The sequence below is a fragment of the Amaranthus tricolor genome, chromosome 15 (assembly GCF_026212465.1).
Source record: "Amaranthus tricolor cultivar Red isolate AtriRed21 chromosome 15, ASM2621246v1, whole genome shotgun sequence".
Classification (NCBI taxonomy): Eukaryota; Viridiplantae; Streptophyta; class Magnoliopsida; order Caryophyllales; family Amaranthaceae; genus Amaranthus; species Amaranthus tricolor.
The window spans coordinates 4,526,160-4,670,338 of NC_080061.1; the positions used below are offsets into that span (position 1 = coordinate 4,526,160).

Sequence of the window (144,179 nt, forward strand, 5' to 3'; positions counted from 1 at the left end):
AAAAATGACCAATCCAATCAAACAAATAGTAATAATCTCAAAATCAAGCACAAAAAAGAAAAAATACAGAAAGAAAAGCATACATGATATTTTTACGTGGAAACTAAATGTAGGAAAAAATCACAGGACTGTAAGTGGTACCAAACTCTTCTACTAATCACCAATAAAATTAATGGGTACAACCACAATCCTCTCTAGACAATACTAGAGCTTATACAAACACTAAACAACCCTAAAATATCATTCAAATGTGATAAAATAACAATTAGGATAAATTAAGGCAAAACACAAATTATCCACTTATAATGTACAAAACAATAATCTAATCGTTAAATATGTAGGTTGAATAAACAAAAACACACCCTCAAAACAAAATTTGACGCAGTACGGATTACAAATTGCCTTTGATCCAAACCTCGCAATAAACCCTCTGCCAGTCACTTTTCTTTCTTTTGTGCGTATCATATGTAAACACAAAGTTACTGCCCTTTTTTTTTTTTGTTTATATAGTTTTCCCCCTTTTTTTATTATTTATTATAATTATTATATTAGCCCATTACGAATATAAAATTAAGCCCATCTTAAAATACTAATTGGGCTCTTCCTCTAAGTGGGAGGGAACAAATACCCCAACATATTCCGCTTATAGAGAACTATGATCAGGGTATGGGGAGGGAAGAATGACAGCAACTCAAACCCATAGAAGAGAGCGCGGTCAAAGAGTCTCTCGACTCGAAAAAGGTCTTTAAACAAAGAGAAACCTACAACTTATAAATAAATCGAGAAACCTACTACTCTATTGTTTTTCCATACTTTTTATAGTATATTTTATACTTAATCATCATTTTATCCTGTATATCGTAATTATAAAAGTTATGATCAGGATCTGAAAAATAATAAAAGCAACATATTATACCCTTATTAAAGGAATAAAAAGGTTGCAATAGAGAAATCATCGACTCAAATAAAACCTGCAAATAAATTTAAACAACATAAAATACGGCGTAGACAAAACAAAAAGCAAGAAAACATAAACTGAAGAAAAGAATAAGCGGAAGATTAGAGTAGTTTTTGAATGAATACTCAGTTTTTTAATATTTTCTAATTACAATTACAACTCCATTATATACAAAGACTACGAGCAACCTAAGAAAATAATTTAAACTAGGAAATACAAAGTTGCCTTAATACAATGGCTAAGAAAAGTAACAAATATTTGTAAATATATTCAAAATAATGTAAATATATTCATACATAAATCAAAATGCATATAAAATCTAATAAAAACCACATAAATACAATTAACAATTATAAAGTGACAATTATTAGAATTTCCTAATTACTAGTAGTAGTACATGATAACATAGTGATATTACACGCTGTAATGAGGATAGTCCAAAAATTGTGACATACCTAAGCGGTCACAGAAAGTAGTACCATGCTTTGATATTGAGCTGTTCAAGCCTTTACAAATCAATATTGTTTAAAAGCAGTTAATTTGGGAATGGTTTTTTAGTGTTTTATTCTAAAAAGCTTCAAATAATTTCGACTTTTTCCCCCTTAAAGGTGCAATGTGCATCATCCATTCACAAAAGCTCCATGATTGATTGGATCTCATAAAAATTAAAATATATGGTAGTGAAATTATTTGCAAAATTGTATTTATAGAAATATGAAATATTACTATATAAATATATTAGAAGTCAATATAATAACTATGCAATTTTAATAATAATTATTTAGTTCAGATTATATAAAATCTGAGATGTTGGTTTGTTATTAATTAAAAAATAAATATTACATAATAAAATAATTTTTAAAAAATAATAATGACATTAAAAAAAAATTTAACTGAAATTAATAATTATTTGAGAAAAAGTGAATATAATAAAGTTTAATAAGTATATATTTTACTAAATTAATTATAATAATGGCAATTGATCACTTCAAATCAAAATACCCAACAATTTCATTACAAAAAGGCAAAATTATAAGAAACTACCTAATCTATACCCTTTTTTAAAAAACTACCTTATGTAAAAGTTTTTGCAAAAAACTACCTTATATAATACAAATCTTTGCAAAAGACTACATTTTAACGGATTTCGTTTGTTGACCGTTACTTTTGCCGTTGACCATCACGTGACACTCACGTGACTCTTAAAATCTTCCTTCTTCTTCATCTCATTTTGTGCTTTCTTTGGTTTCAGGAGCTTTCTTTCACACGATTTCCTCAACCATCTAACTCCTAAATTCGCTCCCATCCTCCTCTTAATTTCATCTCGTTGAAAGTTCTAACCTATACTGGTATGTACTACTACTCAGTTATGGTTTTCTACTTCATTGTTGTATTTTAGGCTTAATTTAAAATTTATTTCGTTTTAGAAATTTGATTCCTTTTGCTGTGTTTTTTCTTTTGAATTTGTTGTTTTTTATTTTGGAATTTGTAAATTGATTGTTGTTGTGTCTAAATAATATATTAGGGTTCTTAAAATTAGCTAAATCAATAAGATGAAGAAATTGAAAATCAGGAAAAAAGCAAGTAAGACAAAAAAGAAGGAGACCGAGTTGGCAACTGAGGTGGGTAATGTTGGGGTAGATGAGGTGGAGATTGAAAGATTTGATGTGGCACATAATGTTGTGGATGAGTTGGAAAGAGCAAATGTAGATGTTGATGTTGGGCAAAAGGGACCACCAATCACAGATACAGGTTATAAAGAATCTTTAAGTGCTAACCCTAGATCTAAAACAGATAACTTAGCTGCTATTTCCACCCTAAACCTTACAGCAAATGAGAGAGCCCACATAGAGTAGCAAGTTCCTGATTTTGATGATAGTAGTGATGATGATTATAGTTGTGGTGATGACGATGAAAATGAGGATGATGCTGATTTGTTTGTAGAAAATGTAGTTTATGGTCTTGATGATGTGTTTATAGGTGATGATGAAATTAGATTGGTAGTAGATAAGGAGATTGATGAAGAAAACAATAGAGACATATACTATAATGGAGAAGGGGATGAATTGGAGTCTGATGATGATGATTTGGGTGCATTGAATGATGACGAGGAAGGTATAAGCAGCTATCCTACATTCAATCTTGAGGTTGATTTTAAGAGTAAGATCAATTAATCTTTAGCCCTTAAGTTTCCTTCGGCATATGTGTTTAGAAAAGCACTAAGGTACCATGCTATTGAATGTGGTTACAATTATTATTACCTGCATAATGGTAGAAGTAGGATCAGTGTGTATTGCTACAATAGATGCGATTGTAGTAAATCGAAAGCAAGAATTTTGAACTGTGTTTGTGGGAAGGAGAAGAAGTATTATTTTAAGGTTCATGCTGTGAAGTTGAAAGATGAGGAAACACTTCAAATAAGGAGTTATTTTCCCAAGCACACTTGTGGTCACCAACACCAAAATAATAAAGTCACTGCTTTGTATTTAGCTGATAAATACATAGAGGATTGGAGGGAAAATCCAACTTGGAAATTAAAGGCATTTGAGAAACTGGTTAATAGAGAGTTAGGTTGTGAAGTGAAGTATTCTAAGTGTTATATGGCTAAAAGAATTGCAATGAAAATGATATTTGGTGATGCTAGTGAAGAGTGTAGCAGGGTGTGGGATTATGTGGAAGCAATAAAGAGGTTTAATCTAGGAAGCATTGCAATCGTTAAGTGCATTGGAATAGACACACCCCCACCTTTGTTCCAAAGGATGTATATATGCTTGCCAGCATGTAAGGAAGGTTTTGTTGCTGGCTGTAGGCCTATTATAGGTGTTGATGGGGCACATTTGAAGGGACAATTCCCTGGGGTTTTGTTGACTGCTGTAGGTAAAGATGGGAACAATAACATCTTTCTCGTTACATGGGCTGTGGTCGAAATAGAAAATGTAGAAACTTGGACTTGGTTTCTAAATCTCCTCGTAGAAGACCTTAGGTCGGTTACTGCATGCGAGTAGTTGGGTACATGCAGGAGGTGAAGCTTTCACCTTCATGAGCGATAGGCAAAAGGTATGAATGTAATTACTTGTTAACACATATCTTGTTTTAATTGTAACTAATGCTATAACCCTAATACTAATTTGTGGATAATTTAGGGTTTGGTTGAAGCTATCAACTCAGTGATCCTGAAGATGAAATTAGGTTCTGCCGCAGGCATATATGGGCGAACTTCAAGATCAAGTTCCCTGGAGAGTTGTACAAACAACACTTTTGGAGAGTAGCAAGAGCTTACAACAAGGTATGGAATCAAGTATACATATAAATATTTGAGATCATGTCAAACTAATTAGTAACACTTTACCTTCACAGTTTCATTTTGATAGAGAAATGAATGAAATAAAGAATATTTCTGTTGAAGCATATGAATATCTAGCTGCTATTCCTACAAAACACTGGTCTAGGCATGCTTTTTCTAGTAGGAGTAAGTCTGGGATGTTGTTAAATAATTGTTGTGAGGCATTCAATAATGTGTTAGTAGAAGCAAAGGGGAAACCTATAATTTCTCTAATGGAGTGGATTAGAAGATATGTGATGCAAAGAAGTGCAGCTAAAAGGGAAGGGCTGAGTAACTTTGAAGGTGTGTTGATGCCATCTATCAGCAAAATGATTGAAAAAAATGCAAAGGATATATATGGTTTAAGGCTAATCCCAGTGGATGTGTTTGAGTTTGAGGTGGATGATGATGACGACTCTTACGTTTACTTGGCCAATAAGACTTGCCATTGTGGAAGCTGGAAACTTATTGGGATCCCTTGTAAACATGCAATGGCTTGTGTTGTTCTTAGAAAATTAGATGCCAATGAATTTGTCCACGAGGCGTATCTTGTAGAAACGTATGTAAAGACGTATGGTCCAAAGTTTCATGGTATGCCAGGACACAAAATGTGGCCCACAACCACTTTAGCCAGACCACTTCCTCCACCATTTCGAACGATGCCTAAAAGGCCTAACAAGAGGAAAAGAAAGAAGGAAGTTGATGAAGGAAAAGGAGGTAAGAAGCCTGTATGTGTTGTTAGAGAATTCAAGCAACGAAAATGTGGTAATTGTGGTAACCTAGGTCACTACAAAAAAGGCTGCAAGAATCCACCCAAACCACCACCAACAAAGATCAAGTTAAAGGGTGGAAGGCCTAAAAAAGGATCTTCTTCTACTCAACAGTCTACAACAAATGATGTGCCTAGCTCCAGTAGTCAACAACAAACGCAAACTGCAACAACTGCATCTACTTCATGTGTAATGGATCAAATTAGTCAAATATAGAGCTCACTTTAAATATTAAAAGTAAGAAATTTGGTGTTGAATGTACTGTGTTGAATTAATGTAAGACATATATTAGTATAAGTTTTATGAACTGAGAATGTACTGTGTTGAACTGTATGTAAGCAAATTAGTATATGAACTGAGAATGTACTGTGTTGAATTAATTTACTGTGTAATTGTGTTGAATCAGTATATGAACTAAGTGTATGGAATCAATGTTGTGTATGTAAAATGCCTGTGTTGATCCATGAATTAATGTACTGTGTTAAGAGCAGCAAGCAAGCAATCAGTGCAATATATGTAGTATGTATGTAAGCAAATGCACAACAACAAATTAGTGATGTGTGTGTAATTTGCTGTATGTAAGCAAATAGATTTGTGTTGATCCTTGAATTAGTGCTGAGAACTGAGTAACTAAGTGCAGCATTACATACAAAAGAACTAAGAATGAGTGCAGTATATGAACTGAGTGTATGGAATCAGTGCTGTGTATGTAAAATGCCTGTGTTGATCCTGTGTTAAGTGCAACAAATTGTTGTGTATGTACATCATTGTTTATCAGTGTAAAATCAGTGTGTAAGCAAATTGTTGTGTGTATGTTGTGTTAAGTGCAGCAATTAAGCATGCAATCAACAAATGATACGCACTGATTCAAGGATCAACACATAGCAAACAGTGTATGTACAACGTCCACCATTCTGATTTCCATACACACACAGCAAACAACAAATGGATATTACATAAATAGAGCAAAGTACATTACATAAACAGAGAATTTAATGTACTGTGTTAAGTGTAGGAAATTGCTGTGTATGTACATTAGTGTGTAAGATCAGTGATGTGAATGTACATTGAAAATCAGTGTGTGAGCAAATTGCTGCATGTACATCTGTAACATTCGGAAAAATTAATATTTTAAGACGAGTAAGTTTAAGATAATTATCAGTGCGAGAATGATCCTAAATACACATGACATAAAATATTCTTAATTTAACTTCTTCTTTTCTTTTCCTTTTCATAAAAAAAATAATAAAAAAATAAACAAAAATTAATAAGAAACCAGTTACACGCGTTGCACTATCCATCATCATCTTCAACACAAAAGAAAAATCAAACCCTGCTTTGCCTTCTCAAAACCTTCGAAATCCATGCCTCTCATCCCGTCATTCCTTGCCTTCGATTTTCAAAGAAAAACGCAGCTCTACCCACCTTCTTCCTCTCCTTCCATCTATTATTCATCTTCTTCGTTTGCCTCTTTTTCCCAAAACCCTTACATTTTCGAAAACCTTCAATCATCTTCCTTCTCAAATGTTCGAACAACAGCAGAAATCAAGTGAATCGATTCTTTCCTCTTCTTTCGACATTTTCTCTGATTTATGTTTAAACAAATTATCCTCCCATTCCTTGGTTGCAGTATTCCTCAAGGAAGGTAATTTTTTTTGTATGATTTTATATATAGATTTCCTTCGCTTGTGTCATTGATTTTTTTTTTTTTTTATGTTTTCCATCAAATAATCCTTTTAACCTTGAGATTAATTAATTAGTGGGATTATTAGAATGCACTGTTGTAGTTAAATAGATGAATTTTGCGATGTTGGTATCAATTTGGTAAATATTGAGATTATTGGTTTTAGTTGGTAAATAATTGTAGTGATAGATATTTGATAATAAGATATTTTGGATGAATTATTACTCTTTTTGGATTATTATTGATTTTGGATTTGAATGTCTACCTTTGGGTTTTATTATAGATATAAAGAGGATTATAGATATTAATTAAGATTGATGGATCTTGAGGATTAGTATGATATTTGTGAACAACAAATTTAAGAAATTGATGGAAAATGATTGTTGATGGTAAGGTTATGGATGATTTAATGTTCTTGAATAGGTTATTATATTCTTTTGAGGACTTTTGGACTTTGAGTTTGTATGTTCACAATTATGTTTGATAGAAATATAAGGAGAGTCCTAAAAGTGAGTAATATTGAGAAGAATGTTAAGAAGTCTAGATCGTGTCTATAAATCTTGATGACATATTACGGCTTAGGTTAGAACACGCATAATTCTTTAAAGATTAGAAATGCTAAAACAAGAGTTTTGGTTAAGCTTGAGTTAGGAGGAGATGTAATAAGTTATGTGTTAGTAAAGTTGTACCGAACGCTCTTGAGTGATGTTATGATCTTGTTGTTCTTCAGGAAACGATTTCTCTGCATGCTCTTTCTAGTTGATAGCTGCGAATCGATCACGACTCTTTGAAGCGTCTTGTTAGTGAGTAGTAGCAGTTCCTTAAAGGGTCTGATCAGACTACATTCTTGAAAATAAACTTTTTACTAAAGTTCTTTTGAATTGGAAATTGTTGAGACAAATGTTGTTGTGAATGTTTATGCTGATATTATGACATGGTCAATGGATCGGGCTTGCGAGCTGGTCATTGACGGAGTTGAGGAACATTGTTCCCTGCTCCCTGTTTTGAAGCGAATTGTCATTGAGATATTGACTAGCTTCACCCGAGAGCGACATAGCCTTAGAGCTATGGGGCACCTCTCAAACTAGACTCCCTGTGCGCACATAGATCTAGGGAACTGATGTTGCTTTTAAACCTATGATTTGAATTACTGTGTTTTGTTGTTTTGGATTGTTACTTCTCATTCAGTTTAATCTGATTTCCTGTTGTTTCCATCTTTTAGCTTGTCTACAGATCGGAACCAGTCGGGAATAATGGATTAGCGGAGGTGAATAGAGTTTCCAAGGATGTTAATTGAGCTGAGTACTTAGGAATTATAAATTTGTATTAGAAATTTTGGATAAATGTAAATTTGTTTTGGTTGTGCTGGTTATATCGGACTTGTAGAGAATTGTATGATTATCTTGTGTAATAGTAAGATGTTGGCTTTGGGATTTAGCTGAGTTAGTCACGTTGAAGAGCTTGTGACCCCTTGCTTGAGTTTTGGAAGTGTGATTTCAGTTTCTTGAGAAACGAACCCAGTGATGACCCTGTTTACCCAGTCAACGGTAACTCGGGTTGTTACAACATCATTCGATTTTGCTGTGTGTATGTTGTGTTAAGTGCAGCAAGCAAGCAATCAACAAATGATACACACTCATTCAAGGATCAACACACAGCGTACAGTGTATGTACGCACCATTCTGAGAATTTAAATGGACAAAAAATAGGTCATAAACAGAAAGCAAACACAGCCATCTGTTTTCCTACAAAACATTGGTCATAGACTTCATTTACAAAACGCAGCCATCTGTTTTCCATACATAAATACTTAATTCATTCATCATGATCATGTTACAATACCCAAATCACTAATACAAATTCTTAAAAAGGTCATAAACTTCATTTACTAGCCTTGATTAATACAACCAACACCAACAAAAAAATAAAAGAAAAACCCTAATATAAAGCTTGTAATCTTATTTCCATGCTTCCTCTCATTCATCCATTTCTTCTTAATCCTTTTAATTTCTAAAATTGCTTGTTCCTTTTCATGTTACAAGCAACAAACCCTTGAAGCCAAAATCTTGGTTTCGGTTGCTAATTGTCGCTTGTCCTCCACAAGTTTGTTAGTCACTTCTCTTTGCCTAACAGTCATTTCAGGTTCATCAATCCATTTAAACTTTTTGCATTCCCTCCAATTTGTATTAGGATCATAGAAAACGCAAGTCTTAAACCTTCTTCCAGGATTTTCCTTGGTCCATGAAACCCTCCTTGCAAAGGGAACTCCACACCCACATTTTTCAAGCATCAAATTTCTGGTTGAAGAAGAAGAAGACATTACTAGTTAATTGTGTAATGATTGTTGGAAAAAATAGGGTTCTTTGAATGATTTAGGAATTGAAAATCAAGGAGAAAGAGGAATAAGGAAGGGCAACTGCGAAATGGGTTTTTGAAAACAAAGCTTCAGAGACAAATGAAGCGCAGATGAAGAAGAAGGAAGATTTTAAGAGTCACGTGAGTGTCACGTGATGGTCAACGGCCAAAAGTAACGGTCAACAAACGAAATCCGTTAAAAGGTAGTCTTTTGCAGAGATTTGTATTATATAAAATTGTTTTTTGCAAAAACTTTTACATAAGGTAGATTTTTAAAAAATGGGTATATATTAGATGATTTCTTATAATTTTGCCAAAAAAATTAAATAATGTTGTAATTACGTGATGTTTATTATCATATCATGTTTTTATTTGATAGTTTAACATTTAACAATATGGACCTTTATACACACATAAAATCAAAGAAAAGGACCCACTAAAAAATTAAATGGGTGATTTTATGTTTTAATAATAAAATATAAAGTCTCCAATTTCATCAAGTTACTTGCCTTTGCCATGATGTCAGATGGGTTAGTTTCTGTCTTTTTCTTTGTTAATATCCTAAAATAAAATGGGAAGAATACTTTGTATATGTGAATATGTGTATAAGTGTATTGTGATATGTCCCTAAAGAAAAAGAAGCTTTAATTCATGCCTACACCATGCTGAATATTTGCTGATGTTTCATATTTATTTTCCCTTTTAAAATGCAAGTCGGCTAGATAGAAGATTCTGATTTGTATGGGTTGTGTTGTGACTAGAGGTGTTTAATAGGCCGGGCCAAATAATATAATTAATATGTTTTCAATTTAATTATTATAAATAATAATTTAATTGTTATAAATTGATAAATGAGAATTAAAATAATTTTTAGCAGTAAAAATGGGTCAGGTTTCCATTTAAAGCCCATATTAATTTTAAAGGGCCCTTATCCAATCCGGCCCATATTTACTTAAGCCTGATCCGGCCCTATTCGGCCCATTGAACACCCTAGTTGTGACTTAGGTGTTAAAAGAAAGGGACAATTTTATGTTATTGTACTCATTAGTGATGTCAAGTGAATTTTAATTACTATTGTTATCATCATCCCATACATTATTTTATACTCTCCATTCTTTAATATTCTTTTTATTTGGAATATTTCTCTTTAAGGAGAGAATAATTTGATTAATGTTTTTGACACATATTTAAAAGATAAAATATATTTATGTTAGAGTTTGTTAGATTCGTCTTAATGTATACTTTTTTATTACGTGTATTTAGAGATATTGAGATTTAAAATTTGCATTGAAATTGTGCAAAAAGTAATCAGGAAGAACAAAAAAACGAACGGAATACTATGTGGGAAGTCATGATCAATAAATAAATTATTTACAATATGCATGGAAAACAACATTGTGGAAGTGACTTGATATATATAATTATTACGAGCGCCTCTCCTGAGAGACCGTTTTTATAAGAGATTGCTCTTCAGGTCCAGGTCCAATAATTAAAAAAATCTAAAAACTGACACGCGCGTTTGACCATCTTTGGAGTTGGTGTTATAAGCTATTGAAGTTGGTATTATAACCTATTAAAATTGGTACTTGGAGTTGGTGTTATAACTTATTAAAGTTGGTATTATAACCATTTTGAAGATATCAACTTTAATAGGTTATAATACCAACTCTAATATGTTATAATACCAATTTCAATTATAACACCAACTTCAAATAGGATTACACAACACGTTTTTCTAGTATTTGTTTTTTATTAATAATAGACCGACCCATTTAAAACGTGTTTTTTATAAAAACGGTCTCTAAGTAAGAATTTATGAATTATTATTAGTAGTAGTTTACTAAGTGGGAAGTTAATTTTTGTTCCGACCCATATTTCTATGACAAAAATCATTATGACATGGCCAAAAATCGAAAACATACGTTGGATTAAATGTAATCAGAATACGCATCATCTTGGCCTATTTTCCTAATTAGTCATTTTTTAATTCTATGGCACCTGCTGTACGTCCATGATTTCCAGTCAATTTTATACTTTGTGTTAAAATTGTTCGTTGAAAAAATTGTCTATGAAGATGGAGAAAATATAAACCTCCAACTTAGTTTATTATCTATTTAAACAATAGCAATGCAACATGCGATATGAATAAAAATAGAACAAAATTGATGAAATTTTTTGTTCATCATCCGTTTAAACAATAACAATAGATTGAAACATATAACATAACACATGTAGTTTTTTCTTTTATCTCAAAAATATTAAAAAAAATTGTGTTGGAGTAATAAATTGTTTGGATAGCCTACAATAATGTCTCTAAATATTTGACATAATTAAAAATTCTATTAATTTAAGAATCGATAAATACTGAAAATTATTCTCTTATCTTTGATTATTCAACATTATCCTATAAATAATTTAAAAGTCAGATTAGGAAAATAATTGATGATAGAAAACCAATTTAGGCTATGATGGAAACAGTTCAGAGTTGAGGGTATACTATAGAGGAAGATGACGAATTGATGATGATAGATAAATTAACGAGTTGTCACCTCAATAAAATTGATTAATTTGGACTTTAGCATATACTTCATCCGTTATGAAATACTCGCTACATTTCGATTATGTGCATTATTCATCGTTCAAACTTATTTTATATATTGTGACCAATGTGTAACTAAAAATATAGTCAAGTGGAATCTTGTTTGAATCGTCTAATCGCATACTTTCATAATATTAACTTTTTATAATTTTTAGATTTGTATAATTCAACATATAAATAAGCAGAATAATGTATTGGAATGCGTAAAAAGTAAAATATAGCAAGTATAATAAAACGGAGAAAGTATAAGATTGAGTACCTTCTTAGGAAAATATCTGACGGCTAAAGAGAGGAACAAGTGTGTTGTCTACTTATGTTATTTGTTAGGTTAGATTAACTTGACACACTTCGTATGATGGATGTAAATCTTGGGTTTGGATGTAGGTGCCTTCAACAGGTCAGATCTTTATTTTTAATTTTTATTCGGCTTGTTTTTAATAGGATTTTATAAAGATCAGATTGAAAATGGGTCGGCTAAAAAAGGCTCTACTAAAATCATAATAGAGCAAACAATAAAAGAACTTTGGGTCAAAAATAGGTCTTTGTAAATACCATAATTGATAGATGATTTAATCATTATAAATGACAATGTCCATGAAAATTATTAACGTTTCTACAATTTAATTATTATTATCCAATCTGGCCCACTAAACCTTTTTGGATGTCATAAGGTTTGTTTGGTGGCAAATAGTTGTTCCCTTGTTTACTTTTTTAATTGATTTGTTTGATTAGTTGAAAGTGTTGACTACTGTTATTGGTTTTTAATCTAGTTAGAAAAACGTACTATTTAGTGAGATACTGAGATGTATGGTTAAGTTAGGTGTCGATTAATTATTAGAGGAAAATTGGACCAATAGGTAAGGTTTCAAGATCGAATCTCACTTAGTCCTTTCTTTCCTCAGTCTACCCTATAATCCTAAATAAATAAAACATTTAAGGAAAAAAGAGAATTGAGTTTTTTTAGAGAGAAGATAGAGAGACAAAATTATGAAATTTCATTAAGGTTGATATTGGAAATTTAATATAGAAAAAATTATAAGAAATTACCTTATCTATAGGGTATTTGTAAAAAACTACCTTATGTATTTTTCTTTTGCAAAAAACTACCTAATGTAATATATTTACCTGCAAATGACTACCACTTAACAGAAAACGTTAATTGACTGTTAAGTTTGAGAATTTGATCAATTTGAAAAGTTAAGTTGTCTATGTGGCAGTATCTCTTTGGTCCTCGTTTGTGTTAAATAATTAAAAATTAAAACACATAAATTAACAAAAAAATAAAAGATATTTGATGTCATTTTTACTCATCGTAACGATATTTTTTCAAAACATAGACGTCGTGATTATCCTTTCTGAGTAACCTTTTCGAAAATACGGTCGGAACAAGTACTTATTTTCGAAATAGTTACCCCATAAGGATAATCGCGACGTCCGTTTTTTGAAAAGATATCATTATGATGGGTAAAAATCTTTTTCGGTTTACGTGTTGGAAAATTGGCGAATAATTACTTGTTTGGAACGGATTTTTAAAAGAGTTACCCCATAACGTTAATTGCGACGTCTATTTTTTGAAAAATCATCGTTATCATGTATAAAAATAACGTTAAATATCTTCTTCGGTTATTTGTTGGGAAATAGGCGAATAAGTACTTGTTTCGACCGGAATTTCGAAAGAGATAATCCATAAGAATAATCGCGGCGTCCGTTTTTTGATAACATATCGTTATGATGAGTAAAAATGACGTCAAATATCTTTTATATTTTTTGTTAATTAATGTTTTTTAATTTTTAATTATTTAAAAATAGGAGGACCAATGAGATAATGCCACATTGAAAACTTAACCTCTCAAATTGGTCAAACCCTCAAACTTAATAGTCAATTCACGTTTTTTGTTAAGTGGTAATCGTTTGCAGAGAAATATTACATTAGGTAGTTTTTTGCAAAAAAAAAAAAAAAAAAAACATAAACTAGTTTTTTGCAAATAGACTTATAAATTAGATAGTTTTTTACTTTAATATATAAAGGATGATATGAAAATAATGATGTCTTTTAATAATACCCAATTACCCAAGGTTAACTTTATCAATTAACTGAATTAAATTTTATTATTATAAATACAACTTCTAAGATTTAGAAAAGCACTTAAAATACATTTATTACTTGAAAGAAAAAATAAAATAGAAGTAAAGATAAGTCGTCCTAGTGTAATTATTTAAGGAGGGAAATAAAATCAAACTAATAAAATGAAAGCAAATAGAGATGTATTTGAAGTAGTTGAAATGGTTGTTAAGAAGGTAAAATGAGCATGAAATAAAAATAATGATGCAAAAAGAAGATGATTTTCCCTATTATAGAGATAATACTTTCCCACATTCTTCCTTAGAATAAATATTTACCCCACAAAATTAAGACCTCCCATGTTTTTTTATTAGTTTGCAACCATTTTTCCACCTCTAACACAATAAAATTTCACTAGTTTCTTATTTATCAACTTTGTTTTTTTATTTTGACTTTTTTTATCCTCTTAAACATTTACATCCAATTTAAACATGGCCTAGAAAATAATAAATGAAAACTAACGTTGCTGTCAATGGTGACCATTTAGCTATTACAATTGTGAATTTAGAATCAGGGTGAGGGAAGATTCATTCATCTATAAATGATAATAATGTGGCTTTACAAAGAAAATGATAGTAGTGCAATGAATCTATTAAGATATCTATACATGTGCAGTGCTATAGACAGCTCCTATATTACCTTAGATAGGTTGGTCTATAATGTGGCATTTTATGGTTGTTGCAACTGACGACTAGTGATCCTTAATTTTTTGAAGTATCATAAAGTATATTCCTGGCTTTGAAGTTATTATTGATAATGATATTTTTTTTTTAATTTAATTAGTCTTTTATTTAAAATTTATAGAGTAGGCAAAAATAAATCCTATTCCATATTCCAATTTGTCATTATTTTAAAATTATTCCAAAGTGATACTTTGCATTAGAAGAGTTGTCACTATTTATCTAAAGTAATCCATAAGTAAAACACAAATTCTTACTAGAGATCGTCTTTTGTAAAGACGATTCTCAAAAGCCCAGTCCAAATTTAATTTATATTAATTTAAAAAAAAAAAACTGTTGAAATCAAAGCGTGCGTCTTAATTGAAATGCGAAAAGTCTCATAATATATTTAGGGTTATAAAATTTATTTGGGGTTATAACATATTAGGTTTGGTGTTATACAAGCATATATTTGGGGGTTATAACTTCAAATACATTATGTTATAACCACAAATAAATTATGTTATAACCCCTAAATATATGCTGGTATAACACCAAATGTAATATGTTATAACCCCAAATAAATATCATTATAAACTCAAATATATTATGTGACTTTTCACATTCCACTTGACACACGCGCTTTGATTTCAACAACAGTTTTTTTTTTAAATTAATATAAGTTAGATTTGGGCTGGGCTTTCGAAAGCCGTCTTTACAAAAGACAATCTCTCAATAGAGCACCTGCAAGTAAAAAAGCATTTGAATAATTTATTTTTTGGGAAAATAGGGTAAATGGAGATAAGAAGATTAGGTGAGAATCGAACCTAAAATCTTATTTAGTGAATTTTGTACTTATTCCAACAGAAATAAAATTAGATTTTGATATTGATAGTTTTTTGAAAGATTTATTTATTAGTAGTATTGTACTTCACCAAAATTTTGAATATTTCTACAAAATATTCAATGCCATTGACTTTTTTGGCTATAAAAATGGGCATTATTACTTGTCGCCACTCTTTTCATTTTATCGCCACCCCCTCCTAATCTAATGAAATTACGAATTTGCCCCTGATCTTTAAAAATTTACAAATTTGCCATTGAGTTAATAACTTTTCATTTTCATTTTTTTTTAATTTTTTTTAATTATTTTTATTTATATTATTATTGTTATTATTATTATCATAGTTATTATTATTATTATTATTATTATTATTATTATTATTATTATTATTATTATTATTACGGTTATTATTATTATTATAACAATTATTATTATTACGGTTATTAATAATAATAATAACAATAATAATAATACTAATAATAATAATAATAATAATAATAATAATAATAATAATAAAATTAATAATAAAAATAATAATAATAAAAAAAATTTAAAAAAAAAATACCAGTCGCACAAAACGTGCGACTGACAGTCGCACAAAGCAGTCGCACGTTTTGTGCGACTGGTATTTTTTTTTTTAATTTTTTTTTTATTATTATTAATTTTATTATTATTATTATTACGGTTATTATTATTAATTTTAATATTATTATTATTATTATTATTATTATTATTATTAATATTGTTGTTGTTATTATTATTATTTTTGTTTTAATTATTATTGTTATAACTGATGTAAGAAAGAAAGCGTAAAAATTGACAAACACAAAACACACAAAATTTACGTGGTTCATCGACAATGTGTCGACTAAGTCCACAAGCAGAGGAGAGAAAAATTTTATTACTAGAGGAAACCCAAAATACAAATATTGGCTAGATTATAGAAAATAAGAGTTTATAAATTACTCCAATACATAAAACCTTAGCCAAAACAGATTTTTTTGGGATGATGCAAAACTAATGCCCAAGACTCCTTTTATAAGGAGAAGAATAACAAGCCTTTGTTATTATTCCGATGTGGGATAATGATAAACATTAATCTTCCAATGTGGGATAATGAATATACATTAAAAAGCGATAATGAATATACATTAAAAGGTTATAATGAATATACTTTGATTTTTTGGGTGTAGAAAAAATTAGAATGTCAGCAGGAAAACTATTAAGCCATTAGGGTGATAGTACTTCTTCAACTCGGGTGTGTCATTGGTTAGCGTTGACTTGGCCAATTTAAGCTGCAATATTTATTTATATCCATTTATTTTATCTTTTTCAGGTAGCTACGTTTCTTATTTTTCTCGAGCCGAAGACTTTTTTTTGGCCGCACTCTTCTTTATGGGTATAAGTTGCCGCCGTCCTTCCCTCCTCAGACCTTATCTATAATTCTTCTATGGGTGAGATGCACTGAGTAGAATGATAATGATAATGACGACGAAAAAACTATTTTATTAAACGTGGCAGAACTTAGATTGAGACCAAGTTAAGAGTCAAATAGTCAAGTCAACTCTTTTGACTTTTTATGTAGTCATTTTTAGGCGCACCATCTATTATTACAAGAAGTTGAGACCATCTCATCATAAGACGAACTATTATAATTAGTCTATTTTTCTAATTGATCATTTCAAGTGATTATTCTAAACTATAAAAAGCGATCACATTAAAACCGTACGTGATTTTTAAGGTTATAATTAATAAATAAAGACAATAAATATACATTAGGCCAACCCAAGAAAAATAGTCTTAGACTCTCAATGTCTTTAACACATAATCATCCATAAACAATAAACATAACTACTAAACATGCTAACTGTTTATTTAAAATAAAGATGTTTTCATGATACGATGTATTCATGTACTTTGACCAAAGAACTACACTTGTACTCTAATTAAAGGTTTTAGGAAAATTTTGTTTTATGATCTGAAAATGTAAAAAGTGACATTCATACTCCCAAAATTTTATTTATATAATTATAGGAATTTAAAATAAGGCTAAAATAAGAGATTTTTGAGAAAGAAGAATATCAATTGGTGATTGGTATCATTATGTTTTCAACTGACATTATTTTAAGTTTGGGCTTAAAACCATATCTGTAATACCCCAGATTTAGCTTGAAAAAGGATTGATAGACTACTCATATCAACAAGGTGCATCTTCTTTTCTAGGGAGCCCATTTGCTAAGAACTCCGCAGTTAAGCGTGTTTGGTGGGGAGCAATCTTAGGATGGGTGAGCTCCTGAGAAGTGTTCCCGGGTGCGCACGAGTGAGGCCAAAGTGCGCTGGAAAGACTTGTGTTGGTTTGTGGGGCCAGTCTACAGTCTCCATGAGTAGTCACCAGCGGTCCGAGGGGCCGGGGTGTTACAATATCACTTGGTGATGAAGCTCAGTTTGATCACTTTATTGTTCACACCACGACTGCACTATGGAGGATGATGAGGGGTGTGGAATGTGGCATGAGCATTTGATATTTGAAATCTTGGTTGAAGCAAAAAGAAAGCTTCTTGAAGGGTACCTTGTTCAAGGTAGCCTTGAAAGAGGCAATAAGTGTCTTGAAGAAGAAAAGGAGGTGCACAAGGTGTGTTTTGAACAAGAAAAAGACTTAGGCAAGCGGTATCTTAAACGAGACAAGGCAACAACATCTCAAAGAGAGCCACTACAGTAAGTGCTCGTTCGAACACATAGAGTGCTCGTCTGAGCACTCTGGGCCAAGCCCATATTCAAATTTTTAGTTTTGGCTACGGCCTTTTAAGGGATATGTGTTATATATATAATTAACATTGGAATATGTGGTGAAGGCCCATAAGCAAACCAATGTCATTTTGACCTTACCATTGCCAAGTGATAATGTTTTATAAAGGTTAAGTTTCGAATTCTCTACATCTTAATCAAAAATTATACTCTTAATTAAACTACATATTTTTTATTATTTAAGTTCGATTATATTTCAGACCAAAATTTTTCAAGGGTCCGAGCTCGTTGGGTGTTAGAAAAAGTCGCTATTATGAATTTTAATAATTAGACGTGAATTAAAGTGTAGTTTCAAATGGTAATTTGCAATCTAAAAGATACTCCTAGCTTTTGTTAACGTTATTTTGGATTTGGAAAGTGTGGGCCTGAATGAGGCCGGATTAGGTGAAGTGTTTCAGCCAAGTCCTTTAACCGAGGCTCAATTCCCTACCAAGTATGATAGGAAAATTTAAAACAAATAATTAAAAAAATATAAAAAAATTCACACAATAGTCAACTTTGTAAAATAATTTTCATGATAAGTAGTTTTTTTTCCGAAGTTGTGGTTTGGGGCTGACAGCGAACAGATGCGCTAAAAACAACAGATTCCCTTTTCTTCCTTATTTTTGACCCTGTTTGATCAGGTATTAGCTTTGTTCGCTGTAAGTAACAGCGAACAGATTTTTTGTCTTTTTTGAACCCTCTGCATGTGTTTGCTATTACTAAGTGCGAACAAGCCAAACCTCAGGTCTGGGAAAAAACTACTTATCTTGGGAAATTGTTTCAAAAGTTTGCTATAATGTGAATTTTTTATATTTTTTTGCTTATTTATTTTAAATTTTCGTATAATGGTTGGCCCATTACTATCTCATTTTTGGTGAAAGATTGAATAAAATAATATTTTTTTAAAAAAAATTAAAATATGTTTCAGAAATTTTAATTTTCCAAAATAATTGTTTTTGTGTCTGAGCCTATGGTTAGGTTTGTTCACTGTTACTAGAGTTGAGCTTCGGAAATTACCAATCGTTCATTTTTGGTTGAGCGATTCTTGTATGAAACTGTAGTTATTCTTGTGAGATGGGCTATTTAAGTAATATATAAGATGTTTTTCGATCTTTCATAAAATAAATTAGCGTAAAAAATAATGCCAAAAGTATGATGGTTGAAGAATAATTTGGTTCCATCAAGGTACTTATCTTGATGACTATCTCATATTCTCATACAATAATAAGTTTTCAGTATTTTTTACATTATTTGGGAAAACATCTATCAAATGGTTGATCTAATTATACAAATTAGTTATAATGAATTATAATTCAAAAATGGTCCTCTTATACTTTATTCAGGAGAAAAACTAATAGCTGGTGAAGTGTGGGAAATTCCACGTGGTAGTTATGAGTTTTTGGCTTTTTCAAAAATATTTTTTTAAATTTACGTGGTGACCTTGAGCTTTCAACTTTTTCATGTGCTAAACAAAATGTTAAGTTTTTCGTTAAATATCATTACGTTTATTTTTTAAAAACATATCATTATGTTAGGTAAAAATAACGTAAATTTAACAAAAAGAAATTCTCTTTTATTTACCACGTGAAGAAATTGAAAGGTCAAGGTTACCGTATGAATTAAAAAAAAATTACCTACAACATAAAAAAATAAAAAATCAAATTTACCACGTGGAATTTCCAGAAAGTATTATGCCTCTTCAAATTAATCTACATCTACCAAAACATAGAAATAAAGCAAATCTAAACATGGCATTGGCCATATTTATTTTTGTTTGCCGCAATGCTTTTGCCTTTTTTTTTTTAGCAATTGTCCTACTCTGTTTTTAATTTTATCTACAAACTTATTTTTATTTTAATTCTCTCGTCCTTTAATTTTAAAAAAACAATTATTCTCACATAAATAAAGGAAGTACTTGTTTTTTCTAATCAGCTAGTCTCTTTGAAAGATATATCTCATGACCAGCTCATTAAAGATTAATGCCTACTTATTGTATTCTTAATACCTACTTACATTATCCTTAATGCTTACTACAGTATCCTTATTAATGCCTACTTTCAATATCGTAAATGTCTACTTACATCATTCTTAATGCCTACTTATACTATTTTAAAAATAGTCTATTAAAGAGAACGTCTCTAATTTGTGTTGTTTAATAGAGTTGATAATATAATCAAAGCTTTCAACTTTCGGCGCCTGGCGGAATCCCATTCTAGAGATATTCACCCTTAATTAACATAAGATCAATTTAATCATTCAATCAAGTAATAAGTCTTCAATTAGACCCTACCAACGAAACAAAGATCCCTCATTCCCAACAAAATCAATGAAAATAAGGGTCAACTAAACGAGCTTGGCAGGGCTGGGCCGGTCCAGTCCGATCCATGTTTATCTCATAAATCGGGCACCTCTTAGGGCTAAAAAGTTCACCACCAATGTTCACTCAAAAGTAGTCAATCATGTTCTAGGTTTGATGTTAGGATTTTGTTCTTATTTTGTCACATTCAAGTTAATCAAAAATAAAATTATAACCGTGTCAATTTTACTATTCATATTAGCATAAGACATAATTTCAAACATTAAAATCGACATAAAATCCATCTTAGAAAATGCATATTAGATCAATTTCGATTAGCAAGCATTTTATAATAAAAGTAGCAAAGAAAAGCTAGTTAAACTCAACATATGTCCAGAAATTGAACAAACTTTCTACAACAAAAAATAACGTAAAAAAAGAAAAATAAATGAAGCAAGCTAAGATTATACTAGTACTACTATTGTCCTAATAATGATCAGTATTACAAATTCCTGTATGAAACGGTCTCACCGTAGAATGTGCCTCATATACGTGTTAAATAGCCCAATAATACAAATTATTAGCATATGAATTTCTTATTTTGAGGTCATGTTATCGAGAGACAGTCTCTCACAAGAGTAGCAGCTCATCAAGTGTAACCTTGCTTATATTTTCTAAAAATCTCATCAGTCTTAGCATTCCTAAAAGCACAACAACCAATAAGATAAACACAAATAAGGGCGATTAGGGTAATAATTAAGATAATATTAGCCTTCCTCCATTGCTTAGAAAGACTAGCAAGTAAACCAGCTTTACAAGAATCACAAGAGTAACAAAGCTGGGATTGATCATTGTTCCAAACTAAGCAATCCATATCAGAAGCAGTATCAATTGGGCTTATCCAAAAAGTTGGGTTTATAAAAGTGTAACCACATGCTGTTGGTGGCTTGCAACATCCTGACTGTTTAAAGTTCAACACAAAAACAAGGAAAGAATCATTTCATGTGTTTAAGATTGATTTAATTATAAGTACAAATGAAGGAAACATAATGTGCTTATATTCTTCGATGGAATTTAAGTCTAAACTTATCTGGACCATGAGCCGAGTTATTTAATTTAAGTTCAATCAATATTGAACTAGTTTACATATATCACATAAAATCGACAACTTATCAGTTATTTAAGCACATATGCATAAATGAGCGTTCGATACTTTTTATGCTAGTAGCTTGAAATTTATCGAATATTTAACTTTTTATTGTTGGATTTTTTTTTCTAATCTAAATCAAAGATTTATAAGTATGTATAAAGGTTAACAATACTATATTTTATGTCAATTTTGTTTAGTTTTAATTAGTTGTTACAATTTTAAAGGTCTATGACATACAAAAAACTTGAAAATAAATTGCATGTGCATTAGTTTCATGATGTTATATTACGGTTTATGTATTGAAAAATTATAATACTTCCTCTGTCTCATTAAATTTGTACCATAAAACTTAAAAAATTTTTACATTTTCAAATTATATAGTTTTTTTCATAGGGACAGAGTGAATATGTTGATACTTGTGTGCTTGCTACATTTTTCTTTCTACATTATGTTAATATTTTGAGTTTAATTTTCTATATTTTTTGGGTTGAACTTTTTTCTTTAAGTTATTCTTATTCACACATTTTATCCCCCATTTCATACTAGCATCATCATATTTTTATTTTGTCTTATTATCTTCAAAACTAAACCAAATAGAAATACTAAAAAGGACTTGGGGAATAATAATTAGCAAACTCCGACCAACATAAAAGTATAGTTTTAGGCGTTAGAATTGGTATTTTACTATATAGTACTCATAGTTCAAGATCCTTGTCCTGAGTGGGTTCATATCTGTCTTAGGTTTTAGGGGATTCTACCTTAAATCTAGGAAATTAGGAGTTGATTAAGCACTAAAGAGACAAGGGAAATCTAAATTAAACCAGCTCATTAATCTAGTTTTTCCTAATTCTAATTTATTAATAATAATTCTTAGTTGGTTGAAGACTTTTCCTTTCATCTACATGATAAAAATTCGATTCTCTACGCCTACACTGTACTAAAAATTAACTATCTCTTGACTTTAAGGGAAATCTTAGTTTAGAGTATCATATTTAAAAGTATCAAATATTTTTTATATAAAACACATAAATAATAATTATAAGTTAGTTCAGTATATACGTGAGTCAACCTGACTTATACTAGAATTACGGATTTGAAATATGCAACATTATTTCTTCATAATCAAGCATCAAATATTCTTATACATTCTGAACTTAAAACCATAAAAAAAAAATGCATTGAATTACCTGTATAGGAGAAAGAGGAGCAATGAAGAAATCTTGAGCTGTAGAATAAGTCTGGTTCAACTCAGGACAAATACTTGAAGAGCTCAAACAACTCTTTATAACGGCCCATTTAAACGGCCCATTTACCCTCCGTCGAAGAAAGCCCGAAAAACTATCAAGCCTATACTCCAAAAAACCCCGGCTAGGGGCCGGGTGACCCGACCCTCTATTTGTTACCATAAGCACAAAAACAACCAAACAAACTAACAAAATAATCATAATAAGCATACCAATAAGGTAAAATATAAGCAAAGGCGCATTACGCCAAAACCCGCCCACAAACCCGGCTAGGGCAACTATTAGCGTTAATGCACCAATTATTATAACCGGCCATTGTAAGATCTTAATGCATGAATTCTCTGGATCACTAGCTAGCCATATTCCGGTACCGATAATTGGTATTGCTAATAGTATGCCAAGGAAGTTTATGGCTCCTATGACATTGTTGCTTAGTGCCATTTTGTAAGGTGTAGAGAGGTAGATTTAGAAAAGGTTTGATTTTAAGGGTATGTTCTTGGGTTTTAAGGCAAGGTCGTTGTGAAGGAAAATGGGTTGTTTATAGCTTTAATTGCAGCTTTTTTTGGTTCATTTGGGGGAGTGCATGGTTATGGCCTTATGGGTATATGAAAATGTGTAATGGGTTTGGGTTTGGAACTAAAAAGTCTTGATTTAGTGCAGGAATCTTGATGTTATTGATGTTCTTTTTGAAATTGAAATGTGCTTTTGTTTTCTTTATAAGAATTAAAGGGAATGGAGAATCATTTGACTGTCATAGAGATTAGCGAATTGGAGCCCATTTGTGGGGGAGAGGGTGCTTATGTGTGTAGGGTTATTCTTCTGACTAATTGAAGAAGTTTTTGGCCTTTGGGCTTCTTTTACTCTTATTTTGCATTGAGTGGTTGGGTCACAATGTTATACCAATATTGTCCAATTAGATATGTTATTTTATTTATAATGACTAGAGATGGATAAGGGTTTATTTTTTTTGGACCCTAAGGGTTCGGGTCCAAAAAATATTATAAGGATTCGGGTCCGGATAGACCCGAACTGGCCCCTTGGACCTTTTCTTTTTAGTTTTTTTTTATTTGAGAGCATGTTTAGGGTTTTATAACTTTTTAATTTTACTGTACTATCATTTCCCATTTATGCGCCTCTTATTCCCATCTCTCTCCTTTTAACTTTTCCCCTCTTTCTAAGAATTCTAGGCTTCATCAATTTTCCCTCCCTTAAATCTCATCAATCTCAGATATTTGGATTCTTCTCTTAACTTTATTTTTTGTTCTTTGTAATCTATTGTGATTCTGCTAACCAAATCCTTCATTTGGTTATATGCAGATATGCAGCGACTATATCCTCCAATTGCATAAAGCACATACAGCTTGAGATTTCGCCCGGTTTCTGGTGAAAGTCCAAGGAGACTAAGTATAAAGCACGAGTATATCCTCCAATCTATGGAAGAATAGTTAGTCCATCTCGATCGTGGCTTCGAAGAGTGCTTTTTAGTATGGGAGAAAGAGTAGTTAGTCCACACAGATGTAGACTCCATTCTCACACTGTGGAAGCACTTATGTGTTTGCAAAATTGGATGACCAAAGATCTTAAAGGTAATATACTTTTTTCATTTTTTTCCTCATTCTTTTTCTCAATAATTGCTAGTGTAGTTGTATAACATTCACTTTATTTTATGTTATTGAATCATTTTAGATCCTTGACATTTGTTTTGGTGGTTTTCATTTAAAGGCACATCAGAAAACGTTCATGGTTGTTCAACTATAAATAAAGATTTTAATGTTAAAGGCAATGGTGAAGTAGTTGATATCATAAATTTGGTATTTTATTTTTAACATAAACTTTATTTTATACACACACACACGCGCGCGCACACACACACACACACACACACACACACACACACACACACACACACATATATATATATATATATATATATATATATATATATATATATATATGTATATATATATATATATATATATATATGTATATATATATATATATATATATGTATATATATATATATGTATATATATATATATATATATATATATATGTATATATATATATATATATATATGTATATATATATATATATATATATATATATATATATATATATATATATATATATATATATATATATATATATATATATATATATATATATATATATATATATATATATATATATATATACATATATATATGTATACATATATATATTTATATATATATGTATATATATATATATATATATGTATATATATATATATATGTATATATATATATATATATGTATATATATATATATATGTATATATATATATATATATATATATATATATATATATATATATATATATACATATATATATATATATATACATATATATATATATATATATACATATATATATATATATATACATATATATATATATATATATATACATATATATATATATATACATATATATATATATATACATATACATATATATATATATACATATATATATATATATATATATATATATATATATATATATACATATATATATATATATATACATATATATATATATATATACATATATATATATATATATATATATATATATATATATATATATATATATATATAATTTAAGTTTTTCACATTCGCTTTCTTATAAATGTTTGTAGGATCTTGACCCACATAATTAGAAAAAGGAGTGCAACATTTAGAAAATGGATGATATGAGAGTTAGATTTGTATTTGGACAAAGATTAATTGTGTATTTTGGATTTTAGTGTTTTCGTAACTTAAATTTAAGTGCTTTAATGTTGTTTCTAGTGTTAGAGTAATTTCTGTCATTGAAGGAAAAATATGTTACTTAAATTTGTTTTTAAGTTCGGTTTTGAAATTATTATTGATTTAGAAAGTTTCAAGTAATTCTCTATGAATTTTAGGAACCTATATTCTAAGAGTCTAATAAGGGTTCAGATTAGGGTTCATATTAGGGTCTATTTTTTAGACTCTGTAGTCTCACTCAAGAAAATAAACTTTTTAGGGTGTGGTTCTAGACCCTAAGTGTTCGGGTCCAGACCCTTAGGGTTTGGGTCAAGGTCTAATTTTTTAGACCCTTAATATCAGGGTTCTGGATCCTACCCTAAAATTACAATTCGGGTCCGGGTAGGGTTCAAACCCGACCTATACCCTTAAATGCCCATCCCTATAAATGACTTAGAAGTTAAATCAAAAACTAGTTACTCTACAATATTAATATTAACCTAATCAAAAAATAGGATAAATTTGTATGAGAACCAAACCAGCTTAATTCAATTTTGACCAGTTTTTGAAATTAGTTAGTCCATAATATCAATATTTACTTAGCTAGTCAAGATTCAAGACTGATTTTCGAGTTTCTTCTATTAACTGTGGTTCAATAACAAGTTTGTGTAGTTGAAGTTCACCCTTTCGTTTTCGGTATGGGTATTGGTCATGAGCAAGGGTGTGCAATGGGTCGGATTAGGGTTGGGTTGAATGGGCTAGGCCTTACAGAATAGAAAAAGGCTTTATACAGATTGGGCCCACAATCCTGATCCAAGCCGGCCCATTCATCTTATTTCTTCAAAATTTTAAATTTTGCAACGGGTTGTGCACAAAGTCATTTTATTAAATATCATTTTTTTTCTTAGTATTATTAAATATTGTTACTTAATCGTATATCCTTATAAAATGTGTTCCCTGCTTTTCTTGCACATATATATATATGTAATATGCTGTATATATTTTTACTGTAAGCCCAATTCATTTCTTTTTTAGATATTCTCGTAACAGCAATGAACTTGTTGGCTGAATAGCAATGGGAGCAAGCAATTTATTTTCTTTTTAGATACTTTCTGTTTATTCTACTGTCTAAATTATTGTTCCAAATAAGTCATACTAAATAGAAAGGCCATTTAAGGCCCGTTAAAAGTCCGCTCTACATATAGTAAAAGTTAACCCTTAAAAATTCCGGCCCATTTAAAGCCCGATCCGGTGTAAGCCTGTCTCATAAAGGGTCGGGCACGGAGACCCGACGAGCCGCCGGCTCTGTTGCACGCCACTAGCCATGAGTCAATCAAATTGAACTCAAATTGATTAGAAATTATTGCAAATCAAGTCAAATACAATTTTAAAATGAACACATCGAACCTATCTTTTCAAATGTCTAATCTAACCTAAGGTTATAGCATATGCTTCCTTGCAAATTGCTACTCTTTGATGTCTCCAATGTCCAACCATAAAAATACCCTCTTTAACATCTCTGATCCATTGTTTCATCCAATCAAACACTAAATAATGCCAGTAACAAACAATACAAACAAGATTGATTTTACGATGTTGTTTGATGCACTTGTGATTCTTACGGTCTTAACTATTCTTTTAATTTGCATTAGTAGCTGAATGTTATAGAATAAAAAGAATCAAGATTAGAGGGCCTTTCTTTCAAAAGGTTTTCCCAAGAGTGCACTTTCAAGAAAGAAGCAAGCATAGTTGGATATTTGTGCGCCCGTTTTGTTAGGTTTAGCTGGACTTATAATTATCGATGCCAACATATAATTGGAAAACACCAGGTGCACACACTCTATAAACTAATGAGATACATCCCAAAAATCATATGACTATGGGAGGTAATGCGGCTCCAAGAACTTAAAATGACATGATGAATACAACTACTGGAAAAGCAAACTTAAGTCCTAGGAAATCATGCTAAATTTATGTTACTGTTAAGGAAAGATGTTTGTGTGTGAGTTTGGTTAGTCCCGCCTATTTCTCTTAGGAATAAGGCTACATACATCGGGATGGTTGGACCTAACGGTCCGTTTGGTACATGGTATTAGAAAGCAATACTAGTAATAAAATTAAGTAATAAAAAATTTGGTTCTTTGGATGCCTTCAATGGTAATGGATGGTAATAAAATAAGGTAATGAAATTACCAAAAAGGGCCATTTTTATTACCATCAAACAACCTGGTATTAGGCTGTAATGGTAATGAAGTATTACTGTGGTAATAAAATAAGGTAATGTTGTTTCGAGCTGAAGAAAAAAAATAATGAAGAAAAAAAAGGTAATGTATGTAATTATCCAAGAAAATATTATTATTAAAAAAAGAATCATTAGATAGAATAATTTAGATACAATAATACTTTTAGATACAAATATACAATAATGAAACTAAGAGTCATTACCATTTTTTATTACTAACAACCAAATGCAATCAATGGAATATTATTTTCCATTACCATTCTTTAGTCATGCACACCAAACAAAAGAATCTGCATTACTAATTCTCATATCCATTCCTTCATTATTATTGTCATTACAACATTTCATTCCCATTACTTCATTACCATCAACCAAACGGGCCGTAAGTGTCATGTAACCAATTCAACCAAAAGCATAAACTGAAGGTTGAGTTGATTACTTGATATGGTAGCAGAAGCCAACGTAACAAAAAGTTATGGATTCAAATTTCAACCACCTCTCATATTCAACATCAGATATAAGACATGCGAGGTATAAGACTTGTTCTTGTCATCAACCAGAATGAGTAGTATGCATCATTTCAAGGGGCTTCTTGGCCTCATTTTTTGACTCGGACACTTCTCTCCTTACTGTTCTACCATCTGAAGTAGACGGTGAGGTAAGGATGGTGATATTTATCCTTGGCTTTCAACCACTTCTAAAGCTTTCATCACTATAATCAGTTGGCAATGCCTGTTATTAGGCTAATATATATCACTGGGTGTGTTCTCTGAAAATAGGTGTGTAAATTTTTGCACCATTCTATCAAATATCTATTCTAATTGTTCATGTAATTAATCACCTTAAGCTTAATTTTTTCATGTCAATATTCTACCAAATGTGTTAACTCCCTACTTTAGAATTTTGATACCATTTTAATTTTTGTGAATTATAATCTCAAAGTTTTGGGTTCTTACGAATTTTAATCTTAATGTTTGTTTTTTTGTGAATTACAACTACCAAAGTATCAAAATCTAAAGCATTCAGGCCAAATTACATGATTCCGACCACTTAACTTAAATTTCTGACCGCTAAAATGATCGCAATTTTGTAATTTGGCTTGAAAACTGTAGATTTTGATACTTTGATGGTTATAATTCGCAAAAATGTTAACTTTAAAGCAGTAATTTACAAATTATTCTTAATGGTACTACGGACAAAAGCAAAGCCGATAATGATGGCCCTTACAAGGACTAGTGTCCATGTTGATATAGCAACTCTTAGCATTGATCTTGTACAGTTTAGATAGAACAGGTTTCCAGAATAGCTTTAGTCCAAGAATTTATCGAATGGATGACGTGGATGGCTGATGGAGAGATTTAGCTAATAATAAATCCACTCAACCATATTCTTTGTATTATTTTCTGGGGATCTTTTTGCATTGAAATTTTCTGTTATCCTGCTTTATCAACTGTCTACTTACCAACCAATCTACATAAATGATTTCAATTTAAGGCTAATTGTACTCGTGAATGGCGACCTTTATCTTCTATAGTTTTACCCTTTTGTTAATAATGACGGATTTAGAATTTTAGCTAAAGAGGTTCCTCGAAATTGACAATTAATTAAACAAAAAAAATAAAATCAGAAGAGTTAAGGCATTTCTATTTTTAACTAAATATTCAATAATATTTTTATGGTTTTTCTTAAAAAAAAAATAAAAATTAGTGTGGGTGACATTTTATAGTGGGCCTAGAGAGTCTCAAATTCTTACATGAAATACGTCTGTCACTATTTGTTATGGTTCATATTTTATAAACAAAGATGAATTTTAGGTAACATCATCTCACAATATTTTTATGGGAAAATTACCTAAGATAATTTAACATATTTATGATTTTTCTACAATAATCTCATCTATTCATAAATGAATAATTTCAATTTTAAAGGGTATTTTTTTAAAGTAAACCTGGTAATAAAATGACTTGTTATAGCAAGTTTTATTTTTTATAAAAAAAAAAATTAAAATAAATATTGAAAAATGTTAAAAAAATTTCTGATTTTTTATTATTCCTAATTTTTTATGTAAATTTTCAAAAAAAAATTCTAATTTTACATTAATTTTTAGTTTATTTTTTTGGTAAATTATCTATACCATAGCAGGTTATCGGATTACCCAAGCTTACTCTAAACAAATACCCCAAAAGTTGGGATTATTCATGGTTAATCAATAAATGAGATTATTGTAGGAAAATCATAAAAATGTTGGATTATTTCGGATAACTTTTTCTATTTTTATTGTGATTAGTGTATTTAAAGATGTTTTTCCACTATTAAAATCGTAAATGAGAATAAAAAACAATTTAGTTAAATGTTGGAGATTTAAGTTTACTTAATGTAAGATACTATTTTCAAATTTAAAAGCTCTTAAATATTAATTAAATTAAATAAAATTTGACACTATTCAACCTATTTTTTGATATTTGAAAAAAAAAACTCTTACACTTATCATTTCAAACGCTTATAATAGCACATAAATAAAAAAAGTTATCATCCTACAATTGCAACATATCAAAATTATGATAAATTGAAAATATAAACTTATAATTAATTGTACCATCTAAATAAATTTAAATTAACATACTAATTCATATCTAGGTAGTTTAAAAAAGAACATGATTTAAGTATTTAACCCAAATCAAATACTATGTGAACCTTTCTAGACTATATGATTGTTTCTTTATTTTAGAGGCCAATACTATTAAATTAATCTATCATCAGCGATCTCAAAAGAATGGATTAATTATTTTTTACCCCTAACCTCAAAAGAAATAATTTGAGAATCGGTACCCTTTCAATCCTAATGAAGCAATTTAAACTCCCTTGTCCCAGCACTCATTGTTGATTAATCATCCTTTTTTTCAATTTAAGGTGGCATTTCTCTTTCCATTACAACTCTTTCATGTGAAGCTATAGCTATGTCTTTTCTAAATTTATATATGTCTTTCCTTGTCTATAGAGGATGATTTCAAAGTTTAAATACATATGATATGGAGAAAGGATCAATGCAATAATTTGTTGGGATTGGTTCCCACATCGATAATTGAATATGGTATGCACATTTTATAAGTTATTGAGTCTTCTTCCCATTGTCATATGGTTTTGGGATGTTATATATCTCCTTGGCTTATGAAGTGTGTGCACCTTGTATCTCCCCGTTAATATGCTGGCATTTATAATAAGTTCAGCTCAATTTAACATAATTAACCTAATGAGGTAAATACTAATTGTCCATAAACATGTTTGGGGTTGCAAGACTTAAGTTGATTATACAGTATCAATTGACAGAACTTATAAAAATCAATTAGTTTTTTTATTACGAGATAGGCTGAAATAGGAGTAGATAAATTAGGTGAAAATTGAACTTAAAAATTTTCCCAAAAGTGGTACTTGCTTTTCAAATAAGACAAAATTCAATTCTCTATTCAAATGGATGAATCAAGGTGAGCTCTTAAATTTATTAGAATTGAAACATTTTTATTAGAAATTATTATATAATGAAAATATAAAAGTAAAAGTGATGAACAAAATTTAATAAACTAAACAAGAGAATTGAATTTGTAAAGGTGACTTAAATCATTATTTGAATATAAAAGTAAGTAAAGGATATTATGCATTATCTCATTTGTATATATATTATTAGATCAGTATATTTATGGGCCATATTAATAAATTTACCCATAGACGTGTCGAAATTTCTTTTGGTGTGTTAACAACTATAATTAATAACAATTGATAGAAAACAACTGTAATTAAGTCACTACAATTATCGTTATCTTCTCAGAGAAAATATAATTGATCTGGTGGGTAAATTTGATATTAATGAGTTAAATTTTACTATTTTATTATAATGAGTGTTGTTGACTTGATGGACAACCTCTAATATCACTACTTAAAAGGTGTCCTTCATACACATCAATTCATCACACTATATATAAGCAAAATATTTCATATCATACTATTAACATCATAATAAATTTTTAGAATCTAACCACATGACAAATGACAATTAACTCCGAACATTAAATTTATAATATGATTAATAACCAATTTCACTAGGCTTAAGATTATTTGATTTTTAATTATTCTTAAAAGAGTTTTACACAATCTTTCAATTATTTTTTAATTTCAAAGTAAGAAAAATCCCTTATAAGAAAAAAAGGAAGGATAATAAATTTTCATGTATAGATATAAAGAATTGAATTTCTATCTCAAAAATGAAAAGTTTTTGAAATAATTTGCCAAGATTGATACGATGCTAAGAACATATATGAACGATGCAAACAACAAAGAATAAAACAATGTTTGATAATGTAAACTAAGCAAAGAGACACAAAGATTTAAGGAGGTTCACCCAATGATGGCTACGTCCTTCGTCGTGTGTAGTTTTTGTTTTATTATATCAATGGAGTACAAAATACTCTTACAAATAAAGTATTACAATTGTGTAAGAGATAAAACAAAAGACTATGTGTTTGGCTTAGGGGTTGTGTTTGATTATCTTGATATGTGAATGAGAGCTCTCTATTTATAGGAGAGATCACACTAAGTAACATTAAGTATATTAAAGCTATGAATAAATGATAATGAAACATTCCCAAGTACTTGAAGAGTCAAAAACAGCATCCTAGGAGTATCAGAGACTTCGCTCGACCACAACAGAGATTCGCTCGGTCGAGCGGGCTACAGGAAGTTTCTGGTTGCATTTTGTATGCTCGCTCGACCCATCCTGAGCTCGTTCGGTCGAGCGAGCCGGTCAAGCGGTACTACAGAAGGCTTCTGACAGTATTGCTCGACTTGCATAGTAGAGCATCTTGAATTAAACCTTTGCACTTCTTCATTAAGTCCCATAACTCCCATGAATAACTCATACTTCATTACCTCATTAATCCATACTTTTAATCACCATCATAAATCACAATTATCCAGACTCAACTTAATACACCCACATTAACACACTCATGGGATTCCATCTCAAGAGTTACACATAAATACATACATCAATTGTGCACTCAAGTCACACCATTCATGATACCATTCACAACAGTTTTAACTACTAAATCTAGCCATTATTATCACGATTTAACAGTTATATGAAGTAGGATTTTATATAAAAAAACATTTAGAAATGGGCGTATCGTCAAAAGAATCAACAAAGAGAGTAGGGACAATGTTGAATACGACTCTCAACTCCCTAAGGTCCTCAACTCTCCTCAATAGTCATTTATTAGCATAAGTATTATTGTGAAAATTTATTTTGGGTATTTTAAATCTATTTAGAATGTTCGACTATTTAGAACACTTCAGAAAATAAGAGTCTTATTTATTAATAAACTCTTTATAGTTTATTAGTTAAATAAAATTCAATTTGATAAGTCTTCTTGTGATATTATTGATTAGAAACCTACGTCATTCAATAATTTTATCGTTACGTGACATTATATATCTTACAACTTTTTTATTTATTTCATTAAAAAACTTGTAAAAATAAATGTTTCAAATGTTTAAAGTGTTAAAGTACCTCAATTCCCTGTTTAATAGAACTTTGTTGTTTAACTTAATTATTATCTTTTTCTTTAAGTTTTTAATATGCTTCATTTTTTTGTTCTAAACTTAGTATATTCTTAAAATTCCCTTTTACTTGATAATTACAAGCAAAGTTATTTTTTCTTTTCATGTGGCTTGAGGTGAATATATATTTGGATAATCTGAGTTGGATTTTTAATAAAGTTTGGTATTTTGAGTCAAGTCATTTTCAAATTTTTGTATGTATTAATTAAATATGTATATTATTTGATCAAAATGTAAAATTTTAGATGAACAAAGTAGACTACATATAATATACTGAAATAAATAACAATTTTTATATAAATATTGAGAAGGGTTTATAAGATTTTCATATGTGGGAATTGGGCAAAGTGTTTACAAATATAGAAAGGGGAAGTGGAGAATTTCATGTTGAAAATCAATAAAATTGGACATTCTAAGTTTATACTCCTCTCAATGAGATAGAAGGTTCTGAATTTTGATTGATACAATATGCTTTAATACCCACAATCCACAAAAATTATGGTTTCCAGCTCACTTAAATATTCCATTTTTATCTTGCTTCAATTAATCAAATATGGTCCATTTGTTCTCACCGCATACAACAAGAATTTATTTCTCCTTTTATAATTTGTAGCAATTTTTTAGCCTTTGTAAATCAAATAAAATTAAAAGTATTGTTTTATAATAACAAAATTCAAAGAGATAAAAAAAAAAAAAAAAACAAAAGTATATGAAACTTATCACCTCCCTTTTAAAATGTACTATTTTTATCTATAATGATCATAACCGTCATTATTTTTTAGAAAGTTTAGAGTAGAGACAGTTTTGAATAACAAATATTGAGGATCATGATCCATGAGATAAAGTTAACTTTCATGTAATAATGGAGAGAGAAATTTAATTAATGTTTTTGGCATACATTTAAGAAATTAAATTTCACAAAAATTTGGATGAAACAGTCTCATTATAAAATCGTCAATTTGGGCTAGTCCAATTTGCGTGTGTAATAACATTTCAAAATTGATACCTTTAAGGTCAAAATTGATACCTTTAAGATCAAAATTGAAAAATGCCCAAAAAATAACGTCGTCTCGTCCAGGACCAGCTGATCGAATTTTTGGTTTTTGATTAATTGGAATTTTTATTTTTATATTTTAAAATAGAAATCTTTAAGAATAAAAACCCTTTAAGTAAATTTTATAAGGTTGTTGCTTACTATTAATTAATTTAATCTATTGAGCGTCCAACCATATTGTAAGATTTGTTTTGCAGACCATAAAAAATATGATGATAAATGAAATTAAAGCCTTAAAGAGGTCTAACAATGAAAAACAAAATGAAAAATAAAGCAAAAGATGAACACAAGTGTTTATGAGGTATCTTGGATACCTCCCCCTCAAATGTAGTTTTTATTAGATTGAAATTCAACAATTACAATGTAATAAACCTCCCCTTATTTTGAGATCAATCTCTCAAGATCACAAATACTAATGCAACGTAAGAATATTCTCAAGTTTCTAATAATAGAATTGACCTCTCAACAAAATGTATGTTTGTGGTGATTGTTTCTGTGGGTGATGAATCCTATTTATAAACAAGACATTCATTACTCTTAGAATTCCCTCATAAATTATCATAATTTTACATGCAACACCCCAATAAATATGCTAATAAACATAGCAATAAACATTACATTTAACTTCTCTCTTAATGCATATTTAATATCACAATAAACCTAGCAATAAACATAGAAATATTGTCCACTATTATTCCTAGTTTAATTGTCCCTTTAATACATCATTAAGTGGCACATTCACTCCTCCATAAATTAGCAATTAATTATATACTTAATTACCTTTTATTATACCTTTAATATTGCTCTTACATGATGTGCCTTCTTATGAGTCATTGAATCACTACTATCACACATAGCTAATTTCGCACTTACACTAATAATAAAGAATTATTTAGAAAAAATAAATCAAATATCTAATATCTGACCAAAGATAAACTATAAATATCCAGTAGCTGACCATTACTAGTAACTATTAACTCAAAGGACCCTAATAATCTACTTGGGAACTTAGAGCTGTGCTACCCAGACATTTCAAAAATCTCGCAAACTTGTGTCAAATTGATATTATCCTAAGAATCGTAAGATCTTACACTTAGTTAATAATTTTATTTTAGTATTAGTAACTAGTTGTATCTAAAAAATGCAAACCTTACTAGTCTTTGTTTAAAATTCAAAAAAATTTATAAAAAGACATTTATCATCTTTACTATAATTTTTATCTATTTTAATTTATTTGTCGCACTTTAACTATAAAAACTCTCATTATTTGATTAAATTGTAACAAATAAATTAAAAGGAAAAGAGTATATTAATTAAAAAATTAAATTGAATATCAATTAATTATATTAATTGTATAATGCATGCTTTTAATATTTCTACATTGTGTGGCCCTATAGCTATATATCAGGGCATCCAATGCCTCGATTATATGACATATATCCCACTTTTGCTTCTTTAATCTCTAATTAAAATGATATAAGGCCTGCTAATTAGATTAATCAAAATTTAATTATAATTAACAAACTCTTTTCAGGTAGATATATATATATATATATATATATATATATATATATATATATATATATATTTCATTAGTTAACTGTGGGTACAGTTTTCCAAAAGAGTGGAATGTTGTACACACTGAGCTGATCAGCTGACACTCCCACTAACATGATTTGATTTTATTTGGGTTTAATTTGTAAGACTGCAATTTATTATTATTATTAGTCTTTGTCTATTATCATCCAATAGTAAGAAATGTGACTAATTGAACCATTTAGAGAGGTTCAAATTTAAGCATCGTGGAGTTTAAAGATTATAAGGAATCAATTGCTTTTACAATTACAATTTATTATTAACGAAGATATATTGTTTAATTTACAACTCTCCTCAATCTATCAGGTTGCATGCTTTATTGAGGATCATGAGTTAATATAATGGTTATAATTTATATATAAATTTAATTTGTAATAAAAATTTAATTTTTGGTACTTATAAAAAGGACTAATGTCTACAAAAATTTTTTTGCTTAATGTTGCAATGCTCTTTTAATTTCATATATAATTTTCACGCTATTTAATGAAAAACTTTGTAATAGTTAGTTTTGAAATTAGTCACCAGAACTATGTATGAAGCTATAATTGTCACTCTTTTAAATTGGAGAAATAGATTAATAAAAATGTAAAAATTCTTGAAAATAACGCAAATTCGACTCTAATCAAACATTTTTATATATACCATATTATATTGTACATTGTTTGAAATAGGAAGAGTTTGATTTTTTAATTCCTACTAAAAGTTTCTTAACAATTGAATCAAACTAAAAGAATGAGCCAAAAACTACAAAATAAAAATTATTTATTTTGTTTAAATATTTTAAATAGAATAAATAATATAATTGATGCATGATTAATTAGCTCTAAGAGCATGCTTGAATTGGGTGTAAATAATTAAGGGGAAAATAAAGTCAAACTAATGAAATAAAGGCAAATAGAGATGCATTTGAAGTAGTTGAGATAATTGTGAAGAAGGTAAAATGAGCATAAAATAAAAATAATGAAGAAAAAAGAAGATGATTTCCCCTATTATGAAGGTAATATATTTCCCCACTCTCCCCTAGGATAAATATTTACCCCATAAAATTGAGAGCTCCCTTCATTTTTCATCACTTTGCATCCATTCTTCCACCTCTACAACAATCAAATTTCACTAATTTCTCATTTATCAACTTTAATTTCTTACTTTGACTTTTTTCACCCTTTAAATATTTACACTCAATCTAAGCACACCCTAAAAAGTCAAATCTTGTCTCAGTTGAAGAGAAATTATCTATAATGTAATAAAAAAAAAACTCTGAATCCCAATGGATAAATTAAAGTTAATTACTCCTATTTGATTTTCTATAGTTGGTTTGAGAGAAGGAGGCGATAGGTTTTTGTACAAGAAAGTACAAGAAGCAATTTTAGTAACTGATTTTGCTAAGCATGATGATATAATTAAATAAAAATATATACTACCTTTAACTTTGTCAAACATGTAAAAAATGAAAAGAATTTTGTAGACCATAAATAGTGTTTAGTGTCAAAGAATAATTGATTAAGAGTGTATTAGGGAAAAAGTATGAAATCAAATCAAAGAGCTGACTTTTATCAAGTAGGTAATGTTTAATGCAAAGTATTATTCTTTTTAAGACATGCTAATGTTCTTATTGCTCCATGGTTATAACAAACAAGGTAGGAAATAAGAGGTTTTGAAAGAATATATGCTTCTTGTAAGTGGGATAATCACACCACACTTTCGGCATAAAATTAAATCCTTCTACCTTATGTACTTTCTTGCATATAATTATCATTTGATAAATTTGAAATTTGATCATTTGTGTAATTAATTAGTAGGCTTAAACAAGGGTAATAAATTATATTTTTTTAAGGAAAATGTAGTGTACTCCACGTTTACTCGATAGGGTTTTAGGATACCTCAAGTAGGCATTTAGGATAAGTCAATTAGGAGTTCACAGTATGTTAAGTAGGTGTTTTTAGCATGCTAAAGTTGTCAAATAGGTGTTTTTTTTATCTCCTTTGTAAACCTCAAACACCTACTTGGTATACCTCAAAACACCTATTTGACATGCCTCAAACAACTACTTAACATATCTCAAATACCTACTTTACATACCAAAACCCAAATTTAATATACCATAAACACCTACTTGACAACCCTAAAATACCAGCTTGGTGTATCCTAAATACTTACTTGGTATATCTCAAATCCCTACCTGACAAACCTAAAACACCTACTGGTATACCTGAAATACTCAAATACCTAATTGGTATATTCCAAATACCTACTTGGTATACCTCAAACATCTATGTGACAACACCAAATACCTACTTGGTATACTCCAAAGACCTGCTTGGTATATCTCAAACTCCTATTTGATATACCTTAAACTCTTACTTGACAACTCTAAATACCTACTGGTATACCTGAAATTCCTACTTTATATACCTTGAATACCTATTTCATGCATATCAAATTCCTACTCGGTATATTCTAAATCACCACCACATTAATGCATAAAAGATAATTAATTAGCATTTTTTTAAATAATTAATTTTTATAGATTCGGCCTCCTGAAAGCCTGAGTTACTGTTTGTTAATACTTCATGTAATTGAGGAAGTGGTGGTGTAAAATTTTAAAGAAAAAACATGGTAAAATTTCTTACTACAAAGGGCAAAAACGTAAGTTCAACTTCCACAATATCTATATGGCCCATTGCACCCAATTATCTTAATAAAGATTGCCTCTTATGGTCCATGCTACATTCTCCACTTCACTCACAAAAGAAATTTGGAGAAATGTACAAAATTTAGGAAACTAGAAAACAAATGCATTCATTACTTCAATGAATTCTCAACTATCACAAACCTTAGTCAACAAAACTACCACCCTTCTCTTTTTCTCAAAAGAAATGCTAAAGCAAAAAGCTAAAGAAGAGGGTAGTCCATCACTTCATTTTTTTTATTGTTTCCTTTAAAAAATAAATAAATAAATAAAATTGAAAGGAAAACAAAAAGTGATAACATTCATAATTCATAAAGTTCTTCAACATTCATAAAATACCCATCTTCTCCCGTTTTTTGCTCCTCCATTTTCTTCTCCTTCTCCAACTCTCCCATGTTATGTATTTAGGGCTTAAATTTAGCTTATTCATTTTAATTCTTCTTCAACTCGTTTAATAATCTTAAATCAAACTGAACTGAATTAAACTAAACTTATGCAATTTATAGCAAAACCTAAATCATCACTACCATCTTATGAAATGCTCAAAAAAGAATGTTATCTTAGATTATGCCCTCCATCTTGTCCGTGCGACGGACTTCTTCCTTCGCACGGTCCACCCCCACCCTTAACCTTCCCCATAGACAAATCCCAAAACAACCCAACTTATTCTCCTCTTGTGATAGCCATCATAGGGATTCTTGCAAGTGCTTTTCTCTTAGTAAGTTACTATGCCATAATCTCCAAGTATTGTGGAAACTCATCCAATTCTAGACAAAATAGAGAGATCAATAACCAAGAAATCACAATGGAGGAGGGTTTTCATGGTAGTTTTCGACACGACCCGAATCAACATGAACCATGGTTAATCACTACTCCTGGCCTAGATGAAGCTTTGATCAAAACTATAACCCTAGTTAAGTACAAAAAGGGTGATGGCTTGGTTGGAAGTAGTGATTGTTCGGTTTGTCTTGGTGAGTTTTTTGATGATGATACTTTGAGACTTTTGCCTAAATGTAGTCATGCTTTTCATATTACTTGTATTGATACATGGCTTAGGTCTCACTCTAATTGCCCTCTTTGTCGTGCTAATATAATCTCAACCTTTTTTAATACTAATACTAATAATACTAATCCATCATTAATGGTTGATAATCACAACGATCTTATTCATAGCATCATTAATGGTGGGCAAGATCATAATATTTTGTTAGAAAACCAAGGTGAAAGTGAAGAAATTAGCTCAAATAATGAAGGGAGACAATTGGGTTATGCAGAAGAAACTAGTGGGAACACACCAAAAAGTACAAATACACAAGTTAGAGCTTTAAGTGATCTTGGTGCTAGAATCTATGGTGGAAGAAGGGGTTCTATTCGAAGATCGATTTCGATGGATCATAGGGTTTTGAATCCTAATGTTTTAAGGTACAATCACGGAGAAGATTGTGTAATGAAGATTGGATCTTTGAACAAGGGAGATGGTGTTGGTAATAGTAGTAGAAGAAGAAGAAATGAAGTGTTACATTGTGTTATGAATAGTGTTTCAATGAAAAGATCGTTTTCTAGTGGAAGATTTTTGTTATGTAAGCATGGTAGAGGAAGAAATGAAGTGATTCCTCTATGATATTTCACCACTTAACAAGATTGTGAAAAATACACCATTTCATGTACAGGAAGGATTAGGATTTTGCATATTTTCATACATCTTTCTAGTCAAATGACTCTTTGTTTGCATCCTCTTTTATGTACATGGGTTGTTGCATTTTTTCCCTCTCTAAACCTTAATCATAGTTTTCTAAATACACCGAGTATATGAGGATATTTTGATATCAATTGCTTTGTTTGATGTAATTATAGGTTGTTAGATTGGGAAGGTTTTTATAAAACTTTTTTTTCCTTCAATACATATTTCTTCTTTGTTTTATTTATTGATTTGAGTTAAATTTTATTAGATATATATGTTTAGTAAATTGAGTTTAGTGCGAATGTATTATGACACATAATAACCTACTAAAAATATTGTTGATAATTTTATTTTTATACTTTTAACTATTTAGATTTCTATTTGTACACTATAGATGCAATCAACTTTGATTTTTTTGAAAATTTTTTATAATGATATATTGCATTGATTGTTGTAAATTGGGGGATAAACTTGTAATGAATGTACTCTTAACGTGTTGAGACCACAACAATAGTTAGTCAAGTTTAGTATGCAATGCGTCCATGTTAAAGTTATTATGGATCATTTGATTGGGTGCAATTTTATCAAAATAAACGAATACTTTTTTGGAAAATAAGAACATATTTCTCAAATGATTGCAAAAAGGGTAGATTTTCAGGAGAAAAGGATCACTCAAATAATAACAAATGGAATTACTATATAATAAGGAAAAAAAAAATAACGGGTGAAAATTTCTAATAAAAGTAATTATGTCTTTATCTTTAGGGCAAATTAAATTTCGTATCACCATGTCTTTTGGATCAAAAGGCCTTGTTAAAAATGACCTATAATTTACAAATTGTTATATAAGGCATTCACACTATAAGATACGCCTCACATAGGTATCAAATAGCCCAATCGATTCAAATTACGAGACTATACTTCTTATTTTGAATTTTTCTCATTAAAAAATGATTTTAAGAATAAGTGAATAACCACCTATAAGTTGGATTGGAGATAGTAAAACAAAAGGCTTTCCAGGCCAGGCCTCATGGATATTATGCTCTCTTAATGGGCTACTCTTGTTTCTCAAGAGTCAAGATCCAATGCAGGCGGATGCATGAATGACAACAATCCTCCATGCCTCTTTAAATTACTAAATCCTTTTATGAAAATGTCCCATTACTTTAATGAAAAGAGTCCAAAATATGTTAAATATTCTAACAATCTTTTTACACATTTAATTAAGTTGGTTTTTAAACATGCCCAATGTAATAAAAAGTCATGGATCTGCATCTTATTAAGCTCTCATTATTTCAAGTAGAATTTTCAGTACCATATATGAGGATCACTTGCATCCACATTTCTAGCCAAATAACTCATGTGAGGGAATGTGTTATTGAGTATTTATGATATATAAATATTTTAAGACCTCGATCATCAATTTAAGATTTTGGTAGAGTTGATTCCATCACAATAATGGCTAGAGTTGTTCAAATGTGATCCGACCCGAAATCCGAACCGAAACTGAAAGTTGACCGAACCGAAAATATGTTTCTTTTTTAAGTTTACCGACCCGACAGTATCCGAGCCGATTTACGACCAAAAATCGTAAAATCAAATCCGAATTGCGACCGATTTTTATAACCGACATATAACCGTTAACCGAGATTACCCGAACCTATTAGTGACCGACCCGAGTCATACCCAACCCAAAATCATGCTCAAAATCGAACTCGATCTGGCTAAAACCGATTTAAACCGAATAAATTTTTAATTGAAATGCTGTAAACCTAAATCAATTTTTAACATAGAGGTGTGATCGACTCATATTCAATCATCTTATTAGTTAATCTAATAAACTAATAGAAATTTTAATAAATCAAAATTTTATACATACATGGTTTCATATATTTAGAGTTAATAATTAATGGTCAATGTTTATTTATCCATTTTTAATCAAATTAGTTGAAAAATGATCAAACTTTAATTTTAATTTACAGTCAAACAAGTAAAAGTAACAAAGTAATAATCACTAATTGATTTGCATTTTAACTATTTTGCTTTAACTAAAGGGAATCTTATCATCGATTAAAAAATGTCTAATAACTTAATCTGATATTGGCTCGAACTATAGTAATTAGTAATTCGTAGCCGAATTTTACGAGAAAATAATAACCGAACCCGATCTGTACCGGGTAAAACTGAACCAATTATTAACCGATGACAGTCCGACACCGATTGACTATTCGACACGAACTTCAACCGACACCGAACCGATTCTAACCCGATAGCTCAAATAACTAATCTTCAACCTCTCCGTGACTAACCGACCTGACTCGAGTGTGACCCGCCGTAACACGCATCCAAAAAATAACTGATCAGAAATACAACTGAATCGAATGACACCCGTCTGAAACCGACCCGATCACCCGAATGAACACCTCTAACAATGGCTAATGGCTCCAATCACCATTGTCCATTGTTTAGTGCAAGAAACTAAATGCTGTAATTGAAATTCCACAAGACAATCATGGTTTCGATGTACAATTAAATGAACTTTCATGTATACAAGAAAGTTTGAGCTGATTCTTCTGGCATTGCTGGTTTTGTCATGAAATTTATGGACAATTGTTCTTTATAATACAAAACCCTGGAAGAGAAAGGGCCTTCTGTCAATGATACTATTGGTTTTTTTTTGTTCTTCAAAGTTTCTAAGGCGTTCAAGAGTCAAGACAGTATAAGAAGCCATATCTGTGCAAGCAGAAAAAATTCTAGAACTGAAGATCAGTATCATTTACCAAATCCAATTTGATTCTTGTAAGATGAGAAGGGCAAGGGCTCATCAGGAGTTTTCTTTTAGACCAATATCTTTCACTATTTCTGCATAAACTTTCCTCTCAGCCAACTTCCTTTAATTTCTTCAACCTTGCTTTCAGCTCATCATTCTATTATACATGATCAGACCCAGTTAGGATCCTCTCCATTTCCTTAAAAATAAAAGATAGTCCATTACTTGGTGTAATGTTTGAAATGATCACTTGATAGGCAGAAGTAAGGGACAATTGAATTTAATGATACTTAAATAGGTGTCAAAATCTTAAGACACGTTATGGAGGAGACGTAATTGAGAAAATCCTAACAGAAACAAGTGATATATTTTAGTTGCATAGAATATTTGTATCAGCTAATCTTGCTACCAACAAAATACAGCAATGCCCAGGGAAATGAGGCAGTTGGTGTCACAACCAGAAGAGTACGATCATTGAAGCAGAAAATTAAAGCTAATTGCCGTTATGATATACACTGAAACCAATCATCAAGTTATAGCCTATAATTGCTGCAAACTGCTTAAATAGGGATCAAGGGGATGTAGTAGGAGAAACATGGCAATCAGCAAACACAAAACCCCACAAAATATGGCAGAAAACATAACAAAAAGCACAAATTCACAAATTTGCCAAAGAAAACTACATAAAATCAAACCCAAACGACAATGAGACAACATGGCAATGGTAGAACAATCAGTCTACCTTCACAAGGAAAATTGAAATTTGTGTCAATACTACAATAACCTCATCAATAAAAAAATGAAAATAAGCTAAAAAGATATTCAACAAACAATTCTGTAACAGCATTAGAGTATTTGAATTGCCAACTAGCCATAATCTATCATCACAAACAACAATTTCATTCATAACAAAAACAAAAGTATCAAAATATCAAATTGCAAATTTCTACCATACAAGTGCCCACAAATTAATGAATTGTAATGAAGTCAAAATATGGCACCTTTTCTCTTATCCATAATCCAAAATGGGCACAATTGCAATTTCACACAAAACAAAGAAAAAACACCCAGAATTCAGTTGCAGAAAGGGCATTTCTAAGATTTGTTTTATGCTAGTACTACTAAAGGGGATTGGATATTTGGATGGGAAAGAGTAATCAAATTACCAACAAAATTTAAGCTTTTTATATACTAGATAGATAAAATTTTCTATAAATATGAAACAAAGCAAAAACAACCGAGCAGTAATAAAAAAAAACATCTAATACAAGATTTTCTGGCACTATGGACTACTGCACAGTAATTTCTGAAAGCCAAGGTGCTTGGACCCAACAATGGCAATAGGAGGTGTAGAAGGAAGGAAGTGGAAAAACAGAGTATGAACAATAGAAATAACAAACACACACAACAAGATCAATGAGGTATCATCCCTCTCAAACAAAGTTGTATATCATTAATCAATCAACATTACATCAGTGATTCAACCCCCACACACTTGAGAACAATCCCTCAAGTATAAAGTTTCTCCCTTTAGTAGACACTCAATCCAATACAATGGAGAAACTCCAATTGATATCTACCCTAGTTATCTCCCATTTATTAGCCCCTTCTCTATCTGATCTAAATCTAAATCTAAAATATATATATATATATATATATATATATATATATATATATATATATATATATATATATATAAAATAAACTTGCCCACCAAGCAAAACACAAAACACAAGTTGATTTTGGGCCCTGCACCAAGGTGCTTGGACGAGCACTGTATGTGTGCTCGGACGAGCACTATATATGCGCTCGGGCGAGCACTATGTCAGTTTCATTCACCGCTTGCCTCATTCTAGGTACCTTCCAAGTTCTTCATTTCTCATTCAAGATATATTCAATAAGCACCTTTTTGCCGGCACCTCTTGCACTCACATCTTCTTGTTCTTTGTTGCAACATTACCATGGCACGTCAAAGAGCCTCCTTCATTGCTTCCTTGAAGCCCCCACTTCAATGTACTCAATCACCCATCACCCCATCATTGCTCACAACAAAGTATGCTTTGGTTTGAGTCATTGAGCCAATCACGTTCCCACAAGGGTTGTTTGGCTCTTGCACGAATAATTTCAAATTATAATATGCCTAATACAAGATTTTGCAGTCATCGTCCTCAAATCAACCTAATTGCATGTTAATTTGCCTAATTTAGAACAAATTGAATTAAACTTGAGAAGTCTATAATCAGAATTCAGAAATCAGAATTATAATCGAACTCATCATTATCATCATAGTAAGTATCTCAACCTCGCCATTTACATCATAACTTGTCAATCAGAAGAAGATAACATATAAAAATTCAGATTTTGGGTTAAATCAACATACCTTTGAAATTTCATCTATCAAAATTGAAAAGCTTGAGCATGGTTGGTACGGTTTCAGATTTCGAACTTATCTTGCTCAATTGATTCTCCAAATGGCGGTGTTTAATGGCTCCATTAGTTTATTGAAATGTTTTCTGGACATTTCAATTCATGCTAAGAATATTCAGATTCATTTTGGAGTTTTTTGCCGGAATTTGAATAAGTTTTTATGATTTTAATGGCTACACTAGCTCACGCAAGTGAAGAGTCATTAATTAAACCCATGCCTCCCCTCCCACACCGCCACGCGTCGGTTATAATCTACTCCTTCAGTCATCCGTGAATATGCAGCGGAAAATAATAAGATTGATATGATTTAAAAACCAAATTATTGGGCCTTCTAGAAATGGGGCCTTGAGTTATTGCTCAAGTGAAAGATCGAAAAAAATAAGATAAATAAACAATTTAATTCCGAATATAAGATTCGAGAAAATTTATGTCCCAAAATAAGCTTCCGTACATCCAAGCCTAGCCTCGGGTAAGTTGCTGTTAGTAACAGCGAATGAGGAGAAAAAAAAAAAAATTAAAAGGCCCTAAGTCGCTGTTAGTAACAGCGATTTAAGGAGTTGACCAGTCAACCCCTTAAGTCGCTGTTACTAACAGCGACTTAAAAAAAAAAAAAAATTTTTTTTTTTAAAATTTTAATAGTACTGAACTTGAAGTCGCTGTATTATTTTGTTTTGGAGCAGCTTGTTTTTTAACCTTCAAACAATTATTTAATAGTTGATGAACTAACTATATAAACTTGTTATTATTTGATTAATCTTCCGATGTGGGATTGTTTTCTGGAACACATCAAAATAAATGAAACCAAAAATTAGCTCACGAATAGAGCACCGATGTGGGACTGATACTATTAAATAATTGTTTGAAGGTTAAAAAACAAGCTGCTCCAAAAACAAAATAATACAGCGACTTCAAGTTCAGTACTATTAAAATTTAAAAAAAAAAATTTATTATTATTTTTTTTTTAAGTCGCTGTTAGTAACAGCGACTTAAGGGGTTGACTGGTCAACTCCTTAAATCGCTGTCACTAACAGCGACTTAGGGCCTTTTAATTTTATTTTTTTTTTCTCTCCTCATTCGCTGTTACTAACAGCGACTTACCCGAGGCTAGGCTTGGATGTACGGAAGCTTATTTTGGGACATAAGTTTTCCCGAATCTTATATTCAGAATTAAATTGTTTATTTATCTTATTTTTTTCAATCTTTCTTGCTCAAGTTGCTTCTCCTATGGGTTGGATTTGCTTTAAAAGTTGTTTAACTAGATTTTGTGTTATATGAAACCGTCTAGGGTGAGACATGTTCATATAATTAGTCATTTTTGTAATTAATTACTTTAAAATTATAAATAATTACTTTAAGATTATAAGTGATCATTTTAAGATTATAATCACTTTTAGACTGTAAATGATTAGTCATTTTTGTAAATAATCACTTTTAGACTGTAAAAATAAACTGAGTCAACCCAATAAAAATGATCTTACTATGAAACTGCTTCATTTTATTATTGAAAATTAAAATTTTTTTTAAAAAAATTACCCTAACCTTATTATTCTTAAATTTTTCATAATTAAATTCATCAATATTTTATAATTTAAAATGAATAATTTGTTATCAAACACAATCTTATACTTCTACACAAACTCTTTTGTGAGACAATCTCGTCTTAAAATGTCTTTCATACGTGGCCAACTGATACAATTATTTCTAATGAGACATTATCTATTGGCCTATTAGTATATAGACAAATTACCAACACAACTCAATGAGTTGACTATTATGATCGAAATCATCATAGTTAATGTCTTATTCTTTTCTAGATATATTAGAGGTAAATATAAGTTTTAGTCTGTCTAGGCTATATGGCTAATTGCGTGATTGAAAAATAAAATCTTCTAATATTAAACTGAATAATATATATTCAACAAAATTAAAAATAATAATTATTATATATACATATAAAAATGATTGTACGACCCACTCATACTAATATCATGAATCGGCATGTAGCATTAGTTCATCATGGAGTTGATTGTCAAATAATCATGTGAAATGTGAAAACATATTAACAAGGTTTTAGTGTTGGCAATCTTTTGTAGAAAATCATTATCAACAAGTTTGGTGGTTGTGTCGTTTACTTTGATATAACCAATTTATTTATAAAACAATCGTTTATGTTTACGGAATAAATCTAGCTAATTAAGTAGGAGTAGCTATATATTCTTGTGCTCTCTATTTACATCAAATGTTTTATTTAATTTTATACATTTATTAATGTATTATTTTAATTCAATATTTAATATATATTTAATTGAGTGTAATTAAAAATTATAAAATTTTTTGTTCACTTTTTGATTGAATTTTGGCTTTTCACCAAATAACTTTATATCTAACGTCTCTATAAAACAATCAACTACTAATAAATAATTTTTTTTTCAAACATCTCTATAAAATTTGACTTGTACAACTAGCTTAAAACCTAATTTATTAGCCAACATTTTCAATTAATCAAAATAATCAACAATTTCAACCAACAGCTTTAGTTAACAACTATTTACCAAATAAGTCATTAGTCCACACTTAAATATTATGTACCTTTCCCATTTAAAAAGTAAAACCAAATAATTTATGTAGAAAATGAGAAAATACTACAAAAGGTTGGGCTAAGTCATACTCATCCCTCTTATGCAACACTCTTCTACCCATAATAATTGTTGCTCCGGTCCATTTCTTTTTTCAATCATCTCTTATCTCATGTAGGTTCAGAGCATTTGGAACATATCTGATCGCACAAAATTCTTAATAATTAGGGCCTCAAATGTCAATGATACATAATATGCTCAACTCTTTGACTTAAAACACATAATAAAATGATTTTCGAAAATTTCATACGGTAATCCTAAATTTTCAGTTTTCTACATAGTAGACAAATATTGTTTAATCTACATGGTGACCTTGATCTTTTAATTTTTCCACATGATAGACAAAAAAGAAGTTTTTTTTTGTTGACTTTACGCTATTTTTACCCAACTTTATAACAAACAAACGTCATGATTACTCTATTAACCACATAATTCGAAATTCAGTCGAAATAAATACTTATTAACCAAAATTTAAACATTTTGTCTATTACATAAAAAACTTAAAAGCTCGAAGTCACCACACAAATTTACATTCTCGGCCACTATGGTAAAATGATCCCAAACTGGTGAGGTACGCTTTCCAAGTCCTTCAATATCCTCCTGAAACTCAGTTCTAGTTCGCCTTCGACCTCCAGCTAAAGAAATTCCACCTCTTCCTCTACTAGTTTTTGCACGCTTTGGTGGACGAATAGGACGTTGGACAACTTGTCTAGGGTTCGGGTTCACATTCCTTGGAGTGGATACACTAGTTTGTAACTCTTCAAACGCTGTTAATTTCAACAAAAATAATACACATGACATGCTAGTAATTTATCTCAATATTGAACACAATGCAAAAGAATGATAAAGTACACAACATATAAGGTACTTGAACCATTAGATTAACAAATTACCCGTGTTCGAAATACTGTCAAATTGAAAACCATTAGCTTCATTTGCCTCATCAAAATTCATCTTCCTACAATTAAGAATTAGAGATTGAACAAATTTAATCCCATCTTCTAATTTCAAAAGAAGTATTGAACATTGTTTGAACAAATTAGACTATCCGCTCAAAAAAAGAAAAATAGACTATACACACTGATGATAAAATTGAAGTTATGAACAATGAGAACCATGAATATCAGCCTTTTTCTATACATCCACCTACAATTTCAATCCAAACAAGAAAACAGATGCAAAAGTACAGCGACATTTGGAGATTTAAGTACTGATGATAAAATCTATGATAAACTAGCACTCTAGCAAGAACTCAAAAGACACTGATGTGGTAAGAGCAAATAAATAATATATAGCTCAAAACGTGGAAACCTACATACTTACTTTGTTTGCCTTCTCTCTCAATGAAGACTGTGGCTGTGGAGACTCGGAACATTTGATCACTAGATCTATGCGATCAACCAAGTATGAAGCCATACAGGAAAAATGATCATCATCTTTTTTTCTCAAGATTGCTTCAAGGACACAAATTGCTTTAACTCGAACCTGGCAAAAATAGTCACAAATTGAAGAATAAGGTCTACACAAAAGACAGCCAAAAGTATTTCGCTCAAAGAACAATTACAACTTATTAGCATACTCAAGCAGTCCTTTATCAAGTAGAGAAGAAACTGACCATTGGAAGAACTAAACAAGAACTAAACAAGAACAATTACAACTTATTACCTTCCTTCACCAAATTTAATCAAGTTCACAGCCTCCTCATCAATTTACTCAAAGCAATTTACTCAAAGCAAAACTCAATCAGTGTGTGCGGCTATGACGGTGAAGGTGAAGAAACTAGGGTTTCTTCGACTGCCTTAAGATTGTTGGGTATTTGGGCCGTGAGAGTGTGAAGTGTAAACTGCCGGAGATGAACGTGTTCTACCGGCCGGATTGGAGGAGAACAGATGGGATTGAAAGAGGGCCGCCGATTTCAGTGAGAGGATGAAGAAGAGAGAGTTGGGTTAGGGTTTATTAGAGCGGGATTTGGGAAGTGAGGTATCCTGTTTCGTGCTGTATCAGGATTCAAGATGAGGAAAAGAACCAAATCCCTTTTTTATCACATGACGGCGACGTGGCACATTCATGACCGCTGATATGATATTATCATTACAAATCCAACGGCTAAAACACCTTATCCGTGTGCTATCTTAATAACCAATAACATTTTGTGCAAGTACAACTCATAGATTGCTAAGATGGTAAGATCTCACACGTCTGTATACAAAGATCAACGACTTAGAATAAGTAATGTATCAATTGAGTAATATATTCATCAAATTGGACAATTAGTTATCTAAAATAATTTATTTGAGTAATATAAATATTTTATATCAAATATTAAATATTTTTATTATTGAATTTGGTCAAATTGCATAATTTAGGCTATTTAATTCAAAGTAACAAAAAAGGTGGAGTACTAGTTTCATTTACTATAAATTACTTTAGAGTATTCAAGATCAGTAATAACTAATAGTAATAAGTAATAACATTGAGTTAACAGTCAAATGTCAATGTTAGTCTATAACTATAAATCTATAACTCTATAAGATAGTTTGTATTAGTTTTATTCACTCCAATAGGTCTAGTTCCGAACATTATTAAGCTTTAAATTAAATACGATCAATTATTAGTGTAATAGATTTATTATTTTAAAGTATTCATGGTCACTAATAAGTATAAATACATAATATCATATAAAATGGTTATGATTACTTGATTAATCTAATTCACCTTATTATATATAGTAAGTTTCAATTATCAAACTTAGAAATACAATCGATTATTAGTTTAATAGAGTAATGTATATTCTAATAGCTTATACTCCCTCTAATTAAAAAACAAATGTCTCATTTGGAATTTGCATAAATTCTCCCTCTAGTAATATATTCTAAATTTCTAATAGGTTAATTACAAGCCTAAAAAGAAATCGAGATAATTACTTTGAATTGGAGAGACTATTAGTTTAGACTTTAGAGTACTCAATAAGACAATAACGCTAATAAGTCTAAGTACGTAACTAATAGCCTACGAGATAGTTTAGATTATTCTTATTCATTCAAACAAATCGAGTTTCGATTATCGATTTTTAATATTCAATCAATTATCAAAAGTAGCAACATGATGCATTATTAAATAAAAGTCTCATATATATATATATATATATATATATATATATATATGTATATATATATATATATATATATATGTATATATATATATATATATATATATATATATATATATATATATATATATATATATATATATGTATGTATATATATATATATATATATATATATATATATATATATATATATATATATATATATATATATATATGTATATATATATATATATATGTATATATATATATATATATATATATATATATATATATATATATGTATATATATATATACATACATATATATATATATATATATATATATATATATATATATATATATATACATATATATATATATATACATATATATATATATATATATATATATATAAACTAATTGAAATAAATTGATCTACCATAAAATGAGCATACATCAATTAAAAACCCGACTATTAACTTATTTCGATATTGACCCGATCGATAGTTGTCCGTAACCGATAACAACTCGAAAAATAAAGCTCGAACCCGATCTGTACCCGAAAAAACCGAACCAATTAGTAATCGATGACAACCCGAGACCGATTGACACTCGACACGAACTTCAACCGACACCGAACTGATGCTAACCCGATAGCTTGAATAACCGATCTCCAACCGAACCGTGACTAACCGACTCGACCCGAGTGTGACCCGTTGTAACACACAGTCGAAAAATAACCGATCCGAAATACAACCGAACCGAATGACACCCATCCGAAACCGACCCGATCACCCGAATGAACACCTCTACTATTTATGTATACATCCCTCAACTAACTCTCCCTACCTACATAAGGCAACAGGATTTGGTTTGCTCTAGTCATAAGCACACGATTTTACCAAACTTGTCTCTTCTTTTAGCTTGATAGCTCACACCAATTTAATGTCACTTTGTTTAATTACTTAGCTTCCCCCTCCTAACTCCCATCCTCTTTCTTTCCTTATCCAACAATTGTAAAATGCTTTCGGGATCAATATTTTTACTCTAAATCTTGGGCTCAATTTTCAATTTTATCAACGTAATTTTTGGAATTCAAATGCTACAAACTATTCATGTTACTTCGATTAAAAAAAATGATAAATATCTATCTAGGTTACTTAATTTATACCAATAATTCAATTAATATTCATGTCAAATCCTTTGACTAGTTAGACTTTCCAACATTGTTATAACTTATGACACATCAACAATGTAATTTGGTCTTTGAGAATTTTTACAAGTTAATCAACTTTAATACAAGTAAATAATTTTAAGTTACACTGATAGCTATTTATTTGATTCTACTAATTTTGAGGTAGGATTTTATTTTAAAATCTTTTACTGCTCTAATTACATACATAGTAGATAAAATTATACAATCTTAGAGTGGAACTATATGACCCGCAATGTGGCAAAGCTTAGAGTGGAACAAAGAGCGACGGCAACTTGCCCTCAATGTTTTTTAAAACTATAGTATAATACTATATATCCCAAATTATTTTAACTTTATAATTAAATTATAATACTCTTTAAATACTCTAAAATCCTTACAATTTTTACCTCACCTAAATTCATTTTTATGATATTAACATGTTCGACGTAAGTTAATTTTCAGCAACTACCTTTATCACTGAACTCTACTTAAATTGCTATTTAAAAAATAATATCTAAAGCCTATACCATGAACACCGGCCTACTTAAACTGTTACGCCAAATACCCACAAAATATCCAAATCCTCATCTAAACTTGAATTTCCCAATAAAATTTAATACTCCCTCTGTTTCGATGAGATTGCACCATTTGATTTAAATATGTCAGAGTTTTTTGAGTTAAATGGTTTATTTTATAGGGACAGTATTAATTTGATTTCTAGGTTTAACTAGAGTGTAGAAGTCAATCTAAACTTCTCTTATCTTTCTTAATAAGAAGATTTGACTACCCCAACTCCTTTCCTATCATTTATTTCCCTTTCCCCTTTCTAACAACTACCTCCAACGCGACTTCTACTTAATTATTAACTTACTACTCTTCTTCATACACACACTCTTTGAATGCCAGCTCTTCCTTTCTTCCTCCACAATTTTCTCCCTTAAATTTCATATATATATATAAACTAATTCTTGTCTATCTTTCATGTTAAACCAACTTTCTCTTTCCTCATTTTTTTATTACAAATAATTTATTCATTATATAAGTTATAACTTATAACCCTAAGTTTATAAACACATCCTTCCTCAATTACTTAATTTCTCTACTTGAATTACATACAAAAAAGCGATTAATAATCCTTAATCCTTAATTATCTTTCTAATCATCTTATTAATTATTTGATTAATGGCGCCTGCATCTTTTATTCCCATTTCCAACACGGTGTGTGTTATGGATGCTTCTGGTTTGCTTGGTTCAACCCTGGTAAGACGTCTTCTTCACCGTGGTTACATTGTTCATGCAGCGGTTCAACCCCATGGTAAGTAATAACTATGTCCTTTTAATTAACATCGGATTAATTAAGTATGCTAATTAGTGATTAAGAATGCAAATTGAAATTATATTTTTTATGAAAATGGCAAGATGAATAATGATACTAAAGTTTAAATTTTTAAAGATTAAGATTAGTTGCATGAACTTTAATAAATCGTTACAAATTAAATTTCTCCTAGAATTTTTATTTTAAATCTTATGTCAAACCAAAAACATGTAAACAAATATCATGGCAAAAAATGTTTCTAGTCAAACCAAACAATTTTTAGGTAATTATTGGTGATTAATTTGGTTGATTAATTGCAATTATTTGATTAATAGGTGATGTAAAAGGATTAAAGGGATTAAGAGATGATCATGGAAAAGACAAGCTGAAGATATTTGATTGTGATCTTTTTGATTATCATAGTATTATTGAAGCTTTGAAAGGTTGCTCTGCTTTGTTCTACAATTTTGAACTTCCATATGATCAACCTGTCTACGACGTAAGTTAATCCTCAATTAACTATTTACAATTACCGACTATTAATTTAATTTATTTAATTAAATAATTAGCACAAAGTTCCACATATCCCCGATTCCAAAATTTAATTAGTCATAGTTATTAACTCAGTATCCCATAAAGGTCCGAGAAGTAAAAGGTAACAAATAATACTCGTAACCCCTCCAAGAAAAGAAAAAGGAGAAATATGCACATTTATTTTTACTCGAGAGGATTAGTACTATACTATTAAAGTTTAAATAAAAAATTTTAAAAATTTTTAATACTAAATATAGTAATTATACAATAAGTTTGGATTTACAAAGCTTTTTACTTTTTCTATTATTAGCAACTCATTTTGGTGAGCTTTCCATTTAGGCCAATAACAATATACATTCGCAATTAATATTAAGAACAGTATAAATTACTTCTTTTATTTGCTAGAATGATTTAACAAAATTTTCTCTATTTAATTTATATTTATCTGTCAATCAAATACAAAAATATAATATTAATGAATTAATATTGTTATATGAAATTTCAAAATAATCTTAAAAGAACAACTCATATATAACATATTAAGTTTCACGATTACTTAATTTATATATTGAAAGGGAAGTATGTAGAAAAAGGTTGCAAGTAACACGATTTGATGGTTAGAACAAATAAATGAGAGAAAAAGAAATTAAAGTTTAGGTTAATAATAATCACACACATGAAAAGTCTAATAAATGCTGCTGAATTTGAAATGTCCTTAAAACAACTAATTCCAGCTACATACAGCTGATTTGAAATAGTAGGTTAAAGACCAATAAATTTTGATCAACCATTGAAGGTTGCCCACATCTTTGCATCATGTTTACAAGATCTACCAATCACAATCTATACCATGTTTTTTGCAACTTCCTCAATTCATTGGTGAAATTAAAGCTACTTCTATTTTCTAACAATTTGTGGTACTCACCTTATATTTTGAGTTGTTTTCTCTCTGTTTCAGTTTATTTGTTATATTTTGATTATAACTGTGATGACCCGTTTGATTGTTGTACTAAAAGTGGTAAGTAAAATTAATTACTTGAAGTGTAAATTTTTGTTAAATGTATCATGTTATTTCTATAATAATGGAAACTTTGATCATAAAAAGATTTTATTTTCGCAATTTTTCATTATCATATAATACTATTTTTTTCTAATATTAGAATGAATTTTGTGAAAAAAAATAAAATGATTGAAAGAGGTGAGAAGCCATAACCATTAAAATTATGAAGATATATTCCTATCAAAATTACAATAACTTTTCATTATTATTCACATTATTTAATATTGACTATTAAAATGACCGAAGCTTATTCTATTATTGGAGTATCTCGTAGAAAGCTAAAAAAAACTTTATTTTGATGGAAGATGATTGATGAGATATCAAGTAGTATATTGGTTATCAATTTGCTATGTACTTCTATATATAAGTTTTTTATATATGTATTCTTTTTAATTTTTAAGACCAATTATGTTTAGTTTAGTTAAATTTATATCATTTTAGTTTTTATTTTTTCATGCATTTGAATATAGTCTACTTATGCTTATAATCTTTATAATAAAATGTTATTGACATAAATGATGATGCTCTCATATTGATATAGACCTCTTCCATCCAAGCACAAAGCTAGGAAGCACTTTAATAAAGTTTCCTGCAAATTCAACAATTAATTTATTTTTCTCTATCACTCTGACTCATCAGACCATCGATAAATACTCATAAAATTTGTAAATTAGCCCCGCAGATCAACACAAGTCTTTTCAGACTTCAACACACTTTACTTCACTCGTATGCACCCGAAAGAATATTTGTATTATTACCTATAATATTTTTAGCGGGAAAAAATATGATTGTGACACATAGCTTTAAAATTAACCCTTCTATTATATACTTAATATTTATAGAAACAAAATATATGCTAAATTTGTTGAATATTTGTATTTTTACCTATATAATTTTTGGCGGGAAAAAAAAATTGTGCAACGCAAGTCATTAAAAAAAGATAGATTATAATAATAATTATTAACTAGTATTGTTATTTTATTATTTATTAATTGTATATATTATGCACCAAATTGTGGAAATTTAGGAGAAGGATAAGTGGATAACAAAAATTTGTCGGCCAAAATTGTGGGTCAAGATTCGCACATTCTTAATTTTTAGGAATGGTGTCATGTACTCATGGGGATGATGATACCAATTTGACGTTGGGAAAAAAACAAGATGGTCTCGGTCATTAGATAGTTTGGCCATGTAAATTATTGGTCAATGCTACAAAGAAGTCTTAGTACGACGAACAAAATTCTACTAATACTTTTATATCTTTGATTAACACTTTGAATTTGATTTCAGACTCGTAAGCTTATTCACACATAATAATTTATAAAAGTTGTTTTTATTTTTTATTCATCTAATTAATTAAAAATTCTCTATATAATACAGGAATATTCCGTTGATATTGAAGTTAGAGCGGCACACAATGTATTAGAAGCATGTGCACAACTTGACACAATAGACAAAGTCATTTTCTCGTCATCAGCAACAACCATTCTTTGGAGGGAGGATCGTAAAACTATATTTTCGGAATTAGATGAGAGACATTGGAGTGATGTGAGCTTTTGTCGTAAATTTAAGGTAAGAATATATAGTAAACTGTAAAATGCTTGTATTAAAAAACATAACTAATTGAAATTTGTTTATGTGACATTAGTTGTGGCATGCATTATCAAAGACATCAGCCGAAAAGAGTGCATGGGCATTGGCAATGGATAGAGGGATTAACATGGTGACAGTCAACTCTGGATTATTAATAGGTCCAGATCTTACTATTAGACATCCATACTTAAAAGGAGCGGCTGAGATGTATGAAGATGGAGTGTTGGTGACCGTAGATTTGAACTTCCTAGTGGATGCTCATGTTTGTGTCTTTGAAGATATTTCCACTTATGGGCGTTACTTATGTTTTAATCATGTCATTAATCGTCCAGATAATGCACTTAAGCTTGCTAAAATTTTGATGCCCACCACAACACTACATCCTCATAGGTATGCTCTCGCTAACAAGCCAATTAATATTTAAAAACATCGCAATCATCTAAATATTTAAGGTCACATAAGTCTTTTCATGAGTTTAACATGTTCTTTTGTTTGTTTGTGTATAGTTTTACAAAAGATGGTGAAATGATTCAAACGAGAATTAGCAACAAAAAGTTGAAGAATGTGGTTTTGGAATTTGAATCTCATCGAGTTGATTAAGATCAAAATCAACTTATATTTCCTAGCGAAAAAATTCAACATATTATCTTTAATATTAGAAAATTCTTTTTCCTAGAGATAGATATATTAATATTAATTATATCATTGTAGACATAGAAAATTAGAGGCAAATGACTCTATTTTTTCATTAAATTTAAAAAATTAAATATACGCAAATTATTACACGAATGAATAGGCGAGCGATATACTATTTAGTAAAGTTGTTCATATAATTGTGGATTTAAGTTGTAGTTGACGCATGACATTATTGACATCAAATCAAGTGGATTAAAATAGATCCATGATAACCTCCCTAAATATATTAATCGCCACCCTTTCCTTTTCTCTCTTCTCTCCCTAAAAAAATCCTAATCTCCATAGTTAATTTAGAGTTATCATCAATCTTTTAGTTGACCGTAAGCCCCTAAATTTTTCCATTTTAAAGCTTTTTGAATATGATTAGAATAAATTTTTATCCTCTCTACAGGAGAGTTGTTCTATTCATTCATTATATTGGGTTTTGATTTCTCTCTTCGTGAGAGTTTGGAGTTATGAAGTTCAGTATTTAATTGATTTGTTGGTAGAGATAAATGCGATAATGCAGCAAACACTAAAATTGCAATTACCATCGACTATATCAAATTCAATTCTATCTCAAGACTACAACAGGTCAAAGACCCCCCTCGTAGAAGGCTGTGTCAAACAACGATGTGAAAGAGGATATTCAGAATTGTCTGATCTCATATACAACTATCGTAGTTTTGTTAATTTTGAATTATCTTTGGTTAAAGTTGTTATGTACTTGTTAATTTTTATCTCTGATGTAGATGTCGTATGACTCTTTATTAATGAATCAGGTATTATTCAACAAAAAAAATAAATCTATATTAAAATAGATAATATATTATATATATTCTCTCCGATTTTTATTTGTTCTCAATTTTTTCTAATTGAAATTGAAATTTTATAAAGATTTTCTTATTATAAATCTTTCTATTTTCTAAATATTTATTTTGGGCAAAATTAACTAACATATTTTACTAGAAAGGCACATATTTACAATTTTATCTCAAAAAATAACATGAGTTCCTTTTATATGTGTACCGCTTCCTCTTATTCATTACTTCTGAAGAACTTTATCTATTACTCCTGAAGCACTTATTGCTACCAATAATCAATAATAACACAACATTAGAATTTTTCAATATCGTACTACTTTTCTTAATTTCTTATCATATTCTAAATGAGAAAAAAAAAACAGAATACATTTTATATTTACATAATGCTATCGTCCATTACGTCTACAATGTAAATAATTTATCATATCATAAATCATGGTATGTTAATATTGATGTTTCTTAAGCACTTAAAAAACCTTCACAATCTCCCCCCCCCCCTTAAAAAAGGTACCTCAATATTTATCCATCTAAAAATGTAGTAAATGCTATTCTATAATTATACCATTATAATAATTAATGTCACAGCTAAGAGAAAAAAATCTGGATAAAAATCAAACTTAAAATCTTACTTGCAAAAATAATATTACTTTTCAATTAAACCGAGATCCTATTCTTTATATTATAATTATTTAACTATAACTGCTCAATTATTTATATATAAAATCAAAATCGCTCAAAAATTTAAAATAGAATTTTGCGTTAAAGTTAAATCCTTGTTAAATATAGTATTTCCCTTCTATAAATAGTAATAACTTGCAATATAGAAACTTGGTGAAGTGATAAACTTTCCTCTTCTATGAGAATTCCTATTAACCACCAAACTTAAGTATATTTCCATTTTCCTCTCACAATTTGTGGTATTAATTCCTTTTAGAATTCTTCATTCTTATACTACTTGCATTACAAGCTCTCCACTTTTTTCTATCAATGACGTTACAATCACCTGCCCCAGAACCACATTATGCCCATGATCCTAACCCACCTTTTACCCTCGTTTTAACCATTCTTCTCTTAGTCATATTCTTCCTAGGCTTTTTTTCCATTTACTTTTGCAAATGTCTTCTAGAAAATGTTGTCAATTCTATAAATACCAGGCGAACTCCTCATGGACCAGCTATCGATTCGACCAAAACTGTACATGGACTCGATTTTACAATTGTAAGTTCGTTTCCCACCTTTACGTATTCAAGTGTTAAACAATATCAACGTGAAAAATACAGTCTAGAATGTGCCATATGCTTGTGTGATTTCGATGATCATGACCTACTTCGACTATTAACAACTTGTTCTCATGTCTTCCACCAAGATTGTATAGACTTATGGTTTCAATCACATAAATCATGTCCTATTTGTCGTAGGAATCTCGATGTATTAGACTCAACACAATTATCGGAAACCAATTCTAATGTTGACGAAACTACAACAAACGGAAATGTGATTGAAATTGTTGCTGATAGAAATAATGTGACGGTCGACAATGATAATGTCATTAACATTGTAATTGAAGACGAAAATAAAGACGACAATGAGGACGTGTTCGATAAACGTGGACTAGATATATCGTTAGGTAACGAAAAATTTCCGAGGTCACATTCTACGGGGCATTCGATTTTACGAAAAAGGTTTGTGCAAGAAGATGATAAATATAAGTTGAAGTTACCGGATCATGTCAAAGAAATCATTGTAAGTAGACATATTGTTACTCTAAGTGCTACAACGTTTGGAGAAATTGATAGCAATTCAACCAATATTCATAAAGGTTTTGGAGAAATTTCAAGTTGTACTACACAAATAGATGTTATATAACAAATCTTTAATCTGTTGTACCCTGATCAAATGTACGTTTCAAATTTACTTTTAATTTATATTTTAATCTCAATATATACGTTAAAACACAGTCAAGTGGAATTTTATTTGATTCGTCTCAATGTATTTATTAATATTGTCAATATTTTACTTTTTAATTAACCACAATTAGCTAGAGTTATTTAGGAAATAGTGCATCGACAAGTATATATGTAAAACCAAATGTTAATTTTACGGAAAATATGTTTTTGTCTTTTTAGTGTTGTAAACGTGATTTATTAAACATAAATAGGTTGAATTGTGTAGATTAATGATACTAAAAGATAGTTTAAATGTGTATATAAGATTATTAATGAGGTGGTAGCTAGGTTTCATTTCTACATAGATAAATGATACAATTAAGTGTGATAATACAAAAAAAAATATGATGTTAATTGACATGAACGATTCAAGAAGAGAATATGTACGAGTATAATAAATAAATATTTTCTTTGCAATTGTTTTTGGTAAAAAAAAAAAACTATTTACTCTAATTTAATATAGTTGTCCTTTGTCGGTATTCATCAATCGTTTTTTATTTGTATTTAATTCTTAATCTATTAAGTTTTTTAATTATTAATCAAGTAGGATCTTGTATGTTTTGTCTCAACTTTTTATTATTAAATATTATTTTTATTATTTCTATAGTAAACATAAATCTTATTTATCTTCTAAAATATACATTAAGACGAAGCTAACGAGATCTCATATGGATATATTTGATCTTCTAAATATGTATAAAAAATATTAATTAAATTTCTCTCTCCTTAAGATGAAATAATCTAAATGGGAAAAGTACATAAGGAGTATAATTTTAAATAAATATTTTTTCTTCTATTTTTACAGTATTATTAACAATGAATTATTCTTGAAAAATTTCAAAATAAAAAATCTTAGAAAAATCCAAAAAAAAAAAATAAAAATACTAGAAGTAATTGTTAAAAAATACATATGAGAAATCAAAAATAAAGTTAGGAACAGAGAAAAAAAAAAATATGAACTTCAAATGGAACAAGCATAGCATCTTCAAAAACGATACGCTTCCATCCCTGTTGTGCTAAATCAACAGCCATTTTTACGGCTCTAATTTCAGCTTCTTCCACATTTCCTCTCCCCCAATCAGATCTAGAAGCTTCAAGAAAGACGGTCCCTTCTTCATATCTGGCTATCATACCAAGTCCTCTACTATTTACATCAGTTGGGACTGCAGCATCCAACTTCGTGATTGTCGAGTGGCTTCCACTTTGCATTTCTTCTGGAGTTTTTGACTTGAGGAATATTTGTATAGCGCAGTATCGAAAGAATCAGCATAATCTAACAAACTTAAAATCTAATCTTCAAACATCCATCAATGGAGGATTCTTCATCAACAATGTCTTTCAACACCAACAAGCATCTTAAAGAACAGTTACTATCTCTTTAATATGTTATAATTTCCTTTTGATCTCAATTCACTGCAATTCAATTTGATTGACTTATAATTTTCTGTGTATTAATTTTAGGTTTGTAAGCAACTTAACAGGATCTTCTATGCTTGAGATATTTTTAATCGCCTTTGTGACTCCTGTGAGTGTTTCTTTTTCCGACATTTCAGCAAATTGTTGATGTTGATTTTCCCCGTTTTTGATTTGATATGGAGTAATTTGTTTGATTTAATTCCTAATTTTCAGACAATTGTGCTTCTTCGTCGTGGAATTGGATTTAATTTCGTTTCTAGTATGTCATTTCTTCCCTAATCTTTTTGTTTTTTCCTGAATTTGGTTTTTGTTTTTTTTTTCCTGAAACTTATGGTTTAATTGTCACCCCCCTTTAGTCTTAGTAAGTTCTTAGTAGTCTTGAAAGCTTATTTTTGAAGGTGGAGAGGATGCACCCTCATAGGATATTCCTGATTTTGTGTTTGTTACTGAGATGCTGAATGATCGGTGTACTAACAAGTGGAAGCACAGAAAATAGTTTAGGAACGTAAGAAATGAGATGTTTGATGCATTTGACGAAACAATTGTGCAAGTAATTAAGATAAAATGAGCCATAAACTAGCTAAACAAGCAACAATAAACTTTCGAGGTTCACTAAATTATGACTACGTCCTACTTAGGCTAGTGTTTGTTTTATGTGCTTAACGAAAAAAGTATAAACTCAGAAATATGAAGATATTACAATGGTAGAGTAGCTAAGAGTTTAAGGAAGAGAGAATAGAGAGAGGGGGATACAATATGAAAAACAAGTAAGGAAAGCTCAAAATAGACTTCGGCTTAAATCCTATGCGCACAAAGGTTGGGTGTTTATAGGCAAAGAAACACTTTGGGGCAGCAAAGGATAAAGTTGGCAGAAATTAGAAAAAAGAATTTGAGGTTGCAACAGTCTAGGATGCTCATTCGAGCGCACCTAGTGCTCGTTCGAGCAAAAGCTATATATCTTTTTTCTTCCTCTTCACTTGATTGCATCCAACCTTTTCCAAAGGCTTCATTCTAATGCTAAAGGTACCAGCTCCCCATACTTGCACCAATATAGCAAGATATTCTTTTACGCAATCTACTTTGTCAGGGCAAAACTCAAATACGGGAATTTAAGAACAACAGCAAAGTAATAAAAATGAAAATTAAAATGCAAGAACAAAGAGAAGGAACACAACAAGCTGGGAGGTGGGGAAAATTCCAAGATCAATTTGATCTTTGATTATTAAATCCCACCTAAACAATTGGAAAACAATCTTATTGATGTATAGAATTCTTAATTACACTCTAATCTAACTCTTATACATGAACATACTTTTAACCGTTGCAGTAGGGAGGTCAACTAGTTTGACCCCGATCTAATTATACTTACTCCATTTTTGCTATGAATAAATATTGGATTTAATTTTCTCCCATCTCACCGTCCATTCTTTTTAGTCCTCTAACGAACGTTTGGCTATTGAAAACTATCTATCGTTATTTTTTTCAATACCGTTTTTGAAAAAAGGAAAATCTTTGAGTTTAGAATAGTTATACTGTAAGTTGCAAAAAAAAATCTAAATTCTAATAGAAGTTAACTATATCAATTTACAACTACATGATTAAGTAAGTATAGTTGCTTGTGATAAGTTGAATTTAGGTGAATAAAAAGCACTTTAAGTTGGCATCATCCGATAAGAACAACTAACTAAAATATAGGCTTTGTTATTACCCTTACTTTTACTACTCAAGTTTGACCCCCTCTTATTGAGAACAAACAGATTTGGGGTGGAATGTTCTCATAAAATCCTACTCCAATCCTCTTCCTATTCATTGTTACTCTTTAATTTAGATTTCAATTATTTGCTTTCGCCGAGTCAGATTTAGCTTGAATATTTATCCTAACATTGTGGTTGTACTTTCAATGTCCTTAGGAAGTATTCTTATAAATCCAATTCTCCTTTTTATTCATCGGAAGAGTCTAAATTGAAAGCAAAAGTGTCAGTCATGTTATGCTTAACTAAAATATTCTTATCTTTTTGTGCTGTATTTGTTAGTTCCTGCTTCTGTTCTGTCTATATCATTGATAATTGAGTTTGAAACTACTATGCAGCATTGACTTGATTTTTCCTAAATTTTTGTTTTCTTGTTACATATTGACTTTAGAGTTTCTTTATCCCATAAGGTACTTTTACATAAATCAAATTCTTTGGTGGTATTGCTTTTTGTAATTAAAGTAACAAAGAAGGAAAAATTAGTTCAGTCTTTTGTCCATTCTCATGCCTTCCAATCTGTGTGGATGAAATATTGTTCTTTCTTACAGACCTAATTAGGAGACTAAATTACTTTCTTCAGGTTGCAATATTACACAGAGTTCGTCAAAGAAAGATGATGATGTTCTAGTCACAGAAAAGTCTTTGAGTTCTTTCATGGTGTCAATAGCTGTGGATTTTCTCTTCATGATTATTCCTGCTCTTTTGATTTTCACTGTAAGTGTTGTATATGTAGTGTTGAAGACTTGAGTTCTATATAACTAGAAAACAAATATGAGGATACACGTAGACATTTTATTTGTCTTCTTCAATATTATATACCTTGAAATCCTCTAAATTATAACCTTGGTCCAATACATTCAAAAGATTTTTTTCAATGTCTTTTTGGTATGATTTCATTGTTAAGACGTGGCAGCTACTTTTAATTCATTAATGGTTTATGAGAAGGAGACTTTGCTCGGAAATGTTATTGTCGTCTGGGAAACAATATTTATTTTTTGTTCATCATCAGAGTATGGGTTGGATAAGTAATTTTAGAATATGTGCTTTCCTTTAAGTGATAAGCCATTAATAAAAGTCTTCAAAAGTGTTGGTTCATATGAGTTTCTTTCACTTTCAACTACTATATCTCAAGAGACTTGCAGGCTTGCACCTTGATATACGAGTCCCTTGTATGAGAATGTTTGACCTATATGTAACGAGATGAATTTGTTTTAGCTAATTTGTTGAGACAATGATGGTTCCCAGTTTAGATCCTAGTATCCCACTGGTAGTTGAGTATTTAATTTTCATTTGAAAAGCTTGTCTCTTGCGGTTTATTTACTGTATTTTGGAGCATAGCACCACCATCGTTTGAGCTAGCTTAGAGCCCTATATTAGGTTCACAATAATTATAGAAAATCTGTTGTGAACTTCTCTTTGGAAAGTTATTGGAAATCAGTTGAATTTCTTTGGTTTGGCTTAACGTAGTGCTCCTACTGTAGAAGCTTGTGTCCTGCTTCATGTTCAAGAAGTAAACATAGCTGAAGACGAGCCCTTTGAATTGTTAAAATGAGAAATTTAGCTGTACCTTGTAAATGAAAGTAAAAGTCGAAGTCGGCATCTTTGATGCTGTATAGAATGAAAGGGCAATTGATGTATTTCACTTGTTGTGTTTACTGTCATTGCAGAGCAAGAACTAGTGACATGTTAAAGATCACCTTCATGTTAGTCATGCACAATTCAATGCCCCTTCAAGTTGTTTTGCTGAAGACTAAGCTGTAGAGTTTTTTAAGATCCTCTGAGTATGAAAAGCTGGGCGATTAGCTTTTAGAGTAGTGAGGCATTATAAATGGTACTTTAGAATGGAATAGATTGTAGAATGCATTAAATTCCTGTCTATGTGGCTTCATGCTGCAGTTGAACTGAACGTTGGGAATTTGTGTTGTGCTATTTTGAATTGATTAACGTAACTATGTGCCTTGAGATTTTTTAGTTTTGAATATAATATTAAGTTTTGGATGCGATCGTAAATTTAGCCAATTTGACTAAAAGATTGATTTGGATCCCAGGTTTTGTCAGAGTGGCTGCATGAATTAGCATTATTGTCAACTTTCTTTCTTCTTTTCTATATCTTCGTCAGAAGGTAACACTTTGCTATGCAATGAAACTGCTCTTTTTGTTTGTGGAACAGCATTATTTGGTGATAATATAACTTTCTAATGTACGGTGTACATTTATGGACAGATATAGCACCTTTTCTTCTCCTGGGAGCCACCAGCCGCTTGACACTGCAAGGAAAGCTATATCATCATTTAGAGTATCCACGGTACATGTCTTGCTTTGATTATGTTTCATTTCTAATGTAGTTCTATTCCTGTATGTTTATGTCATTCTTTTTAGTTCCGTTTTGTCTCACAAGGATGATTGCTGCAGATGTTTGCTGCATGTGTTTGTATCCTTGCGGTTGATTTCCAAATATTTCCACGAAAGTTTGCAAAGACAGAGACCTATGGAACTAGTTGGGTAAGGGTGCTGTAGATTTAAGTGTATTTCTTACCTTCTTTTGACCAGTTACTAATTAAAGCTCAAAACTAGAATGAAATGATCAATAAAATCTATTTCAAGATACTTGTTCTAGCCTTATAAATGGAATGATTCTATTGGAAAATCTCTTGGTTTTCATTCTTATTTCATGAAACATATACAATGGAGAATATGGAATCTGAACTGTGTTGGATTGTGCTTTTTACATTTAAAATCACAGTAGAAAATGCAAGAATTCTGGAAACTCCTTTTTGAATTGTGATTGTTGTTTCATGACCTATATTTTTTTTTTCTTCTTAAAGAATCTCACTTTCTCCTTCAATAACGTGAATGTATTAAAAGTTTGATGTGGTTAATGAAACTCAAAAATATTGGACTCAGTTTACAACTACACTGAGCTTAGCATCTATCCTTTTATTTTTTAACTGGAAATGTACACATAACACATCCATGTTTTTTTATGTTGAACTTTAACTAGTTAAAATTTTGCAATATACTGTTTTTTCTAGTATGATAAATATATACTTCTAGATATGTATCAAAATGTAATTTTGAATTGTCATAATTGTTTCTTACAAACTTATGAGATGGACGGTTAGCTTTTACCCCCTACACCTTTTTTGCAAGGTATCACAATCATTTGCTTACTGTTTCTGGCTGTCTTGTTTCTAAACATCTTTCGATTGGGTCTTGATTATTGGTAAAGCATTCATATTTCGTTCATCTAAACGAGAACTTTTAAGTTCTCTTTACATAAGCGTGAATCCAAATATGAAAATCTGTCGGAAAAGCTTCGCAGCCGAGGGTCTTCGTAATTGTCTTTCATGATTCTATGTTCCTCAGAAAGCATTCTTCTGACAACTTAAAATGGCAATCTAATATCCTCTTAAACTCATCGTTTTAATTTGATTTTTATGATTGTATCAGATGGATCTGGGAGTGGGATCATTTGTGGTAACAAATGCATTGGTTTCACGACAAGCGCGTAATGTATATTCAGGGTTAGTCTGTGTTTTGTTGCTGAGGTTGACGTATGTGAAATCCGCTGAATATTTAAGATTACTTGGGCATATTGTTTTTTGGTACAGAACAGGATTTTTTAAGACTGACTTTAATAGCAAGGGAAAGAATAATTTCTAGAATTAGAAAGATTGAAATGTGGATGCGATTGAATTTTAGGCGTATTTGAATTCTATATCCATGCCCCTTACTTGCAGAATAGTTGCAATAATTCTTTTAGTATTAACATTACATTGCTTTCTCATATTTGCAAATTGCTCTCACCTTGACTTTATGTGCGGTGCCATTTGTCTGAGAGATGCATGAATTGGAATTGGAGCCAGCCATTTTCTTTTGTTTTTTTCTCCTACGTAAGAGAAGTGATGCAGTTTAAAATGATTAAGTTTAGAAACTAATATGAATGTTTTGAAATCCTCAGTTCATTCAAAGACCTCTTAGTATGTGAGTAGTGTTGTAATTATTACAATCAAATTGGTCCCATGTGCTTAATTGTTTTTTTGGCTTGGGGGATAAAATGCATTTTTTAAAATGTTCTCTGTATTCTACAGTATGCTTCTTTTGTGTGCTAATATATTGCCATAACTGAAAAAGGTTTTTTGATACTCAAGAATTTACTTTTGTTAATTATTTGTCCACAGAGGATGGAAGGCTGCTCTTCAGTCATCTGGTCCACTAATCGTGTTGGGTTTTCTTCGTCTACTTTCAACGTCGGGAGTAGATTATCAGGTGACTTTTATACGCTTTTGTATCATATTTAGGTTGATGTTTTTGTTAGACAGCAGATTTTTATCGAACAACATACTCTTAACTTCTTTTAGGCTGAGGTCTATACAGAGGTGCACAGTTTGACTCAATCTTGATTTCCACCATGTAAAATATATAACCTTAGAGATATAATGGATTTTTTTTCTTGTTGAAGTGACTCATATAACATATGCCAGCCATTTTCTCAATGTAGGTTCATGTGGGAGAATATGGTGTGCACTGGAATTTTTTTTTCACTCTTGCTGCAGTCTCTCTTCTGTCATCATCAATTAATATTCATCCACAATATTGTGGGATTCTTGGTCTTTTCATTCTTATAGGTATGTATTCCTTATAAAAGATGTTTCATGGTAGGTCCATGGTTATTAAACATGATAGCTTTGACGCTTGTTAAAGTTCGCACCATTCCCCTTTTTTTTTGGAGCTATAGACTCCAATAGCTTTTTGGCCTCTGGTCTAAAATATGTGATATACTGTAACCTTAAGACTTATCAAAATTCATGAATTGATTATGATTTTTTTTAGTCTGTAGAAGACCTCTCACTGGACGCTGTAACTTTTTTTTCCAATTCAGATTTCAGAGTTACTATTGTTGGCTGTGAATATATCTCATTTGTAGACTTAGCTTTTAGATTAGATTTCTTTCGGGTCTCTAGCTCTCCTGTATTGTGCTCCGCTTATTGCATCCCGTATTGCAGTATGGACCACCAACCTTCAACGTAGAACTTTCATACCGTATCATAGAATAGACACATTCCAGGTTCTTTTGGGTCATAAACCGATTCATCGACATCATCATCCCTTATGAGATCTAGTTATTTCTCTTTTGTCGTTGGGAAAAGGATAGAGATCAAAAAAGAGAAAGAGTATGTTATCTGGACATGGAAAACTTCGCACCGGTGCCTTAGAGAAGAGGAGAGAGAGCATAGAGAGGTGGGAGAGAGATGACAGAGGAGGAAGGTGGACAGAGTTCCGGAATCCTTTTTCTTTTTTTTCTTTTTTCTTTCTCTCCGCTTTACTATGCCCATATACTTAAACTACATTTTGTGATGCAGAAGAGTTCCTTCATGGCCATTTGATAGCAGTAAGCCTTTGGCTCCTTTTTTGAAAACCTAAAGTCTCCACTCTCTCTGAATTGAAACTTGCAAGTCTTTAACGAGAGTTTTTTTTTTATTTTTTATTTTTTTATACTTCTCTATGCTACTAATTTTGCTACAATATGATTTGTAGCAAAACTGAAATTTGGATGGTTGTAGTAGAAAAAATAAGGCAAAAAATTAAGCAGATGAAAAAAATGGATTACATGAAGAGATAGATAAGGTTTGTGGATGAAGATAAGAGAGAAAATTATAGGGCCACAGGCAAAATAGAAATGTGTCAAATTCAGTAAGGCAACCAAAAAAGAATATTGTTGCAAATTAAGTGGGCCAAAGTAGTATTTTTTTAGGGGAGTCATTTTTAAGTTTAACCCGCATTCCCGTTCCCATCCCAAGTCCCATTGTGTATTTCTTTCTAAGGAAACAGTGGCTCTGCTGTTAAAAGAACTCCAAGGATTTATCAGTCACAATTAAAATACTTGGGGAATATCTACTTCTACCATAAGCTATAATTGGATCAATGATGTGATCTTAACAGAAATTACATATTTCTATAAGATAAATCTTGTCAACCTCAGGGTTATTGAGTTTTAAATTTTCCTTTCTCTTTTGCTTTTACTGACATCTGATTAGTGTACCCTGTTATATATATCAATTGACTAACCAATTCTTCAGGGTACCAAATTTTATTGGTGCAGGGATTAAACACATATCTGCTATCTGATGTAAGAGGAATGGACATTATAAGCCAAAACAAGGAGGGAATATACAGTATATTTGGTAATGCCATTGAACTGTTGCATTTTTTTTCTTTTTAATCATTTATTCTTGCTGCCTTTAAATGGTAGTGTTGGGATCACATATTAATTTTAGGGAATTCTTTGAGACAGTAACTGTAATTAGATCTTGGCTTCCAAATAGAATGATTATTTGTTTCAACAGAATTAGGATTTGCACAACAGTATAGTATTTTGTAATGTGGAAAAACAAAGTGGCATAAATATGGATTAAAGCTTCTCTATTTCCTGTTTGCACCTTGTTGAAAAGCTGATGATCTGAACTTAATTACTCCTACTATCATACTCAATTGTTTTTGTCTGAACTGATATAGATCTCCTTAACAGCTTGTTGAAAGATATTTTGTATCTGATAAAGCATTTAAACTGTATCTGAATCAGCTATGTTAGACTTAGCGCAGTTCTGATTCTGTTCTCTTTGTATAAGTATCAGTGCTAAAGTCGAGTCTGGAGAGACGTTTTGTTAACAAAGACTGATTTATAGGTTATTTTTACATATGATTAATTACTTTCAAAAAAAAAACATATGAGTAATTGGATAGTTGAAAACTTGTAATTGGACAATGATGTTTGTTCATTATGCGTTCAAATGAAGCCTAATGACTAATGCCTGTAAGTTGGAGAATGATTGTATTTGCATAAACTCTAGTCGTCATAGGTTAAGAAAGCTGTATTGAAATGTGAAAGTGGCTGGCAGATCCTCTTACTATGGTGCACTGCACAATTAAACATACAGCTATACAGTTTGTCCATGGACATGATATTCATTAGAAAATCGAGGGGTTAAGGGAGTTATAGTTTTGATGATTTTTGGGTTTGCAGAATCATGTTTATTAACATAAACTGTATGTTAAGCATTGACATTAGTGTCCATTGTGTCTTTTTGTTGTGCATGAAAAGAATTTACATAATCATTTGAGATCAATCCTACTCTGCACCATATAGAACAATTCATGTGCATTGCTTATCATTCTAAAGCTCACCATCCCCTCTCCATTACTTTCTTGGTCATACAGTCCTAAACATTTTTAAATGTACTAGAGAGCAGCGGCATAATTAGGGTACCCAGTCATTATTCATATCACCAAAGAACGGCTAGGAACTACTTCTCCATTTCTTATATGAAGCTCCTTATAACAAAAGGAAAACTGATACGAATAGAAATCCAAAGATTTATAGCTATATAGTTTTCGATTATAATGGACTATAGCTAAATGATGCAATAAAGCATGTGCACCTTTTCTTTATGTGAAGTTGCATATCTTGTATTCTATCAAGGCCAATAAGAAACAGCCTCTTTATTATCACAAGGGTAAGTTTGCGTAGATCCAACCCCCTTATGGCACTGTGGTAGTGGAATGTTGCTGTTTTTTTTAAAAAAGCTATGCAATTTTATTTAAATTGAATGATAAAACTAGCTACTGCAGCTTACGGTAGGGGATAAAGATCCATATTGATTTGTTTTGTACCATTAGAAGATATTTTTGTTCAAAAATATGGCTATATTTTTAGATTCATTCTCCTTGCCGCTTACAAAGTCGATTATGTTTAAGCCAATTGTTTAATGTAATTCTTTTGCTCTTATTGAGGGTTTGTATATTTGCCTCTCTGTCTGCACTTTAATAGTATTTTGTTTGTAGGATATTTTGGTATGTATCTGCTCAGTGTTCATATGGGCTACCAACTCTTTTTTAAGAACAATCATTCTGCTTCACGTAGAGATTCACTGACAAGAAAGGGAGTCTTTGCTATTTCTCTTCTACTGTGGTATGCAATTCTAGGATGCTTTTCCCCTGAATTTTTTTTTGTACCCATTAGGTGCCTTTCTCATGAATTAAATTTTTCTGACCAACATAGGTTGCTGACGCTGGTTTTAGACCAGTATGTGGAAGAAGTCTCACGGAGAATGGTATATAGTTGCTATTCTAATATGCTCAATTACAGTCTGTTTGGTTATGTAAAACTAATTTAATTCCACTATGTTTTCTTCGTAGTGCAACATGGCTTATGTGATGCTTGTGCTTGCTGTAAACTTTGAGGTATTCCGTTTTCCTTGCTTCTCTTGGATTTTTCACCCAACTAGTTTAATTTTTATTTTGATTTTCTGAAGAAAGATATGCTGGGATGAGGGGTTTGTTTAGTGCTTTCAATCACTGGTTGACCGATCTAGCATGATTTCCCGTTGAGTTCTAATTTAGACTGGGAAGAAAATGGCTAATATGTATAGTAAGCAATGTTCTTTTTTAGCCTGGAAGTACAATCGAAGTATTAGTGTAGTAGTGTATGGTGTATACAGTTGTCTGTCTTTAAGCATACAACATATTTTGTTGTTGAACAGCTGTAAGATATGCCAGAACAGTAAATGTCAAAATGTTTCTAAATTGGTGAATATTGCAGCATCTGGCCTTGATGACCTTGTCACCTTTGATGGTTTTGGTGTCTGCTTAATTAATAATAAAGGTGGCCCTTCTGTTTACTTATGGAAGGACCGTCACTGGTTGACACACATATGGGTAGCATGTTCTCTAGCACTATTGCCTACTACCAGCATTCCTGGTTGCAAAATTATAGAATGCCTCTAGTCCTTCGCATACAGTGAACCACTCTTAAAATTATCTTGATGTAGGCACAAGTCATAACATTCCTTTAGAAGTTAAAACTTCTTGGGTTTTATTCTTTTGCTTTGATTAAGTCAAGTTAGATGACCTTGTATAAAGTCCTCTGTCTTCTCAGTCCTTGAAACTAGCTGACACATGCGTGATTAGAATTAGATGGCCTTCTTTAAGATGTAACTAGTAGCTAGGGTATACTTATTTCTCCTTATCACATAGTTGTTTACACTTGTTACAGCAGAGAAATCACTTGGGATCTTCATCGCTAATTGCTTGTTGCTGCTAGACATCTTCTCTACTTGAACATTAGCACCAGGATGTTGTGTGTTATGTGATTTACAAAGAAATTTGCTTTTTTGTTAGTAAAGAAGTATTTGTTTACTGAAATGCTTTCACTGTTATGTTAAAAAATATTAATGTGTAATACATTTTACTTTTTGTTTTCAAATTTCACCTTGCTCATTCTTTTGTCTGGTCTCGAGAGTGGGGACAATATTTTTGTAGTAAAGAAGTGGATATACTCAGTAGAAACATTAGGTAATGTTAACATGGTTGATATATTATTGAACTAGATATATCTAATTCATCTTATAAATCAATGTGTACTTATTTACTGATCATTGATCATTTGTCAGCATCTTGCTCAAGATTGCAAGGGTTAATGTGCCTCTCATTTGCTTATATTTGTGCTCTCCTTATTACACGTTGATGGGAGCCTTAGTAGAGGCATATGTCCAATTGCATGCTAAGTTATGGTAAATTGGTCATCTATTGATCAATGGTAAATTGGTCATCTATTGGTCACCTTGTATGAGTGCCTTTTTCGTTATGGCCTTTTCTTTGTGTTGAATAGGTTACTTGCCATTCTGGGGACACTTGGGTGTGAAAGCGTAGGAAAAGTTAATGGCTGGTTGCTTCTGTGGCTTTCTGGATGGATAATAATAATCCTGTTTTGGGGCTGAACGTGCAGTGTCTGAAATAGCTTTGTGTCTTTTATATCATGGGTTATTTTATGTGTAGACTGTAAATTATGGGGTTTATCTTTAGATCTGTTGAATATCCTTGTAAATTAGACTTAAATTTGTAGGTTCTGGCGATCTTTATGCTTTCTGAGTTCACTCCTGGAAATAACTTCACTGTACTCGAAGACGCATTTAATCAAAATCAATTGGCATCCTTTCTTTTGGTAAATAACCTTTTCAATCTCTCAGAGTAATTACCTTTAAAGTTCTCTTGATCTGAGCATTCAGGGTTTAATTTTAATTCCTATGCAGGCAAATTTGCTAACGGGGCTGGTAAACTTATCTATGGATACCCTTACTGCCTCTTCAATTCAAGCTTTCGCTATTTTAGTACTGTATACATCTGTATTGTGTTTCTTCGCTAGTGTTACCCATTATTATGGTTTTCGGTTGAAGTTTTGGTAGTGATGGATCATTCAGCATCATCATTACGACTTTTGTTATTCCTGATTCAATCTCTAGCATTACCCTTTTCTTGTTTACCTGTATAGACCGATTCATTGGAGTAGAAAATAAAATTTCGTGAAGCGTATCGATTCCAAAGATGTATTCCTATGTTTTTTTCTTTCTAATCCAGTTGCTGTAAACTGTATCTGTGTGCCATACCTATGCTTACAGATAAATACAAACATCATATATTCTGTTCAAATTGCATAGCATTGTTGTTCCCGAGGCGCTTTCAGTATAGGCCACATGTATATGCTTCATTGTTGATCCTGGGACATATGTCTCAACTATATATCAAAATTGCATGATTACAATATTACAGGTCATTTTTAATGTTAAATGTCTTTTTGTATGTTTGTTTCTCCTCATGCAAAGCTGAGATTTCTGGTGCAACTTCTTTCAGCTGCCAGAAAGGGCAGTGTACAATACAGAAGATTAGTATCGGGATTGTATTTTAGGTACCAATAATGTTGTCATTCACTGTATTATTTTATGCTATGAAACAGCATGAAAACTTTGGAATCTTATATATTTATTTTTATTTATTATTCATTTTGTATTATTGCCTTTATTTGTTTAAAATTCTAGTTTTTAATGATTATAATGTACCTTTTTGAAGGTAGAGATTTCACATGGATATCTCTGAATCTCACAGCTTGGACCATGACCATTGTCTTGCCCAACGAGGTCCACCATCTGTCCTCTTCACCTGATAAGGAAAACAGTTTCCCTCCTTTTCGTATCAATAAAAACTCCTCTCTGACAAGGGTTTTAGAGATTATTGTAGATGACTAATGCTGATTTCTCCTGGTGCTAATTGGGGACCATGTACCATAGTTTTCCTATCATATAATGCTCGAGTATCATTTATGTTGTTGTCAATGAAAATTTGATGGCTTAGACTCGGAAAATTCGCATCATCTAGGTTATACTTCCGCCTCCTCCAAGTATTTCTTTTCTGTCTCTATGAGTTTGTTTTTAATAGTGATATTTTGTAAGAAAACGTTACCATTAAGGAAGACTTATAGAGAACAATTGGGTAGGAGTGTGGATGTCAAAACATTTAGAGAAATATCACTGCCCTTAATACTCCCCAACCCTCTTGCTTGTAAGGTAATATCCTTACCTTGGAATTAGATGTGTTCAAAACAGATTTGATGACCCGATATTTATCTGATTTTATAACTGAATCTGACTTCAACATGAATGTAAAAGTATGTAAAATCTAATGCGGACACAAAATCCCAGTTTAAATCGATCCAAGACACCTAACTTAAAATCGACTCGATGATCCTAAAAAGAACCTCCACATGGAATAATAATAAAAAAAACTCCTCTCTGTCCTTAACGCTAAGTTAGCATTTCGTCCTGGAGTGAAACATTAGCTTTAGAGTTTAGGAACAAAGCTCAAGGAGAAAATCCAGATTAACTTGACTATTGTAAATTACTTCTATTAAATTGTGTCCTTCTATTTAATTCATATATCAGCAGTTTTGTTTGGTAAGGTATAATTGAAGTATTTGCATTGTATCTCATCAATTATATCTCGCTTTGCTATTTAAGGACATACTGAAATAATTATGTTTTTGTCTTTGTATAGGACTATCTACTAGAGGAAACTCTTTGAAGTGACCTATCCTAACATTATTGAAGGCTATTCACTAATAATAATAATCAATGTTCTTTTTAAGATAAGAACATTAGACAGTTAATCTTATAATGGCTAAAAGTTGGTGAACGATTACCTTGATAAGAGGTAATTAAGAGTCACACATTATAAAATCAATTTTTGAGTTTGAATTATCAGTTTAAGTTTTAAGTTAATTTTCTTGACATATAATACGCCCACGTCATAAATTTGAGTCTAATTCACCTCTTCTTCACTGCTCTTTTCAAGTATTATATTTAGCGTTATATATGAGAAAGACTTGTTGTGTTGCGTCGCTTTTGATTTCAAGGGTTGTTTTAACAAAGTGGTAGATTTAGGATTCTACTAATCTTTGGGTTAAATGACAACTTAAGGACCTCTTTTAGGACACCCCTATAACATGAAAGCTTCGAGTATATGAAAGTGTAGCCTCTCTGCACAGCTTTATAATGTTGTAAGTATCTTCATTTTCATGCAATTTGCTTGGGCCCCCTTCTCACCTTTTCTATCGGAGAAACCATGGCCTTTTCTTGGGGACCTTCCCTTTGAATTTGGTAAGGTGTACAAAACAAAAGCAACTCAGAACTCTGTATCTTCACCTTAGCACCGTTGATCATTCATAGTAGAGTTTGAGAGATAAATAAGAGAGATAAACTTTTCTTGATTTCATTCCATCATAATGAGTTTAATGTCATAAGCCTCTTCTTCCTTTGTTTCATGTATGTCGGAAATGGCTGCCATCGAATCAATACCGAACTACAATGATTTCTTCAACTTTATGGTCTATGACACACTAAATGCTCCTCTGTATGGATGGAATATTGGAATTACAGATGATATTTGTTTGTCTGAAACACCCCAAGCTCTTGGTGACTTGGGCTTGGTGGGTCAGAATCCGGGTAGAAAAACCGACAGCCGGAAGGTGAGCTTGGGAGTGCAAGGAAGGAAGAAGAGGAGGAGAAGGCCTACGGTTTGTAAGAACAAAGAAGAAGCTGAGACACAAAGGTTGACACACATTACTGTTGAGAGAAATCGACGTAAGCAGATGAATGAACACCTTGCTGTTTTACGTTCCCTCATGCCAGAATCTTATGCTCAAAGGGTTAGTATCTACTATTTACCAATTTTGTTGATCTCTGATTCATAATTATGCTATTTACCTATCGAATTTCAATTGAAAATGGTGTTTTTGTTATGTTGCATACACTCGATTCATCAAAGTGAAAGCCACTTAATGACATCCGAATAATGGAAAGTGGTTGTTTTTGTGGTCTTGCTTGTTCTTTTTACAATGCATGATGGCTTCTTTTGGGGGTGAAGAAACTTGCAAGGAATAAGTCAATTGTTTATAGAAAAGTTCGGTAAAATTAGTTATTTGTTGATGGTTGTTTATTCAAGAAAAAATTAGCTAACAAGCCAAAAGCCAATGGAAAAGGTTGTTCAAAGCATTCGGCTTAAAAGAGAACTTTTCGATTGACTTAAAATTCATTTACGAAACAAGTTCTTTAGCTCTTTGACCAGCCAACAAGCCAAAATCAACTAAATAGTCGATCAAAAAGTCATTTATCAAACAAGGCTGATATGTAGAGCTCAAAGGTTCCATCACGTAGAAGTTTTTTTAGTGAACCTATTATTTTTAGATTAAAAAGAAATGACTAGATAGGGACATCATTGTTGCTGGGTTGAGCATACAAGATAAGATTAGTTGAAATTACATCGGCATTCATCCAATTCAAGCAACATAAAAGTATAAACATGGCAATATTCTTTGATATAACACGAAAATGTTTCGTAATTATTGATCATTCTTTGTGCAGGGTGATCAGGCCTCAGTAGTTGGTGGTGCCATAGAATTTGTGAAGGAGCTTGAGCATCTTGTACATTCCTTTGAAATTCAGAAACTGAACTTTCTTCAGAAAACTGGAATGAATTCAGAACATGGTAAAACAACGCCTACCACCACGCACAGCAGCACACTGTTAACGCCATCCTTCACAGAATTTCCCTCGGATTCTGAACAGACTTTCTCGTTAGTTGGTAACAAGTGTACCTTAAAAGCACCAGTAGCTGATGTTGAGGTCACCTTGATTGAAACCCATGCTAATCTCCGAATCCTTACGAAGAAAAATCCAAGGCTGTTATCGAAATTGGTTTCTGGTTTCCACACACTTCGTCTCACTGTTCTTCACCTCAATGTGACTACCTTGGACCCTTTAGTCCAGTATTCCATCAGTGTGAAGGTATGTATGTAAGATTGTACTGCTTTATTCTCTATTTGCATTTATATTTTGTGACAAGAAAATAGATCACCCAAGGACAGGAGAAGTATAAGCTAGGAAAAGCCTTTAATTTCTGTAATGAACCCCATTTTTGTCAGGAAATAATCTAAATACTGTCTATGTATATGATAAGCCAAAAACATTAATAACTGCTTAAGTTCATGTACAATCCTGTCCGTCTCGTTGTGCAAGGAAGATAGATACGCTGGGGTAGAGGTCAAAATAGATGTGATGACCCGTCGTTTACCCGACCTTGTAATCGAACTCGACTTGACTTGACTTTAAAGTGAATGTAAAAATATGTAAAAACCAATGTAAACAAAAGACGAGACCCAAAAGATCTGACTCGAAATTGACCCGATGATCCAAATGAAGACCTCTAGCTGGGGTCTGGGGGTAGATGACCTGCACGACCTCTCCTATAGACACAACATTTCATATCCCACTATCCACTTAAACTTTCACATAGGCAAGATTTGGGTGTGTCAGATACATGTAATCTATTGAGATTCAAATCTATAACCTCTTGTAACGCTGAATTCTGATACCATGTCTAGAAACCGACTCAACTAAAAACTTAAAACTGATGGTTGAGGTCCCATGATATCATATATTCTCTAACATATAGTTTCTAATAGACCCTTGATATTAAAAATCATATGAAGCTTCATACAAATAAAAAATGCTCATGATTTTACTATAGCCTATTATACTTGGATCAAAAGAACATATAGAATCGGTCCCATCAAAAATGCATAATCTATTAGTAGTGGGTAATCTATCATACTAGGAAAAATTAAAAGAACACCCCTTCGTCCCTCTTGAAGGTGTTTCATTCATTCCTAATCAATCATACATTCATACTCCTTAAATAGATGCTTTCTCTTTTCTTTTCGAGTTACGACGATTTGAGTAAGTATGGTACTCCGTGAAGACACACCACACATACCCTCATCACACAAATAATTGACGATTCTGCAAATTGTGCTTCATTTATTGGCATAACATGATGAAAGTTCTGCCTAGCAAGTGGCTAGACAGGTAAAGACAATAGGGTAAAAGAACAACTTTTCAAGTTTTGTTGGGTTTATCCCTAAATAGAAATGATTTTCTTTGGGAAGTAAAACAATTTAAGCTCAATGAAAATGAATATTCTTATTGCAGGTAGAAGAAGGATGTCAGCTCACTTCTGTAGATAGCATTGCTGAGGCAGTTCATCACATGCTTAGCATAATTGAGCAAGATTGTGTGCCTTTCTTGCTAACATATTAGATTATGTAGTTGCTTACGATGTTCGATATTCGATGTTGGATGTTGGATGTTCGTTCTTGCTTTTAGGTATGCCAAATTGTGTCATGATATATGATTGCATATTTGCATTGTGATGTCTTAGAACACTTCTTGTTTGAAGAGCTAGAGAAAGTATATCAAAGGTTAATCATTTTCATCCATGTTATGGAGTACAATTTGCTTGGATTGTGTTTAAATGGAATTAGTTCTCTAAATTTGATGGTACTATGTTCATTGCTTACCTATATATATGAATGTAGTAATCTATAAGCGGGATATGTGAATAATTGAATGTAAGAAGGAATATCAGTAGAATTTTAGTATAAGCTTCCAATGTCCGAAATAAATTTGTTGTTTTTATGAAATATTATTAAGTTTAAAATTTATTACGAATATTGTGTTATTTAATGTTTAATGTTTTTATTTTTTTGGTCTATGATAATGTGTTAACTTTATATTTTTTTAATTAATTAGGTCGAAAGTATTATAAAAGCATGAAAAAAACAAGTGTAATAAATACTATAAAATAGAAAAAATAGATCCTTAGAGGCTCAATACAATATCAATTGGCATAAAACAAGCCACAACAAATTCAAAAGGTTGGATCTTATAAATCAAAGGGTTGACTATGATTCTTATTCTTTTACTAGGTTATTACTTGTGTGATACAAAATGTGATATATGATTCATAATTTCTTTCTAAAATAGTAGTGAATATACAGAAAATAATATTGTTAGCACCGCATAAAATCGATGTGTTAATTGTCTTTAGATTTAAAGAATAATACAACATCACAATTGATTTCATAGAAGTTATAAGTATATGATATAAGGACCAAATAATTACAATGATGACATCACCATGACATTTTGAAGAGAAAAAATTTCATGATAAAGTGACATATAGACATTTTTGAAAGAAGATGATATCAATATTTTTTTAGTTATATTTATCGAAGATTTATAAATTTAAAAAAGAATCTAAGTTGTATTTGATATTTGTAGCTATGGATGAGATGATGGATATAATTGTGTTTAGATTTATTATGGGAATCAACATGCATATAAGTCAAGACGTGTTCATGTTGTCGCGTAAGTGGAGTCGTGTTGTACCTTATCAAGTCAAAATAAGGCTATTGACATGGTACAAATTCGCAGTTAGCGTATCAAGTTATTCTATGACATAAGTCGATTTACGATTTTTCTTTTTAAATAAAAAAAATGTCTACTTACCTTATACTAGATAGACCATTTTCTAAAAATCATATATACGTGGCACACTCAAAGTACAAACATTAGTGCCTCATTATTTGTCTGGCCATCCCAGAGCGCAAGTTTGCGTCCTACCCAAGGCTGGCTATGCCCATATTACTTGTTTGTCAACCCAGTCCGTAAAGATAGTCGATTTTGACCTGTGTTTGATACTTAAGTGTCTTGAAAACTGAACTCAAACTCGAACCAAAACCCCTAAAAATATTTTCAAATATGACTTTTAAGGGGTTAAAATATCAACTCTATTATAGATCTCAACACTGTTAAATTTCTCGATTTCGAACTCAAACCCAAATCTATAAGGTTCGCTGGATCCATACTTAAACCGAAATCCTAATCCGAGACCATTAGGGTCAAACTTTACCCCTAGGGTAGAGTCCTAACAGCACTTAGGTAGGATGTTGGACCCTTGCGGTCTTGCCCATCTCAAGTATATGAATTTTTTTTCAAAAGAAAAGTTTACTAAATTCATGAAGGCAATCCACTCAAAAGAAAAGGGAATTTATATTTATATTTTAAAAAATTAAAAAATAGGGGAAAACGGGCTGTTAAACCGCCGTCTTCAACCTCTCAACTCTCGGTTGTTCCTCCATTTCCTCTCCCTTCCTTTCTTTGAATGCAAACTTAACATTTTGAAGCAATGGCAATCAAGAAATCAGATGATACTAACAAAGCTTCATCAACAAATTCTGAAGAAAACCCTGAAATTTCTACCAACATTTTCAACAAACTATTTGGAGAAACCCCAAATGTTGAACCCACTTGTTCTTTATTTTCTACCGATAATCCATTCCGCAGAAAACTCACCGATTTATCACAAAAAACCCCAATTCTTGAAAACCCTAATCATGCCGACCTTAAAACAAAGAAGAGAAATGGAGGTCAAGATGATAGTCTTTTCAAAAAGGGTAATACGTTGAAGATTGAGAATTTGGAGAAAAACTTTGATTTGGGATTGAATGAAAACTTTGAGAAAAAGAAGAAGAGGAAGAGGGATGAACTGGAGAAAGAATATGAGGCAAAAAAGTATGGAACTTTACCAGAAGTGGAAGAAGAAGAGAAGCGAAAGGAAAAGGGTAGTGGGAGAAAGAGAAAAACAATTGATGATCCTGCAGAAATGGTGGTTTCTCAAGAAGGATATGATGATGAAAGTAAACTTTTAAGGACTATTTTTGTTGGTAATTTGCCTTTGAAGATTAAGAGGAAGGTTCTAACGAAGGAGTTTAATAAATTTGGGGATATTGAATCTGTTCGAATTCGATCCGTTCCTACTTTGGATGTGAGTTTTGTGGGATTTTTGTTAGTATTTTTTTTGGGTTTGATTTGATTTGATTTAGTTCTTTTGTTATTGAATTGATTTTTGTTTTTTAACAGGGAAAGAAGCCAAAGAAGGTTCAGATATTCAGTGGGAAAATTAATGAGGCACTTGATAGGTATGTTTCTTACATAGTTACATTGATGTCTGAAGCTTGAGTAATTTTGATGTTCATTGAGAAAAGGATTTGGTGTAGTTGTATTCTATGTTGATTGTGATTGTAAATGCTCATTGATCTTGTTGATTGCTTTGCGTTTTTGTTTCTTGGAAAGCATTAAAAATTTTGAGCTTATTCCTTGATTGTGGAATATATTTTATAGTTAAATACTAATTTAAGATGAATTTATAATTTCTATTGAAGATTAGAATGTTATAAGTAGAACTTATTAATGCTTATGATAATTTAATGTCTTGTTTGATTGCGAAATGGAATTTGGATGTAGATATAGTGGTTTTGGGAAAGGATTTTGAATATGTGGAAGAGTTAAGGGTATAAGTTGAAGAATTTGGTAAAGTTCATGATACTTGGTGTCTTATTTAATTGGGGAATGTATTTGGGATGTAGATATGGTTTGCTTTGAGAAGGGAATTTGGATGTGTGAAAGTGGTGGAGCTTTGAAAAAATTGCTTTTCAGGTACTTAAATTATAGGGCCATTGTATTGTCATGGTTGGTGATTTGTAATTGTGAGCTTTTGATGGCTAGATGTTGGATGAGTAAGTGGTATATTAGATTATGGGAGACAATCAAATGTGTATTCTTTCAACGGGTGCATGGATAGGGATATGATGTGTTGGGTTTTAATCGAACAAATCAAAGCTAAACAGGAAATGAATCTTCCAGCCTTAGTTTCATTGCAAAATGTTTTAAGTAGTGTAATGGTTTTCTCTCACTTCATCAACATCCCTTTTTTGAGAGATTTGTGATTCTCTCAACTAGACTTGTAAGGGCCGTGTTGGGCTTTAATCTAATTGGGTTGGGTTGTGCTCAAATTTAAAATTAAAACATGTTCAAATGACTTGGGCGCTCTCGGCCCCCTCTGGTGTATTTATAATTTGTTCTAAATTTTCATTGAAATAAGCATGTCACATCATAATGTAAATACAAGGCTGTATCTCATCATATTGGCCATACTGTGAAGATTTTCAATACAATTGAACTGATATTTGTGCTGTAAACGTGTAAAAAACCCGCACTTTGGGCCATATGAAGGATTATCTTATGATTCGACTGATATTTAGGCGTTATGATAATCACATCACTCTCATCATTGTATCACTGTTCGGTTACCATGATTGTGACCGTTATTGACAATTATAAATTCATACTAATGTATCATGATTTAAGTAGAAGTAATAGTTAGGCTATTGACGATTATAAAATTTATAATAATGTATCATTATTTAAGCAGAAGTAAATATAAATAGGCCCTTTTTTTATTCTGTTTTATTCTTGTAAATAAAGGGCCCAAGAATCTAACTAAAACACAATTCTAGCTACGTTAAAAGTCTTACCTTAGACATAATTCTAAGTGCATGGAATTTTATTAAAAATATAACTAATAACTCCTAACACAGTAGTGAGTATTATACCGTGTAGTGTTGACCAAATAACAGTAAACTTCTAATTTAACTATAATTCTTGTGAACACTTTCGTACAAAATAGACAAAATTGGCTGATTTGGCGCCGACTAGGTGTTTTGAGGTGATGCCTCAGTGTGGTCTTTGTCTTGGATGTGCTCTGTCTCTTTGCTAGGCGACAGCTTATCTCTTGGACAGCTACAACTTGATGCATGCTTTGTCTCTTAAGTCACAACCTGTTCCACCCTTCTTCCCAACTTCACTCACCAAATGTTCTTTCTGCATGACTTCTCCTTCATTGAATTCATGCCAGTGTGCATGGCTGTTCTTTGCATGACCATCTTAACCTATGCTTGGTCTTGCATAACTCACATACGCATAACCAATTTTCCTTTCATGCAAACTCGTGTCTTCCTCACGCAAACCAGCCAGCAACCAACACTTTGCAAGTTGCAACCTATGCGCTAAGTTGGACACAACCATACATTGTAGAAACTGACCAAATACTTCTCTGTCACCCCTGTTTCATGCACCCATGAGAATTGGTGCAATAGCAACTTGCTACATGGCATTGAATATAATTATAGCTTCCCCTTTCTTCCTGCTCCAGCCCCATCTTTGGGATTTCGACGCCCTCCGTTTTGCCTTCACATATGAAATTGACAATGAGGAACAAGATTCTATTCTTTATGTGGTTATTACCACTCTTATATTCCTGATAAAATAGGCTTGATTGCCTCACTTAGTCACTGGTTGGGAGTAATTATCTGGATTGTGTCTGTTTTCCTCACAGTTGAGCTCACGTTCATGATATGTTATCTTCTCCATGTGTAACTACTTCATTGATTTAGGATATTTATATTGAAATAGACTAGTGAAATGACTCTTTAAATCATGTACACTACTTATTTATGTTTAGTTGCACATGATGTTTGATACCATGAGTCAATGGGAAACAACCTCTTTATTAGTATTATTACTAACACGGGTAAGGATGCATACATGTGACTCCTCCAATTCCACCCTAGGTGGGAGCGACTTAATAGTATTGGTAATGGAATGTTGTTATTGTATATTGAAGGTTTGTTTCATCATATTTTCTGATGAATACTTTTTTGCAGTGTCAATGCCTACATTGTTTTCAGAACCGAGCAAGGGGCTGAAGCCTCCTTGGTCCATAATATGTCTATGGTATGAATGTGGTTGGTTTGCAAGTATTTTGCTATTGATTTGTTCTTTTATAGCCTATACTTCAGTGTGTTTCGAGCTGTATACGTTTTTATTCACCCATTCCTCTTGTTATTTCAGGTTGGAGGGAACCATATCCGTGTCGACAGGGCTTGTCCACCACGGAAGAAATTGAAAGGAGATGAAGCTTCAGCTTCTCTTTATAGTAACAAGAGGACAGTTTTTGTGGGTAATTTGCCTTTTGATGTTAAGGTATATATGCATCTTTTATTTTACTCCTAATGTCTCCCTTTTGAGTCTTCTATGTTGCATTGAATACTAATGTGGATGATTGGCCATTTTCTCAACAGGATGAAGAACTTTACCAGTTGTTCTGCAGTATCAAGCAGCTGGAATCTAGCGTTGAAGCTGTTCGAGTTATCAGGGATCGACAATCAGGTCTTGGAAAGGGGATTGCTTATGTCTTGTTCAAAACAAGGGTATGCTTTGTGCTGGTCTCTGTCGATTGTTTATAATTGCTTGAGGAATGTTTAATTGATGCTGGAAGATAATACATATGTGACTGAAATTATTTCACTGCATAATACGAGGTATAAATATTGCTTAAAACCGTGTACCGTCTACAATGAAATTATATGTTTGTGCATTTGCGATGTTCTACTATTTCATTTTCCTTTATTTTATTTGCTGAAGAAAAGTTACACCTTGGACCTATGGTCAACGTAAACCCAAGATCTTAACTGAGGAAACTGGTACTTGCTCCAACTGAGACAAGACCCGATTCTCCCTTCCCCCTAGGGCCGAACAAAGTTTGGTCTGGTCTGATTTTTGTGTCAGACCAAACCGGACCGTGTTCACCCCTACTTCCCTCTCTTTTGAGTGGGAAAAGGTGTAGACTCTTGATTGGCGCTTACAAGTTTCTTGTATCTGGTTTTATAATTTTCTGCCTCATCGTTCTTTGATCTAGGTGCTGCATATAGGATTGAGATAGTTATAGTCATGTTGGTGCTTGACGTGGTTTCGGTTATTGCTTGTAATGGTGATGAGTAGTGACAAATTCTTAATGGTGGTTATCTTTCCTTTACAGGAAGCTGCAAACTTTCTTTGCAGGAAACATAACATTAAGCTTCGAGACCGTGAACTTAGGATTTGTCATGCCAAGTCAAGCACTCAATCCACAACACCGTCCAAGAGAAAAAGAACCCCGTCCCAAGGTGACTCGGAAAGCTCTCCTGCAAAGAAACTTTCAACTCCAGAAAGCAGCAGCCGCTACAAGGTAAGCGCCGGAGGGAATACCTCATATCAAGGTATACGTGCAAGTAAATCTGGCGAGAAAAAGAAAACTCCTCAAAGACGAATGGGTACTCCTGCTACTTCTACTCCGAAGTCTTCTGGAACGAAGAGGAGCGGAAACAAAATTAAAGAGAGGACGGAGAAAAGGCCAGCAGTAGCAGCCAGAAAGGCTAAAGAAAAAATGCAGAGTGGTGGTGTTCCCAAACATGCTGGAAACAAAAGGAAGATGAATGTTAGAACTCCTCAAAGTTCCAGCAACAATAAAAAGTTCAAGAAATCCAAGTGAATGGGGCCGTAGTGTTGTGTATCTTTGAATATTTGTTATAGTTTCCTTCGAAAAAAGAGACTTTTTGTATGATCTGGTAGTCAATACTCAATACTCTCTTGAAGGATGTTCAAGACTACTTCATTGTGAACATATGCTTACAATGCTGAATTTTGTAGTGTACTACTACTAGTATACTGTACTTATTATTATTCCAATTGGTATCTTATGTAGAAAAAATGGAATAAAATAATTTTAAAAAAATAATTTCAAAATAAGCTTGAAAAAATTACCATGACTTTTGTTTTTACTAAGAGCAAACAAAAGTGAAAGTGTCATAGCATTTGAAAGGATAAGAAAAAATAATCATGTTTGTTCATTGTAAACATGTTTTATTTTTTCGGTCCAAAACGCGATGACACTGTCTTTTTTTGTTCGCTGTTTGTAACAGCGAATAAAAAATTAACTTTAACCAATTTTTTGTTCGTTGTTAGTAAAAACGAACAATAATTTTGACTTTTTCCCGAGGTTTTTGTTTGCGTAACAACAAACAAATATTTGACCTTAACTTTAATATGTAGGAGTTTATTTTGAAAATTAAAATTTTCTAAAGCTCATTTTGGTTTTTTTTTTTTTTATAATTTTATTTTTTTTTTCAATTTTTCTCTTATGTAGTATGAGATTTTTCCAGTTATGGTTTTGTTTGCCCTTCTGTTTTATCTTTTCAAGAATATAAAACTTGTTCCATCTGCTCCAAAAAACCAAATCCATTATCTCCTCAAAAATGTATAGCACGTACATTTTCAGTCATGATTCTTTGGAAGCACTGAAAGACCGATGTATATTCAAGAATGTGAATTTAGAAGCTGTCTAGAAGGCCAGATCAATACTGAATATGAAATCAATCTGAATTATCACATACTTCATGTTACATACTAATGTGAAACCAACCAACCAACCAGCAAATCCGCCATTACTATTCGGAATTCTCCACAATTACATACTAAGTTATCGGCACAAGCATTCTTAAAAAGATATTTCTGTGTGGTAGAATCAACCAGTATATAAATCTCGAGAGTTCTCCAAGGTTAGACATCATGCCCTAAGCGGCTGTCCTTACATAACCCACGAACTCATCGTCTATGTGGAGGTAGGAGAGACAGCGAGCAGCATATTGGGCTGTAGGATCTGTACAAGAATCAGTAATAACGAGTAGGAGGTGCAACCGTGCAGTGATATTGAATCGGTTATGTCTTGTTCTTGTTCATCAAGGTAGGGGTGACCGAGACAATACCAATCAAGAAAAGTGTGGCTATTGAGTTGAAATCATAGAGATCACCTACTGACCGTAGCTCTCCGAGAGCTATTCCCGCCTGTTAATCATAGAAAATAATCACAAATATGCTTTATTATTCATGTTCATGGCTCATAAGCATCCCTTGAAAGACGAGCGTGAGATAACAGATAAAAACTAATGAACTCGTCAAGATCATAATTCATACCCTTAGTCTGCTAACTTTTACGAACAATCATAAACTTTTGATGCTTGGGTTTTAATAATCTACACCAATCATACTTGATTTCAATAATTAAGCGTATAGAAGATAAATGCCCCTATCTATAGTGTTAGAAAAAGTTTTCGAAAATAATTATGTTTCGTAGTTACGGAATAACAGAATAATTGCTAGGAGATATAAATATACAATCTTTAAATAATAACATTGGGGTGGGGGGTAATCGGCATGTATAACGAAAAAGACATACTCTGACAGTGATATAAGCAGCAGGAATCAATCCGATGAATGTTGCCAAGACGAAGATGTGGTATGGGACATCCACTATTGGTGAAGCCATGTTGATGAATGTATTTGGCAGCGTAGGTGTTACTCTTAGGAAAAGCATGTAATTTAACAGGTTTTGACGTCTTTTCGCCACCTGAAGGTAATGGAAGAAACTAAGATCAGCTTAAGGATTGTGGGTCATATTCAATACAACCAGTTGTTTCTCGACAAAAATTGTTGTCACCTGTTCTTGGAAGAAAGTTAACTTGTCAGGCCACAAAGAAAAGACAATAGGACGGCCGATGAGTTTTGACAAGAAATAGCAAGATGAAGCGCCAGTCGTAGCAGTAAAGAGCACCAACGCCAAACCTCGAAATACACCAAAAAGGGCTCCAGCTAACAAGGACATAAACACAGTTCCGGGAATCATGAACGTCTGCATGAATATGTAGACCACTGAGTAACCAACCAATACTTGTAGTGTATAGTCACTTGTGTAGCTCTCGAGATGATCTCTATAAAACAAGGAATCAAAATTAAAAAAAAAATATTCATAATCTTTCCTAAGGTTGCTGTTGTGGTAGGCGTTTTTGATTAGTACTTTTAAAAGAGAAATCAAGGACGCAAAAGCTTATAAAAGCATTTGCCAAACGAAATCATAATTTTGGGATTGTATGGATGATTGAAGAGGAGTGTGTTTTTAGAAGAATCAAAAAGGACATGAAAAGATGTACAATAAGACACATACAAAATATAAATTGCAGTTTTAAACACTACTAAATAGACTTGTCTCTTTTTCAGCTAGCTTAAGCAACATAGACAGCTGGCTTTTCAGCTACCTTTAAAGCCAACAAAAACAACCAACATTTCCAGCTGGTCAAACAAACTAACTACAAAAGCCAACTGCCAACAATCAACAGCCGATTGCAAAACACCCTTAATAACTAAGAACAGAGAATCAACACATTTTCTCTCATTTAGGCAGTCACGCTTTGAAGAAAATTAAGATATCAAATCTACTAATATGATGAGAGGCGCAGAGCATCTCAAACACATCAAAAGCAACTAATAAGGTTTATCTACATACACCTCATAAACAGTACAGCTAAATCTTGCATTACATTGACTTGTTTACTTCTCTGACAAATCTAGGGGCACGTTTAAAGGTCGAAATAATCACCGTTGATCGTTCAAAATGCTATAAGCCGTAGATATATGGCCTCAACAGGCCAGGGCAGGATGAAGCCACTATATTATGCAGCACAACGATCATGATGCTAATTATGACAGAAGTTAAATCGGTCAAGCCTATAAACCAAAAAGTACAATTGTCCCAAAATAACTGTCCCAAATGTTTTTAAGATCAATGAATTGCAGCTTAAATTATAAAGGCCTTAAACATTTACTTAAGCATTACTAGAAAACTTATTAAAACCCAGTAATCAAAAGCTAGTTTTTAGCCAAACAAGGGGAAATTAGTGAACTAACTACTACTCTATAATCGTCGAAAGCAACGAACTTTATCCTATATCCTTTTATTACTAAAAGAGCAGCATGATACAGGTATTTTAAACCAAAAAATAATCACCCATCTGTTGCATACACCAAAAACTTAAATGCAAGCTATAAAACAGCTAAAATAGATCACCTACATAACTATGTAAGAAACCTCAATAATACTAATTAGAACAACCCATATAGGAAAAAAAAAGGCAGATGATTGAAAGCATTATGAATTGAACAATCAAATTATTATCACACAAAATATTTTCATACTCTAACCATAAAACAGGTGAAACAAGGTATAACGTCAAACTAATAATAGAATAAATAAAATAAATCATTTGTGGCACCTAACAATAACATGGTCTGCAAGTAAACACACAAACATACAAAAAAAAAAAAAAAAAAAGAACATAACCCATTAATGCGAAACTGCCAAGATTTCAATCTTCCTTCCCTTTTGACATTAAACAACAAAAAACCCAATTTTTTCAGATCTAACAATGACATTAAAAGAATTTCAGAATGGAAATAGAACATTAAAATAAAAAGGAAACAACTTCAAGCAAAAATAATTATAATGTACTCAAATCTAATGGAAAGAAAAGAGAAAAATATTAAATCTTTTGTGGGTACCTAAGAATTTGCAAGTCTTCAAGGGTACGAGGCAATTTGAGGAAGCTATAATCAGAAGGTGGCATGGTAAGATAAACACCCAAAAGCCCTAATCCATAAGCAATTACAACCATTAAAGCTGCAGAAACTTCCCACATTGTTAATGGAAACTTTGAACTTGATTTCTCATCATTATTACACACTAATCTTTCTTCTGATCTCTCCATTTTCTTTTTTTTTTCTCCCCAAACACACCCTTAACCCCAGAAGATCATGACCCAAAAAAAGGGTCAAATTTTTGTATCAATTATATATGGGGTTTTGGGGTTTTTTGGGATTGAATAATAATACCCAGATGAAATACTGATCCCAAAATTAAGGAGAAAAAAGATGGGAAATTTGGAAGAATTTTTTTCTGAAATATTCTCCAATCTCCCTTTTTTGGCTTGGATTGGGTTTGCTTTTTTCACACTTCTTTGTTGTTTCTGTCTTCTACGTTTTAGCTTAATAATTTCAAATTTTAAAGAATATTCGTTGGTAAAACAAAGGAAATATTCTTAAATTAAATGATGATTTAGATTTTAGGGTTTTGATTATAGGAGTAATTTATAATTGAATAAACTTATATTTGAATATTTGAATAAACTTTAAATATGTTTTGGTCCCACCAGTGTTTGCTTGTTTTTTGTCTTTTATGTTTTGTGGCTAAACATTATAACAATGAACATGGTCTCATTTAGGTTCATGAAATTTGTATGGCTATCCTCATAATATTTTATTTTTTGAGAGATTTTCAATAGGAAAATATCATTATAATTAATAGATTTGGTCTACTCTTTTGGAAAAAAAACAAATAATGTTTGATAATTTCTCCTGGAAATATAATGAATTTGTTTATATAATGTGAAATGAATAATTATAAGGAAATTTAACATTAACTACATAGTTAAAAGAAGCATAATGACACGATGTTTATTTATTAACACCTTTAAATATGTCATTTCAAAAAAAATAAGTTTAAAAGGGATAAGTTTATGAAAATCAAAGCCACAAAACAATAGAATATACCAAATTGAAAATAAAAACATTGAAATATACCAAATTGAAAATAAAAACATTGGATTATCGTCATTGATAATAACTGATCATGCTATCTTGACTTATAGTCGATTTGGCAATTTTCAAACATGTAGTAGGTGTGATAGAGTATATATTTGATATGACCCATTAAAAGTTTTTATTATTAGTTAAAATTTTTTATTAAATTAATTTTTTGACATGCTATTGAAAGTGAATGTGTGATTTGTTGACCCTAGGTGCTTGCTTTTGTCCCAATTTCTCAATTTTCTACCAAATAACTTCTGAATCAATGGTATTTTAACAAGGAATCAACATCCTATTATGTTTTCATTCAATTCTTAAAGACCTAAAAATATTAGTTGACCTTAAAATAAAGTATCGAATAGGATAAATATAAATTTCAACACCTACCACCTAGTATATAAATAAACTAGTTAAAAACAGCGCAAGTTTCCTTGTTAAAAAGATACTTCCTTCGTTTTATTATACTTGCTGCATTTGACTTTTTACGCAATCTAATATGTTATTTTGTTCATTTTATATGTTGACTTACACACTTCTAAAAATTATAAAAAGTTAATATTATGAAAGTATACGATTAGACAATTCGAACAAGATCCCACTTGACTATATTTTTACTTACATATTAGCTACAATATACAAAATAAGCTTGAACGATAAATAATGCCCAAAACAAAATGTAATAAGTATTTTAGAACGGAGGAACTATAATAGTGACAAAAGCAAGAGGGTGAGGAGCACGTGTAAGTGTCAAAAACTGCGACGGAGAAAACAAAGGAAAGAGCGGTTCGAGTGGCGTATGCATATGCGCAAGTCGTGGGGGTCTTCTGCTGGCTTCCTGCTTTGTTGCGAGTCATTCACGTGCTCTTCCTTCTTCCTACACTTAATACTTTCCTGCTATTCAATATTTTATTTTATATTTAATATTTTTAATTGCATATAAAAAATTAAAAAGTTAACATTATGAAATATACATAACAATGAATCAAAAATAATCTTAAATAATAATGATTGATGAATAGCATTTACATTTTACAATACAAGTGTAGCAACTAATTTGAATCAGAGGTAATATATATTTTGTTCTTGATTTGTACAAGTAGGTTAAACTTAGTATTTTGTTGTTTTCTCAATCTCATTATAATTCGCTCCTATAATTTCATGTTTGTTGTTTTACATCTTATTACATAATAGGCTAAGAGGAAAGAAAGTTTAATTCTTCATTTTTGCCCAATTATTTGTTGGTTTACACTCCATTATTTTGAAGGAATTGTCTTTTTATCACACTTAATTATTATATATACATAGAATAAATTAAACTGATAAAATATAACAAAAATCATCATTAATAATACAACATATGTATGATTCGCTGAAAATAAACTCACATATTATTTATTTAACTTACTTTTCATCTCATTTTAAAAATTCTCTTATTGTTTCATAAAATATATTTTTTTACTACCAAACCACTTTAAGAAATCTCTCATATATATTATACTTGACAAAAACCTTGTGGAGGGAGAGGGTGTATTTACCTAAAACTAATTATATTAAGATTAGTTTAATTAAATTAATCAATCTTATAAATCACACATATAAGTATCTCTATCAAACATATGAATACCAATTGACAAAGATGCTTAGTTTAAATATTATTATTATTATCTATTTAAATAGAGAATTAAATCATATATTATTCTCATAATGTTACATGTGGATGATACATCTTACATGTAACCTCAAGATGGTATGAAATGCTCATGTACATGTGCATTAGTTCTATTGGTGTATATACTAAGCTACAGCCAAGCTAAGATGTATTTGATGACTCAGCAATATCAAAGCTCTTCTCGGTTCTATAGTTCTTGATCCATTTTGTAAGTAGTATATATAAATAAGGTGTTTTGTTATAATGAGATAAATTAATTACAATTGAAAAAATAAGAAAAGATAAGAAAACAATTAATCCTGAAGAGACAAGTTCTTCAAGGATCTTCTCTGATATTTGTCATTCTTCTTCTCTTCTCCTTCTCTTCTCCTTTACTCTCAACACATCAATTTAATCACAATCTGGATGAATCAATCAAGCATTCTGTTTTGCAACATGGTATCAGAGCCTCGTCATCAAATTCTGGAGCAATTTCTATAATCATCTTCTGCCACTACCAAATGTGTCCTTGGCTTATAGATTGCTAATTCAAGAAGAAAAGCAGAGAACTGTTGCTCAGTTGCAGGGAGAGTCTTCTAATACTATGGCCTTTGTTGCTGACTATAAAAGAGAGGGATACAAGAGACGTGAGTACAAACCATATAGGCCACATTTTCAATCCAACAATTACTCATCGCAAAGTAACTACAGGAATAATGATGGAAACAAGAAGATCAATTACTACTGTGACCATTGCAAGGTTCCTGGACATTCCAGACAAAGGTGTTTTGCTCTAAATGGCTTTCCTCCTAACTTTCAGCCAAAGACACATGACAAAGGAAAGAAAGTTGCAGCAATCATTACTCAAGACTGTGATGAACAAGAAGACCCTGAGGCTTAGGCTTACATTTCTGTGCAAGAATTCAATGAGATCAAAAGCTATCTCAGAAAGCAAAAGGAAGGTTCCACTCAACCTCAAACTCATATAGCAGGTATATGCCTCTTAATTAATCCCAATGATAAGTGGATTATAGATAGTGGTGCAACACATCATATCTGTTCTAATCTAGCCTTGTTTGAAACACATAAGAAGTATGACCATGCACAAAACACCATAACTGTAGCTGATGGAAAGAAATCAATTATGGAACACATAGGTTCTGTTAACTTGGGGAATGGGATCATACTAGTAAATGTATTACACGTTCCAGGATTCAAGTTTAATCTGATATCAACTCACCAATTTTGTAAAGATCTTAATTGCACCATTACATTTACACAGAACAAATGCATACTACAGAATCTTTCACAGAAAAGTTCCCTGGTTCTTGGTGAATTGAAGTCAGGATTGTATGCAGTAGATGAAGGCACAAATCATAATTCTAGAGCTGATTTAGTTGCCGCCACTGGCGTTGCTACACAAAGTTCAGAAGAGAGCAAGCTCTGGCACTTGAGGCTTGGTCACTTGCCATTCAAGAAATTACATCATGTATGTAATATAAATAACTATAATAAGACTATAGATTTCATATGTCAAATATGCCCACAAGCCAGGCAAACAAGGCTACCATTTCCTAAAAGTCTTTTTAAAAGCAAGAAGTGCTTTGAGCTTTTACATATAGATGTATGGGGGCCCCTACAAGGTCAAGACCCATGACAATTGTAAGATGTTTTTGACTATAGTGGACGATTTTTCTAGACATACATGGATTTTTCTACTCAAACACAAAAGTGATGTGGTAAGTTTGTTGTATCAATTTGTTAATTTTATCAAAACACAGTTTCAAGCTAATATCATGACTATAAGGTCAGATAATGAAAAAGAATTCTGTGAAGGTGATATTCTGCAATTTTACGTAAAGTATGGTATTGCACATCAGAAGAGTTGTGTTAACACACCATAGCAAAATGGCACTGTGAAAAGAAAACACAGGCATTTATTAGAACTGCAAGGGCTTTATACTTTCAATCTAAAGTCCCTATTCAGTATTGGGGTGAATGTTTGTTGTGTGCCACTCATCTTATCAACAGGATGCCTATGAAAACAATCTCCTTTCAAACTCCTTATGAAAAGTTACATAGCAGTAAGCCTTCTATGGAGCATCTCCGAATCTTTGGATGCTTGTGTTATTGCTCTACCAACAAATCTCACAGAACCAAATTTGACCAAAGAGCCATCCCATGTGTATTCTTAGGTTATCCTGCTCATCAAAAAGCTTATAAGGTCTTGACTCTTGATACCAACAAGATACTTATCACTAGAGATCTTGTTTTCCATGAAAAACATTTTCCTTTTCATTTTACTGCCTCACCTCTAACTTCTTCACCTATTTTCCTCCCTGCTCAAACAACAATTGATCCCTCTTCTTTTCCTCTCTTACCTGAACCACTTTCCCACTATATCACAAACCAATCTCTAAACACAGATCCTGACCATTCTCCTGCTAAAGAGTCTCACTCTCCACAATCTTCTCATAAACAACAATCTATCTTTTCTCAAATTACCTCACCACAGCCTGATCCATCACAAAATAATCTTCCATCACCTAGACAATCTTTTAGACCACATAATAAACCCTCCTGGATGCAAGACTATGTGTGTGCTACCATACTTAATAAGCATTGGTGCAGTCTTGTTCAATTTTCCTCCATTCCATCTGATCACAGAGGCATTATTGAGCAAAATTGCAAAATTGTTGAACCAACAAGTTACTTTGAAGCCTCTCAAGACCAAAAATGGGTTGCAGCCATGAATCAAGAACTTGAAGCTCTCCAAACTAACCATACCTGGGATGTGGTGTCTTTGCCACAAGGGAAGAAAGCAATTGGGTGCAAATGGGTTTATAAAGTGAAGTTGAAAGCAGATGGTTCAGTGGAAAGATTTAAAGCCCGATTAGTTGCAAAGGGATTCACTTAAAAATATGGCATTGACTACCAGGAAACATTCTCTCCTGTTGTCGAAATGACCACTATCCGATGCCTAATTGCCATTGCTGCTAACAACAAATGGCCCTTGCACCAACTTGACATAAATAATGCTTTTTTACATGGCACCTTGACTGAAGAAGTATACATGAAAATGCCAGAAGGCATTTCCAATCCAGAAAATAAGGTGTGTAGGTTGAACAAATCTCTCTATGGTTTAAAGCAGGCAAGCAGAGAATGGTTCATCAGGCTTAATCAAGAGTTACAACAACAAGGGTTCAAGCAATCAAAGAATGACTATTCCCTGTTTCTAATGAATTCAACTTTAGGCTTGACTATTGTGGCTGTTTATGTAGATGATATTATCATCACAGGTGCTGATTCTTCTGTTATTTCAAAACTCAAACAGCATCTCCATTCTACCTTCAGCATGAAGGACCTTGGTCTCCTTAATTACTTTCTTGGTATTGAGGTTACACATGTGCAGCAAGGTGTTATATTAACACAAAAGAAGTTTACAAAAGAACTTCTTCAAGATTGTAACATAGATGTTTCTAAGACAACTAAAATCCCTTTGCCAACCACAATAAGACTTCTAGCAGATGAGGGTGAACTCTATCATAATCCAATTCAATATAGGTCTTTGGTTGGGAAGCTAAATTTTCTTACACACACCAGACCTGATCTATCTTTTACAGTCCAAACCCTAAGCCAGTTTATGCAACACCCACGGCTTCCTCATGTTCAAGCTCTCCAGCATGTACTTAGATACATCAATGCAACAGTTGGCCAGGGTATACTCTTGAAAGCAAACACACAACTTACTTTGCAAGCTTACTCCGATTCTGACTGGGCATCCTGCCCCAACTCCAGAAGATCTGTTACTGGCTATCTTCTACTTCTTGGCAACTCACCTATTTCTTGGAAATCCAAGAAACAAAGTACTATTTCCAGGTCCTCCTCGGAGGCAGAATATAGGGCTATGGCAGCAGCCTCAGCAGAAGTCACTTGGGTTGTCAACCTTCTGAAAGAGTTAGGGCTTTCTAATCTCCTTCCTGTTCAGCTCAGATGTGACAATCAATCTGCCATTCATATTGGCAGGAATCCAGTATTCCATCAAAGAACTAAACATGTAGAATTGGATTGTCATTTTACCAGGGAGAAAGTGATGGAAGGTCTCATAGAACTTTCATATCTTCCTACAACAGAACAATTAGCGGATGTTCTCACAAAACCTCTCTCCTCTGCTCAACACTCTAAGCTTGTTCACAAGCTAGGCATGCTTCCTGAACAGCCTCCCTAGCTTGAGGGGGGGTATTGGTGTATATACTAAGCTACAGCCAAGCTAAGATGTATTTGATGACTCAGCAATATCAAAGCTCTTCTCGGTTCTATAGTTCTTGATCCATTTTGTAAGTAGTATATATAAATAAGGTGTTTTGTTATAATGACATAATTACAATTGAAAAAATAATAAAAGATAAGAAAACAATTAATCCTGAAGAGACAAGTTCTTCAAGGATCTTCTCTGATATTTGTCATTCTTCTTCTCTTCTCCTTCTCTTCTCCTTCACTCTCAACACATCAATTTAATCACAATCTGGATGAATCAATCAAGCATTCTGTTTTGCAACAAGTTCATCTTTTATTCTATACACATAACATCTTAGTCTCTTCATACATTACTCCGTTCGATTAGTACTTATTGACCAAAAATTGAATTGACGACATTTAATATTCTAAGAATCTCCAATTGCAACTCAAGCATTGAGATTATGATATAATTTATTTATTGGTAAATCATATCTTATTTGTATGAAATCATGCATTACATGCTAAACAAATGTCTATTAAAATTAGGCTAATCACGATTAAATTATCATTTATTTTTTAGATCATAATTTTTCCACTCAATTAGTGAATAATTATAATATTGAATTATAGAGTATGTATATGCAAATAGAAAACATGATCTAATGTTTGCAAAAAAGTTGTGGTAGTAATTAGTGGCACGGATCCAAAATTTTAATTATGTAAGTCCTTGAAAATAATTTCTCCTATAATTAAATTAGACAAAAACATTAAAAAAAAATGAATCCTAACGTATTTTACTTAATTAAGATGTTCAACATTTTTTATAATTTTTTCTTAAAAGATATAATAAATATTTTTGTTACGGCTTAGGCGCGCTTTTAGTTTTAAGCTCCTTAATAAGTCCGCTAATACTAATAGCTGTCATAATGTATCGATTCAAAAAAAATAGCTGAAAGACAGAAAGAGTATGAAAATCACTTAATAAGCAGCGAAAATGATCTCATCTTCCACATCACTATCATCTACCCAAGTGTTCATTGCTTGTGTTTGAATCATAATCTGTGGGAACTGTGTATCACGTTTGTATTTTTAATTGTTTTAAACAATGATTAAGAGTTGACAATTTTTTTGTGATAATTGAATTTTTGACTTAATCGAGAAAAGTGATATATATTTCAACTAATCTTATTTTAGTAATATTATTGGTAATATTATTGGTCATCTTAGTTGACAATCTTATTCCAACTACATGTGGTCATCTTCATATAATATTATTGGTAATGTATATGTACATAACTTTTTTAAACGAAGAAAATTAGAGCATTTTATTATACTCTAATTTAGTTAGGTTGTCCATACTTTTACGTGTTGGAAGATCTTACTTGAAGTATGAAATTCTTAGTATATACGTTAAATTTTCTGATTTCATCTTAATTCTTATCCTTATTGAATACAATTATTAAATCTTGTTGATACTAGAGCCGTTTATGGGCGGACTATCCGTTAGGTTCGACCCAACTGGCTCAAAAAATAAGCGGGCTTAGACAATGTTTTTAAAAAAAATTTGAAATTTAAACGGGTAATACCCGTCCGCCAAAATAAATGGGCGGATAGCAACACCAAAAAAATATCCGCGAATATACTCGCTCGCCCACTTAATTTAATGTATTAATTATTAAATAATTAATTCTATAAATTATTAAACTAGTACTACTACTTTTCTTATCTACTACAACACCCATATGTTTATATTTTAATAACTTTTATATGTTTATATCTTATAATTACTTTTAATAATTTTTTTAACTTATGATGATTGCAGAAGGTATATGTATAGACTACATAATTTGTAGTCCGTAGCAAGATGATGATAAATTAATGATGCAATGCTATGGTCGGATCATCTAGCATAATGTTTTTATTCATGTAATTTGAGTATTTTGAGACTTTTTATGTATTTGGAGTATTTTGGACAATATATTATATTTTAATTGTTATTAAAACTGAACTTTCTAATTTGTATTATATTTAAATTTCTATATAAGAAATAACCGCCTATCTGCAATTCCTGCCCGCTTTTAAAATGGGCGGATAGCGACAAAAAATATTACCGCAAATGCATGCAGGCTTTTGAAAATATGAGCCTGCGGGTAAATTTTTTAGGCATTACCCAATCCACTACCCGCCCATAAATAGCTCTAATTGATACTATAGAAAACCAAGTCCATCCACCCAGTAAGCAAATAACTATACACTTGTTTTTTCGTTAAAACAAAGAAGTACACTCAATTCATTGTGTTTATAATATGAAAATTCAAGGTTATTAAGTATGGACAATTTCGAGACCTGGTCAAGTTTGGACTCAGACTTTACCCCTAATCTAAGGATGTAAAAAATTTGACCCGAGCCCTTATGTTCAGGTCGAGTCTAGAATCAAACTTAAAATATTTTTTAGGTATATTATTACACAGTTTAAAACTTAAACCATTAAATTTTCTATTAGATTCAGATTTATACTCTAAATTTTCAATTAAATCTAAAACTAAATCAATAGTTTCGAGCAACTTTTGTACGAGACTCTCTCATAATAAGATATGTTTACGTAAGGAATCCAAATTTGAAAAATAATTATCTTGATTTTCAAGTGTTAATTTTAATATTCTTAAAGGACTAAAATTTCCTCAATGTCCAACATGTTGGGTCATAGTAAATTGAAAGATTGAAAAAAATAAGATAAATAAACAATTTAATTCCGAATATAAGATTCGAGAAAACTTATGTCCCAAAATAAGCTTCCGTACATCCAAGCCTAGCCTCGGGTAAGTCGCTGTTAGTAACAACGAATGAGGAGTAAAAAAAAAAATTAAAAGGCCCTAAGTCGCTGTTAGAAACAACGACCCCTTAAGTCGCTGTTACTAACAGCGACTTAAAAAAAAAAAAATTTTTTTTTTAAAATTTTAATAGTACTAAACTTGAAGTAGCTGTATTTTTTGTTTTTGGAGCAGCTTATTTTTTAACCTTCAAATAATTATTTAATAGCAGATGAACTAACTATATAAACTTGTTATTATTTGATTAATCTTCCGATGTGGGATTGTTTTCTGGAACACATCAAAATAAATGAAACCAAAAATTAGCTCACGAATAGAGCACCGATGTGGGACTAAGTTATTGAAGAGGAAGATATCCACCATTGAAGAAGAACACTTATGACAACCTTTTCTGATTCATTGCTAAATCTCATGAAGCATCTGTACAGGAATTCTCTACAGAAATAACAATACGAAGTAAAAGGAGGCAATACATACCACTGATAGTAGGAAAGCCTGTAATGTAGTCTCAGGTTCTCTCATGACACGATAATGCTTGACAAGAAATTCAAGAAATTCAAGAGCTAATTTTTTCCCATCATCCTGTGGAATGTTCAAACAAAGTAAAAAACTAACATTTTTAAAGTCAAGTAATTCAGTTGAAATATGAATTAATAGTCATATACAGGTAGATTGCACAAACCTATACGATTAGAAAACATGTTGAGTATAGTCATAGTAAACAAACATCCAAGTATATCCATGATATAGAAATCAATATCATTAAGTTTGATATAAGACTATAACAGCATAAACATCCAATCGGATCCAGACTCATGCAAACTAGAACATGCTCCACTCTATAATATTGTATTTCCTCAATATTTTAATACTTGGACCATTGTGCAGTTCAGTGTTCATAGAAGAGGAAGATACATGTTGGGTGAGGACCATGTGGCCAAAGGTTGCTGATGAGATTCACTGTATCACACAATTAAGGTGTTTCCAGTTTAAATATGGGAGAGCATATGATAGTGTTAGTTGATCGATGAGACATTCTTGATATCATTCTAGAAAACAAGAGATTTGGCTACTACATCATGTCTATCTAAAATCCATATCATCAGTTCATCACTTAGACTTGATAAATGGAGCCTTTGGGATGTTGTTTTTTCGTCTCGGAGATAGTCAGGATTTGATAATCTCGTATTTAAATGATTCAAAAGAACTCCAATCGTCCATCTAATACACTTCGACAACAATTTTTGATTCTAATAAATTAAAGATACTTTTCACTATGTTACAAATAGTAGCAAAGTTTTCTGGTATGGAAAACCAACCTTAAAAGGAAGTTTAGCTAGGATTATGTATGCTTGATTCTTCCATTGAGATATTATGTCTAGTACAAAGTTGGGATCTGGATAATCAAGGGTGGCTTTTTAGATATATGCCAAGAGGAGTTAGCATTGCACATTGGGACGCTTTTGGGAACAAGTAATATGAATATTAAGAGAGGAAAAGAGAGCTGGATTTACTCAAGGCTATCAAAATAGGGATTTAGCAATGAATCAGAAAAGGTTGTCATAAGTGTTCTTCTTCAATGGTGGATGTCTTCCTCTTCAATAACTTAGTCCCACATCGGTGCTCTATTCGTGAGCTAATTTTTGGTTTCATTTATTTTGATGTGTTCCAGAAAACAATCCCACATCGGAAGATTAATCAAACAATAACAAGTTTATATAGTTAGTTCATCTGCTATTAAATAATTATTTAAAGGTTAAAAAACAAGCTGCTTCAAAAACAAAAAAATACAGCTACTTCAAGTTTAGTACTATTAAAATTTTAAAAAAAAAAAAAATTTTATTATTATTTTTTTTTTAAGTCGCTGTTAGTAACAGCGACTTAAGGGGTTGACTAACAGCGACTTAGGGCCTTTTAATTTTTTTTTTTCTCCTCATTCGCTGTTACTAACAGCGACTTACCCGAGGCTAGGCTTGGATGTACGGAAGCTTATTTTGGGACATAAGTTTTCCCGAATATTATATTTGGAATTAAATTGTTTATTTATCTTATTTTTTTCAATCTTTCTAGTAAATTTTGCATGGGCTAGATTCCTGTTGTTGAGTTGGAGCCTATTGCAGTACAGGGTTTGATTTGCCTTGTCACGACATACTACGTTCATACTCTATGTCTCTAGACTCCAAGAGATTATAATATATATACATTTTCCATTTTGAAATATACGCACCCGATTGTAATAGCATTTTTAATTAATTGATTTTGCATATGTAATAATATTGTTGAATCATGAGTTACACATTTAGAAGTATCACATCACATATTTTGAGGATCGAAATATTTGAGGGCACTCAATAGGATATTTAGAGGATGAAATACTCTTATGAGAAATTGCGTTTTTGTGAGACAACCTTAAAACAAAAATATTATATAGGCTAATAATTGTATTAATTGGGTTATTCAGTCCATGTATATAGAGCGTCTTACAATGAGACCATGTCATACAAAATATTGTGTTTTGAGGATAGAGAGGAAGTCACTCATGGGTCGAAACTTGTTTACATGGCTATGCATAAGACTCCTTTTAGCTATTGAGGTCTTATATTTGAGGGTACTTGGTAATTGTTGGTTGTTGGATGTAAAGTAGTATAGTTAGCTTGTTTAACTAACTTGTAATATTAGCTTATAAGTATGTTTGGTAAAATAGTTTTTGAATGTTAGTTGTTTATTACATAACAAAAATATTAAAATAATGATTAAAAAACTAAAAATCAAAAAAAAAAAAAAAAAAAACCAACAACTTTTTAATTTAAATTTACAAATCAGCTTTTTAGATAACTGAAAAATCATTTATCTTACTCATTTTTTAGTTCTTTAACACCCAAAAAGTCAAAAAAGAAAATTACAAAACAAAAATCTAAGAAAAAAAGTTGCAATATACACCCATAATTTTATGTGATAAACTAAAATTCGTCAATTTTTTAACCTTATTAAAAAGAAAACAAAGAAAAGCAAAAGGTACAGGATTGTAATTTGTAATTTGTACGTATGCATGTAATCTTAATTTACATATTGAAAATATATGATTAAATTATACTTTCCTGACCATTTAAATTTACAATAGGAAAAAACTCTCACCTAGGGAATGCTTGGATTAGATGTAAATATTTAAGGGATAAAAAAGTTAAAGTAAGAAAACAAAGTTGATAAATGAGAAATTAGTGAAATTTGATTGTTGTAGAGGTGAAAGAATGGTTGCAAAGTAATGAAAAATAAAGAGAGTTCTTAATTTCATGGGGTAAATATTTATCCTCGGGGAGGGTAGGAAAACGTATTACCTCCATAATAGGGGTAATCATCTTCTTTATCCTTCATTATTTTTATTTCATGCTTATTTTATTTTCACAACTATCTCAACTACTTCAAATATATTTCTATTTGCTTTCATTTCATTAGTTTGACTTTATTTTCCTCTTAAATATTTACACCCAATACAAGCTTGCCCTTAAAATAGTAAATTCAATGGATTAATTTAATGGTGTAGTAATAGCCCATTTCAAACCTAAATAACAGCCGGAGGCTGTTCTAGGTCCATTAAAAATGTCCGACCGCCTAAGATCCTAAATAAAGAGGCCTATTGTGAATTGTTGTTTAATTAAGGGTTAAATACCTTCAAATGTTAAATTTCTGCGAAAATTAATCTCTATTTTATCATTAATATGAAGTAGTTGATAAAAGACCTTAATTTTACTCCTTTTGTTCCTAATAAAGTTCCTACAAGAAATGTTCACTTGAATTAAGAAAAATAGAATATTTTAAATAGTAAATAAATTTAAATGAATAATAAATTTGATGGGACTAAAGTATTACAAAAATAATATAAAAATTAGTGGAAAATATTAAAATTAGTTAGTGGACTAAAGTATGAATAATAAATTTAATTGAATAATAGCATTACAAAAATATTAAAAGAAAGTTAGTGGAAAAAATATAGGGACCAAAACTTATAATAATTATTTTTATAAAATTAGTTAGAAACATGTGGGAACCATAAATAATATAAAAATTTTAAAATTTGTAAATGAAAGATATGTGATTTCTATAAACATTATAAAAATATTATCAAATATTTATGATATAAATAAAAAGATTTTTTATAAAAATAACAAATAAAATACTCTAAAATGATAAATTGGCCCAGAAAATAGCCACCTCATGACATATTATTCAATCCCTCAAGCTCATCCTCATCCTAATCTTCCTAGGTGAAGGACCTCATTTTCATGCAATAAATACACACAGCAGTTTGTGAACCATCACTTATTACCAACCTAACTCCTCCAAGTCTCCAACAGTATCCTTCTCCAGCTGTCTCTTCTTTCTATCTCTCTTCTTAAACTCCCACAACCAGAAATCTCACCATTAGCAAGTAGCAAAAATAACCCATCCAAAATGAGATAATAATAAAAAAAAATCTCATCAAATTAAAATACATTTTAATTCCCAACATTAAACCCATATAAAATCTTTTTTTTTCTTCTTTTTATCAAAAAATGGCAGGATTAATTTCCAAATTCTCATACCAAAAACTCAAACAAGAAGTCATATTTGAAGATGAAGATCATCATGATCATCATCTTGAGAAGATCAAAACTAACACAGAAAGATTGTATGATCTTATCAAAAGAACATCATCAGTAAGAATAAGCAGAAGATCAAACTGGGTTAGAAAGATGAAGATTAAGAGGAAATTTAGGGTTAAGATTGCAGGTTTTAGAAGGTTTTTCAGAATTAGAAGAATTAAATTTGCTAAATCTTCACTTACATGGGCTAAAGTTTTGATGCGATTCAAGGAAAGTCAGTCACATTTTGGTGATCTTTTTGCTGGAAATTACTTGTTTATGCAAGTTACTCCTGGTTCTTTTAAAAAGAATGCTAATTTGGTAGCTAATCATAATTATAATAATAGTTTTAATCATAATAAGGTTGGTTTTAATAATATTAACCCTTCATGTTTTAATAATTATGCTTTAGGAAAGGTTTCTTATTATTAATTGGTGATATATTTATGACCTTTTGGGTTTTATGCAGAATGAAGTAATTGTTTTAGTATTATTAATTTGAAGTGTACTTATTGTATTGAGAATTGAGTTTTATTTAGTTGGAGAGTAATTAATATGACTTTTCAATAAAAAGAAATTTTAATTTGATTCTAATTTAGCCCACTCAGCTACTCAATAGACCTCGTAATTCAAAAAAAAAGTATACGTATATCGTATTGAATTATGTATGTAGACATCCTAATGTTATTAGAAAAGTAAATCTATGTCCTAATTAAATGTAAAAGGGCACTTGTAATTGTAAAAGTACCAAAAAAAGTATACGTATATCGTATTGAATTATGTATGTAGACATCCTAATGTTATTAGAAAAGTAAATCTATGTCCTAATTAAATGTAAAAGGGCACTTGTAATTGTAAAAGTACCTTTATCATAAGGGCTTCTTTTATTAACTTTAATTTTACTAATAACTGATTTTGGTTTGTTAAATTTTCAATTATGACTACTTATTGTTGGTCCAGAATAAAAATTTTATTAAAAATTGAATATATGTTCTCATGTTCGAGTGTCATAAGTTCTAATATCGATAAGGATTTCTTTGTAAGAACGCTCACAAATTTAATTAATTATTACTCTCTTAGCATGATCTTCAAGAAGACTACTTATACTAAATTTAGATTCCACGATTACCGATTAAAATCGAGTTAATTTTTTAAAAAAATAATTATTTTCATTGATTTATTACTAGTTAATCAATTATTTTAATTTTTCAATTTAAGTGGACATTTTCACTAAACCGTATTCTCCGTCCTATTAAAAGTTTTATTATTAATTTAAAAATTAACTCTTACATAAAAGAAACTCAATAACAATATATTTGTAAATTAGTTGATTATAAATACAAATGGGTACGATGTCATCATGAATATAATACTACATAATTTACCACGTATATATTATTATTATTATTATTATTATTATTAGGGAAATTTGCAAAGAAACACCTTTTAAAACCCCTTTTTTGTAAGTCAACGCCGGAAAGTTGACAAAAGTCACCGGAAACTGATTTAAGGTGTTTTTTTTAAAAAAAAGTCTCTTAAAAGGTGTTTTTTTACAAAAAAAATTATAAAAGGTGTTTCTTTACAAAAAAGGGGTTTCTTTGAAATAATAAAAAAAAAAAAATTTTAAATTATTATTTTTTTTTTTTGTTTTTATTATTATTATTATTATTATTATTATTATTATTATTATTATTAACTTTTTAAAAAAAAATTTTTTTTATATAATAATAAAAATAAAAATTTTTTTCAAAAAATAATATTAATAATAAAAATAAAAATAAAAATAAAAACAAAAATTTTAAAAAAAGTTAAAAAAATTTTAAAAAAATTAATAATAATAAAAAAAATAAAAGTATAAAAAAATATAAAATAACAATAATAATAATAAAAAATAATAATAATAATAATAAAATTAAAAATAAAAATAAAATTAAAAAATATTTTTTTTTAAAAAAAGAATTATAATAATAATAATAATAATAATAATAATAATAATAAATATTATTATTCTTTTTTTTTTAAAAAAAATATTTTTAAAATTTTATATTTATTTTTAATTTTATTATTATTATTATTTTTTTTAATTATTATTATTGTTATTTTATATTTTTTTATACTTTTTATTTTTTTTATTATTATTAATTTTTTTAACTATTTTTAAAATTTATGTTTTTATTTTTATTTTTATTTTTATTTTTATTTTTATTTTTATTATTAATATTATTTTTTAAAAAAAATTTTATTTTTTTTATTAATAAAAAAAAAATTTTTTTTTAAATTAAAAAAAATTAAGAATAATAATAATAATAATAATAATAATAATAATAATAATAATAATAATAAAAACAAAATAAAAATAATAATAATTTAAAAAAAAAAATTTTTTTGTAAAGGAACACCTTTTATAATTTTTTTTTTGTAAAAAAACACCTTTTAAGAGACTTTTTTAAAAAAAAACACCTTAAATCAGATGTCGGTGACTTTTGTCAACTTTCCGGCGTTGACTGGCATAGTCAACGCCGGAAAGTTGACAAAAGTCACCGGAAACTGATTTAAGGTGTTTTTTTTTAAAAAAAGTCTCTTAAAAGGTGTTTTTTTTACAAAAAAAAAATTATAAAAGGTGTTTCTTTATAAAAAAGGTGTTTTAAAAGGTGTTTCTTTGCAAATTTCCCTTATTATTATTATTATTTTTATTATCCAATACCTATAGGCTATAAGATTACCGACGTATCAAGCGGTATAGATATACGCTTTTATGCAACTCAATTACACATATTCCTTATTTCCTTAGTATTAATACTCTTAATAAGTGCTGAATGTACGTGTTTTACCTCGAGACATTCAGATGTTTAGCACTCTAAAAGTACATTTCACTTTCATGAATTTAATGCATATATTGCTACTTCATGCTAACATTATAAAAACGTAAATATTATCATTCGCATTAAAGTTAGGGTCCGAATAAATTACATAAATGTAAGTACAATTATTACACAATTGACTTTAAACCCCATAATAATTCATAAAATAGACAAATCTTTCTAATTTGTAGAAAATTCTAACAAAATCCTTACCATCATCATCATTCCATAGTAAATGTATATGCAAGATTATTTTTAAATTTATTTTAAATGCTTAATATTTTATAACAAAGGTGGTTTTAAGCATGTGTAAGATGTCCGACCATTTATAAACCTTTAAATTTAATTAAAAGCTTTAAATATTAGTTGACATTAATTACGTTGCTTTTATAAAAATATTTTTTATTCCATATAAATCCAAGAAATTCATACAAAGAAAAGTTTCTAACCAACATGACTACATATAATTTTAAATCATATATTATATTTTTTGTTTTTATTTTTATACTTGGCCATGAAGCTATAAATATCAATTTTTATATCAAAACCCCATACAAATTTCCACAATATTAAATTGTAATAGGAGTAATAATTATAAAACTTTTCCAACAAACTAACTCATTTATTTTCAACCTAACTTCCCCCAGCTGTCTCTCCATCCTGTGTCTCCCAATCCATCTTTTCTGGCTAGTGTACTCTGACTCACCCTAAAATTAAGCTTTATATCTATTACTACTATTATGTTTCAGTTACTTACCCTCATTTATTTTTGTTATAAACATTATAAAATTAAATACAATGAGTTAAAATAATAAGGTATTAAAAAAATATAAAATCTGAAAATGATGAGGTCATATTAAAAAAAAAATAAGATAAATTTTTTGAAACAAATTAAGAATGAATTTGGCAAAATATTTATTGAGCAATTTTAGCTTATTTTTATTTAAATAGAGGGTAAAATGGTCAACTTAACAATTGCTAATGTTTGTTAAATTAGCTGATTAAAACAACTTATTATTATGAATAAACTGTTTTTAAATAAATTGCTAGCATTGAGTTCAAAATCAACACATCAAATTAATAAAATAAACTGGTCAAATTAGTGACTCACATTAGCTATTAGCCATTCGTTGAATTGAGTGGGACAACGAGTATATGTATGTCTAACTATATGAGAGCTTTATTTATCTTCACTCTGCCTTACAATTTCCATATTATTTTCTATTACTACCCAAAAAATGGCAAGCAAAGTATCATACCAGAGATTGAAACAAGAAGTAATAATTGAAGATGATCACCATGATAAAAACAAAGAAAAAAGATCATCTGATCATGATCAAGCTAATAAGATCAGATCTTTACCAAGAACTAGCTGGTTTAGTAAGCTAAAAAGAAGAAAATTCAGAATAAAAGTATGTGGGTTTAAGAAATTTTTCAGGATAAGAAGATCAGTTAAAGTATCAAGAAGATCAAGATCATCATTTTCATGTGCAAAAGTTTTGAAAAGATTAAAGGAAAGTCAATCACACTTTGGTGATCTTTTTTCTGGGAATTATTTGTTTATGCAAGTTGCTCCTGTGTCTATTAAGAACAACAATACTAAATGTATTGCTCATCATAATTATTATCAAAATAATATGTTTTCTAAGTTTTCACATACTTCTACTTTTATGTATTAATTATTTAGTGTAGATCAATAGACCTATCATAAGTCTATACATGTAATGTAATATTTAGTGATGGTTATGTTTTTTTATTATTATATATAATGTGAAAAATCTCTACAAGTAAGAAGAAAAACAGCTAATTATTATTATATATAATGTGAAACGAAGTTTTATTAAAAGAATAAAAGAAAAAATGCTATTAAATTAATTTATATAATTCAAAATGTTAATCAAAAGCTTCATAGCAATTTTAATTATTCTACTAGGTAGGGATCTTACCTCACAATATTACTCCATAAGTTATAAAATGTTTAGGTCCATAAATTGTGAGGATTCAAGTCCATCCTACCAAAATATTTATAATAAAAGCACATGTGATGTTATACATACACTTTATCTCTCTTAGTTTGCCTTTGTATTTTATTTTTGGATTTTGATCTTTTATATAACGATGTAAGTTGAGCCAAGTGAGAGGTATTTTGATTCTAAAATTCTTTTTTTTAAATAAAATACATATGTAATGACATTTTTTTATTCTGAAGTGTATATATTGATCATTTTAAATACGCACAAAATATTAATAATTAAATTAATGATAAAGTTATAATAAAAATATCAAGAGTTTGAATCTTTAATTTGTCTCAAGGCGTAGAAATTTTATTCACTCATTTTATTTTATTCTTCTATTATAATATATAAAAGTAAATTTTACTCATTATATCAAATAAAAAATAATAAAACTAACCAACAATATGATAAACATATATCACTTGATCAATATCCATGTTAATTAACAAAGATGATAATAATATTGTATATAAGTTATAGGAGTTTGAAACTTGTCGGTGCGAAATTATGGTGCAAGAATTGTTGTGTATATTTATACAAATTCTTCTATGAGATGGTCTCACCGTGAGATATGCCTTATATTTGGGTTAAATGGCCCAATAATATAAACTTTTAGTTTATGAGCTTATGATACACATATATATCATCTTACTGTGAGACATTCTCATACAAGACGGGCTGAAAGATGCAAAGAGATAATCGAGCCCGTAGTTAATTTTTAATTGGCCCTTCACAAGCGTAATCCATTCAAAAGTAAATTAAAATAATTTTAAGCTTTGAGTTCGGCCGTCTTGTATGAGACCGTCTCATCATCAGACGAGTCCATTCAAAAATGTCCATTAGTAAAAAAAAATATAAACAAACAATGAAAACCAAATTCTCATCTGTATACAGGAAGCGGTTATTTTTTAAAATAATTTGGACTAACCCAATTGAAGTCGTTTCACAGTAAGACGACCTCAATAAAGAGAAAGTGCTTTGAGTTTTATAACCATTAAATATAGGAAAAATTACCTAGAATAATCCAAAATTTTCATGATTTTCCTACAATAATCCCACCTATTGATTAACCATGAATAATCCCAACTTTTGGAATTATTTGTCTAGAGTAAACTTGGGTAACCCAATGACCTACTATAGCAGGTAATTTACAAAAAACGTACACTAAAAATTAATGTAAATTGGAAAAAAAATTTAAATTTACGTAAAAGATTCTGAATAATAAAAAAATTAGAATTTTTTTTCCACATTTTTTATGATATTTTTTTCAACATTTTATTTGATTTATCTTTTTTTTAAAAAAATTAAACTTGCTATAGCAAGTCATCAGATTACCAAGTTTAATCTAGGAAAATACCCCCCAAAGTTGGATTATTCATAGTTAGTCAATAGGTGAGATTATTGTAGGAAAATCATAAAAAAATTGGTTTATTCTAGGTAATTTTTTCTTAAATATATTTACTAATATAGCATAAAATTTAAAATTTATCCCGAAATCACGCGTTAAAATATAGTATTTTGTTATTTTTATCTTTTATTTTGTTTTCTAATTTTAGTTTTATAACCATTTGAGGGACTACAATTGAATTCCTAATTGATGATACGTGAAGAGATTGTCAAAATATGTAAACCTTTCACTAGTGGAAAAAATCTTATATGCTGCACAACATATGATGTGGTTTTACAAAAACGCAGCATAAAAGTAGTAGAAAAATCAGGCAAAAAAAAATAGGGTATATGTTGCGAGTCTCAGATTACCGCAACATATACTCTATATTTTTTTTGATGAAATCCTGCCTTCATTCATACAGCACATTCAAAACCTACGAAAATATATTATCTATTTTCAAAACGCACCTTACTTCGACATTTGCTCATTTCTCTCTTCATCTTCTTTAACCCTCTTCTTCAACCCATGAAAATTTGTTGTTGTTGTTGTTCTTCTTCTTCTTCTTCTTCTTCAACCTTTAACTTCTTCAATACCCACGAAAATAGTTGTTCTCTTCTTCAAAACCCACGCAATTGTTTAGAGCTTCATTTTTTTAAGGTATAATTTCTTCTTCAAAACCCACGAAAATTGTTGTTGTTCTTTTCGTTTTTTTAGTTTTTCAAGTTTCATGGTGTTTAGGGCTTAGTTTTTTTTATTCTAGTTATGTGAATTTCACTTAGGTTTTTGATGGTAATGGTATTTATTGTTGTCTTTGTTTTTTGATGCAAGGTATGTGAAGGTATGTGAAGCTATTTTTAGAAGCATACAATATGAGGGCTGTTTAAACAATCTAAGGTATAATTTCTTTAACCTTTTAGTTTTTCAAGCTTCATGGTATTTTAGGGATTTTCAAGCTTCAACCTTTGAACATATGTTGTAAATAAGTTTGTTTTTGTGTATAAGTATGAATTTCTTTTGGATTAAATTATGGGTTGTGCTTTTATGAATTGTTTTTGTTATGTGAATTTAAGTTTGTAATTCTAAGTTTTGTAAACAATCTAATTTTGTTTGTGTTATGTGAATCTAAGTTTGTTTTTGTTATGAATTAAATTATGGGTTGTGCTTTTATGGATTGTTTTTGTTATGTGAATCTAAGTTTGTAATTCTAAGTTTTGTAAACAATCTAAGCTTGTTTGTGTTATATGAATCTAAGTTTTGTTTTTGTTGTGGATTAAATCATGAGTTGTGCTTTTATGTATTGTTTTGGTTATGTGAATCTAAGTTTGTAATTCTAAGTTTGTTTTTGTCATGGATTAATCACGGGTTGTGCTTTTTAGAATTATTTTTGTTATATGGATTAAATCATGGGTTGTACAACGAATTTCTTGTTTTTTGATGCTAGTTATGTGAATCTCACTTGGAATGTTGGTCATTTGACTAGTTGATGGATATATGATGATAGAAGAATTATAATATTGTGCATGTATAAGTATGCATTTTAAAGTTTAAGACATATTGAAATTGTGTTGTATTTGATTTCAATTAGTAGTAGGTTGTTTAAGTATGAATTTTAAGGTTTAAGGCATATTATTTTTGTTGTAATATTAAGCTTGGTATGTACAACGAATTGCTTGATAATTTGGATGATTTTGCCTATGATTGTGGTGTGTTAAGTGGTGATTTTAGAAAGAATTTTAATATACATACATATATATATATATATATATATATATATATATATATATATATATATATATATATATATATATATATATATATATTGTTTAGTGATTTCAAGTGTCATTTGTAATTAGTTTGAATAAGTTAATTCGATATAAGTCGCAATATAAGTTTGAGCCATATTTTTGATGATTTGCTTATGTTTTGTGTTTTGTTTAACTACAGTGTTGGATTTTCGTTTCTTGACATGCATGAAGTCATTGATGAAATGAAGGACAAGTTAAATCGATGCATTTCAACCGAATTTTTGCGTAAAGTAGTAGATTGTACATGTAAATACATATGTAACATTAGTTTAGATTTTTCTATTTTGTATATATATATATATATATATATATATATATATATATATATATATATATATATATATATATATATATATATATATATATATATATATATATATAAAGTGATGATTAATTTGGATGATGATTGGTGATGATTGGGGAAATATAGAAAATTATTAATTTAATAATTATTATGTATATGGTTATTAATATTTATTGGCGAATTAATATAAAATAAAAAAAAAATTAGGTTACTAGAACCGCAACATATAGTCTCTTATATGTTGCGGTTCTGAACTGTAGCATATAATATTGTGTCATATGCTGCTATCACTAGTGCTGCGTGTCAAAATCACAGCATATTACGGGGATAAAACCGCAGCATATAAGGTTCTTTTCTACTAGTGTTTGATGTGTTCAATTTCTTTGGACCAGTCAATTCATGTGTTAAAGTTTGTAATTCGATTGTCTCTCCTATAAGTTAAATTAGCTTTATGTTTGTGATCCTTATATTGGGTGTTATACATTGGCGGATCTAAGGGGGTGTATGCGCTTGCAAGTGAGGGCACTGGTCATTAAAAAATTAAATGTGGTTCTCGGAAATTATGCTCCTCCTAGGAATTGAAGGCGGGACCTTTAATTTACAAGTAGTACATGCTATCGCTAAACTACAAAGCCATTCATAATAGTTACTTCATCATCATCATCCAACCCGGCTCAATTTTGATAGTTACTTGATTTTAGTAAATAATTCCGCTTTCCAGCTCAATTTTGTTTGATATAGGACCCTTTAGCACTATTTGTTGTTGTCCACTAAATAATTACTTTTTTTTGAGGTTACTAAATACTTCAATTAATTATTTTGGTAGATTTTTTATGGGTTATTATAACTTTATTGTCCTATTTTATATGCTTTTAAATTTATTACTGTTTACTAAATAATTACTATTTTGTGAGTTTTTTTTCTTATTTTAATTAACTAAAATTTATTTATTTATGAGTATGCTTTAAGGATTATTATTGTTTTAATTGGAATTATTGTTATAATTCAAACAACATATATGGTGTATTTTATATGTAAGGTAATAAGATACTATATTGTTGAATTATGTAACGATATACGGAATTTAACCTTTGAGCGTATAAAATTGCTTAATGAGTGTTTTACTATTAAGATAAAAGGTATTTTATTTGTTAGAAAAAAATATTCAAATTATATACTAATATATTTTCTAAAATCTTTTAGTTTTTACTTAAAACATGTCTTATAATACAAATTTATTTAATTTACACAACTCCATTATTAGAACTTTTCTAAAATATTAGACCTCTAACGGTCACTTCTCCACGCCAACATTTCACCACCGCAACCGTCACTAGTCACCTCTAAGAATGTGATGTTGCCATCACTACAATACCAACAACAACCACTAAAGTTCTTGTTAACAATATAAAAAAAAAACTCAAAATTCACGAAAAGGAATATTTCAGTTTTTTCTACATTGCAATTTAGACAAAAATTTTTTGTTAGATGATTTCCTTAACTACAAGTGGATGAGTAATATAGGCTCTCACTGACTGTAAGTTCTAGATCCGCCACTGGTGTTATATTAAGGTGATTATTATATTCCTATGAAATTTTGCTAATCACATCTAATATATTCCAATATAAATCTTAGTCCCCTATGTTCTTTTTTCTTTATTTTTGGATAGATAGAGGTCTATTTGGATAAAGTATATAATGCTTCCTTTTATTCTAATCAAATGTCCCATTTGGTTTTGGATATTTGTTGATGCACTATTTAATAATCCTAAATATCTTGAATTATGATTGGTTAAAAATTCTAAAAAAGTTGATATTAATGAAGTTTACATTCGAACGAATCAAAGAAGATGTCACTTGACAATATTTTAACTTATAAATTAAGAATAAAATTGAAGTACAAATTAAGAGTGATTGGTAAATAGTAGCAAAAAATAAATAAAATATTTGATCAAATCATCGTATACAGGCGGGTTGGCTCAAGTGGGGAGCAGCCACCGGAAGGTTATGTGATAGGAAATTCCCAAGCAAGTTAAAAGGAAAATTCTACTGCGCGGCAATCAAACCTGCTCTGCTATATGGGACCGAATGTTGGCCTTTAAAGAAAATTTTCGAACATAAGATGAAAGTTACAGAAATGCGTATGCTGAGGTGGATGTATATATATATATATATATATATATATATATATATATATATATATATATATATATATATATATATATATATATATATATATATATATTATATTATATTATATATATATATATAATATAATATATATTTATATATATATATATATATTATATATATATATATATATTATATATATATATATATATATATATATATATATATATATCTATTATATATATATATATATATATATATATATATAATATTATATTATATATATATATATATATATATATATATATATATATATAATATTATATTATATATATATATATATATATATATTATATATATATATATATATATATATATATATATATATATATATATATATATATATATATATATCTATTATATATATATATATATAATATAATATATATTTATATATATATATATATATATATATATATATATATATATATATATATATATATTATATATATATATATATATATATATATATATAATATTATATTATATATATATATATATATATATATATATATATATATATAAATTCATAATATTCACAAATAAATCACACAAAATTGGAAAAATATGATAATCCCTATTATTGTCCATGTAAATGTAATCATAGTTGATTTGTTCAAAACAAATAATGGCACAAAAAAGGAACAATATCATGGTGATTCATATTTGTTTCCTTGTGAGTATAATTACAATTGATTTGCTTTGAACAAATAATGCCACAATTAAAGAAGAAAATTATAGTAATCCATATTTATTTCTTAAAACTATTGATTTGATTACAATAAATCAAGGTATAGGATAAGATTTCAGTTTCACTAATACCTCTATAAATACCAATCCTTTTATCAATCTAGAGTACACATCTCAAATATTTTCAGTTTGCTTATAAAATCAAAGATGGCATATTCAGCAGAATTTTGTCAAGGTAAACTCTTCTTATTTTCCATCTTCAATCAATTGTGTACTTCATTTTGATATTTTTTGTTCTCATTTCAAATATTTTTTGTTTTTTTGTTTGACTTTAACTATAAATTTTTTAATAAGAATAAACATTTTAATTATTATCATTTTCGGTATTTTCATATTTGTATAATCATATCTATGGACATTAATATTCAAATACTTGTCTAAAAAATATGAGTGGAAATTTTAGCACCATTTATAAGAAGTCATGTGTTATATCCATACTTTTAACTCATAAAATTTCATGTTAAATTTTCGAGTGGATGGTTGAAATCAGGTGCGGCTCCGATAGAAGAGCTCTCGGAGCCACCGCATAGAGCCACCATATTTTTGGGCCTCTAGCTTTAGTTTCAAGATATATAAACATATACTTCAATGAAAGTTAATTTGTTATTAAATAATACTCTACCGTGGTATAAATAGTTGAATCAATGAATTTTTTTATCAATGAATTTTAATATCTTTTAATATAATTAGACTAGTCTCGGCATTTGTCATTAAATAATACTTCACTCTACATTGGCATAATAAATAGCTAAATAAAATACTCCATATTATATGTTCGCTTCTTTTCTTCCCATAAAATCATTATTATTAAATGCACATGGTCATAAAAAAAGTTGCATATTAATTGCATCTTTTTTGTAATTTTTTTATGTATTCTCTAAAGGTATTTTTATCCATTTTACTTTTTTACGTATTTTAAAGCCAATTTTAAGCCTCGATATCTCAAATACGCATAATAAAAAATAATAAAAATTATATATTAAAATTACTTGCATTAAGATGAATTTAACAAGATTCCATATGAATATATTTTGTCTTAAATATATATTTTAAAAATCAAATTTAAATTTCTTTCTCATAAAGTGGAAAAACTTAAAGTGGACAAACAAAAAAGAACGGAGGGAATACTATTTTAGACAACATAATTTTTTTATAACTACAATTTTAAAATAACGATTTAGAATACTCAGAACCTCCAGCCTCTAATAAATTAAAGACGACTTTGGTTAAAGTTTCAAGATATATTATATAATATTTTTTCCGAGTATCAAATAGATTAATATATATAAAATAAATATTAATATGCAGGAAAGAAGGCTTGGCCAGAACTACTTGGGATGGATGGTGAAGCTGCTAGGATTATCATACTGAAGGAGAATCCCTTAATAATATGGGCTAAAATAATTCCGTTGAATAGGATCGTCACTATGGACTATATTTGTCGTCGTGTTTGGATTCGTGTCGATTGTCAGGGAAAAGTTGCCAAGGTTCCTGTTATTGGCTAATTATATAAGATTTCTTGATTATATGAAACATTAAGAAACATCTTTAATGAAATAAAAGTTGACATCTTTATATATCCAATCTAATTCATAATCTAACGGCCCAAATTTATTTTTAATTTTGTTCTAATGATGCAAATTTATTCTTGTGTTAATATGATGGATATATATGATTTGCTTCACTGAAAATGGTAGGATTTTCGGTTGTCGTCAATTTGGTTCAAACAAGCAATACAAATAAGTTATTATTTGTATCTTTTCTTTCAAATTAAAGATATAAAAAATTATTATTTGTATCTTTTGTTTTCAAAAGATACAAATAATGTATTATTTGTAAATCTTTTATTAGTATTCTCCAATACAAGATAAAATAAGCTTAAAATATAAATACAAATAATTCTTTTTCCAATAGGAAAAAAATTATGTGAAATAATCTTAAATTATAATAATTTAAATTATTAAATTTTATTCTATAAAAATATGTAATAAAAATATTTATCTAACTAGTAACCCTTTTAAATTGAAATAATCAACAAATAAAAGTCAAGTTTATGTTTCAAATTAAATAAACCAATCTATTTTTATGTTAAGTAAATTCTAATAAATATAATTAACGTATATTATTTATTCTACCTTAATTTATTCAATGGTGATTGTATTTTTTTTTTATTTTAAATTATGACATCACTTTTTTTTTTTTTTTTTAATTTTCTTTTTTATGGATTGCCATTATTCACGAATTGAAAAAAAAAAAAATGAGTCATGCATATAATCAACATTTTTAGAATAGATTTATAGTAATGGCTTTAAGGACACAATAATCACTGTGTCACTGTAGGAGACCACTTATCTGAATTCTGAAAGCAAACTTAATACTGTGTACCACCACTGGTATAAGACACTTGGAGATTTAAACACAAAAACTTGGAAGAATTGTGTAAAATGCTTGACATTGATGTAGGCTTTATGTTATGTTTTTCTTGTTTGAGTTATTTGGTATCTCTTGTTTGTTTAATAAGCTAAGTATCTTCTTTTGAAGAAGCAATTTGTGTGACTTTATTTTGCATTTTTATGCACTATATTTTACATTTTGATATTGATGTTTTGAATTAAGTTTTGGATCTGTTATTTAATAGAATTTAAATAAAATAGTCTTTATTTTAGAATAAAATTTTAGACTTTCATGACAAGCCTATTTGTCCACAGGTCCCATCCATTAAAAATAGGACACAAGCGGAAAATAAATAAGCCTACAAATATGAACATACTTTTAAATATTCGACCTATGATTAGATTTTTAAAGGTGACTCTAATCCGCAACCTGTTCAAATCCGTTTATAATCACCTTTATCTAGCAAATTGACAATCATGCATGTTGGAGTATTTCCCACGTGGAAATATAAAATTCTCAATTATTTTCAAGGAATTAAACATGTGAACATGATCACTGATTTATTGATTGATAGAACATCTAAAACAATTACAAACAATTAGCCTCATTATAAACAAAGAATAAAAAATTAGGTATATTAAGTCAAAAAAAGTAGGATATTCGAAATTAAAGAGTAAATATAGAAAGTAAAAATATAAGGGTAAAAAAAACTAGATGAATTTATTAAGATGAACTAAAATGGAAAATAGAACACATTGAGTGGGACGAAAAAGTATATCGTTTTATACTTCTTACTTACCTTTAAAATTATTAGTTAAAATAAGAGCAAGAACAATTAAATAAAATAGATGGTTATTAAATAGGGTCGATGATGGGTGTTGAACAATTTTAATAGGTTTGTCTATGTTATCTAGCCATTTTTGCAATAAAACCAATTCAATGATCGTATCTACACAAGTAACGAGGTGTTAGGAGGCCTTGGACGATGTTTTTTTCAAGTAACTCCTCCAACACTCAAGTCAGTGAAAGTATGAGTTGTAGACCTATCACGTCCAATCCCAAATGCATTGTGGCTTTAGCTAATTGAAGGAACTTAACTAGAATTTGTTTTATGGCGCGAGGCCTTAATGGATGCTTCTTGTTTCACAAGAAAAAATAAAGTCACTCAAATGTCAATAATTCAAAACAATAAGTTCACATAATATCTAATGAAAAATAGATAATTCTTTAAAATGAAAGTTTATTTTTTTAAGGTGATGAATGAAGAATATTTATACTAGAAATTCAAATATCCCAACGATACTTTTGACTTTTGAATTTTATCGTTATCATTTTTTATGTGGTTTTCTTTAATTTTGTGTGAAGAGGTAGCTACAACTTTGTACGTGGTAGCTTCTCATTGTTTGTTTATAAGAGTATTAAATACAAAGAACGACTTTACTCTTTTTAGGGATACTCTTATGCCTTGTTAGCTAAAGTACTTATCAGTCATATCATTTAGAGTAGATGAGGTATTATAGCGACACTTTCCTTTGCAGCTCTTCATTTTAGGAAGATTTTCCCCAATGATGCAAGATTTGGATTCCGCTTCTATGACCCTGATCTAGACACAGACACAAACATATTAGAAATAATCTGATGAGGGCCTTGTATTGGCATTTTGCGCCATGAATTAAGAATATCAGGTAATTGATACGATATCGCATGCTTAGGCGAGTTCGAATTTCATATGCTTCTTTTGTAAATGGAATATATATCAAGCACAAGATAGAAATTTGTGTTGTATCCACAATTATAGCTACACGTTTGCGTATGAGGTTATGATAGTATATAATATAATCTGAGCTAATGATTAAGGGCATTATTATTTGTCGCCACCCTTTTCATTTTATCGCCACCCCCCCTCCTAATGAAATTACGAATTTGCCCCTGATTTTTAAAAATTTACAAATTTGCCATTGAGTTAATAACTTTTCATTTTCATTTTTTTTAATTTTTTTTAATTATTTTTATTTATATTATTATTGTTATTATTATTATCATAGTTATTATTATTATTATTATTTATTATTATTACGGTTATTATTATTATTATAACGGTTATTATTATTACGATTAATAATAATAATAATAATAATAATAATAATACTAATAATAATAATAATAATAATAATAATAAAAATAATAATAATAAAAAAGAAATTAAAAACAAAATATCAGTCGCACAAAACGTGCGACTGACAGTCGCACAAAGCAGTCGCACGTTTTGTGCGACTGGTTTTTTTTTTTATTATTATTATTATTATTATTATTATTATTATTACGGTTATTATTATTAATTTTATTATTATTATTATTATTATTATTAATATTGTTGTTGTTATTATTATTATTATTATATTATTATTTTTGTTTTAATTATTATTGTTATAATTGATGTAAGAAAGAAAGCATAAAAATTGACAAACACAAAACACACAGAATTTACGTGGTTCACCGACAATGTGTCGACTAAGTCCACATGCAGAGGAGAGAAAAATTTTATTACTAGAGGAAACCCAAAATACAAATATTGGCTAGATTATAGAAAATAAGAGTTTATAAATTACTCCAATACATAACACCTTAGCCAAAACAGATTTTTTTGGGATGAAGCAAAACTAATGCCCAAGACTCCTTTTATAAGGAGAAGAATAACAAGCCTTTGTTATTCTTCTCCTTATAAAAGGAGTCTTGGGCATTAGTTTTGCATCATCCCAAAAAAATTTGTTTTGGCTAAGGTTTTCTGTATTAGAGTAATTTATAAACTCCTAATTTCTATAATCTAGCCAATATTTGTATTTTGGGTTTCCTCTAGTAATAAAATTTTACGCTTTCTTTCTTACATCAGTTATAACAATAATAATTAAAACAAAAATAATAATTTAATAATAATAATAATAACAACCACAATATTAATAATAATAATAATAATAATAAAATTAATAATAATAAAAAAAAATTTTTTAAAAAAATACAAGTCGCACAAAACGTGCGACTGTTTTGTGCGATTGTCAGTTGCACGTTTTGTGCGACTGGTTTTTGCGACTGTCAGTCGCACGTTTTGTGCGATTGGTATTTTTTTTTTAATTTTTTTTTTTATTATTATTATTTTTATTATTATTATTATTATTATTATTATTATTATTATTATTATTAATAATAACCGTTATAATAATAATAATAACCGTAATAATAATAATAATAATAATAATAATAATAATAAAATTAATAATAATAATAATAATAAATTAAAAAAAAAAATACCAGTCGCACATGCTTTGTGCGACTGTCAGTCGCACGTTTTGTGTGACTGGTATTTTTTTTTTAATTTATTATTATTATTATTATTATTATTAATTTTATTATTATTATTATTATTATTATTATTATTATTATTATTATTATTAACCGTAATAATAATAACCGTTATAATAATAATAATAACCGTAATAATAATAATAATAATAATAATAATAATAATAATAATAATAATAATAATAATAATAATAATAATAATAATAACTATGATAATAATAATAACAATAATAATATAAATAAGAATAATTAAAAAAATTAAAAAAAAATGAAAATGAAAAGTTATTAACTCAATGGCAAATTTGTAAATTTTTAAAGATCAGGGGCAAATTCGTAATTTCATTAGGAGGGGGGGTGGCGATAAAATGAAAAGGGTGGCGACAAATAAGAATCGGGATGATTAAAACTCCTAATTCCAAAATATCATACATTATTTTTTACTTACAAACATTTGGTTAAGAACATTCGTCGTTAAAAATATATCACAAATATTTTGTTATAAATTATAAATACGTTGAAAAATAATTTAATGGGCTTTGTCTCGACAGTAAATTAAGAACATCCTTTATTGAATATGATACTACATACTTGTGTCATGAGCGAATGGCTAAGACCTTCAAATTAAATATACTTTATGGACTTGTTCAAGAAAATTATTAAATTTCAAGTTCAAAATTAAAAAAATACTAACAATTTTCCATCCTGACCCTAAAATTAAACTTAAACCAACCCTAACTTAACCATGACTCTTAAACTGACCTTTGCTTATCTCTTAACCATACCTAATCCATAATATGCCCTACAACAACAAACCACAAACCAACAAAAACATTAGTCTTATCAACTTGGATTTATTTTGTCGTTAAACCTGATATTTCAATTGCTTTAAAGCCACTTGCTATTTGGCTTTTTAACTAGTGAATAAGTCAAAATTTGAAAAGTCAACCGACAATCCATTTAACAAACAATGAAAGCACTCACGAAATTTATTTACCAACAATAAATCATCAAATTTCAATTTAATGTTATTTTAATTATTAAATTTTCATTATTCATTTCCATCCTATTCTTTCGTTCTATGCGTCTTGCATCATTTAAATGTAAATTTTTATTATTCATTTAAATGTAAATGTTTTTGTCTCTCATGTTGTGATGAGGCAGAATATGTTTGATTTATGTTTTTTTCTTAGGTTTTTAGTTAAATTTTTGACTTTTGACTTGTTAGTTAGTCAAACAGTCAAAAAAAAAAAATTGGATAAATGACTTTTAAGTAAGCGTAAGCCAAATAAAAAGCAACTCTAGTTAGCTTTTAGTTGACTTTTGACTTATTAACTCAGTTTTTCTAATTAACGACCAACAATCGATAATTAAATTTACCAAACATTTTTATAAGTAATTGACTTTTTCAGCTAACTTAAAAGCCAACAAAAACATTAAATATATGCGGTTGGTTAAAGAAGGCTGAACGAAAACCCACTAATTATTATTATTATTTTTAAATATTGTTATTATTATTATTATGATTATTGTTATTTTAAATCCAGAAACATTTTTACCATTTGATAATATAAAGGCGACCATAAAATAAAAAGGTGAAGATGTTACTAATACCCCAAACCAAAAGTCCATCTAAGTATCTAACCCAAAATCTCCCCCACTTTCTTCTATCTCGCCTAGATTAACCCTAGTTTAATCTAAGCTATTTATGTCCATCCTTCTCCCATCATTCATTTCTTCGTTTCCCCTTCATTTTCTCTTTCCTCCATTCACGATTTCCCTCATTCGAACTCCTCCTTTTATTTAACAAACCCTAGTTTTTGACTCAGTTTTTGCTAGGGTTCATCCCAGCATTGTTATGATAGCTGTAGTTGATCAATTAAATAGATTCGAATCACCTCCAAAAAATCGCTAATGGCAGAACCTCGACGATTTTCGATCGGCTTCGCTTTAGCGCCGAAGAAGCAGCATAGTTTTATTCAAGAATCACTAATTAACATCGCTCGTGAACGTCTCATCGATTTGATCAAAATCGATACCCAAACACCGTTGATCGATCAAGGACCGTTCGATTGTATCCTTCACAAATTGTACGGCGACGATTGGAAACAACAACTCGGCGATTACAAAGCCAAAAACCCCAATGTCGTAATTCTCGACTCTCCGGAGGCAATTGAACGTCTTCATAACCGGATTTCTATGCTACAAGTTGTTTCTGAGTTAAAAATTGTGAAAAGTGACGGGAATACTTTTGGAATCCCGAAGCAAATCGTGATTTATGATGCAGAAACGCTTCGTGATGATCGATCTTGGGAAGGATTGAAGTTTCCTATGATTGCGAAACCCTTGGTTGCAGATGGAAGTGCAAAATCTCATAAAATGTCTTTGGTTTACAATCATGGAGGGTTGAGTAATTTAAAACCTCCGATTGTTTTGCAGGAGTTTGTTAACCATGGCGGTGTAATTTTTAAGGTTTACGTGGTTGGAGAATACGTGAAATGCGTGAAGAGGAAGTCATTACCAGATGTTTCAGAAGAGAAATTAGAGAGTTTAGGGGGATTGGTGACTTTTTCACAGGTATCAAATTTGGCTAGCAATGAGAAAACAGATGAGAAGTATTATAAGATGATGCATTTGGATGATTGTGAGATGCCACCACAAGAGTTTATAACTGACATTGGTAGAGGATTAAGAGAAGTTCTGAAATTAAATCTATTTAATTTCGATGTGATTAGAGATACAAGGCTGGGAAATAGGTATCTGGTGATCGACATAAATTATTTTCCTGGGTATGCAAAAATGCCTTCGTATGAAAGGGTGATGACTGATTTCTTCTGGAATGTTGTTTCGAAGAATGAGAGAAGAGAAGTTGATGAGGTAAAGCTTGAAGAAGAGAGTAAATTATTGGGGGATAACAATGACTTCGAAGTTGTTTGATGATAAATGCAGGATACATCTGTTACTGTAGGTGACAATTTCTTCTCTTTTTTTTCCTTTACCCTGAAAAAGAATAGAAGCTGAGGTTTTATCAATTTATCATAGAGGTGAGCACTTAGGTTCTTTAATTTTTTTGTTGCTGATGATGTTCTTTCTTATAATTTTATTTATGGAAACTAGAGAGATTATCACTAGGTGGGTGCTGGAAGTCAATGTAAATTCCATCTTGGTTTTTAGGGGTATGACAAATAATTTTGAAATGGTTGAGAGGGAAAGAAAAGGGATTGCTTTTATGGTTTTATTAAGGATTTAGTTTTTTTTTTCTTCACAAGTTTTGTAATCATCTTTCCTAAGGAAATGTTCAATTTGTGCCTTTTCTGGTACTTTTAGATCAATGAATTTGTCTTTTTGGTTCACTATTTTCATTCTCTGCCCAAAACACTGTTGTTGTCTTCAGATTTAGCACCTTATCTTTCTTATTCTGCGATAATAGAACACTTTGAGTTGATCTAGAGCTACACTGTATGATTGTTGCGTGGTATTTCCAAAATCATAACTTAAACTAAGATTTTGGTAATTTCAAGTTCTTTTTGGATTATTTCCTTTTAGGAACTATTTAAAGTTTCTATCTTTCTTCATTACTTACTCCAATGAATCTTGGTATGTTAAGTCTATTGAGGGTGATGACTGATGCCAAAATCTGTCGAGATTTTTGTTCTATGATTAACATGAATACTAAAACAATTAGTCCTGTGTGAAGTTGTGTTAGCCGGAAGCCTTTCCATGTTTATGATTGCAGATTTTAGGAAAAGGTCACTTGTGTATAGATTTTCGTTTAACCTTTGTCAAGAGTAATTTATCACTATGACTGATTAACTTACGACAAAGTCTATTTTTGTCCATATTATTTTAGTGTGCACTAATCTTGTATTAAAATAGTAAATATTTTTACTTGATAAGTATAATCAAGCACGACCATCGAAAAATACTTGCTATTATTAGATTGATTCACAATAAAATAGTGTGGGCCAAGTTTATATAAGACTTCTACTTTACTTATTCACCTGGGTGTTTCTTGGGCGAATACTGAATAATCTGGTGTCATAATGGTGATGTATTGACGTTTTAATTCAAAAAATTCCCTTGACTTTTTTTGCTTGGGAATGGAATGAATTGTGTCAATAGTCTATCATAGTGCAATATCAACACCGTATCTTATCGTACCGGCTGTTTCGTAAAGATTTTCAAATTTTCCATAGCGGTATTACTTGTATTGTAAAGGTGAAAAAAACCGCGATTTAGGTTGTTTAGAGCAATGTTTCATGGTTTAGGCCGATATTTAGCGGTGAGGTTGTTGCATCATTCCCAACACTGCATCACCGTGTCCGTTATCGCAACCATGACCATTACCACATTTTTGCACCATCTTCTCTTCATGGTCTTTGTTTCCTAATGTACTGCAACTTTTATTGTTCTCGGGGATGAAAAACTCAAAAACTTTTATTGTTCTCGGAGATGAAAAAACTCAAAACACGTTCAAGTATTGGACACGCTTTGACATTCTCAATATCGCATATGTTTGTAGGCTCTTCTTTTCCTTGATTCTTTGAGCCTACAACGCTGCAATGCTTTATGCAATATATTTGTAATAACATGTTCTTCTATATTCGCTAGTATCTTTCTAGTAGAGTGGTCACCCTCGTCAATGGTAGTTGTGCATGAAGCTTTGGTTTCAATGGTTTTTTTTCGGTTTGAATTTGGGATGTTTCAGAGTTGAAAGGCAGGGGTTTTTATCTGATCTTGTTTTGGTGGAATATTGCCTCTAAATAATTGATCTTGTGCAAGTATTTGAAAGTATGAGGTAATTGTTGATATATCTGTTTGAGCCATATGTTCTCATTTTCTTTTGGTTCTGTTTAATGTTGACTCAGTGTTGTCCATGAATCTTTCACTTAACAGTTCTTATGTGGCTGAAAAACCTAACTCCGAACTTTGTATTTAGTGCTGCAACGTCCAGAAATTTTTTTCTCAAGTGACACTTTGGGCCGTGATTAGTGAGTGACTAGTACGATGTGGCGGGGGATCTTTTTTTCATATAGTAAACCTTCAATGCTCTGTCTGACTGTAATCTTCTGTTACTTGGATATTAGGTTTGATTATCTGCTTTTTCGTTTAGTATTTAATGTTCAATGTTTGATCTAGACTTCGGTAATGTGAGTAGTTGGTGCTTGTGGTAGATGTCTCCATAAATTTATGATTAGATTATGCCATTTTGGTTTCATGCTTTGTCCTACGCTGCAATGACACTTTGTTTGGTAACTAAGGCATGTGTTGAAGTTGGTTTAAGGTAATGAACAGTGATGATGATCAAATTGTGATGACCTAAACGTATAATGTAGTTTTGTATCTACATTTGATCATTTGTGCCATGATGCAATTTGTTTAACATCTTAATTTTCTCCGGTGGTATTGTTGTATTATGCAATGATGATATTGGTTAAATCAACTCGTTCACGCTTTTTGTCTGGAGTTTACAATCTTCAATAGTTTTTAGATGTGGCGCATTATGCCAATTCGGGATTTGGGAATTTTTAGATTCCTTTTGCTCTACTGTGTTTTTGTCAAATGAGAAAGAGTGATGCTTAAATGTGTATTTGTATTCCCAATACAAATCCCATGATGAATTTTTGACATTTGGATAAATTGACATTGGGTGGCAGGTTAGGGAAGTTGTTCTGTTGCAGATGTTGTAGCAATCAGTAAGATTGTAGGTTTGTGAACTTGCTCCAAGCTGCTGAAATTGTCTCCACAATGGCAGATACTTAATAAATTACTTCTATTACTTAGCTTTTTTGTACGTGTTTAATGTTTTAAGTAGCTGTAAATCTTACAAATTAGCTTTTGTAGAAGCCACCATTCGCTTTGAAGGATTTTCTAATGATACCTTTGTCTTGGGATTGGGACATTATGTTAGGTTCGAATGGTATGCTTAGGGGTGTTTAATGTCATTGTCTGTGTGATTAGGATATCTTTTTGGTCTGAGAGGTATGTTTGGAGGTTCATAACGCCCAATATCCTTTTTTTACAAATATGATAAAAGAAGTAGTTGCCTAAATTGTAAGGTTATCATGGTGGAGAATGTAAACCACCCAATACAAATTCCTTTTGCTCAATCTCAAGAGTAAACGTAAAGGAGGCCAAAGAGGAATGCAGGATTAGATGATGGAGATTAAAAAAGAATAATATTGAAATTTTTGCCGAAAAAGTTTTGAAAAAGGTAAAATCCAAGACTATGCACGTGTGTAGGTTCTTGTATGTCAGAATGTCATGCAATTTTGGTGATTAGTTTATAGAATCTCAAGGTTATCTTCGTTGCTTTTTCTATATAGTTTTAATCTTTTAGAAATTGAAGAGAATGTATAAGTTAAATCTGAATGTGGATTTAACCATTTTAACGAAACAAGGACATATTTGACCTCCCTTTGATGCTGGTGGTGATTCAGTACTTTTGATCGATCTTATATCTTGTTGGAGATGCCTATGACCTATGTGTGCATTTGTGTTATTTCTTTTTGATTTTACTTTTTAGAAGGGGTTTCAAGAAGAGACCTTACCCCAAAGTTACATATCCATGTTGCGAGTTGTTAGTTTTGTGGCTTTTTGTTGTCGGAAAGTTTTATTTGCAATCATCTACCATATTCTTTTGTGGGATTAATTTTCTGGAAAGAGTTAGTCTAATAATTTTCAGATTTTTTTGTTGGTTTGGTTTGAACCTTATATGGCAGAATGGGTAACTCTTCTGATGTGGTGTAAGAGCATTTCCTTGGGAATCGATTTCCCTTTGTTAACATGGAAGTAGTACTAAGTAGATGGATATGGAGTTTGCATCTAATATAAGAGTCTAAGAAGAGTGTCTAAGTAGTCAAAATAAGAAAGTTTTTCAAAAGTGCTTTGTAATGTGAGAAAAATGAAAACATTGTTGCTATGTGGGTTGCTTTAGTTGAATTTTATTTTTGTCTTTTGTGCTTGAATTGAAGAATGATCATAAGAGCTGATGATTAACATTTATCATAATTCTGATAATTCATCCTGTGTTGTTGAGTGTTGAGTTATTTTCCCAATTATATATATCTGGAAGTTGCTTTCTCAAACATCTTGATTTTTTGTTATGAGAACATCAATCTGGCTACATGGTGGGAAGTTTTTTATAGGGTTAGGTACTTTAGGAAGTATACACCTAACGGTTTGGTGTCGAAACTTGAAGTTAATTCCTTATATATCGTATCTGTTTGGAAGCTACTTTCAGGTGCAGTTCTCTTGGGTATGTCAACAAATGTACTCTCTCTTGGCTGGAGGCTATCTGCAATTCTGCGTAAATGTAAGTCGTTAACTTTTTCTTTCTTGTTCATATTATCAATATGAGTGTGGTTCTCCCAACCAAGAGCATAATACTGTTCCTTATCTTCTGATGTCTACTCCTCTTATTTATGCTCATTCATATTGTTATGAGGTGCCTTTTTAGTTTTTAGTGTTGATGCAGCTGCTGCAATTTGCTGGGAGAGCTGAAAATTTATCTGCTATACATAGTTTTGCTACTTTGTCTAGATCCACTTGATTAAATTGGAGATTAAGGCAAAAGACAATCGGGTGGAAGAAGATTGTGGATGAGTATAGAGAGAAGATCAACATGATAATTAGATAAAGATAGAAGATGAGCACATGGATGAGATTAAGAGATAGAATATGGTTGCATTTACTAGTTATAAAAATTAGTAGGATTTGAACCAATGGCCGTCCCATCCTTGACCTCTGGATTAGGTGGCTGGGTCAGATACCCTCGCTGCCTAATAAATTAGACATTTTAAAGAGAAAAGGATAGCATGTTCACAAACATGGAGAATGAATCTGATGTCTGAATAAAAGTAACCATGAAAGGAAGTGTTTGGTGTTGTGTTCTGCTTATGTTTTGGTTAAGTGGTTGAAAGTTGTATGGTTTGTGGACAGGAAGTTGCATTGTTCATGGGAGCTAGGAGCTAGAGAAGTGGACATTATGGGCTATGTTCCGTTGAAGGGTGTTATGAACTATTATGCAATGATATGCACCTGCCAAGAATTATCCAAAAGAAACGAACTAAACAGAATATAGAGAAGAATACAATGAAGAAACATAAGAACAATGAACTAAATAATATTTTTCGTATTCTTGTTATTGAATGATTGCAACATACAGAGGATCCTTCGAGTGGTTCCAAACTCCTATGTGAACGAATCACCTAAACATACAAGCATACCCCAATAGAAGACCCTCAACTATATATATACAAGACTCTAAGAATAAACCTCCTAATAAAAGCGAAAGACTACTAAAAGTAAAAAGTCAACAATGCCCTTGGACCCTTCAACCCAATTCGTAATATTACCGACCGCCTGAAGTTCCACCTTGCACTCAAGGTGGATAAAAATAAAAGCTTTGCCTTCCACTGTTAGCAACAAGATGAGGATAAATGGTTAAGGACAAATTTTCCAAAATTAATTAACTTGGGTAGATTATAAGAAAATTTAGTCGGGCAAAAAAAAAAAATTCACAAAAAATGAGTCAAAACTTAAAAATGGATTGTAAATATTTTTGGAATGGGTTGAAAGTTTTCCAAATTCAAAAAGATTTTCGGCTTAAAATGATATGGTTTATCCTCAAATTAAATCTCAGAATTGCATTAGGACTATGCTGATGTCATCGCTGACATCAATTCTATTTTCAAAAATCAGAATCACTTTTCCTGGGTGATTATGGTTCCGTCTCAGACCAACCGTTAAGATACGGTAGAGGTTAGGTTGCAAGAAATTCGGCAGAATATGCTGGGTTTGGAAGGTAGATTGCGTGATTTAGAGAGTTCTCAATTGAAGTATCAATCAACCCAAGATGCAAAATTTGAAGAATTATGTTCCGCAATGGCATTGTTAACTGCAGAGGTTAAGTCATTGGCAGGGGTTAAGGTTAATCAAGATTTTGTATCTAATGAATCTTTAATTGGACAATCTGAGATTAGGCCAACTCAGATTGGTACTGGGCATCTTAAGACCGGCAGTTTCGGTCTGGGATTGGGCAGTTTTCGCATCAAAATGAGAAAGTGTTGAACCAAGAAGAAGCACAAGAAGAAGAAAGCAGTACAACAAGAGGGAGAAAAATGCAGGTCTTAAAAAAATGGGAACAGTGGACTAAGACAGAAAAAAATAAGAAGGGAAACAGAAAGAGAGTACGGCAAAGAAGAAACAAAGAAGGAAGGTATACATCCACGTGTGGAGGGGCGTGGGACAGAGCTTGCAGAGGCGCGTGTGGAGAAGAAGGAATGTGAAAAAACGAAAGACAAGAGAAAGGGCTTTGGAAATTCATGAGGAGGGAAAGTTAGTTCAAGTATTTAATGGATCTGGAGGAGGACCGGGAAAAACGACGATGTTGCGGGTGGCCGCCGGAGAAGAGGCCGGCGGGTCCTGGAAGTCGGCGGCGGTGGTAGATTGTTCGGAGAAGGCTGTTGTATTCTAGGGTTCGTGGGTTTTCAAGGAACTAAGACTGCAGCTGGAAAAGAAAAGTGGTTGACATAACATGGGTCCTGATATAATTCAGACAATTAATTTGAGGATAAACCATATCATTTTAAGCCTAAAATCTTTTTCAATTTGGAAGACTTACAGCCCATTCCAAAAATATCTACACTCTATTTTGAAGTTTTGACTCATTTTTTTCAGATTCACACATCATTTTTTGTGAATTTTTTATTTTTTTCGACTAAATTTTCTTATAATCTACAAAAGTCAATTAATTTCGGGAAATTTGTCTTCAATCATTTATCCTCATCTTGTTGCTAACAATGGAAGGCAAAGCTTTTATTTTTATCAATCTTGAGGGCAAGGTGAAACTTCAGGCGGTCGGTAATGTTACAAATTGAGTCGAAGGGTCCAAGGGCATTATTGACTTTTTACTATTAGTAGTCTTTCACTTTTATTAGGGGGTTTATTCTTAGAGTCTTGTATATATATAGTTGAGGGTCTTCTATTGTGGGTATGCTTGTATGTTTTGGGTGATTAATTCACATAGGAGTTTGAGACCACTCAAAGGATCCTCTGTATCTTGTATCTTGTTACAGTTCAATTACAAGAATACAAGAAGTATTATTCAGTTCATTGTTCGTTTGTTTCTTGATTGTATTGTTTTCTATATTCTATTTGGTTCGTTTATTTTGGATAATTCTTGGCAGGTGCATATCATTGCATAACAGTCTATAAAAGTTAAAGTCACGAATTGGGTCGAAGGGTCCAAGGGCATTATTGACTTTTTACTACTAGTAGTCTTTCACTTTTATTAGGGGGTTTATTCTTAGAGTCTGGTATATATATAGTTGAGGGTCTTCTATTGGGGTATGCTTGTATGTTTTAGGTGATTGATTAGTTCACATAGGAGTTTGGGACCACTCGAAGGATCCTCTATATCTTGCAATCATTCCATAACAAGAATATGGAAAGTATTATTCAGTTCATTAATTTTCTGTTTCTTGATTGTATTCTTCTCTATATTCTATTTGGTTCGTTTCTTTTGGATAATTCTTGGCAGGTGCATATCATTACATAACAGTCCATAACAGTTTAAACTCTTAATAAAAGTGAAAGACTACTAATAGTAAAAAGTTAATAATACCCTTGAACTCTTCGACCTAATTTGTAACAAAGGGCTACTTAAGTTCAAAGAGGACTACTAGTTATCATGATGGTTTGAACTCTTGACCCATCAAATTAAAAATGTTTGTAGGAACACAAATTCTTGGGAGAGACGATTTCTTTGAGAGACTATCTTTAATTGGCTGTTGTAGGAATTCAGTAGGAAGTGAATTTAATATAGTCATTGTAATTTGGGCCTGATTAATATTATGTTATAGTCATTTTTATGTTCAGAATCATACATTTGGTGTTCCATACAACAGGGTTCAACCTCAATCTTTTGTGGTTAAGGCTTTAGTATTATTGTTCTTCCATAAAACTCTGAACCATAAAAATGTGAGTCATGTTCAAAAATAAAAATAAAGCAAATTTAATGGGACGAAATAAAAAAAAAATGCGATAATTCTTTGGAACAGACAAAGTATATGTTTGTACTTGGCGCTACTTAATTTAACTTACTTGAACCGGTGCTATGGAGTATTTGTGTCTATCCATTTTCCTTTGTTGCTGTGCGTTGAAGCAATGCCTTTGTCCTGATTCCTGCTTAGTATCTGTAAGGCACTCTGATTGCCCATGTGAAGGAACTCATCGATGCAGCTTCATCTGATCCTTGCGCTTTAGCCATGTAATATTGTTTAATGACTACAAGCTCCCAACCTAATGATATCTACAATTTCCATTGTTGTCACTAAATTCCTCTAATAATAACATAACTGTCGATTAGGAAGGGCTATATGGGTTATTGTCTATGGCTCTAAATTTTAGGGTTCAAAAATAATATTTTTGTTTAAGGTTATATTAACTTGAAATAAATTTAAATATAATTTATAACTTTTGCCATGTAATATGAGTTATTAGTTCTTTTTTAATAAAATAATTTAAATATCAACAATAAAAACTTAAAAGCATTTATCTTTTGTTATGGGGCCTAAATATAAATGGGACTGCCTGAGTTTAACAATACCCACTGAAATAAACATTACGAAGGTTAACCAAAGTAATATTACAAATTAATAAAGACCCGAGAATCATGGTTAGTTTGACAGTTGAGGACTTTCTCTTTTATTTTTGTGCATGGCCGGTCTTGGGCAAAGGCAAGACGGGCCTATGCCCACAGCCCACTAAAAAAATTATAATTATTTTAAATACAACCTATTGTGTGAAGGATAGGAATTACTAACCATTAAACTACGTCATAATACTTGTGTTTTAAATACAATGTTTAATTATTTTAAACATTTATACTTGCAATAATTATATTATAGTGTGTATAATTGGACATACACAAAATTTAAGTGGACTTTGATTCATTAAACACAATTTAGTTTTCCTAATAAATACTTTTTATTTTTTTGTGAGTTTTCTTTTTCTACAATTATAAATCTATAAGTATACGATATTTTCTTATATTTTCGATTTGCATTCTTTTTTATCATGCTTTGCTTATGTGTTTATTTGGCTAATTTTTTTTTTTTTGGACAAATGAAAAGATTTCCATTAATTCCAAACAAAACAATGTACAAGACAAAGCAACACTTTAGAAAAAGCTAAATAGGCTAGATCTCCAAGAGCCTTTTACACCAAGTGCAGCTCATATGAGGGAAATTATTTGATTAATTTTATTTGCATTAATTTCATATTTGTCGGTGCGTATATTCAATATTATAGATATATAATTTTTTAATCTATATTTTATACTTTCTTCTTTTTTAGTTATATCTCATTATGACATTTTTTAACATAAAGTTGCAAGTAAAAAAATGAATAAGATATATCGTGAGGGCCCATAATTTAAGTTTTTCTTTGGACTCTTAAAATCTCAAAGCGAACCCTATTTTTGTGATATGAGTTTAATTCTCATTATCTAAAAAATAATTGATTCTCTTTTCGGTGTATGATTCTGTAGCCAAACTCTATATAAAAAAATATCAAAAGGCTTGAAAAACATACATGCACTAATCACTATATTTAAAAGATCAGACTACAATAAAAGATCAGACTACAATTATTTAAGAGATTATAATTTATAAAAAAATTTCATAACTATTATCATAAAAAAAATATTTAAAAATAAGAGGAGTTGTAGCCGACCCTAATACCTCAAGCTTCGCCTATGACAATCAGGTGTAGAACTCGTGTTTGCTATGTATAAAATGCTTACGTGCTACTATGATTAGAATGCTTTTCAGTTCTGAAAACAATTTACCATTTACATTATAGAAAAAACCAATAATTAGTGTAACAACATTAATAAAGTCAAATGGTTGTTGGTAAAAAAAATAGAAGTTAGGAAATTCGATAGTTGCTAAGCAAGTTCTATTTGGCCATGTACTCAGCATAGGTAGACTTTAGAGTTGTAATTTGTAAGCACCTCAGCTTGGGGCGAAGCTAGAAAAAATATAAGCTAAGAAAGTCGAAAAATTACAAAGCAATTGTTTCCATATGGTTTTGTAGGGTAATTAATTAAGAACTTAATCCCCTGATTTATAATTAATAAAGAATTAAGTGTTGGTGGATGTCTGTATTTCCTATCTTGCCAAACTATGCAATAAGATCTCAAGAGAAAAGGGTTGTTTCTACAAAATGCAATAAAGGGTTAGCAGGGCTCGGAATGTTTTTTGGGGACCCACTCCGACGCCTAAGTCAATATCAGTTTGAGACAAAATTGCCTAATAGGTCCTTTCTGAAGCACCGTGGCTACAAGGTGGATTACTACTTAGGACTTATTTTGACGTGAGGTCTTTTGTGATTGATATCTGATAAATATTCTTTTGAAGATTATTTGGAACAATAGTAATTACTCTCTTAGATTTATAATTGTGCAATTAATGTTCTTCTGAAAATCAACGTTGGTCCTTGAAAAAAATCAGATGTAATAACTCTTTCGCAATAAATTACTTAGAGTCTTTTGTATCTCTCTTAATAGTAGAAATTAAATTACCCCCTTTATGTGCTCTTTGATGTGTATTTATAATCCATCCTTGTGCATGTAGAACATTCTTCTGTTATTTCATCGATCTCTAAAATTCCCTTGCATGTCACTGTAGTTGTCTTGGACGTGTCCAGTTCCCCTTTATTTTGGTGATTTTTCCTTTATTTTATATGGCGCTCTTTACTTCTCCTATTAACATGTGTCTCACTAGCTTGCAATGACCTTCTATAATAAACAAGTGTCTTCCAGTCGCACGTGACCTTCCCATACACTAATATTACTAATGTATGTTCAATGTGCCTTCAATCCTCCCAGATGAATGTTACCAGATTGCCTACTAATTTTAATAATTTCTCCCAGATTAACGTTAAATTAATCCTCCCAGATAGTTTTCTGTCATAATTACTTCTGACTAATATTTTACATATACAGAAATACTATTAATATATAATATTAAAAATCTATAGGGGTCAAACTAAAAAAACACCATAAGAAGAATCTGTAGGGGTTGTAACTTGTCAAAGCTTGAGAGTTATAATATCTTGCTTAGGGTTATATGCGATTTGAAATTAAGATGTCAAGCTTGAGAGTTAAAATATATCATCATATACTTACAAATCTAATTAGATTACCTTTACGTCACCCCTACATCAAAACAATTCAATCTTTAATTTTATCATCATTATATATGTTTTTGTAATTTAATATTTCAATTTTCAACTTTCAACCAATATTAATCATATTTATTGGCGTTGAATATTTCACTTAAATGAAGGGTGGTTGAGATTTAAACTCATGATCTTTTATCGTATTGGCTTTAATACCATATCAAGAAACCAACTCAGTAAAAAGTTTAAGCTTATGGTTAAAACCCCAGGATATATTATAAACTCTAACAGACTCAAGGTAAGGGAGGTGAAGCCTTAACCCGGCCAACCATTTTTATTAAGAATTCAGTTTTTGTAGTTGTAAATTCTTTGAAAAATAAAAATTTAATATTGGTAAGTTAAGTTAGGCTATTAGACTCTATTAAAGATTTTGATTTACTTTCCCCTCTGAATTTTTAATCTTGGGGTTTTGACTTTAGTGTTATTGGACGGTTGTGTTATGACTTAATTATGGTAAAATGCAACACAAGCTGTTAGTAGAAAAGTATAAGGCAGAAAAAGTGCTTACAATAAGGAGTATCATAAGATAATGAAGCTACTTCTAATTACAATTAAAAGAAACTTGAAGTTGAAGCAGGTTAGTTATCCTTATCATTGCGTGCTTCAATTCATTCCCTAACTTAAATTACAAGTTCTCTTGTCAATTTAGTACCCACAAATTATTGTATGAGACGATTTCATCAAGAGACATTCTCGATATATGAATTAAATAACCCAATTAATACATATTATCATTATACGGATTCTTTGTTTTGAAATCGTCTCATCAAGAGAGGATCTCTAACAAGAATTGCTTTTTAGTAAGTTTTTTCAGTTTACAAATATTTCTATTTTTCATTCGTCCCTTTTAATAAGTAATATTTTTATTTTCAGTAATGTTTCTATTATTTTCTTAAAATTTTTTACTTATATATTCATTCACTTTTAATTATATACAATTTTTTTAATAACATTGCAATAATATGTTGTATAAATTCATAAAAACAGAGAGAATATGAAATGAAATATACTTCTATTAATTAGTCATCTTCTAATCCTTATTCTTGTTTTACACGAAATACTTCTATGATTTACTTGAGGGGCTCGAGTGAACCACCTTCTCTCTATTTTATTACCTTTTTTTTCAATAAGAATTGTAAATCATCCTAAATAGTCAATATCTAAGGAGTTTATATGCTTTCATGTGATTTGACGTCTTCATCAATGAATGAGACTTCATTTGATATAAAGCCTTTTTTTCTTTCTTGATTTTTGACAATTAATTTCTTTGTTTAGATCATAGTAATAAAAATAATCTATGTAATATACTTTAAACTAAAATGTTTGTCTATGATGTAAATTGTATCGATCTTTTCTCAATAGAAGCAAATATTAATTTTTCTAAATAAAGTTCTACGTTTGATTCTCCCTTCCGTCAGCCTAATATAAAATCAAAAAAATATACAACGCGTTCATATGGAGTTCAATAAAAATAATCATGTACTATATATGATTTAGTATCATTTACAACGCATTCATTTCAGTCTATTCAATTTAGAACTCATCATGATTATTTACAATGCAAAACTAAAAAAATTTTTGGTATAAGTTACAAGATTATCGTGATGTAGCGAGGGAGGAGGGGTGAATAGGGGCGAGGGTGGCAGGGTGCATGTACAAAATTTTCTTAACTTATTTTCAATGCAATTTAACTAAAAATTAATTAATAAAAAGTATTTACCTTGTGGACTTAAAATTGCTTATTCCAAAGGTTTTGGTTTTCAACTAGCTTGATAAAGATAGATCAAGACTCTTAATAGCAAGACAAACATAATTAGACATAGTAATGAGACAATAATAAAAGCAATTAACTAATAATAAATAATAAAATAATATTGCTTCTTGGAAGGAAGATGTTGGGGATTTTATAGGTCGTTATTTCATCGACTATCCCTGTCTCATGTTTGTACTTATGTTTTCAACTTCAGTCATCACTTAATTTCTCCCTTAAAATTATATTTAATGCATACATGGCTATGGTCAATATCAGTTGCTTGTATTAAAAGGATTTCGTTTTACCTAATTTGTAACCACGCAGCCAACAAAAACACCTTAAGTGACAAACAACTGTCATAATATATATATATATATATATATATATATATATATATATATATATATATATATATATTATAAATCCGCCAATTATATATGTTAGTAAATTTTAAAATGACTATTAGCAAATGATCGTTAGCTAAAATTGTTGGCTAATTTTACCAGCTGAAAATAGTATTGATTGATAAAGTCAACTATTATATCGATATTTGGTAAAACATCACTTGTTGGATGCTGATTGTTTATTACACAAAAAATTGGTGAATAACCTTTGGATTCTACTTAAAGCAATTTACTTAATATTTTTTAGCTGTTTGACCAATAAAAAAGTCAAAAGCCAAAAATCAACCAAAAAAAAAAGTCAATTGCCAAACAGTTACCAATGTCATACAACAAAGTTAACATGCATACAACAAATTTTTGCATCATGTTCAATCATTTTACAATAAAGTGAAAATGTAAAAATAATATGTAATTATATTAAAGTAAAATCTCTTTTCAAAAAAAATTATTAAAGTAAAAATATGTAAACTAATGTAAATATATATTTATAAAACTTCAATTTTATTTTTAAAAATGATATACAATCGAACATCTTGCATCATATGTTTAAAATTGGCTTTTATCATCATTTGCTATATATTAAGATTGAGCGTACTTTTTTTGTTCAGATTACATTCGTTCATGTCATCTTTTTTGTTAAAAGATAAAGCATGAAAAATGTTTGGACTTCTGTATTATGTCAAGTTGGAAATATGTCTATGAAATCAAGTGTCAATTTAAAAAAAAACTATTAGTTATTACAAGTGCAATTCTTTTGAATTTTCCTTTAAGTGGAAATCGAAAAGCACTTAGCATTAGGATATGACATGTTGTATTTGTTGATTTATTTGAATAGAAAAACAATCTCATTACTTAAGTCAAATCAAAATCATTCTTTTGAACACGAAACACATTTTGACATTTTTTAAGGTGAAACAAAAGCAAGATAGCGTTAGGATCATTGGAGCACAAAAGACATTTAGTTTAAAAGTGCCAAATATTAATCCAAATTTCAAACGTTATAACTTTCAAGTTAGATAATTCACTGAAAATAAGGATTGGATGATCAATACTTAACTTTTCATCGCGTTTAATCATAATAAAGAAACAACTGATACTCTCAGAAAAATAAAAGTAAAATTTATAGTTCGAACTATGGTTATTATAGCTCGTATTATAAATTCTATCAAAAATGACATTTTCATAAAATTACTTTCCCAAAATAGCTACAACATTTTAAAGATCCACAATATTGAGTAGTATTGCACGGCGCAGTAGATAAAAACTCAAGTCATAAATCGATCACTATGGGCATTAAAATTGAAATTGCTAGTAAGTGAGTTAATTAGGTTTATATAAAGGAAAATTGCACAATGAAAAAACTATGTTAATACATTATTTTTTGTTAAAAACTATCAAATAAAAGCTTATTTAAACCAAAACAACTTGATGAAAATTTTTTTTGGTGAAAAAATCTTATTAAATAGTTTTTGATAAAAAAAATTATCAAAGTCGTTTTTCACAAATTTCCTATATGTAATTTCTTAGAAGTAAAAAAACTTATAATTACAAAAAACGTAAAAACTAATCATATAATAATCATATCGTTGAAAATTTCTAGTTTGTAAGCATCAATTTATAACAAGTACAGGATTAATTAATTTTACAATAACCTCAAAAAGTCAACTATTATTAGGAAACGTATGAAAACTTAGTCAACCCTTATCCCCCCCCCTAGATCACTAGAGGACGAAGAAGTTGTTGGAAAGCTATCTTAATCTAAGTAAAATTTGCTTCTTTGAGGGGTGCTAAACTAAACTTAAAGAGACAAAGTTTTGAATTCGATTCTCATATAATATTGTGTATATAATATATTTTGGGGTCAAAATACGTTAAATATTCTAATACGTTACATTACATGAGGCTCCCTTTAATTTAGACTAGAAGTGTGAATGCTACACAAATTCTTCTTATACCTCCTGTCACGCTGACTTTTAATACAATGTCAAGGAATCAATTATACTCAACTAAAAGTTTAATTTAGTGATTAAAACCTCATAATATATTATATACTCTAATAAATAATAATTAAAAATACTTTTTCTCTTCTTCTAGAACAAATTAAGTCCAAGAAATATTGCATTAAAATAAGTTCAACTTCAGCTAACCTTATCATCTTTATATAAAGTAGTTAGAGGTTCTCTCTAGAGAAATTAATGTTCTTTACGCTTTCTTATGAGTAAGTGAGTATTTAGACCGTAAGATTGAGTAATTAATTTTAATACTAATCATAGTACTCTATTATTTAATTGATTTATTTTCTTCTAGAGACTAAAAAAGTGTTTGAATTAAGTAGAGAATAACGAATTAAAGTAAAGTAAATAATTAAGAAAAATAACACATTTGTTTAAGACTTCCCTTCAAAAAATTAGTAGTAGATACTATGTCTACTTCCACCGCTAAAGTATAGGTATAAGTGCATTGTGACATATTAATTCAATTTAAAATTTAAATAGATAGCTCCAACATATATTATATAGTACACATTAATTCATATAATCTTCTTACATGAGAGGCATTTCGGCCTGAAGTATTGATGCAACACAAACACTTTTCATACACTAACGCTAAATATTTCACTTGATCAAATGATGAGTAATGAAATTTAAACTCTTGACATTTTGTCACATTGACCTCTAATACCTTGTTAAGATAACTCAACCATAAATTTAAATTGATAGTTGTAAACCCAAAATATGTTATATACAATACAGTCCATCATTTAATACTCTCCAATTAAGAATGTCTAAATCTATGCAACACAATTTATGAACTATAAAAATTAAAAATAAATAACGAAAAATAAAAATAATATTATATATTAAAGTGGCCGGGTAAATAAATACAATACTTGTATTTTTATATACTTAATTATATCTTTGTATACAATAAACTAATATTTATGAAAAAACTCACAATATATATCATAAAAATCTCTCTACAATATCCAAATAATGAAAAATTCGAGAGTGTAGGGTTTTATACAAGTATGTTAATGCGAATATCACAAAGAACGTAAGCCATGCATGCATTGTACGTATCATGTACAAGAACTTCTTGCTGCTACAACCAAGTATACCCGTTAACTGCATGACAATAGTATTAAAACTCATGAGTTTTTTTCCTCCAACAAAATTAAATGATAAATAAATAAAAGTTTAAATAAAATACTGCCATTATCAATAAGGTTTTTTTTTTTAATCATATTATAGTTCTTTCATTTTTATCTGATTAATTATATTTTTTTTACAAAGACAAATCCAAAATACTACTATAAAGTGGTTTGAATTCTTATTACTTGTGTAGAAAATGATTCAACTGTTATTTTTTTAATGTTATATGCTATATAATTTATATTAATATCATGTTAAGAAATAAATTCAACAAAAAGTTAAAAGTAATGGTTAAAATCCCAACTAACTCAACCCAGTCAATTAAATGACTCAGGCCATGGCTTAGGCAAACCCAAGCCTATTGGGTATGTAATACTCCTTCCAATTCAGAGTAATTGTTATTTTTTTGACACTATTTATCACTCTTAATTTGTATGTTATTCTTTTTATAGATGTCAAAATATAATCAAGTGTCATCTTGTTTGATTCGTCAATGTATATTTTATTAATATCAATTTTTATAATTTTTAATTATGCACAATTATAGATATTTAGTATTAAATCAGTACATTATATAAAATGTAAAAACTAAATGAGATAATTGGTATGAATTAGATGAGCACTAAATATAGAATATGAATATATAATATATATCAACAATAATATAACTAATACTTACTTTAAGAATTGTTTCCATAAGTCATGAGTAGTGCCATCATCAACTAACATTTCCAAACTATCAAACAAATCATCTGTGGTGGGATTAAACATAGTAGAGGAACCACCACTAATGGAGTTTGTGTTGCTCTCAACTTGATTAACAGTAGAAGCTTCTGGAGAAATAGTAACCAATGAAGGAAGCCTATTTTCATCTAGGGTTTCATAACTAATATTGCTCAAGCTTTTATCACAATTATTATTATTATTATCCAAACTTTGATATAATTCTTGGGTATAATTTTGAACTTGGCAAAACCCTTGTGATGAGCTACTAAACACGCCATTATCAATGTTATTAGTGGAATTAATGTTACTTAATCCATTTAGATTAGGATTTAATCCCATATTTAATGGCATATTAGTTGGTAATGATGATGATGAATTATTTGTACTTAGTATTTGGAAGATGTTTTGTAGGACATGAAGCTTAGCAACCTCGGCAGCTACATTGGGTTGTAACCTAAGGGCATTATTGATGTCCCAAGAGTTCATTAAAGGACCTAAATTTGGTGGGTTTGTAAGGATTTGGGATAGATTTGCTAGGAAATTAAGGTCAGTTCTTGGTTTGTGTGTAACAGGATCAATACCCATTTGGAGAAGTTTTTTTCTTAGATGAGTGTTCCAATAATTTTTTATTTCATTATCTGTTCTTCCCGGAAGATGAGCTGCAATTCTTGACCACCTGTTACAAAATTTTAAAAAAACATAATTAATTATTTATTACCACATATAAGTATTAATATTCTTTTCGTTTCTCTTTTTTTGTAATATATTTTTCGAAATGGCAAACAATTCAAGAGAAAAAGAGAACAATTTGAGAAAGAAAAAAAGAATTTAAAAGACATATATACTAAAAAACACTAATATAGGTTGATTTTATTTTCATTTTTTTGTTAAGCAATTTAATAAAGAGTAGGTATAAAAGTCTATGAATTCAAATGTATTTTGCCACATTAGTAGTTTTCAAAGAACCTATACGAAAATTCATCATGGACCATAAAATTTAAACCGATGATAGCTAAAATTTAAAAATATGTTTGATTTTAGACTTTTGATACTATGATAAACGACCAATTCAATCAAAAAATTAGTTTAATCTGATAATTGAGACTAAATAATATATTATATGCTCTACCGCTTAAAAAACATGTAATGATTAAAAAAAAAAAACCTTACTTGTTACCAAGAACAGAATGAAGCTTGATAATCATGTCCTCTTCTTGTTCATTGAAGTGACCACGCTTAATATCAGGCCTTAAGTAATTAGTCCATCTTAATCTACAACTCTTTCCACACCTATTAAGCCCGGCCGCCTTCGGAAGAGCCCGCCAACTTCCAAGGCCATGTTTTTTGATGTAAGAAACAAGCTTTTCATCTTCTTCTTGTGTCCATGGACCTTTCTTCAATTCAATATTATCATCACAACATGGAGACCTACCCATTTTATAAAATATTAATCCTTAATTTGTAAATCCTTTAATTTTTTAAAGATGAATTAAGGGAAAAATAAAGAGAAAGAGAGAAAATTGGAGTAGGAGATAATGTGATCAATTGGTTGATATTCTTGGTGGGACTTTAGGTATTATATATAGGCCTTGAAGGGAAAGAATTAACAAAATTAAAGTCATTTTCAAATTAGGTTTAGATTATATTAATTAATTAATGATATTAATACTATATAATATAACGCATAGAAGAAAGGGCTTCCTAAAAGAAGGCAACAATATAGGGATAGAAATTCACCTAGCTAGGTCCTTGGGTAGGGAAAAACTTTGTTTATCTACCGGGTAAATTATCCATATAAGAAAGATCAACCCATTTTACATTAGGTCGTCTTATCTTGAGAGGGGCCCATATAATTAGCCCAATTATATGTAATTGATCACTTTAATAAAAATTATAAGTGATAATTAGTCAAAACAATAGTCTATAATAATGGTCTCATATAATGAGACTGTTTCATTTAAGAATTAGTGAAAGGTGGTAGTATTAAAATGATAAAAATTATACGTATTACGTATTTATTATTTACCAACTATCTATTAAACGCATATTTATTTATTTATCAACTAATTAATAATTAGGATCTTATATGGGTAAAATGCTTGATGTGTAGGTGTAGCTAAGGTCTCTTTGGTGTATTTGTTTCAAGGATGGAAGCCAAAATGACCACTAGAGTGGCAGCTTAATCAAGGATTAGGTAATTGCAACTGTCATCATTTTTGAAAAGGTGATTATAACTTTGTATGATTATCATTCTTGTTTTGACACCTCATTAACTAAATGCTAGCTACATTTAATTTAAGCAAACATCTCATAATTAATTAATCTTCGATGTGATGAAAAAATCCAAATTAATTAATTTTCTAATACTATTAAAAAATTAGGTTTAAATTTTGAAAAATAAGCCAATATTTTTAT

The 144,179-nt window shown here is 30.3% G+C and overlaps 13 protein-coding genes across 14 annotated transcripts; 10 read left to right on the forward strand and 3 right to left on the reverse strand.

Moving 5' to 3' along the window:
* The first annotated feature begins 4,333 nt into the window (after window positions 1-4,333).
* LOC130800948 (uncharacterized) lies at window positions 4,334-5,266 on the forward strand. The gene has a single exon (XM_057664694.1). The coding sequence runs from the start codon at window positions 4,334-4,336 to the stop codon at window positions 5,264-5,266; it is 933 nt and encodes a 310-aa protein (XP_057520677.1).
* Window positions 5,267-20,715: 15,449 nt separating this feature from the next.
* Window positions 20,716-23,478, reverse strand: LOC130801379 (protein TORNADO 2-like). Its single transcript, XM_057665221.1, has 2 exons — window positions 22,734-23,478; window positions 20,716-21,357 (listed from the first exon to the last, which is right to left on the reverse strand). The coding sequence occupies exons 1-2, from the start codon at window positions 23,229-23,231 to the stop codon at window positions 21,046-21,048; spliced, it is 810 nt and encodes a 269-aa protein (XP_057521204.1). The 5' UTR covers window positions 23,232-23,478; the 3' UTR covers window positions 20,716-21,045.
* A 15,251-nt stretch (window positions 23,479-38,729) lies between these two features.
* Window positions 38,730-40,675, forward strand: LOC130801615 (RING-H2 finger protein ATL52-like). The gene has a single exon (XM_057665492.1). It carries the CDS (start codon window positions 39,248-39,250, stop codon window positions 40,373-40,375), a length of 1,128 nt encoding a protein of 375 aa, XP_057521475.1. The 5' UTR covers window positions 38,730-39,247; the 3' UTR covers window positions 40,376-40,675.
* Window positions 40,676-53,454: 12,779 nt separating this feature from the next.
* Window positions 53,455-58,535, forward strand: LOC130801425 (cinnamoyl-CoA reductase-like SNL6). Its single transcript, XM_057665285.1, has 5 exons — window positions 53,455-53,867; window positions 54,203-54,366; window positions 56,842-57,033; window positions 57,110-57,444; window positions 57,561-58,535. The coding sequence occupies exons 1-5, from the start codon at window positions 53,735-53,737 to the stop codon at window positions 57,652-57,654; spliced, it is 918 nt and encodes a 305-aa protein (XP_057521268.1). The 5' UTR covers window positions 53,455-53,734; the 3' UTR covers window positions 57,655-58,535.
* A 942-nt stretch (window positions 58,536-59,477) lies between these two features.
* Window positions 59,478-60,419, forward strand: LOC130800949 (RING-H2 finger protein ATL29; the record flags this gene model as incomplete). The annotated part of the gene is made up of 1 exon (XM_057664695.1): window positions 59,478-60,419. A coding segment is annotated over one exon (942 nt), but the record flags the coding sequence as incomplete, so codon positions are not given.
* A 993-nt stretch (window positions 60,420-61,412) lies between these two features.
* LOC130801150 (uncharacterized protein At4g17910) lies at window positions 61,413-74,263 on the forward strand. Its single transcript, XM_057664922.1, has 16 exons — window positions 61,413-61,865; window positions 61,961-62,024; window positions 62,129-62,174; window positions 64,247-64,380; window positions 65,715-65,788; window positions 65,890-65,971; window positions 66,079-66,168; window positions 67,117-67,190; window positions 67,848-67,935; window positions 68,168-68,294; window positions 69,747-69,851; window positions 71,509-71,635; window positions 71,726-71,777; window positions 71,863-71,907; window positions 73,568-73,666; window positions 73,755-74,263. Exons 1-16 carry the CDS (start codon window positions 61,810-61,812, stop codon window positions 73,905-73,907), a joined length of 1,416 nt encoding a protein of 471 aa, XP_057520905.1. The 5' UTR covers window positions 61,413-61,809; the 3' UTR covers window positions 73,908-74,263.
* Window positions 74,264-74,416: 153 nt separating this feature from the next.
* On the forward strand, window positions 74,417-79,509 carry LOC130801151 (transcription factor bHLH71-like). Its single transcript, XM_057664923.1, has 3 exons — window positions 74,417-76,699; window positions 77,415-77,837; window positions 79,041-79,509. Exons 1-3 carry the CDS (start codon window positions 76,319-76,321, stop codon window positions 79,146-79,148), a joined length of 912 nt encoding a protein of 303 aa, XP_057520906.1. The 5' UTR covers window positions 74,417-76,318; the 3' UTR covers window positions 79,149-79,509.
* A 1,353-nt stretch (window positions 79,510-80,862) lies between these two features.
* On the forward strand, window positions 80,863-86,297 carry LOC130801262 (nucleolar protein 12). The gene is made up of 6 exons (XM_057665066.1): window positions 80,863-81,717; window positions 81,813-81,871; window positions 84,455-84,524; window positions 84,642-84,773; window positions 84,872-85,000; window positions 85,609-86,297. Exons 1-6 carry the CDS (start codon window positions 81,079-81,081, stop codon window positions 86,098-86,100), a joined length of 1,521 nt encoding a protein of 506 aa, XP_057521049.1. The 5' UTR covers window positions 80,863-81,078; the 3' UTR covers window positions 86,101-86,297.
* A 407-nt stretch (window positions 86,298-86,704) lies between these two features.
* LOC130801263 (uncharacterized membrane protein At4g09580) lies at window positions 86,705-90,570 on the reverse strand. The gene is made up of 4 exons (XM_057665067.1): window positions 90,000-90,570; window positions 88,105-88,375; window positions 87,844-88,014; window positions 86,705-87,452 (listed from the first exon to the last, which is right to left on the reverse strand). The coding sequence occupies exons 1-4, from the start codon at window positions 90,203-90,205 to the stop codon at window positions 87,327-87,329; spliced, it is 774 nt and encodes a 257-aa protein (XP_057521050.1). The 5' UTR covers window positions 90,206-90,570; the 3' UTR covers window positions 86,705-87,326.
* A 13,500-nt stretch (window positions 90,571-104,070) lies between these two features.
* On the forward strand, window positions 104,071-105,325 carry LOC130801711 (uncharacterized). Its single transcript, XM_057665596.1, has one exon. The coding sequence runs from the start codon at window positions 104,351-104,353 to the stop codon at window positions 104,849-104,851; it is 501 nt and encodes a 166-aa protein (XP_057521579.1). The 5' UTR covers window positions 104,071-104,350; the 3' UTR covers window positions 104,852-105,325.
* Window positions 105,326-115,855: 10,530 nt separating this feature from the next.
* LOC130801638 (glu S.griseus protease inhibitor-like) lies at window positions 115,856-117,311 on the forward strand. Its single transcript, XM_057665518.1, has 2 exons — window positions 115,856-115,909; window positions 117,043-117,311. The coding sequence occupies exons 1-2, from the start codon at window positions 115,882-115,884 to the stop codon at window positions 117,237-117,239; spliced, it is 225 nt and encodes a 74-aa protein (XP_057521501.1). The 5' UTR covers window positions 115,856-115,881; the 3' UTR covers window positions 117,240-117,311.
* A 5,808-nt stretch (window positions 117,312-123,119) lies between these two features.
* LOC130801596 (inositol-tetrakisphosphate 1-kinase 1-like) lies at window positions 123,120-131,593 on the forward strand. 2 transcript variants are annotated; one of them, XM_057665472.1, is made up of 2 exons: window positions 123,120-128,797; window positions 128,960-131,593. In XM_057665472.1, exon 1 carries the CDS (start codon window positions 123,397-123,399, stop codon window positions 124,417-124,419), a length of 1,023 nt encoding a protein of 340 aa, XP_057521455.1. In that variant the 5' UTR covers window positions 123,120-123,396; the 3' UTR covers window positions 124,420-128,797; window positions 128,960-131,593. The 2 variants fall into 2 exon arrangements, with proteins under 2 accessions (XP_057521455.1, XP_057521456.1); XM_057665473.1 differs by having other exon boundaries at window positions 129,424-131,593.
* Window positions 131,594-140,879: 9,286 nt separating this feature from the next.
* On the reverse strand, window positions 140,880-143,288 carry LOC130801597 (transcription factor MYB41-like). The gene is made up of 3 exons (XM_057665474.1): window positions 142,935-143,288; window positions 141,718-142,440; window positions 140,880-141,011 (listed from the first exon to the last, which is right to left on the reverse strand). Exons 1-3 carry the CDS (start codon window positions 143,198-143,200, stop codon window positions 141,008-141,010), a joined length of 993 nt encoding a protein of 330 aa, XP_057521457.1. The 5' UTR covers window positions 143,201-143,288; the 3' UTR covers window positions 140,880-141,007.
* Window positions 143,289-144,179: the final 891 nt, after the last annotated feature.

Excerpts from the sequence above, each read along its gene's own strand:
- LOC130800948 (XM_057664694.1), top strand. The coding sequence starts at position 4,334 with ATGAATGAAATAAAGAATATTTCTGTTGAAGCATATGAATATCTAGCT.
- LOC130801379 (XM_057665221.1), bottom strand. The coding sequence starts at position 23,231 with ATGGCACTAAGCAACAATGTCATAGGAGCCATAAACTTCCTTGGCATA. Across the intron at positions 21,358-22,733 it reads CTCCTCTTTCTCCTATACAG|TCAGGATGTTGCAAGCCACC; the intron begins GTAATTCAATGC and ends AACTTTAAACAG.
- LOC130801615 (XM_057665492.1), top strand. The coding sequence starts at position 39,248 with ATGCAATTTATAGCAAAACCTAAATCATCACTACCATCTTATGAAATG.
- LOC130801425 (XM_057665285.1), top strand. The coding sequence starts at position 53,735 with ATGGCGCCTGCATCTTTTATTCCCATTTCCAACACGGTGTGTGTTATG. Across the intron at positions 57,034-57,109 it reads GCTTTTGTCGTAAATTTAAG|TTGTGGCATGCATTATCAAA; the intron begins GTAAGAATATAT and ends ATGTGACATTAG. Across the intron at positions 57,445-57,560 it reads ACAACACTACATCCTCATAG|TTTTACAAAAGATGGTGAAA; the intron begins GTATGCTCTCGC and ends GTTTGTGTATAG.
- LOC130801150 (XM_057664922.1), top strand. The coding sequence starts at position 61,810 with ATGGAGGATTCTTCATCAACAATGTCTTTCAACACCAACAAGCATCTT. Across the intron at positions 67,191-67,847 it reads GCGCGTAATGTATATTCAGG|AGGATGGAAGGCTGCTCTTC; the intron begins GTTAGTCTGTGT and ends ATTTGTCCACAG. Across the intron at positions 67,936-68,167 it reads CGTCGGGAGTAGATTATCAG|GTTCATGTGGGAGAATATGG; the intron begins GTGACTTTTATA and ends TTCTCAATGTAG.
- LOC130801151 (XM_057664923.1), top strand. The coding sequence starts at position 76,319 with ATGTCGGAAATGGCTGCCATCGAATCAATACCGAACTACAATGATTTC. Across the intron at positions 76,700-77,414 it reads CAGAATCTTATGCTCAAAGG|GGTGATCAGGCCTCAGTAGT; the intron begins GTTAGTATCTAC and ends TTCTTTGTGCAG. Across the intron at positions 77,838-79,040 it reads AGTATTCCATCAGTGTGAAG|GTAGAAGAAGGATGTCAGCT; the intron begins GTATGTATGTAA and ends TTCTTATTGCAG.
- LOC130801262 (XM_057665066.1), top strand. The coding sequence starts at position 81,079 with ATGGCAATCAAGAAATCAGATGATACTAACAAAGCTTCATCAACAAAT. Across the intron at positions 81,872-84,454 it reads ATTAATGAGGCACTTGATAG|TGTCAATGCCTACATTGTTT; the intron begins GTATGTTTCTTA and ends ACTTTTTTGCAG. Across the intron at positions 85,001-85,608 it reads ATGTCTTGTTCAAAACAAGG|GAAGCTGCAAACTTTCTTTG; the intron begins GTATGCTTTGTG and ends TTTCCTTTACAG.
- LOC130801263 (XM_057665067.1), bottom strand. The coding sequence starts at position 90,205 with ATGGAGAGATCAGAAGAAAGATTAGTGTGTAATAATGATGAGAAATCA. Across the intron at positions 88,015-88,104 it reads TAACTTTCTTCCAAGAACAG|GTGGCGAAAAGACGTCAAAA; the intron begins GTGACAACAATT and ends CATTACCTTCAG. Across the intron at positions 87,453-87,843 it reads CTGCTTATATCACTGTCAGA|GCGGGAATAGCTCTCGGAGA; the intron begins GTATGTCTTTTT and ends TATGATTAACAG.
- LOC130801711 (XM_057665596.1), top strand. The coding sequence starts at position 104,351 with ATGGCAGGATTAATTTCCAAATTCTCATACCAAAAACTCAAACAAGAA.
- LOC130801638 (XM_057665518.1), top strand. The coding sequence starts at position 115,882 with ATGGCATATTCAGCAGAATTTTGTCAAG. Across the intron at positions 115,910-117,042 it reads TTCAGCAGAATTTTGTCAAG|GAAAGAAGGCTTGGCCAGAA; the intron begins GTAAACTCTTCT and ends ATTAATATGCAG.
- LOC130801596 (XM_057665472.1), top strand. The coding sequence starts at position 123,397 with ATGGCAGAACCTCGACGATTTTCGATCGGCTTCGCTTTAGCGCCGAAG.
- LOC130801597 (XM_057665474.1), bottom strand. The coding sequence starts at position 143,200 with ATGGGTAGGTCTCCATGTTGTGATGATAATATTGAATTGAAGAAAGGT. Across the intron at positions 142,441-142,934 it reads CATTCTGTTCTTGGTAACAA|GTGGTCAAGAATTGCAGCTC; the intron begins GTAAGGTTTTTT and ends ATTTTGTAACAG.